This window comes from Mytilus californianus, unplaced genomic scaffold, assembly GCF_021869535.1.
Source record: "Mytilus californianus isolate M0D057914Y unplaced genomic scaffold, xbMytCali1.0.p SCAF_1, whole genome shotgun sequence".
In the NCBI taxonomy this organism is placed as follows: domain Eukaryota; kingdom Metazoa; phylum Mollusca; class Bivalvia; order Mytilida; family Mytilidae; genus Mytilus; species Mytilus californianus.
The window spans coordinates 75187787-75311087 of record NW_026262581.1 but is presented as its reverse complement, the minus strand read 5'-3'; the positions used below and the strand labels follow the sequence as shown (position 1 = coordinate 75311087).

Sequence of the window (123301 nt, the reverse complement as noted above, 5' to 3'; positions counted from 1 at the left end):
GTTGAAATGTTTGGCTACAACAAAGAGGCAGATAATACAATGCCAAACATGGTGGCGTTACTGACAGGTGATTACTATGAAAATCAACCATGCTTAGAGAGTAAACAAGGAGTGGATAATTGTACTTTCATTTGGGAAAATTATGCAAAGGCTGAATATTTGACTCACTTTACAGAAGATTGGCCTCCTGTAGGACTTTTCCATTATACTCTAACAGGCTTTAAACGACAACCAAAAGATTACTATGACAGACCATTCCATGAAGCCAACGAGAAAAGTTTTACGAAGAGGGATAAATGCATGCATGGTAAGTCTTCATCTGACACACTTCACCAGAAAATGTATGACCTAGCATATAATTTAAGGAATATACACTATTTGTCCTTTTCACAACATAAACGAATGTCACTTGACCATTTAGAAGGTCTCAGAAATTTGGATACAATTACATTAAACACATTTACAAAATTATTTGAGAAAAATTTGCTAAACAATACATTTTTAGCATTCTTTGGAGATCATGGAATGCGGTTTGGAAATGTAAGAAAAACATTTACCGGACAATTGGAAGAAAGGGTCCCTATGATGTTTATATATGTTCCAAAATGGTTTAAAACTAAATACAGTAGATTTATTAATAATCTGGAAAGAAATTCTAGACGACTTACCACTAATTTTGATACGTTTTCGACTTTGCTGCATTTGTTAGATCAGACTCACGAAAGTACGCATAAATATGGAATATCATTGTTTCACGAGATACCACAAGAGAGGTCATGTGTGGATGCTGAAATTCCTCCTCACTGGTGCACGTGCAATTATCATTTGTTCGCTATGGATATTAGTACAATGAGAAATCATTTAGCCTCCTTTTTCATTTTTTATTTAAATTTATTGTTGAAAAATCAAGAAAAAATATGTTCAACATTAAATTTGAGGTCAATTGATCCCTTGCAGCGATGATGTGGTCGCAATTTCAATACAGGTTATTTCTCAAATTGAAAAATTGAGAGTTATGTTAACAATCAACCAAAATGAAGTTATTGCATCTATTTAGTTTATTTCTATTTCATGATCAGGGGCGTAGCTGAACTAAAATAAAGTGGAAACATATCTATCGCCGAGCGGAGCGAGGCTAAAAATTTTTTGGGACCATTTTATGAAGAAAATGATAATTTTTTTCGGGCATTTTCCCGGTATGCCATGCTTATGAAATTCACATCCCTCCTTCACGCCCAAACTCCTATTTTGTGAATACTTGTGGTCTTTATAGTGATTCGGCAAGGGAGGGGACCGCTCAAAGTCCCCAGCTGGTCCGGAAGGGTAAGCAGGTCCTGCTTCTTGCAAGATACCCGTAGTGTTTCTCACGAAGGTCATTTTCAAATCAAAGGAGAGGTTTCTACGACAACGATAGAAGATCATTTGGGACACAGATACCCCCTCGTGAATTTATAGTCTTTTGGACGAACGGACAATGGGAATACGAAATCGAACAGCCACTTTTAGTCTTGACTTATAAGTAAGGGATATAAATCTAAGATGTTTTCAAGGTGATTGTATTGAGCCTGTATTATTAAATGTTAATACTGCATGTAAGACTTAAAGTATAGTTAATATCCAAAGTCCATATATCAATTTTTTGCCAAAGCAAATGATCGCAGAACTCTCTCGGTGTCGATATTCATTTCTCTGTGAACATGTATGAGCGCCAACGAAGATAGTCTGTCCTGTACAATGGTTGAACGGAGATAAGTTTTCGGTCGCCGTAATGCACTAAATGATCGTTCAGTAGTTGATGTAGTTACTGGCATTGTAACTAGGATTGAGAAGATTGCAAGTATTGAAGGATATAGTTCCTTATTAGTCACTGCTAGAGACGACATCAAACATTTGGGCTTCTCTTTAACATCTGGACCCGACCAGCGTCTCTGTCATCTCTTTACCTCAGAGTTAAAGGTGCCTTGATTGTCTGTCAAGTCGTGTCTATATGTTTCGTAGTTTGTATATACACTCTGCTGTCAAAAATTCCAAACGTGCCGGTATAAGGTTCTGGCCTTGAAAACGGTCAGAGTTATCCAGTAAACGTCCTGTGAGTTCTTCAATGAAATAGTCAAGAAAGGGACAATACAAGGCTCGGTTCCAATACTGACTTGGAGTGTCAGCTGGATAGTTAGCTCGGTTGACCTGTCTTCCGACTCTTCTTGGTATGGACGTTAGGACCTCAATTTTGTCAGCCATCGTAATCGCCTGATCAAAAAGCGCATCCCTAACAGAGTCGTCGTTTCGTTCGTCTGATAATTGATCAATTATCAGTTTACACTCCCGGACAGCTTCTACCAAATCACAACTCTTACTTTGTAGAAAAGTAGTTAGATGCACAATACTTTGTACAATGTGCTCCGTTGTTACTAATCCAATGATAAATTCAAATCTTGATATTGCAGCTAAGAACTGACCGGCCTCGTCGTCACCATCTTGCCGCAAATGTTCAAGGGCACTGACAATAACAGGGAAAGCTACCCTAAATGTGTACAAGGAATCAGCGCGACTCGTCCAAAGTGTTTCACACAACGTTCTTAGTTTTCTTCTTCCATCAAGCCCCTCTTTGGTTAAGATGTCAACGTCTAGCTCATTGTAAAAAGTCTCCATTAGTCAAAAGAGAGCGCAATTTCCTAGACTGTGCTCATGATGGTTCGAACGCTAGCATCTTTGCAACTGTGAACGATTGCCAGGTTTAAACGATGACTCTTACAATGGACATAAGATGCCTCGGGAAAACGTCCCCTCAGATGGGCTTGCACACCTTGGTGTTTTCCAGACATATTAGCTGCTCCGTCATACCCTTGAGCACGCATTTTATCTCCATCTATCTCGTATTCATCAAGTGTATATAAAAGCAGAGTAGCAAGGGCTTGACCTCGTATACTATGAGCATGTAGAAACCCAAAGAATTCTTCACGGACTTCCAACCCATTGTCTGTACGATCCAGGAAACATAGGCAAAGAGAAACTTGTTCCTTTGTGGAATCGTCTGTTTCTTTGTCTGCAGGAATGGCGAAGTAATCACTTCTATTACAATCGCGCACGATATTTTCTCTTATTTGTCTACCAATGATTTTGAGTATTTCATTTTGGATATCAGGAGATGCATGTGTATTTTGCCTTACATAGGTCGGTTGTGTTAGATGTTTTGACAGAACCTTATCTTCTGAGGCAGCATAATTTATGGCGATAAAATTACTGCGTTCCTCTGTGTGACCTCTAACAGCTATATTTTGCCTGCCACACAAGATAAGGTTCTCAATTATTCTTTTCATAATATGTCTATTTTTTCCTATCTGAAGATCTCTACTGGAAGTGAGGGTATTTTTCATTACGTATTACCCTAAGGAAATTGTCCGCCATTTCGACAAACCTAAAATGACTAGAATCGCTCCTTTCATGGCAAAAAAAATTGTCATGTCATCAAGTACAAATGTACCTATGAACGAGAAGGGATTTCATTCGACTAGCGGCTCAGGAAATTTTACCTTCTCTCGACTTTTTTTTCGCAAATACCCCTCCTCTACATCACATATTTGTATATTTTCCCGAATATCAAAAGAGATGGTTAAGTTAGACATTAGAAATTTATTCCGTTTTTCTCTCGCTTTTAGACGTAAGCAATAAAAATCGCATTTAATAAAGCGCACAATAATGTTTTGGCAACTACCACGACAGAGAGAATAAAAAATTGCATATCCCTGCGATAGATAAAAATGAACAATATTCATATCATGAAAGAACATACATTAAAAATACACTAGCTACCAACCAGTCAAAATCCTGGATACCTATAAAGTAGTTATTACTTAAATGTTTCGAGCATGAAATCTCCCGATCTAATGATTTTTCATCTTATAAGTCGAAAAGGATATAAAAAATTGAATGTGAATAGATCGAGAAGACCGCAAATACATGTACAGAAATCGAGACGACCTTTTCTTAATTTGTACAAAAAATGGTAAAAATGTTTTAACGGATAACCTACTTTATGAAAATATCTATCTTTAATTTCTGGACCTGCACAGACACAACTTTGAAATCGTTATATTCACGAAAAGACCATATTCATATATTGAAAGTTCACGTGACAATAGCAGACCGGTGTAATCGAAAACTTAGATGTGAAAATAGGTATATTTTGAGAAATTGTAACATACTAAGGACTATGTGGAACACACCTAAAATTGGTTCCCTGAAAGATCTTTAGATTTGGTATGTACATGATTTTTTCCAATATTTTTTTTTATCAATATGCGACTTATTTCCAAAATTACAAAATTGATTGTTTAATGGTTCCTAAGTGGGCCGTTTGTCTTCCTGCGGACAGCGTTCAGGTGCACTAGCACTTTAAAGTCCTGCAATAACAAAAGGCTAGCACAAAGCAGTCAAAATTATACATACACCCTTTGGTTTTCTTTTATTTTCTTTTATCTTATTTTACTTATTCATTTTTTTTTTATGTAAATACAAAACCTTATGCTAATTATTTTTCTTAAATTCACATACACATATTTAGACCTGTTTGGGTTCTTACAAAATATTTTGGCAACTAAATTCACATACACAATTTGGCATATCAAATTTCTCCGCTTTTTACTTGGCTTCTGGTGTACAGTGACAACGTTGCTGTCGTTTGCTTGGCCTTTTCTTCTGTTCCGGCTTTTGGTGGCTCCTTTTTTCCTTTTTCTTTTTTTTCTTTATTAAAATTTTTCATTTTTTTATTTCTTTTATTCATTTAAGTTCTATTTATTTTTATCGTTTAATTCTATTTTCCAATTTATTTAGTTATTTATTTATTCATTTCATATATCAAATTATTGTCCATTTCACTTTTTATTTATGTTATGTTTTTTTTTTCTTCGTTTTTTCTCTTTTTGTCACTCATTATTATATCAATTACCAAAGGTAAAATGAATTATTTAAAATTAATTCCCAAAAAGGCGCAAGCTAGGTCCGACCGTGCAAGATCCTCATGAGAAGTCAAAGTCATTTAATAACCCCCTCGTCGTCATCGTCGTCGTCGTCGTCTTAATATGCAGAAATAACAGCCCTCCCCCTTGGACGTTTTCCAAACAACAATTACTCGGCTTAAGAAACATTGGCCCCTCGCGCATCATTTCTGCATACGCTTGTTATCATTGTCATTTCATATAAAGAAAGAGGCAATTGCAGTACTGTATCTTATTTTGGTTGCGTTCAATGCAGCTAACCGTGATTCATTGGTAAACTTTAAGGGGAATGGGGTGTGAGATCTACGAAAAACTAGTTTAAGCCACCACATTTCCATGTGCCTGTCCCAAGTCAGGAACCTCGTAAGTAGTTGTCGTATGGCCTTTCTTGATGTTTATCGTTATTTGAAGAATTCTGTGCTAATGGCAGATCTTTGATTGTGATTCTGTTGAATAATTCAAAATTTTTAAAGACTGTGGATGATTAAGAGTTTTATGTCGTTGGGTTGCTGTCTTATTTTATTCATAAAAACATACTGAATCCCTGATGTAAAAAGGGTTAGAGAACACCCAAAATCATAGTGCTGAAATTGCCTGTATTTATCTTTATATAGAAAAAACACCAGAAATACATATATTTTAAACAAGAAATCAATACGTATAATAATTTATTTATCATATAATACATGTGCATTCTATTTTACAAAAATGAAATACGGCATGCTTTGGCACTATTTTGTTTAAGGTAGTTCAATTCAACATCCTCCGTAATAAAATGGCGGACACATTCCATATGGGTAAGAGAACGGCATGTATTGCTTCAAGTGTAGCATATTGGGTTGCATGTGTGATATTTGTCTTGTTGTTTCGGGACTTTGACTGTCAGATGAATTTGGCGATGACGACGTCGACGACTTTGGAGATGATGTTGATGAAGTTGGTGAACTTGAAAACTGATCATGTAGTTGAATACCTGGCAGCTGTTGTTGATTCATAGTTGAAGTAATGGTCGAAGCAGGAATGTGAGAATGCATTCCCATGGGAGATCCCGAATAGAAAAACGGACGTGGCATAATGTTAGCTGGGGATCCCTGCAACATGGAGTGATGAGGTGGCAACATTCCATACGGTCCCATTAGTGGCATCATCGGAGACATGTGTGGCAACGCATTCTGCTGGGGCTTCTCTTGTGCGCGTTTGCGGCACCTAGCTCGTTTATTTTGAAACCAAATCTGGAAAAAAGTCATGAAAATCATGTTAATAAAATTTTCATTTGCAATCCGTTATTATGTATAATTATATTTTTATTGGTTTTAAGCTGATGTAAAATCGATGATTATCCAACATCTCATTTACAATTGTTCATAACGCAATTCCTTTGTTGATTAAAGGCCCGCGTTCATTTTAAACCCAATATTTCGTTTAACATATTTTTGGCAATAAAAATGAATAAATAAAAAACTAAATAAAATAAATAAAATAAATAAATGAAATAAATGAAATAAATGAAATAAATGAAATAAATGAAATAAATAAAATAAATAAAATTGAAATAAAAAAAAATAAAATAAATAAATTAATAAATAAATTCTTACTTTGACATTTGGTTCGGCTACTTTTAGGTCTATTGCTATAGTTTCAATTTTATTAGAGTCTGGGTACGGATTTTCGTAGAAGGACCTCTCTAATATTTGTACTTGACTTGGTGTGTAAGTTGTTCTATTTTTCTTTTGTTTTCTACTGTCTGTAGACTGAGAAATCGGATTATTTGTTGTTGAACTGTTGGTCGAATAAGTTTCTCCAGTATTTAAGCAATCAGATGCTGAGGACAGCTCAATTTCTCTTCCGCTTTCTCGAGACACCTGGCGGTTAATGTCATTGTCTACTGAAAATAATGAGAATAAGTATATGCAATTTTTCATTAAATAATAAATCTCTTAATTATTCAAACATACACGTTTTTTACTTTTCAAAGAGAAACATGTGCAATCTTATTTAAAACAATATGTTAAAAATAAGTCTGATTGAATGTGACGAAAAGAAATATTACAAATTTAAAGTATTTTATTATAAACACAAAAAGATTAAATAAAGTAATCGACATTTGCTGTCTCATACATGATGGGAGAGTTTTTTTTTTTAAGTATCTATAATACTAGATATGAAAAAAACAGTTGTGTGTGTCGCTTCTCTTACTTCTGGATTTAATTAAAACTAACCAGTTTACCTATAGTGTCCTAGAGCTAGCTTGCTCAGTGTAGTTTGTTATTATCACTTAATTTAATCTATGTCAATACTAACGTTTCTCGTGTAAACTTGTGGTCAGTAACCAACAACTTATCCGAAAAACAATTACCCACAACGTACCTCATGAAACTAAATAGTTCTATAACCGACATATAATTTCAGACGAAAAAGCGCCATAACTTCCTTCAATGACTTAAAAAAAAACTTGGTTAAAGACTGGCAAAATTTCGTTTATAACAAACGGAATAAAACAATTAAACTCCACGCAAATTTTGACTTATTTTTTCTACAACATAAATATGTACTTAAAAATTGACAATATTTAGGTTGAAAATGAAACATTTCTCCATAAGAACACTCAACGATGTCCGCCAAGTGACTGAACAACAATGATGTTTTAATCACTCATCTTATCTCGTTTCTCAATTGGTTAAACTATATTATATTTTCCAGTAATAGAGGGGATGAAAACTAGACACGGATTGATATCCTCAGAGCGCTTTAGCAGATTTTACCAATACAATATAGTCTTACCATACGATCTGTCAGAGTCTTCCTCGGACGAACTAGTGTTTCTTTCTTTTTCCTGTACAATGTACATCTGCTGTGTTGACGCAATGTTTTGCGCACTTTCGTCGGTTGTTGTCTGTACCATTGGGTATAGCAGGTTTTGGTTCATCAAATGTCCGGTGAACTGATTTGTTGAAAATGAAGGCATGGTCTGGTGTAAGGACATGAAATTGTCCTGTAATGTGTCTTTAGGTATATCTATAGTTAGCTGTGTCGATTTGTTGATAAGAGATGACAGCACTGCCGCTTCTTCAGATACTTCACTCTGAAAATTCACTTGAGGAACCTATGGAAATATAAAAAGGCCGTTTATGTATCGTTTAAAGACGAGTTTTAAGATGGAGGATTGAAAACCACTAAACAAGCACCAAGTGCATTACTGGTAATTAAATGTATTTAAAAAATAAGTACAATCATTGTTATATTTAAGATTTAAAAATGTTCTTAAAAAATATAATTATTAATTTCTTTTCACAGAAAAGCGTTGTTATTTATTGAAATAAAATACTGAAAAAGTGTGCACGTAAAAATTTCGCAGAAAAAATCTGTGAAATAAGCTAAAAAAATCAAATAATAAAACATACCTTTTCTTGCATCTTGTAATTCTTTGTCAATTCTGAATTATTTTCCTTAAATTCAAAATTTAGGTATTTTTCTATTAAATTATCTTAAATTCAGAATTTATGAATTGATAACTAACCCTGAAGAAGCAGGTTTATATATTCATATTTAGTTCTGAGGTATGGCTTTGAGTTAATCAAATGATCAGTTGAGATGAACACTTCTGCTCAGATGATTAATCAAATGTCTACTGATTACAGTTCAAGTGAACATTCAACTTGTTAATTAAAGAGTTTTTGTTTCATAATTAATCAATCATTTTTTTTACTTGAAAGACAATGCTAATTATTAACTATTAGCTTATTAACCAATTAATGTTATACTCAGAATAAATAATAGGAATTATCAATGAACAAAGTATGCCAAATTTATAAAACAAGATACTTGCCAAACTTCACTAAGAGAGAATCACAAATCAGGACCGAGGGGACCATCCAGAAACAAGGAAAATGAAAAACTACAATCTTGACAGTACAGAGGTAAGAAAACCGAGGTTAGATGTCTGTAATCATAGTACGCGTAAAATCTGTTATGACGCATGTTGCTGTTGTGGTCACATATATTTATTATATATTCTATGAAGTAAATGCATGTATTCATATGATGAAGACATAATCTTTAAATCAGTTTAATTGAGGTCTGGAGCTGGCATGTCAGTAACATCTACATGTAGTAGTCCTTTGTTAATTTATGGTGATTATTGTCATTTTGCTTAGTTTCTTTTGTTACCTATTCTAACATCGGACTCGGACTTCTTTTAAACTGAATTTTACTGTGCGTATTGCTGTGTGTTTGTTTATTTACATTGGCTAGAGGTATAGGGGGAGTTAACTCCGCCACATTTTTTCACCTGTCCCAAGTCAGGACATTTTACAAACAAAATACTAGATTTTTAGATATAATGTGATTTGAATTACATTAGCTTGGTTTTAAAATAATAGAGATATCATGTTTTGAATAACTTTAGATATTCTGTTTAAAAATGTATCGAACAAATAAAGGGCAACTTGTGTGTCCTTTAGAGTTTTTGTTGTTAGGTATGAGGGATGTATAAATACCCTACCACGTCCGGTCATTGTTTATGTTTGATGTTGTTTTTCTGCTTTCTTTGTATCGATCTGATGAGTTAAGCCTTTTTCAACTGATTTTTATAGTTTTTATTATGTTGTGCTGTTACACCACTGTCCTAGGTTAGGGGAGGGTTGAGCGCTCACAAAAATGTTTAACCCGCCACATCTTTATGTGCCTGTCCCAAGTCAGGAGCATGTAGTTCAGTGGTTGTCGTTGATTCATGTCTGTCATATTTATTTTTCGTTAATTGTTTTGTTATAAATTAGGCCGTTAGTTTTCTCAAATGAATTGTTTCATATTTTTCATGCCGGGGCCTTTTATAGCCGACTATACGGTATGGTTTTTTTTCTCATTGTCGAACACCGTACGGCAACTTATAATTGCTTACATTCACTTTATTTGAACTTTGGTGGATAGACTAGTTGTCTCATTGGCAATCATACCTCGTCTACTTATTTTTATATACACATACATTTTCAGTACATACCATATATATCTATAAACGCCACAGCTGCCTTATGATTTTTGGTAACGATAATCATATCATTAAGGGTTGAGATATAACATGAAGCAAAATTTCGATACTATTACGACATTTGACTATACTACTCTGTCAATTTGCTATATCACTGAGAAAAATGTATATACTATAAAGACGTTTTGATATAACATGGAGTTACCTTTTCATACTATTCTGTCATTTTACTTTGTCATGAAGATATACGTTTATATGAAGACATTATGATATAACATGGAGCTACCTTTTCATACTGATTTGTCATTTTCTATACTATTATGTGATATTGCTATATCATAAAGATACAAATTATACTATAAAGACATCTTAATAAAACATTGAGCAACTTTTTCATACTATTTTGTCACCTTACTATACTATTATGTCATCTTACTAACTTATTACGACTTTTGTATACTATACAATCATCTCGTACAAATTATACTATAAAGACATCTCGATATAACATGGAGCAAATGTTTCATACTATTCATCATATGAAGATAAAGTAATCTTTTTATGGACCTACAACTTTCTCAAAATTTAGATGCCTTTCTTTTGCAAAAGATATTGCTTTTGGTATAAACTGTTATCCTTTTGAGTATAAAGTCAGCAATAAAAACATTTGAATTTTATCACTGTAAAAATATGACAGTGGCTCCGCAAACGAACAATTCGTACCATCAGCCGCCAGTCTCCTCGTACGAAAAATTGTTTAACCAATAAAAATTCCGGAAACTGTTTGTATGATTAGTTGTGAGGCTCCTGGTACGAATACCAGGAATTTCGTCGTACTAACATTTATTAACTACGACGGTTGTTCACCAATTTAAAAGATAATTGACAAAGTTCAAAGTGAATAAACTTTACTTTATTTCTTTTTAAGTTATTGTATGCTATTTATTTCCAAAAGGAATTAAGAAATACCCATTCTCAATAATTTCATAAAGAAGTGTGAGCAAGACTCTGTGTTACTTTACTAAAAATTTTCAAAATCAATATTAGGGAAATGACATTTAAATTTACATGTAGTAACAATTTCGTTACTGAATTTGTTATTTTTCCCAAAATCTGTGCAGCTCAGAAAACAACAAGGTCCCGTTTTTCAGCTTCTGCCTGTTTAAGTTGTTGGCTTGTGTTTAATGCATTGCAATCAGTGTTGATTTTCTTGCTAGTTCAAGATCCTGTTTTCTACGCTTTCATGTTCAGATATTTTGTTATGAACTGCCAAATGAGTCAGGTTTGTTCATGTACCACAAGTTACTTTCACATCCAAGATTATCTTGGACGAAGTGGTTGATTTGTAGGAATGTTTTCTCAAAATAGACAAATGCTATCCTTTTTTGTTTCTTTATAACAACATTTATTCCTTTTTTATTTTACGTCCGTCAAATTTTGACGGGACGTATTATGGCATACAAATGTCCGTCCATCCGTCTGTCCGTCGTAAACATGTTGCGCCGTATCTTGAGAATGCCTAGCTTGATTAACTTCAAACTTTACACAGTTGTTTTTAATGATAGTATAACGGTCTGTTTACTTTTTGGTGAAATTTTGATTTTTCTTTCCAGAGTTATGGACTTGATTCATTCAAAAAGGAGGGAGACATTTTTTCACATGTCTCACCGTATCTTGAGAATGCCTTGCCCGATTAACTTTAAACTGTACTCAGTTCTTTGTGGTGATGGTCTCAAGGTCTGTATACTTTTTGGTGAAATTTCAACCTTTCGTTTTAGTTAAATGGACTTTATTCATTTAAAAAAGTGGGATTCAAGTCGCGCTGTATTCTTTGTTAACGATCAGCATATATCTTAAAGTTAATTTTTTCATTATATTGTAATAAAATGATTAATCGCAGTCAAAATCTTTGGCTGGATATGGCAAGATTGAGTGGTTAATATTATGATCCTTTCCTGAATTGTATGTCGGATCATATTAGGTTTTTACTTTCCTGCGGTAACTGTTGAGACCATTAGGTCTACCATGAGTGGCCTGTTCTAAATTGGTACCAGTTCGAACATAACTGTTTTATGATCTAGAAATTGTTAATCTTCACTCCACTGACAACCAGGGGGATGATGCAAATATGAGCCGACGTATTTGGTGATTATGGCGGCCTCGTTCTCTTTAGTATTTAACCTTGAGTAACTTGAGCATCCATTGTCACCAATGGTGCACAGGCTTGTCAATTAAATCAATCACGTCGGCATTCTGCTATCATGTCAGATCAAATCAAATCAAATCAAATATTTTATTATAGTCTCACCTCTCTACATGTACAATACAAACATGAATACAATATCTACAGCATGTTTTAATCAAAAGTACAAAACAATCTTAAAAATATTCGAGAGCCACTCTCAAAAGAGTTATGAGAGACTTTTACATAAAAATGGACAAATCGATAAAAATAAAAAACATTTTTTTTTATCTATATAAAACATTCTTTCTTTGAATTAAAATATCATGGCAGATTTTGGCAGAATAAAAGCACAAATTTTCATTTGTAAATAAAAATATAAGTTTTTCATTATCATTTAAGTCTAAAAAACCACTATTAAAAGAAACTGTTCTAGTAAAGACCTCTTGCCTTGCATGTGAATATAAAGGGCATTTGAATAAAACATGTTTCTCATCTTCAATGAGTTTCTGTTGCATACATGAATCATTAAAACAAAAACTATTTTCACATAAAATCCCTTCATACCTACCTGTTTCAATTCTAATTGGCGCCACACCACATCGAAATTTAGCAAAGGCGCTTTTATATTTTCCTGGCATATGAACACTTAAATAATGTTCTTTATTATATGATCTCGTCATTCGAAGTGAACTGTTGCCGCTATTTTCCACATAAATTATTTGTTTGTTATGCTTTGCCTTAAACTTGATTCTTTAATTAGTGTGATTTCGATTTGATATTTTGTAACACATAAGATAACAGCTAGTGCTGTTAGTTTTGTATAATAAAGCGACTGCTTTTCAAACCATCAATGTGGACTGTTATTGAAGTCTTATAATACTATAAATTACATTTTTTTTCTAAAACAAAAACAACAAAACAAAAAAAACAAAAATAAGAAGCAATGACACAAGCATCAAAGAACTAAAATCGTCGCCTCAGCGTACGGGTTAAAATCACTCGCATATAGTGGTAATCATCACTTCAAATAAGATGAAAAATGCGTAGGTATATCTTACGATTTAAACGAACTAGCTTCCTGTGCGGTAAGGGTTTTCCTTATTGTTGAAGACCGTACGGTGACCTATATCAATTTTTCTTACTTCTACGTCATTTGGTATCTGGTGGATAGCTGTCTCATTGGCAATCATACCTTAACTTCTTATTTCTATATAGATTTAATCTCCTGCCTTCTTTGAGGAATTTTTGCAATTTGTCTACTATTTATGGTTTGGAAACAAATACATGGTTTGTCAAACACTGAAAGAAGCACTTTTTTGCGTAAAACGAAGACAAGCAAACATTTTTATGATATCTGTTTTTTTACAGAAAAAGAGCTGTTAAATATGAAATGTTTACTTACTTATAAATATAAGAACTTGTTTGACAAATCAATCTCATTCGTTGATAAGACAGTGACCCTACAACATATATATTTGCAATATAATATTCTCATTTGTTGTTTGAATATTTTTTCAGTTTAATCTACACCATTTTTCACGGGCAGGAGCGGATTTATGCCGCCACAATAGTAGTAATACATGTTTATTAAAAAAAAACTCGGTTGAAAATAAATCATTTAAGCGGGATAATATCATCACAGAATGCCATTATAAGAAAGGCAAGTGGGGTGGTGGCGAGTGTGGGTGTGGGTATTGCTTTGTGTATATGTTGGTGATTCAGATTCCAGCTAGGATTTGTAAATAGACGCTGGTTTGTTCAAAAACGCAACTCTCCACAAGAAACCAAATGACACAGACATTAACAATTATAGGTCACCGTACGGCCTTCAACAATGATCACAACCCATACCGCATAGTCAGCTATAAAAGGCCCCGAAATGACAAATGTAATACAATTCAAACGAGAAAAACTAGCAGCCTATTTTATGTACAAAAATAAACGAAAAACAAATATGTAAATTAAAGACTTGGGACATACACATACATAAAGAATGTGGCGGGGTTAAACATGTTAGCGGGATCCTAACCCTCCCCTTAAGTTTGTAGGAATAGTTGTCCTGGGGAACAGTAGTTAAAAGAACTTGGGGTACAAAGTTTTAATAGGGCTTCAATGGGGAGGACGCTTGAAGAATCTCATTAAGAACCAACAATAGCAATGCAGTAATAATTTGCATCAAGTCTCAGTAGTTACTGTACATTAAGATTCAAGTGTGTACAAATGAAGGTACAGAGATCCGTGGGTCTGAGCACTATGAGTTCAAAGTTTAACATAGTCTTTATTGGGAAAGCTTAAAATTCATCTTATTCAGAACCTGCACTGGAAATGCAGGACTTCATAATTTACACAAATCTGTACATGCCAAACATAATTAGAGGCTCCAAGGAGCTTGAATTGCTCCCCTATTCAACTGGGTCTCATTTGACTTGATTATAAATAAAGTTCTAGTATGTGCAAGTCTGAGGGGCAAGTGAATAACTTTAATTAAGCTTGATTGCATATAGTGTTCATTATTCTAAAAAAAAAAAGATGAATTTGTTTCCGCTACAAACTTTGCCTTTACTGACAACCATTTTGAAATGCCTATCGCATCAAAAAGTGAAAAGTTAAACTATAAGGTTGCCGTTATTATCACAAAGCGGTCAGGAGTCTGTAATTCAGTGGTTGTCATTTGTTGCTGTGTTACATATTCGTTTTTCGGTCTTTGTTTGTACATTATTAAAACTGTTATTTTCACTCGTTTGAATTAAATTATTAAACAGCTGTCATGTCGGGGACTCTCCCTCTGGTATCTTTCGTCCCTCTTTTATAGCTGACTATGCGGGGGCTTTTCTCATTATTGAGGGCATTATGATGACCTATAGTTGTGAATTTCTGTGTCATTAAGTCTCTTGGCAATCATAATACATATTCTTATATATATATAGCGATGTCGTTATTACGACATAGCTATGTCGTTATTACGACATAGTGATGTCGTAATAACGACATGTTATGTCGAAATTACGACATAGCGATGTCGTTATAACGACATGTTATGTCGAAATTACGACATGCTGTGTCGTAATTACGACATAATTTATTTTTTTTTAATGGCCCTTATCGGCTTCCGTACACTATGGGAAACAACATTTGCATCTTTATTTTAAGAACCACTAATCAGAATTAAATCAAACTTGATATACGTGTGCACTATAAAGTCCTATTCAAGTGTTGCTTCTTAGTTACCCATTGGTTAAAACACATGACCGCCAAGTGACTTTGAAAAAATCAATGTTCAAAATCTTCTTCTCAAGATCGCTGAAATTACTGAGTTTAAACTTAGTATAAATATACAATGTGTACCTAGTATCCAGGTCCTTAAAAAGAGTTTTTACGTTTCGAGCTGATCCGAAGTTAAAAATGGCCACCAGTGAGGGCAAAGTTTGTATCAAAACCCTATCGTAAACATATTAATTTTTGAGAATGATAACCACTGAATTTAATCAAGCTTAATTAATATTAAAGTTAGTTACTCCATATGTCTGCACATAATAGAACTTTATTACATGATCAAGTCTAATGGGACCCATTGAAATGGTGAACGATTCAGGCTCCTTGGAGCCTCTATTTATATTTGGCATGTATGCAGATCACATCAAGAAGATGTGTTTAGTACCCGAAGGACTATGTGTGCTATTGCAATCGCTTGTCGTCCGTTGTCGTCTGTAGTTACCGTTAAACTTTTATTAAAGATTACAAAAATCACAAAATGTTGATAAAAGTTTAGCCGCCGTCGCCGAAAAATCAATTCCTTTGTTTTGTTATTTTTGACGTTCATCGCAGACGAGGCAAAAATCTGTTATTTCGCTATGTCGTCTATTTGTATAGTATTGTGGAAATAATTGCATAAAGTTTGAGATTACATGTGAGTTACGTAAGCGCGTAACTGTTTTTTATATCCTGTGGTGTTTGTCGTTGATGAAATATGTTCGTTGTTGTTCTGCAGTTTACATGTTTTGCGACTATTACTACACTGTAGTATATTATTTGTTTGTGCGTTTCTCTGTGATGAATGTTCTTTGCGTGTGTTTGATCTGTATTTCTGTCACGTAGTGTTATCATTTCAGCGACATTTTTAACATTGTCATAAAGCGGGAGGTTTGGCTAGCCATTAAACCAAGTTCAACCCACCATTTGTTCTTAAAATGTCCTGTACCAATTCAGGAATATGACAGTTGTTATCAAATAGTTCGTTCTATGTATGTTAAGGGTTTATTTTTGTTCACTTTAGTGTTCCTGTTGTTCGTTTATTGTCCTCTTACAGTTGATATGTTTCCCTCGGTTTTAGTTTGTAACCCGGATTTGTTTTCTCTCAATCGATTTATGACCTTTGAACATCGGTATACTACTGTTGCCTTTATTTAGTAAGTGTCCATGCTGTTGGTTCCCGGTCAAAATCGACGGACTTCAAGTGATGACAATACATGTAGCTATCCCAAAAAATGTTTTAGAGGACACAACTCAGGTATGGGTCAAACTGATCTTTCTAAAATTTTCGGCATAGGTCCATTTTGTCATGATGAACCCTCAACAGATTTGAGATAAATGTAACGATATTCGAGACATTATCAAAAAACTAAAACTAATGTGTGACCATTATGTCCTATTTTTTCAAGTTAATAACAGCGGCTGTGTTTTTAAGGAGTCGAAAATCAAAGCACGCCTTTTGTGAAGGAAACATTTAACAAGGAAAAATCAAACTAATTTTTAAAGAATTTTGCACATTAGTTTCAAAGGAGATTTTTAAAACACGCTTACGACAGACGACGACGGACAACAAACGATGGCAATCGCTCGCATACCACTTCGAGTATGAGACACAACTTCCTTAGGTGATAGGTGAAGGTCAGGGGTTCCATTAGGCTCGATTATTAGGGGTCCAAAGTTTAACATAGGCCCCAATGGAAAAAGCTTTGAAAATCTTCTCCTTAAGAACTACCAGGCCATATTGGATCAATCTTAGAGAATGGATGATCCTTATATGATGAGGATTAAATATAAAAAAAGAAGATGTGGTATGATTGCCACAAGAAACCAAATGACACAGAAATTAACAATTATAGGTCACCGTACAGCCTTCAACAATGAGCAAAGCCCATACCACATAGTCAGCTATAAAATGCTCCAAAATAACAAATGTAAAACAGTTCAAACGAGAAAACTAACGGCCTAATTTATGTACAAAAAATAAACGAAAAATAAATATGTAACACATCAACAAGCAACAACCACTGAATTACAGGCTCCTGACTTGGGACAGGCACATACATACATAATGTGGCGGGGTTAAACATGTTGACGGGATCCTAACCCTCCCCCTAAGTTTGTAGGAATAGTTGTCCTGGGGAACATTGGTTTAAAGAACTTTGGGTCCAAAGTTTAATACAGGCTTCAATGGGGAGGACTCTGTAAGAATCTCATTGAGAACTAACAGTAGCAATGCAGTTATAATTTGCATCAAGCATCAGTAGGCCATTAAGATGCAATTGTGTACAAATGAAGGTACATAGGTCCATGGGTCTGAGCACTAGGAGTCCAAAGTTTAACATAGTCTTTATTTGGAAAAGCTTAAAATTCATCTTCTTCAGAATCTGCAATGGAAATGCAGTCATATTTTACATGAATCTGTACATGTCAAAAATAACTAGAGGCTCCAAGGAGCCTGAATCGCTCCCCTGTTCAACTGCGTCTGATTTGACTTGATTATAAAATAAAGTTTTAGTATGTGCAAGTAAATAACTTTAATTAAGCTTGATTGCATTTAGTGTTCATTATTCTCCAAAAAAAGATGAATTTGTTAACGCTACAAACTTTGCCCTCACTGACGACCATTTTGAATTTTCTATCGCCTCAAAAAGTGACAACGCTAAGTTTGTCGTAATTATGACATAGCGAGCAGGAGCCTGTAATTCAGTGGTTGTGGTTTGTTGCTGTGTTACATTTTTGTTTTTTTGTTCATTTTTTGTACATTAATAAAGCCGTTAGTTTTCTCGTTTGAATTAAATTGTTTAACATTTGTCATTTCGGGGCCTTTTATAGCTGACTATGCGGGGGCTTTGCTCATTATTGAAGGCATTATGATGACCTATAGTTGTTAATTTCTGTGTCATTTAGTCTCTTGGCAATCATAATACATACTCTTTGTTTATATATATAGCGATGTCGTTATAACGACATAAGGATGTTGTGATTACGACATAGTGATGTCGTTATTACGACATGCTATGTCGAAATTACGACATAGTTATGTCGTAATTACGACATGCTATGTCGTAATTATGACATAAATTAATTTTTTCGAATGACCCTTATCGGCTTCCGTAGCAAAAGCCGATCAAAATATGAAAAGTTTACTAAATAATGATATAAATAAATTTTGACAAATTAAAAATGACTATAAATAAGAAGCTATCTATTGCATTCGTCGATAAGACATCGACCCACAACCACATATATTTACAATATGATTTTCACTTTTGTTGTTTGAATAGATTTTCAGTTCAAATATAATACCCTTTTCACGTGCAAGAAGGAGGGGGTATCTATAACGTCACAGTAATTATGTATATTGATAAAAACTTGAAATAAAATTAATATCATAGCGCGGGAATGGCCTACGTGAAAAAGTCGAGTTACCGAAATCTACAATCATCACAATACTGGTAGTCAGAGTAGGTGTATATCTTGTATCACATTATTGTATTAGGACAGACGATGAATGAGCATGTAGACTGACTTTACCCTTGTTTTCAATTTTTGGTGGTTTTAGTTTTTATATGTCTTCAGTTTTCTATGTTGTGTTTTGAATACTGTTGTTTGTCTTTTGGTCGTTTTTCTTTTTTTGCCATGGCATTATCAGTTCGTTTTCGACTTATGAGTTTGATTATCCCTTTGGTATCTTTCGTCTCTCTTTAAGATTCACTTGCATGTGATTGGTAATTATTTGAATCCGTGGCGTGTGATTTCCGAACAATTTGTTCTTTTCACTTGTTGCACAATTATTTGAATCTGCAATGTACAACAGCAGTCCACAGCTTCAAATAAGATGAAAAATTCATATGTTTATGTATATCTAACGCATTTTAACGAAACAGATTTTATATCATGCATTCTGTGAGAAATTTTATCAAATCATGTACTACAAAATGTTTTGAAACAAATACATGGTATGTCAATCACTGAAAGAAGCCTTCTTTTTGCGCCAAACAAAGATGGGAGACAGTTTTTATGATATACATTTGTTTTACAGAAAAGAGCTGTCAATTAAGTATGAAATAATTACTTACAAATACATACTACTTTTTGACAAATTAAAAAACATAATGTTGATAAATGGCGATCTATTGTATTCGACATCGACCCAGTAACACATAAATTTACAATATGATATTCACTTTTGCTGTTTCAATAGATTTTCAGTTCGTATTAACATCATTTTTCTGTACCAAGTCAGGCATATGACAGTTGTTTTCCATTAGTTTGATGTGTTTGATCTTGCCATTTGATAAGGGACTTTCCGTTTTGAATTTTCCTTGGATTTCTGTATTTTTGTTATTTTACTTTTCACGTGATTTAAGCGAGGTTGGGTTGATAGATGATGTCACAATATTGATGCGTATTAACAAAAAATTAGAATAAGACCGCACGACATCAATATCTAATTCAACTTTTGAAAAAAGGAGAGCGAGCAAAAATTTATTTTTTAAGAGGTGAATAATTTTCTTTAAGCCAGACAATTTTTTCTCAATAGCATTGAAATAGCGTGAATGAAATGAATTATATTCAAGCGAGCGGCATTGTTTTGATTTTTTAAGAAGATTAAGGGAATGACTTTTTTTAATGCGAGCGGTAAAAGATCTCGCACATTGTGTGTGCTTCATATTTTTTATATCTTAGTTTTAAGTTTATTCTACATTGCTTCTTGGTTCAGTTTTTTGATACATGAACTTAACACCATGAATCTACCTGCTTCCAATCTTTCCATTGTGATTTTCATGCATTCCATGAATTACATTAAAAAAGAACAGTGACAAGTATCTCATGTTTGTAGGTGATAGTAGAGTAATAGTAGCAAATCCTGCTTTTATGCATGTGTATGCGCAACTTCCATTCGTATTATCGTGAAGAGTTGAAAGCTTCTCAATATGAATGGAATATAACATTTGTGAACAGTCAACCATCAAGAAATCTGATGTTTAAAAATGATGCGGTTGATGTAATTTAAAAATGGTTTTATAAAAAAAGGGAAATAATATTTAAGATAAGGAACCGGCTCTGAATTTTCAAGCTTAAACGTTTTTCCTTTTCTCAATCGTATATTTCGAGAACAAAAACTAATGCAATAGCCAAAATGACTAGATCACAATATGAAAATGAGTAAAACTTACTGACTGATGTACCCAATTTTTTTGACATGTTACTAATTATGTCTGTTTGTTTTGATCACACATTGCTGCCAATATCAAAAAGTATATGTTTTACTATTTTGTGTCATGTATGGATACCCAATATCATTTCCTTCTATTAGACGGCTAAACTGGATGGTTTCATATTATACTTAGCTGGACTTTAACTGTAATCAGACCATTTATTAGGAGGCGGTAACCAGTACTTTCACACTTCTATGGTACTGATAAGTACTGACTGAATTTCGGAATGTTTATATGAGGTATTCATGGAATTTATACAAAAGTACCAAATACAAATGGAAAAAAAATACCAGTCAACATGAACACTACAGCTAACCACCTGGTGTTGGAGTACCCCCAGCATTCACATCAATACTTAATTCTTATAAACTATTTTTTTAGTATAACTTGGTATGAGGATGCTTTTTCTGGAAACTGTCAGCTTGCAACCAAAAGTAGTACATGACCTACACACGTCATTGACTTTTATTAAGTTTCAGAAAAAAAAAATAGAACTAGTCATTGGTAGATTGTATTATATCATTAAAGCATAACATTTATCACATAAGACAGCTACGGCGTTCCATATACCTAACACAATTGCATAAAAGATACAATTCGATGTAAAATATTCGTCACATTGCAATACTTCTCTTAAATAAAGTCACAGGGATGAAATTTCTCAAAACTTGATATTATTCCGTAAAATTTAGTGGCTTTTCCGGTAAACTGAATACGTAATTTTCACACTATTCACGTCACATTAGTACTTTCCCCAATTGTATAAGCGAAAAAATACAACTCTAGAATGGTTCCGAGTTAACTATTGATTTTTGTTATATATTTTCAAACAAAACCTATGAAATGTGCAAGGGGTTTAATTATTCAAATTTATTGATTGTTGATTGCTTAATTGGTTGATTGATAGGTGTTAAACGCCACTTTCAGAACCTATTCACTATTTTGTGGCGGTAAGTTTTTAATGGTGGGTGAAGCCTCAGTGCCTGGTGAGAACCACAGACCTTCGGTAGGAAAACTGACAATCCTAGTTAATTAAGATTGGAGTCGAACGCACCTGCCACGTGCTTGATTCAAATTTACAGCTAATGATACAGTAGTTGGATTACTTAGACCACTCGGCCACCGAGGCCTCCTTGGTCGTGCATTTATTCAGGACGAAAACAAGTTAACAGATAATTTAATATGCAGGTTCTGCAGTGAGGTTCGATCATAATGAAGGACAGGATTTTAGACGCCACTGGAAAATAAGTGTATGTTGGAAGGGACAGATATTTAGATGGCAGACAAATAGGAATAAGGTGTATTCCAAATTTGTAACTAATAATCTAATCACTTTCAATATTGAAAAAGTAAAAAGTAAAATAACAAAGATACCGAACTCCAAAGAAAATTTAAAACGGAAAGTTCTTTATCAAATGTCAAAATCAAAAGCTCAAACACACCAAACGAATGGAAAACAACTTTCATATTCCTGACTTGGTGCAAAATGGTGGATTAAACCTGGTTTTATAGCTAGCTAAACATCTCACTTGTATGACAGTTGCTTATAATTCCATCATATTGACAGCAATGTGTGAGCAAAACAAACAGATATAATAGGTAAAAAATGCACAGGCACTTATTTTTCTGAAGAAAAAAAACCCAACCTATATACCTTAATATAACACAAGGTACTTAACTCGTATATTTGAGAAATGTCACCCGGTCGCGAACTTCTGTTATATTTTGATTTTGCGGTTGTCTATCCCACTGAAACTTGTTATCCCGTAAATTTACATTTATTTATCTACAAAGTGGTGTATAACACGCCTATTTCTTTTATCGGAATCATTCGTAACAGGCCTTCCAAGTATGTCAACTGCATGTAATTGTTTCGTCTTCTCACAGACCTTGGAAATATTAATCTTGCAGTGAATGATTAATTTTAAAAAGTATTTCCCAAAAGCCTGTTAGTTTTTCTCTGAATAGAACTAATCATCCAGATAGTAAATTTGTAAAAAAAATCCGTGAAAAAAAGATCTAAGTGTTATTCGAGGTATGTCTAATGAGCTACTATTTTTAGACTCAAATTTTCCAATTCCATCAATGTCATTCAGACTCTCTCTGGACTTTACATATAAAATTTGACCAATCGGAATCCGAGATATGTATAAGAGAGGGGAAAGATACCAAAGGGACAATCATAATTAACCATTTACTGCGAGACTAATATTTCCAAAGGGCTGTGAGAAGATAAAATACTTACGGTTGACATACTTGGGAGGCCTGCTACGAATCTCGTCAACGAAGGTAGGCATGTCATACACCATTGTGTAGATAAATCAATGTAGATTTACGGCATAACAAGTTTTAGTGGGGTAGACAACCGAGGAATCGAAATGTAATGAAAGTTCGCGACCGACTGTCATTTTTCAAAAATGCGAGTTAAGTACCTTGTGTTATATTAAGGTATATAAGAATATTTTTTTCATACACAAATGCCTGTTTAAAAATGTCAAAAATTTGGGTACATCAGTCAGTAAGTTTTAATCATTTTCATATTTTGATCTATTCATTTTGGCTATTGCATTAGTTTTTTCTTGAAATAAACGATTAAATAAAGGAACAATTTTTATGCATGAAAATTCAGAGCCAGATCCTTATCTTAAATATTATTCCCTTTTTTTCATAAAACCATTTTGTAAATAACATAAACCGCATCATTTTAAACATCAAATGTCTTAATGGTTGACTGTTCACAAATGTTATACCCCATTTATATTGAGAAGCTTTCAACTCTTCACGATAATATGATTGGAAGTTGCACATACACATGCATTAAAGCAAGATTTGCTACTATTGCTCTGCTGTCACCTACAAACATGAAATACTTGTCACTGTTTTTTCAATGTAAATCATAAAATGCATGAAAATCACAATGAAAGATTGAAAGGAGGTAGATTCACGGTGTTAAGTTCATGATTTCATGTCTCAAAAAAACTGAACCAAGACGCAATGTAGAATAAACTTAGAACTAAGATATAAAAATATGAAGACGACACAATTTGCAAGATCTTTTACCGCTCGCGTGAAAATAAGTGATTCCCTCAATCTTCTTAAAAAGTTAAAACAATGTCGCTCGCTTGCATATAAATCATTCCATTTACTCTATTTTAATGCTATTGAGAAAAAATTGTCTGGCTAGAAGAAAGTTATTCGCTTCTTAAAAATAATATTTTTGGAAAAAAAAATAATAAAATTTTCGCTCGCTCGCTCCTTTTTTTCAACAGTAGAACTAGATATCGATGTGGTGTGATCTTATTCTAATTTTTTGTTAATATACAGCAATACTGTGACGTCATCCATCATCCCAACCTCGCTTAAATCACGTAAAAGTAAGATAAAAAAAAAATCCGAAATCCAAGGAAAATTCAAAACGGAAAGTTCCTTATCAAATGGCAAAATCAAACACATCAAACGAATGGCAAGCAACTGTCATATGCCTGACTTGATACAGAAAACTGATGTTAATTTGAACTGGAAATCTATTCAAATAGCAAAAGTGAATATCATATTGTAAATATATGTGTTGCTGGGTCGCTGTCGAATACAATAGATCGCCATTTATCAACATTATTTTTTTCAATTTGTCTAAAAGTAGTTGTATGTATTTATAAGTATTTATTTCATACTTTTAAGTTAATTGACAGCTCTTTTCTGTAAAAAAAATGAACATTATAAAAACTGTCTCCCGTTTTTATTTGACGCAAAATGAAAGCTTCTTTCAGAGATTGACATATCATGTATTTGTTTCAAAACATTATGTAGTTCACAATTTCAAAAAAATTCTCACAGAAAGCATGACATAAAATCTGTTTCGTTAAAATGCGTTAGATATACATGAACATATGGATTTTTCATCTTATTTGAAGCTGTGGACTGCTATTGTACATTGCAGATTGAAAATGATTGTGCAATAAAAGTGAATAAAAGAATAGCACTTCAATATAATTTTTCCAGACATACAAACGCAATTTTTAGCATTTTGTAGTTTTATCATCATATTAATACCTAAACTACTAAATAAATTCCTTGATATCAATATCAAATAGAACAAATTGTTCGGAAATCACATGCATTCCACGGATTCAAATAATTACCAATCACATGCAAGTGAATCTTAAAGAGAGACGAAAGATACCAAAGGGATAATCAAACTCATAAGTCGAAAACGAACTGATAATGCCATGGCAAAAAAAGAAAAACGACCAAAAGACAAACAACAGTATTCAAAACACAATATAGAAAACTAACTGACTAAGAAAAGCGTACTCCCTATCCCCCCCCCCCCCCAAAAAAAAAAAAAAAGAAAGGTAAAGTCAGTCTACATGCTCGTTCATCGTCTGTCCTAATACAATAATGCGATACAAGATATACATATACTCTGTCTACCAGTATTGTGATGATTGTAGATTTCGGTAACTCGACTTTTTCACGTAGGTCATTCCCGCGCTAAGATATTAATATTATTTCAAGTTTTTATCAATATACATCAACACTGTGACGTTATAGATACCCCCCCCCCCCCCCCCCATTCTTGCACGTGAAAAGGGTATTATATTTGAACTGAAAATCTATTCAAACAACAATAGTGAATATCATATTGTTAATATATGTGGTTGTGGGTCGATGTCTTATCGACGAATGAAATAGATAGCTTCTTATTTATACCCGTTTTTAATTTGTCAAAATTTATTTATATCATAATAATATGATTATTTAGTAAACTTTTCATATTTTGCTCTGCTTTTCCTATACTTTCTTGTCGTTTAGGCTTATAAGCCTTTTATGTTTTTAATAAGCTTCGGATTTTCAACTTTGTTGACTTCGAGCAACACTGAAGAGACATTTATTGTCGAAATTCGCATCTGTAGTAAAATTGGTACCTTTGATGTTATAACAGCGTTTTTAGTAAACATTTTACATTGTATATCATAGAAACCGTTTCCTGTCTTCGTTTGCCGTAAAGTAAGGGTTCGTTCAGGGACCGTTGATATACCATTTGTTTCAAAAACTTGTAAAGTAGCCAATTTGTAAAATCTCCTTAAAACCTGGTTCGTCAAAATACGTTATATAGACAATAACTGTATAGTGTCTTTAAATATCAGCTGTATTTGTACGAGGCTAAGAAACAGGTGTAATGCGAGCTTCAGCGAGCTATTACTCCTGTTTCGAGCCGAGTACAAATACAGCTGATATTTAAAGACACTATACAGTTATTGTCTTTATCCTGCAACGAATTTTGTACATTTTTTTCCATCCCAATCGTTGAATTTGTTTTTGAAAGCAATCGACATGACTTAAACGCGGACCGCGATGAAGACCCCAAAATTGACTTGTAACGTAAACATTAATTTGACATAACCGTTCGCTCGCAACAGAAGCAGGATACCAGGAGACTGTATCCGTCTAGTATACGTATATCGCTTAGTGTTATCTGTACACCTGTATTAGTATAGTAGAGAGGTCGATTGCAGGATAAATAAACAAACGTGAGCATTTTTCATCATATTTGAAGCTGTTGTACATTACAGATTAAAAATAAATGGTGCAAAAATTCAAATACAAGTCAACAATAAAATTTCACTTTATTTATTTATTTGATTTATTCAGATGAACAATCACAAGTGTTTGAAAGTGTTTGAAATTGATCATCGTATTATTATCTTAACTACCTATTAACAATACCTTTGATATACGCATCAACTAAGGGAGCTACCATTAGATTTTTATGGGGGGGTGGGGGGTGGGGGGGCTAGGATGAAAAATTTTGTCCTGCCTGTTTATTTTTCCCTCTATTCGGTGCTGCCTTTTTATTTTTCACTCTATACGGTCCTGCCTTTTTTTTTTTAGTTTATCCTGACCTTTTTGTTTTACATAAATTGTCATTCTGCCTTTTTTTTTGCAAATAATCTCATCCTGCCTTTTTTTTTACTCAAAAATCCTGTCCTGCCTATTTTTTTCAAATTTCATCCTAGCCCCCCCCCCCCCCTCCGCCCCCCCCCCCCCCCCCCCATAAAAATCAAATGGTAGCTCCCTAAGGCAAATGGTTCGGAAATCACATGCCAGTTGTTCTAATGATAACCTCCACATGCGAGTTAGTTTAACCCACACGCTGAAGGGGTGGGATGAATTCTTTTTTTATTTTATTCCTTTTGAGAAATAGTAAACTGTAATAGTATTAAATGATTTCATTATTTTACAAAACTTACAGCACTGGCTGTTATCTTTTGTGTTACAACATATCAAATCAAATATATATATACATATATTACTTGTATACCTGGTTTTAAAGTTTTTCTGATGGAAATAAGACAAACGATTGAACCTCCCCAAACACCCACACCTATATGTACACAAAACTCATTCACCAACACTCACACAAAGCAATACCCACACCCACACTCGCCACCACCCCTATTGTCTTTCTTATAATAGCATTCTATGACGACATTACCCCGCTCAAAAGATTTATTTTATACGGAGTTTTTTTTTTAATATATATGTATCACTACTGTGATGGCATAAATCCGCTCGTGCCAAATGTTGTAGATTAGACTGAAAAGATATTCAAACAACAAATGATATCATATTGCAAATATATGTGTAGTTGGGTCACTGTCTTGTCGACGAATGGAATTGGTTTGTCAAAAAGTTCTTAAATTTATAAGTAATTGAATTTTTATATTTTACAGCTCTTTTCTGTAAAAACAGATGTATATCATAAAAACCGTTTCCTTATCTTCGTTTTACGCCAAAAAATGGAGCTTCTTTCAGTGTTTGACAAACTATGTATTTGTTTCCAAACCATAAATAGTAGACAAATTGCAAAAAATCCTCGAAGAAGGCAGGAGATTAAATCTATATAAGCATAAGAAAATGTGGTATGAAAGACCAAATGACGTAGAAGTAAGCAAAATTGATATCATGGTCTCCGCACGGCCTTAAACAATCAGCAAAACCTATACCGGACAGCAAGCTAGTTCGTTTAAAACGTAGTTTGATATACCTACGCATTTTTCATTGTATTTGAAGTAAAATGCTGTTGTACAGCAAATAATTATATTGAAATAAATCAAATGCAACACGTCAACAATTAAATAACACTTTATTATGATTTTTCAAGGAAAAACTAACATTTATTTTTTAAATTTGAATTTTATCATCATTCTACTGTAACAACTTAACTATGAAATGATTTCTTTGATATACATATATCCAGTAGGGCAAATGGTTAAGAAATTACATGCCAGTGATTCTAATGATTCATATATGCGAGTGAGTCTAACCCGTACGCTTACGCGACGGCATTAATTCTTTGATGCTTGTACCATTGCTTCTTTTTTTTCCGAAAAAATGTAATATTATTATAAGACTGAAATAAAAGTCCACATCAATGGATGGAAAAGTATTCGCTTTATTATACAAAACTTACTGCACTAGCTGTAATCTTAAATATTACAAAAAATCAAATCGAAAATATATATACACACTTTACTTGTGTGACTGGATTTAAAGTGCTGTCGGAAGGAAATAAGAAAGAACAATGAAACCCTCCACAAACACAGAAATACGCACTTATAAACACCAACACCCACACACACTCATTTACCAACACAAATACAACTGACGCAAAACCCCACATGACATGTTGATTTCGGATAATTTTCATAGATAGCTTACCTGATTTTTTTTGTAGACTGGAAAGAAAAAAGATTAAAAAATGAAAGACGAGGAAAAGAAGGAAAGATATTTATATATGTCACCGTTGTTTCGTCAAGTTTTAATGTGACAACTTATTTCTATTTCAACTCTTTTTTAATAGATATTGTGGATCTAAAGAGAACCGTCGTGGTGTACGTTTCGTTTCCGAGGTTATCACCATGCAGTTAGTAGTTAGCACTTTGTGTTGACATCAAATATCATTGATATGGTCATTTTCGGTAAATTATCTGTTTATCAAATTTTTACTTACTCGAAATATAAAGGTTTTTTTCTAACCCCCTGGTCAAAGATTAATGAGTCTGATGTAGACGAAACGCGCGTCTGGCTCAGCCAACTATAAGACTGTTGTCTGGATGAATATTTGCATATTCAATTGTCCTTGCTCTGTAATATTTTGTTTGGTTGTAATCACTTTAATTTCTTTTTTAGCATTAATAGATCTGATTTTTTCTCTTCCAACTCTAAGCAGTGCAGATTAATTTCAAAGATTCAGGCTATTTTGGTCATTCAAAAGTTACATCTAGCTTTCAACTGACTTTACTTTCGAGTTAGAACCTATATTTTTCAAGGAATGGTTACATGCCGAGAAAGGCCCGACTATGTTTCTAAACAATAGGACCGGTCATTAAAGTTACATGGTCAGTTAAACCTGTAAGTTTATTGCCACCAGGTACAGGAAATATAACTTATGTATGTAATATGAATTTCGTGGCTTTGAGTTTATGTCTCATTAATGTATACTCTACTTCTCATTTTATTTATCTAATATTTCAACGCAATGAAATAAAATGTGTTTAAATTCCAATGTTATACTTGACAACTGAAAGATTGTTTGTTCTTCTACAGGTAATACCTTCGAAATTCCCATACATGCATATACTTTTTATCATTATTTTTCTTTTATAAAAGGAATCTGTTATATTTGCGAAGTTTCACTCTGCGGGAAACGACACATTTTTCCAGCATGTTTCATATTATTGAATATGATTTTTCTACTTGTAATCAGTTCAATAGAATTATCCTCCAAAACAATTAGAAGGCAGGCTTCGTGTAGAATATGTATTAAGACATAATTAAATGCTCTTGGTCAAACTATTTTACATATGATCTTTTTAATTTCCATACGACAACTACTAGCTAACTGTTTCGTACTATATAGAGATTGGACTAAAGTGTTACATTCAAACGTTTGGACTTATATAAGATTTATGTCATTAATATTGATTCTCTGTAAAAATGATAGAGTTTAATTTTATACTCTTACATATAGTAGTACAACCATCCCATGGTTCCAATTTGAATGGGTTGGTCCTTCAAAATAATTGATAGAACTTCTCAAAGCAAGAGTTCAACTATATATATATTGTTATACCACCGTCATTTCAGAATGCTGTTATTGTCAGCAATAAGGTAAATACGTTGTTATTCTCGTAGTTGGTATGGTAACTATTTACGAGAATATTGCCTCTCTCAAAGTAAGCATACATATGGATACAAAAATACTGAAAGTGTATGGAACTTTGATATATTTCACTTTGTTTACATCTATGTTTGAAGACCTCACGATACTGGACCTTGAGACATTTCCGGTAAGTCACTAAACATCGGTCTATAAAACCTCAAATCCAACAGTATAAACCTCAATTTTTGAATTAAGATAAAATATCAGAAGTTAATCTAAATCTTACAAATTTGTATATACAAAAAAAAAAAAAAAAAAACTCACCAAAGAAACCAGACTTTTATTATTTTTCGTACGCAAGACGCAAATTTCGTATTCAAAAGACTAGCCAGTGTCGCTCGAATCAAAACAGTTAAAAGGCCAAATAAAGAACGAGGTTGGAAAGCATATAACGGAATTTACATCCGGAATATTCACTGTATTAACAACAAATAAAATGGACAAACATTTAAATACACGTGGTAGCTTTAAGTATTTCCACACATTTAATGGACAGTATTTCATAAGTAGTCATCTGATCTTTATATTTGATAAATTGGACAAGGAACTTATTGAAATATAAAACAAAGACTGATTCAATTGAGTGTTATTAGAGCACTGAAAACGTTTCTCCATTAAATATTGTACAAATATGTTAACCATAATAATTAGTGTTACTGTTATAACTAAAAGCCCAAGTATAAAATGATTTGACAAAGTCTTAATAATACGCTACACCTCACATCCATACTATGGAACGCCAACACTGTCTTGTTATGAACATTTTCATTATATGATGTGCATTTACCTTTATATGATGTGCACTTGTCATTATATTATGTGCAAACACTTTTTTACGATGTGCAAATATCCTTAAATTATGTGCAAGTACCCATATATGATGTCCAAACATCCTTAAATGATGTGCAAACATACTTATATGATGTGCATATATACTTATATGATGCGCAAATATACTTATATGATGTGCAAATGTACTTATATGATGTGCAAACATTCTTATATGATGTGTAAATATCATTATATGATGTGCAAATATACTTATATGATGTGCAAATGTACTTATATGATGTGCAAAGATCCTTATATGATGTGCATTTTCCCTTATATTATGTACAAACATCTTTATATGATGTGGTTGTGTCATTATGTTATGTGCTTGTAACCTTATATGATGTGGTTTGGTTTACTTCATTATATGATGTCGAAACGTCATTATATGATGTGCTTTCATCGTCGTTATGGTCAATGAACATGATAACGATTAGAACGATTACTGTCTACGTCATTAATGATTCCGATCTGCTTCTGCAGAATTACTATACACCCGGCTCGAATCTGTAGGTATCGTTTGGAAAATGGTTGAGATTTAAAAACAGATAAACCTTGGCATATTGGTACCTCGTTTTAAGATGAAAAAAATCACATCTGATATTGTGGAAAATTGTCAAAATTTGAACTGCAAAGTTTAGTTTTAATCGATGGGTCTACAATAATGAACATACGGAGTCTACAATAATGAACATACGGTTAAAGTTATTAAATTTAAGAAATAATTCTTTTATGCCATGCTCTATGCTCATTTTAACAAGGGTAGGCATTATATTTGTCAATATTTTTATTCCTAGCGTAAGCGTTTTTTCTATAAGAAGTTAATACATGAATTTCCAGTATGTTAATTTTTGTAAATTTTTCCTTGCTGATCATTTTAGCTGTTCAAGTTTCTCTTTATATATTACTTTTCTCAAGATAGACACAAAAATTGGCAAAAATCGGAAATTGATAGGGTAATGGCCCATATAAGGGACCGGTCATTTGTAACCCCAAAAAGATCTCGAGGGGATAAGAAGAAATAAAGGGGGGCCTTTCATTTAATTATTTTGGAATGGAAAGGTGGTATTCAATTTTTTTTATAGTTATAGATTTGCCGGCGTATAATGTTATGGCGATGTCTTCGTCATCAGTAGACACAATTTTTACGCCTCGTTCCGCTAAATCCTTAGTTTTAACAATTTCTTCTAGCAGAGTATTTTTCATCTGAAGCTAATATTGAATGAAGGTGTGGTAAATATCATTGAGGCCATAACCGGCATATCCAAATTAAGTTCCCTGAAGTCGCAAACAACTTCCACACTTGAAGTTCTAGATCCACTACTGACGCAATATTTTAAACTTATAATGCAATAGAAACTTAATGCGTTGTTTTTTTTGTTATTACGAACAAAAGTATTGAAAATGTGTGTGTGTGTTTGTGTGTGATTGTTCGATGGTGGCTTTTTTTTGGGGGGAGGGGGTTGAAATGCTAAGGTCTTTAAAAAGGGGGGTCTTGATTGTTTTTCCTACTTCAAGCTGTAGACTTGAAAAAAATAAGAGAAATTCCAATGTTTCCTCCCACGTCCCCACCCCCAATGAAAGAAAATGACCATAATTATAATTTATGTATTTTTAAATCTGTTCTTGTCTATACCATTTTGCAAGGAAAGGTATCTCTATAGATAAGTTATCAAGATAATAGGCAATAAAGCAATAAAATTCTTAAGAGCCAAAATTGCCCAAATGGGACCTTTACTATAGAGTAAATTCAGACACATTGCACTATTTGTTTTTTTTTTAATCTATTGAAGTTTCCAGGATAAACGCAAAATATTAAAAGCCGCTGCCGTAAATCTTCACTTAGAAAAATTTAAAACACAACTCTCTATCTGTAAGAGATCAACAAGTCTCAGTAAACAATAAATAAATGCAGTTTTTTTATGCTCATTTAGACACCAATCTGATTAAATTACAGATATTGTGTGTTCAAGCTTGCTTACGCAGATCTGAAAACGCTCCATTCTATTTCCTGTTTTAAAGACCATTGGGATTCTCTGGTTTTGTCGGATTGATCCACGCCTTCAAAAATATGAAGGCTGAAATTTCATTGGTTGATGTAATATTTACCAGAACTGAAGGTAAAATGAAGTGTTGTCAGATCCTTGTAATCGAAGATTAGACAGATGATCTGTACATTTGTATCTTAATCAAATTGGTTAGGCACCGACTCTTCATCTAGTGTGGGCAGGAGCACGTGTATTTCCTTGTGCTCAGGACAAACAAATTTTTCGACTTTAATAAAAAATAACATGATTATTTTTTTTTTAATTTCATTATTGTTTTATTTTCCCTCATTTTAAATGGAAACAAACTATTTCGCTTCCCTTATGAAATAGATAAAATCTCTTTCAAGAAATTTGGAATAAAAAATTTACAAAAAAGATGCCCCCCACTCACCAAAAACAAAAGATGGTTGGTACGTAAGCCCTGTTTACTTGAGTCTGGAGGTGTATATATGAGCGGCTTCCCACGAAACCTTTTATATTGCGGGTTACTGTCTAGTGGCGGTGCTTTCGTGGTAGCATGTTCACCTCGAGTGCGGTAGGTCGTGGGTTCGAACCCCGGCCGGATCAAAACCAAAGACTTTAAAATTGATATTTGCTGCGTCCCCGCTAAGCACGCGAAATTAAGGAGTAAGAGCAAAGGCTGGTCGGCTCGGAATCAGAATAATGTGTCCGGGTGAGGTGACATGTCTTCCTTGTGACCTAGCATGTTAAAAATCCGGCTCAGGATGTCGCTCTAGTACAAAGCAGGTTTAATATTCATATCACATTAACATGTTCTCGTACGAATATGCATATCAATTTGCCTCTGGACGTCAAGCATCCATCCATAATCATCTAGTTGAAGCTGTGAAATATATGCACGAAAACATAATAAAAAGCTGCACGCAAATGTAATGCACCGAGTTGAAGTTCTTTCCATATCTCCTTTATTCCATTTCGGATGGGGGGAGGGGGGCTCGGTGGCCGAGTGGTCTATGTAATCGAGCTACTGTATCACTAGCCTGTCAACACTTAGGTTGTGAGTTCAAATCCCGCACGTGGCAGGTAAGCTCGTCTCCAATCTTAATTGACTAGAATTGTCAGTTTTCCTACCGAAGGTAGGTGGTTCTCTCCGGGCACTTCGGCTTCTTCCACCAATATAAACTCACCGCCACGAAATAGCATGATAGTGTTGAAAGTGGCGTTAAACAACAATCAATCAACAAATTAATCAATCAATAATCCATATTAGTATAATTATAAACAAAACAAGGGAGAGAGGTAACAAAAGTCACTAGCCAGGAGGACAAACACACGTGTTTATATTTTTTATAAATGAACAAAGCTTCTTCAGTACTGGTTTTCGAGTACTCGACATAAGTTCAGAGAATATAACTGTATTATGTCGTTGTACAAAATAGGATGATAAATACTCTTTACATTTTTGATCGAAAAAAGTACATTCAAATATAAAGTGATATTCGTCTCCAATTTGTCGATTGTTACATTGATGGCAAAAACGGTTTTCTCTTAAAACGTACATTTTGCCACCTTCCTGTTTCAATTGGCAATTTGTTAGTAGTCGTTCGAAATCGAGAACAACGGCATCTTTAAAGTTCAAATATTAAAATATTCCTCAAATTCCCGGTTTTTCTTAAAAAAAATTTGTAGTTAATAGCCTTTGACGAATTTTGGATTAGCAGTTTTTAACCAATCTTTATTAATGAAATTTGTGTTTCGCATATATATGAAAAGCCACAATTTTGAAATATTTTTTTGACAAACAGAATCCATGTAATCTGCATGTTATGATGACCGTTCATATGGCTAGAAAGTTAATGTAATATAAACGAAAACTTTGCTTGTTTTCCGGATATCAAATTTGCCCAAATTAGTACTGTTCGAATTTTTATATCTATGTCGACCGGATGGCTACCTAGTTCCCCGTTAACCATATAATTTGGTGTTGAGGATTTCAGATTTAAAAGTAATTTACAGAATTTTAAATGTATCTTTTCTAATATATCATTATTACTAAAACCCCATACTTCGCACCCATACAACAGAATGGGCTTGATTGTCTTGTCAAAAAGACCAAGCTGACATTTTACAGGAAGCTGATACATCCTTCCTATTCTCAGGACTTCGTTCATGGCTTTTAAGGCCTTATCGGATAAATGTTTTTTTGTCATATTAAAATTCCCTGTTATAGTAAAAACAATTCCCATATAGTTATACTGCTTCACTGTCTCAATGTAAGTGTCATTGTAAGAAAATCGGAGATTTTTTGGCGAAGTCCAAAACCAAACACTAAGGCTTCGGTTTTGTCAACGTTTACTTTAAATTTCCAAGCCTTACAATAATCATGGAGTCTGCTGGTCCTGTGCTGTTTCGGCCAACAATACCGTGTCATCTGCGTACAATATAATAAAAAACTTAAGATATATTTCTAATTCTCTTTCCAGATCTTCTGCTATAGTTTTAAGTTTAAATTTTCTTAGTCATTCAAAAGTAAAGAAAATAGGAAAGGTGATAAGTTTTCTCCTTGTCGTACACCATTGTCACAAGCAAGCAAATTATTCCGAATAACAATTATTATATGATATACTAGATTTAATATCACTGTACATATTCAATATTACATTATACATCTTTCCATTTATATAATTCAATAACATTTTGTAAAACAAACCATATTATGCATGAGTAGATAGTTTATAGCTATTGTTATGAAATATTTTTAAAACTGACGGTCTCTTTTGCAATGAATAGATATAAGAAGATGTGGTATAAGTGCCAACTATCCATCTAAGTCACAATTTGTAAAAAGTTAACAATTATAGGTTAAAGTACAACTTTCAACACGGAGCCTTTGCTCAAACCGAATAGCAAGCTATAAAGAGCCCCACAATTTGTTTTATCATATTTTCGCCGCAGCCGGAAATTTCTTCAATTCAATTTCTAGCTACTGTATTAATTGATCTTAATCTTCCTCCGAATGTTTGAAACTTTGATTTTTGTTAAATTGCATTGTCTTATTTATCCTATAAATTGCACTTTCGCTAGCGATAGCTACAGATTTGAGCCGGGTGTATAGTTACTCCGCAGAAGCAGATCGGAATCAGTTATGACGTAGACAGTAATCATTCTAATCGTAATCATGTTCACTGACCATAACGACGATGAAAGCACATCATATAATGACGTTTCGACATCATATAATGAAGTAAACCGAACCACATCATATAAGATTATAAGCACATAATATAATGACACAACCACATCATATAAAGATGTTTGCACATAATACAAGGGAAAATGCACATCATATAAGGATATTTGCACACCATATAAGTATATTTCCACATCATATAAGTATATTTGCACATCGTATAAGGATATTTCCACATCATATAAGAATGTTTGCACATCATATAAGTACATTTGCACATCATATAAGTATGTTTGCACATCATATAATGATGTTTGCACATCATATAAGAATATTTGCACATCATATAAGGATATTTGCACATCATATAATGACAAGTGCACATCATATAAAGGGAAAAGGAAATCATATAATGAAAATGGGCATAACAAGACAGTTTTGGCGTTCCATATCACACAATCAAATTGTTATTAGACAGGAATTCTATTGAACTGGCTACTAGATAAGAGTGCTTTAATTGTTTGAAAATAACCAACTCTTCCAGAAGTTTCTATCATTTCTACTAATTAAAGTTAAATATAATAATAAAGAATGAGAATTTTCCATAACATTCATATTCTTGTACTTAGTTGTGGATAAAACTCTCTCTATTTGACAAACGTAAAACTTATATATATATATTATCTATATTCTCACTTAAAAATACATCATGCTCATTCATAGAGATATGCTGCGAAACCATAATAGCTCACATTTGTTTATTTGTATGATTAATCTGCAGGCGTTAGTATGCTGTGTGGTATGGGTTTTGCTCATTGTTGAAGGCCGTACGGTGAACTATAGTTACTAACTTCTACGTCATTTGGTCTCTGGTGGAGCGTTTTCTCATTGGCAATAATTCCAAATCTTCTTATCTTTATAGAATCAGACTATTTCAACAGCGCAAATGGCCACTCCGCCATTAGTCTATGGCTCCTAGACTTTTATAATGACAGAAATAGAGGAATCATGTAGAAAACACTTCATGTAGTACATGTATTTATTTAGAAAAAAATTATGCAAGTTTTTTTTTTAAGAAAAGACATAGGAAATACGAAATAAAATTATACAGCCATCATTGAATAATACTGATCGTAAAAAGGAATACGAACAACAAGCATTCTAAATGATAAAAAAAAATAATAAATAAATAGTGTTTATAATCTTTTACATATATACAAATACATAAAATGACGCTATACCTTTTATAAGAGATGATTTGGAAAAAAGGTAGAAATTTTAGGCACATAGAGAGGAAATAAGATATTTCCGGCAAATTCTTGAGCGAGCCAAGTAAAATCATTGATACGCATGTCATAAATAAATTTTATGGACGAACGAATACGGCGTAGATTCATATGGAACAACGACAAAAGAAATACTAGGGTAGAATCAATAATACAAATACCAGCACTTATATAAAAGTTCTTCCATTTATCCTGACAAAATGTCTCGCTTGTTTGTGGTGTCTGCACAGAGCTTACACCGTAATGAAGGTAAATATAAAGGCACTATATACCGATTTCTATGTGAAAATGTGTTTCTGGACTGACCTCCATAAGGTACCGAAGACCAAAAGTATGTGAAGCCAACTACATAAAACATTTGAGAGCAACATAAAAAACCAACAAGGGCCAAAACACAACAGTAAAAATAATTTAAGGTCCACACTGTCTTACGGATCTGTAATTTTAGTTTTATAAATTATTACGTAATCTTTAACTTAAAATCTACATTCAAATGTCAGAAAAGCCCCTGGCGTCGACTAAAGTTATGTTTGTTACAATTCACCGGGAACCACTGCACATTTAGTATTCACTAATAGATGGTAAATACTAAATACGAGTAAACTAGTTCTCCGTACAAATTTTATGAAGATTTTCGCTAGAAAACTGATTTAAGGAAAATAAGGTTATATCTGGCAATGATCAAAGATCGACTCTTAAAATAACATTTAAACCACAACTATGTATAAAATGAAGTTTGATTAAATAAATAAATATAAGTAGCGTATAGTATAAGTTTGATTGATTGGTGGTTGCTTAAAGTTCAGTGGCAAATATTCCATGCATGTTCAGGACGATATACACATATATATATATAAGAAACTAACAATAACAATGTAAAACACAAAGCATTATGCTAGTATTATTTCATCCCTCATCATTAAAGCAAAGTCGAGATTTGAAAGGAAATGACTTTGGGTAGACGTGCATAGGACAGAAATCTAACGAAAATTCCAAGAATTTACAAGCACATCAAATGAATAGGTATTTTATTCTTATATATGGTTGCTGAAGGCTTAAATGATAAAATTATCAACTCAACATATTACACCCCAGCGTCTATACTTTTACCAGTGTTTGGTCATTTTATACACCTGAATATCATTTATAAGGCATCATGTCTACAAAGTACTTTTTTTATCTCTTCATTTTCCTTTTTAGATGATAACAGTGAAGTGTTTGAAGCATATATATTAGTGTAAGTAGTCAATTCATTAAATGCAACAGTATGGACATCAACTATAAGAATACACACGAAGAAATAGTGTTGGTCATATGACATCATTGTAAGTCATTTTCATGAAAGCACATACTTTTATACGCTTTATAAATTAGTGTAAAATATATTAAACGGACAAAAGTTATATGGTCCATTTGATTGATGGATGTCACATGTATGGATTACCGGTGTTATCTCTGCCTTTATTGTAAATATGAGTTTTCAAAGAGAACTTGATGTAACTTTTCTTTTTCAAAGCTATAATTGACAAAACCCACACTACAGGTACATACATTGGCAACTTAAATTTAAGTCTGGAATGGGCGTTAAAAAACGGCTATTATAATTTCAATAAAATTAGCGATTATGTCCAAATGTAATGGTAGTATATCTATAAAGTGTTATGCCACATCTGACAATTTAAGCGGCATTTCCTACGATTCTACGATTTATACAAAAAAAAAATAATAAAACTTTTTTTTTTCATTCTCAAACATTTATAAACTAGGGATGTTCAAGTAATATTGCATCCGTATTCATGCTACCTTTAATTTGAAACTGAGCTGAAGACAGGTTGCGCATGAACTCAGCATGATAAGTTATTCATAAGAAAAAGTGTCAACATTGAAAAACATGATTGTGTTTACTGACTCTGCCAACAAAAAAAAAATCTCATATAGGTAAAACTATGACTTACATATGTTTTTTTTGTCTTAGATATGAAATCAAACATATCCAGAAATATCGTCATTATACGATTGCAATTGCATGTCCGTCTTTATATATATTTTTTTATGTTTATATAGGTCATATAGCCATCAGCAGTCTTCGGAGGTAATCTCGATGGTTTATCATATGCATTGTAAATTGTTCCTATAGGACTTTTTATAATTTGAATATACGTTTTGATATGTTATAAATCATATATGATATGAGATTTTGAGTTAAATCGGTAAAACTGAATTTGACAGCTAATGCCCCTTTAAAAAACTTACAATAAAAACATAATATACATATATAGAATCATCATCATCATGATTATTCGAGTATGAACTTTATAATTCATTTCATACAAACACGAAAAAATCGATAATTAGTAAGACTGAAATTGAACAGGATTTGTATTTTCCCCAATAAATTACATAACATAAGATTTTTCTATACAGTTTTGTAAACTGATAAGCTACCAAAAGAAACATAAAAAAGATGATAAAACAGAAAATCTACTGTAAAATTAGAAAAGAAAAAACAAGAAGATTCTATGAGTATTATAGAGCAAATATAAATACTGAAAACATGTTGCTATAATTTTAAAAGATGCAGAAAGTATAAGCATGCAAAGGATTCTCAGAAGAAATTTTCAGAAGAAGAATTCCATTACCTGCTTCTTGATTAACCAAACACTTAATTTTGAATTGGTCTTTGTTTCCCTCTCGATTTGAAAGTTTTTAAAATGGAAAATAGTATATTGATATTTTTTTTGAAAAACTAGGCTAAACGTTTATTTCGAAATCATGATAAAAATAAGAAGATGTGGTATGATTACCAATGAGACAACTCATCCACCAGAGACGAAATGACGAAGAAGGTTAGCAACTTTAGGTAACCATACGGCCTTTAACAATGAGTACCGCATAGAAAGTTATAAAAGAACCCGAAATGACAAATGTAAAATAATACAAGCGAGAAAAATAACGGTCATGTTTATTTTTCCCACCTTCAAGCCAATTCAATTTTCTTTAAGCATAGGGACATAAAAAGATATAACCAATTAAAAGTTAAATGGCTGCTCTCATAAAATCACAGTGAACATTTCAACCGTTTAGGTTCTCGTCGTATAATGATATCAAAAGTTGACTTATTATAAATATTATATTTATATATATATTGTTTTACATCGTTTACTTCCCGCATTTGAAACATATTCCAAAATTGTTAATTAAATATCAATGTTCAGCAGTATAGCACCCATCCTGTTATTTTGACTTCATCGACGGAGATGAAGCGCCTTTACTTTGTGCTTGTGTTTATTTCTCTGACGTCATGCGAATGGGGCATCCATGCTGTTAAAACCTTTGCTTTCTTCTTGTAATTTTTCTCCGATGACATGCTTTCATTCTGCTCACGAGGCGTTTGTGTTGTCGTTGTTGGCGATTTATGTACTCTTGGGGTAGATTTTGTACTTATTGGAGCTGTCTGTGTTGAATCAACATGATTTGAAATGATATATACGTCACCCATCTGTAAATAAAGTTTAACAAGAGACTGAAAAGTTAGCAAGAAAAAATGTTATGTTGCAGTGTGTGTTATGGCTGAAATATACAAAGAGACCAAAAATAACGATGCATGTAGAAGTTCAGTTAAGGAAAGAAGATAAGAGTGTAATATATATATCGAAAAATCACCATAACCAAACAGTGCTCAGAAAGACAAAACAGAGAGAGAGAGAGAGAGAGAAAAAAAAAAAACCCAACAACAAATGAATGAAAACGCTACTCCGTCATTATATAATGCTCTACGTACTTTAAAGGGACATTAGCTGTCAAATTCATGTTCACCGATTTGACTCAAATTCTCATATTTGATTTATAACTTACTAAAACGTATATCCAAATTACAATAAGTCTCAAATAAACAATTAACAACTCATGAACTCGATAATATATATCAGCATTTCGTGTGTCTTTTAGTCTTGGCGCCATCTAACTAATCATCGAGATGACATCCGAAGACTGCCGACGGTCACATAACCCGATATAAACTCTAGCTAATAGTTTAAATTGAAGGTCATATGAATACGGATTCAATGAGGTCGAATTATTCACTTGCAAGAGAATAATTCATCAATGATGTTTCTTAGCTTATTTGAACTAAACTGGCTGCTAAAAGCGAATAAGTATTTCACTATTTCACTTTTTTAAATGATTGAACAAAACAAAAAATCATATTTTAATGTTTTTTATATCTCGTAGCTAATGCCCCTTTAAACTTAAAATAATCTATATTCAATAAGATATATATCTACTTTTTTATATTTTACATTCACTCTCATTAGATTGATTGATTCATTAGAAATCATTATTCAGTACTTTTTGGTTGTTTTGATATATTAATTAATCAACTTTACATAAAAAGATATTGTTTTTATAGGTGAAAGTAAAGGTCTGTTTCTTAATTATTTAGTGCTGGTGTTTATGTGCCGAACATTGTGGGAATGTGGCATCCAAGCATTAAGGACCTTAGCTATCTTTTTCTTTTCATCCATTGTGGTTGAATCTGTTGGTGTTGGTGATGTTTGTGTTTGTCTAACAGAAACTTTTTTCTTCACAGGTTTCATTGAATTATGATTTGAATTTCTGTTATGTCTGCCCGAGTTGCCGTCGCCGTCGCCAGGAAACTCTCTGCAACATCGGCAAGCTCCACAGAATCCACCACAGCATCCGTAAAATCCACAACAACCGTTAAGGGAACAACATCCTTTATAATCGACCAAGCCACAACATGGACCACAACTATCTCCGTATCGGTCCTGGCTTTCTGAGAATTCTGACACACGACTTTTTCTTCTGTGACTATAAGATACATTCAATATCATTATAACTAAACAGTCATTCTAAAACATTTACTTCTTAAGAAAACATACTGATCGATATTCTAATAGTCCATTTGCCAATACCGTGTTGATTATGTTAAAACACACTTACCGGACAAAATGGGCTTCTGCCCATGCAAAGCTTGATTAGTTGTAGGTGATGTAATAGGAGTTTTAACCATTTTTTTTTAGGGGAAACAACCACTGGTACTAAAAGTTTTTAGCTTAACAAAATATTAAATATAATTGAAAGATTTGATAAACTTAAAGGTTACACACATTTACGCACAGGTAAATTTGTTCTTTCTGCTAGCTCTTCACTGAAAATTATGACCCTCCTAAGGGAGACAACTGAAAAATGGATATCTAAAAATAGGCAAATAGACTGGTAATTTTTTGGTTTTGAAAACAGATGATATTACATGTAAACACACCTTTTTGTAAAGATCAATAATACGTAAACTTCGTTGATAAACTTCGTGGAGGTAAAAAGTATTTGATTGTAATTACTTTTCTGTATAAAAAAATGACATCATTATATAATAAATTGAAAACATTTGTTTATTCATTTTTAATATTATGTAACAAAGATAAAAAATCAAGACAGGTTACAATAACCACAAAACAATAACTAGAGTAATTTGTCGAAGTCGGACCAAAGTATTATAGGAACAAAACTATGTTGAAATATATTAATGGTTTCAGTAGAATTTATTAACTATTTCAGTAGAATTTATTAACTGTTTCAGTAGAACTTATTGACTGCTTATGAGTTTGAATGTCGTATAATTATTTTAGGCATGCGTTTTATTTCATTTCATCTTTGATATAAACTTTAATGAAGTGCATGCCATGTTTGTTCACTCGATTCAAGTTGCTTTTTATCATCATGTCTACATAGAAATTAGATATTTACTGTGCCTGTTTATGCCGTTCACAACTTATCAGGTTTGACATATAGTTTGGACACTGGTCTATAGTTTAAATGGCTTAATCAACATGCAGTTTGGGGTATTCTATATAAATCCTATATACATCTTTATATTTTCTTTTGTAAATTTGTGTTTTAAATGATGTAGCATAGCTATAAACACTCACAAGTTGCTCATTACGAACAAAAATCAACTATAAATATTTCTTAAGCTTACTCTTTTCTTAATCTGGAAAGTTATCTACTTTTAATCTCGAGCTGCTAGTCTATATTACTTGCTATAATATGAAGGGACAACTGTCTCTTTTGAATCAGTTTAATGAACAGCTTTGACATTAACTCTAAATTAAGCATACTAAATGTGCTGCGTTTTATCGAATAATTGGATTTGAAATTTAGAAACGAGGAAAATGTATAGTATGAATATCGTCGGAAATATGACAATTATTCTAAACCTTTTCTAACGATTGAGTAGTTTAAATGATTCCTGTTTTTACTGTTGAAGGAATCCTCGACTTGTTTTTAAATTTTCTATGAACAATGCTTAGTTTATACTGTATACTTACCAGCAGCAATACCGTATGATAAATATCAATAATATGAGTAGTAGTACAAGTGCTAACAATGACGCTAGTCCAACTGTCATCCAAAACCATACTGAAATATATAAATATTGCTCTAATTATTCTTAGCAGTAGATGAAACGAATAACCGAAAAGCAAGAGTAAAACACTACTCTTAATTAAACGATAAACTTCACCGAAAAAGAAACATATGATAATTACAAACTTTAAACATATGATAAGTATAAGAGGGATGTTTACAAATAATATTTGAGAATACAATAAACTGAAATAATCACCAACACCGACTCCTAGAACAAAATAGACATGGTCCTCTGACACAAAATTTGGTGGTGTCAGTTCTACGTGAACACAATCTAAACCACATGTTTTATGAGTCAAACAAAACAAAATTGCAATCTTAGCAAAAAATAAGACAAACATTAACTTGGAAAAGAAAACAAAGGACGACACATAATGTGGAAAGCAAGGTCAATATGTGATCGGTACTACAGAAAGCTATCTTCAATAACCACAACTACGGGTTGAATACTGCACCTCAAGAAAAAGCAAACCAAAAACACAAACAATGCTGACAGGGTTATAGAAGTCTTATTATAAAGTTTCGTTGAAATGAGCAAGTCTGTATTCAAAATCGTCAGACCATTGGAAGAAACGTTATCAATTTCAAACCCTATTGCACAAAATTTGTCGAAGGTATAATAAATAACTGCCGGCTTTTAGAAGCATGTATTACTTACCTGATAACTACATGTATTAGATGTTCTTCTTGAGAAAAGATTTTCATAGATGTATTTATTAACTACCTTTTTAACAGTGCATCTTAAATACATCATATCAACAGAGATCGGTAGCAATTTACCCTTTATATCTTTACATTGTTTTGGTGTTTATTGGCAAACTTTCAGTTTTCAGAAAGATGACAGCAACATCCGATGGCGTTTGGATACAGAAAGAATAGGATAAAAGGATCTTTTCCCACAAAAGTTTGGAAGAACTTTGGCCTGTTGTTTGATGATGTTCCAACCTTTTTGCATTTAAAGTAAAATTGGATACCGGTATTTGGTTGGAGTTGTATGGTTTTTTAAAAATCCTAATGTGTGTGTCCTTGCGTTTATTCGACAAAGTTCTTCTAAGAGCCATTTAAAGATCATTATTTAAAAATTGATTAGAAATTATTTTGAAGTTAGAGAGTAATATTTAACCAAGTTTACCAATTTTAATCTTTAACGTTTCACAAACAACTAAGTTACCTCAAACCAGTTATGTGATTAAAAGGATAGCCCATGATTTTTTAATTTGCATAATATATGTAAAACATATTAGGTTTTTCAAAAAGTATTGGTAATATTTAATTTAGCAGGGATCATTTAGTTTGATTGAAAATCTTTCATAATTCTATTGGCGTACAACTATGAATAGTACATCAATTGATCACGTGGAATATAAAATAAGATGTGGTGTGATTGCCAATGAGACACATATCCACCCAAGACGAAAGGATAAAGCTGTGTGCGGGTTTTTCGTTCGAAAATCTGGGTATTACTTTAGTGGGTAGCACGGTGGGCTGGCTGGCGGGCGACTCAAGCTGTTTTCATGTAATAACTTGAGAACTATTCCACCAATGCTTTTCAAAATTTTAATACTTTTTAAGTTAACTAGTTATTAGTGGAGGTCAAGATCGATACTGACGATTTTCACTTTTTCGTTCTGGACTCTTGGCTTGATTGATTGTGAAATAGTATAATATGAAGTTTCCGTGCAATATCATGAGAACCTTTCAACAATTGCCATTCATTTTCCAATGAGTTGTTACTGATGACAAAATAGAGGTTAAGTTTGATATTTACGATTTACACTTTTGTCGTTCATTTTAATAGAAAAACAAAGGATATAGGGTATCCATCCATGACACAAAATCAGTACATGCACAGCAAAAAACATTAATTTTGTTAAAATTAAAATTAAAATACAAATTTTGTCTTTATAGTAGACTACACGGTTACAAAAATGTGTTTTTTATTTAAAGTGTGCATTCAAGAAATCTTTAGCTATTATTCATGGCTCTAGGACCAAAGAATACAACATTTGTTTTGGCAACTTCCCCCACTTTATTTGCACACAGTTTCATATAGCATTTAAACTCAATTAATATTCCATCCGCCTCTAATGATTTATATTAATACTTTTTTTTTAAGAATCTGTTAACCCATTATTATCGTTTTATGTTCAATTCAAAAAGAAACATTGAGTAGACATTATTCCTAAAGGGTCAAAAATAACATTGCGGCACTATAAAACTTTGATAATTTGATTTTGATAAAACGAAATCTTTGTTGACTTTATAATTATTTTGAGGTAAATCAGTTTAACCAAGGTGGTCTTCTAATATCGAAAAAACACTTGCTTTATTAGTTACCACTAAAATATCAGTGGCTTCATGCAAATACTGTGAAACAACAGAATAACATTATCGGTACCAATTTTTCTGCACCAGATTCGCATTTCGACAGTAAATTTCTGTTCAGTGACACTCGAAGCCAAAACATTTGAAAATCCAAAACTTTTTAAAAAGATGAAGAGCTTATAAACTAAAAGGACAAAAAGTATAACCAAAGCTGGGGAAGGAATCAGAGCTTTGCATGCGGGAGAAGTCTTCTTCCTGTCATACATGTATCTTCTGACGTGGAAAGATGGATCTTGTTATTCAGATTGGGATTTGAGAAAAGTTTTGTACAATCTTAGCATTTTTGTTTTTTAAGGAGAATAGATTAGTTAACAAATACGTCGGAAAATATCAAAGGGAGAATCAAAACTCATAATTTAAAAGATTCACCGACAAAGGCATTGCAAAAAAAAACACCCTAAAAGATGACGAAAAGACAAACAATAGTCTACAAAACACTACATAAAAGACTCAAGACTGAGCAACGCGAATTAACCCAACCGAAAACCGGTTTGGTATCAGATACGCTAGAAGGTAAACATATTCTGCTCCACTCGTTGCACCTGTTGTGTTGCTCATGGAAAGTACAATTTCAGTGTAATTTCTCCTTGCGTGATGTCATTATCGTGGAAAAGGGGATGTTTTTGTTAGACTAAATAATACCATGCGAGCTTTTGCAGGCATGTTGCAATATAAAGCTACTGTTTAGAGTGCAGTTATATCGTAACTCATGAGCAAAGATAGGGATAGTTTATTTCTCCAATGTTTTTTAATCTTCATGAGTAAAACCCAATGAGGACAACAACAGTGCCTTTTTCAGTAAAGATAACAATAATCTGATCGTTATATGCAGGATACAATTTAACCCATTTATGATTTAAGTTACTTTTCAAGCACCTGGCTGTACGTTATAAAACCAATGGAAAAAATATTTTTTCCACTTTCAAGACCGTGTTAAGTATCTTGCTCGACACTATTACCATAAAATTTTGAAAAATATCGCTGTCAATGGTAGATTCTTCGATCTGAAACACAGTTCATCAGAGAAACTAAGTTATTCCAAAAACAGTCGCTATTTTGATCAAGTCAGTCAAGCGTGGTTTTAGTCGATACATGTTTATGTTCAATTTGCATTTTTGTCATGTGATGAATGGGAAATATTAAAACTCTCTTGTGCAGTCAATTATCATGCATATTTATAATTGTGCAAATGCTTCTCTAAATGCATTTTTATCAAACAGATCTTAAGACAGATTAATTTAAGCATTTCACATGACGTAAGCCCATTATACTGTTTGAAAGGATCAATTAGGTTCAATATGTCTTTTATGACAGTTATATGAAGGCCGAACTCAAATCGAATGTATCCTTGAATTTTGGTAACATTCAGGAGTACTTAACCCTTTGGAACAAATAAATTTTTAAAAATTTGCAAACGTTGATTCTGATTTAATGAGTGGCACTTCCTTAAAACATAATGATATAACTTATCATATACGATGCGAAGGCTTTATAATGAATAAAAATGATATGCATTAAACATCAAAACGTCATTAGTGAAAAAAAAAGATGGTCGCACCTTTCTTTTACTAGTAAAAATGCATAAAATTATGATTCTGTTTAAATTCAAGAACAAACATGTAGCTGTATAATAGAAGAGGATATAAGAAGAACATAGAAACCCGTCTAAACTCACTTTTACTTGATATCAAGATTAAAAGATGTGGTAAGATTGCCAATGATACAACTATCCACCCGATACAAACTGATGTACATGTAAGCAACTAATCTATGTGTCTTATTGTTTTGAACGTAAGGAATTTATAAAAATCTTATATGAAAGTGTATCGTCTTAATAAAGCATATATTTTTTGGGAACGTCTACATATCAATTATCTTTGAAAGCCCCAGTATGAAAATTAAAAAAAAAATAGATACAAAATACAAGCTACATAGATATAAGATGACGTGGTATGAGTGCCAATGAGACAACTCTCCATCCAAGTCAAATTTATAAATTGATACATGTAGGATCCTGATTTCTAAAAAAATGTTATGCTAGTAGTAGGATTGCAGATATCATACATTGTTCAAAACTGTCACTACATTTTATTACAAATTTGATAAAATATGTAATACCAAGCTTTTTATGACAATACTATTATCAATGGAAACACGATTAAAAAAATGTCCGTCAAACCGTTTTTTTCTGTAGCTTAAAAAACAACGATTAAGGTTATAGTTGCATTGTTAGTTTTTGTTGTTGTCTTGTATTTATTTGAAAAAAGTAGCGATTTGCTTATTCACAGTTTGAAATACCACTGCTTTCAATTGCAACAGACCGTGTTCTCCTGCAGTATTCGTAATGTTGCAGTGTTATATCTGTTCGGAAATATACCAGCACCAATATTAGAGTGTAAAAAGGTATGATTTCTATAATCTTTAAACTAAGAAAATCCAAGCTTGCTTTTAGTGATGTTAGCATTCTTTGATACATATATTTAAACTTTAATAATCTGACCTAATGAAATATGAGTGAAAACCATGATATCTGAGAATAACATTCATACACATAAACAAACACCAAGTTAATGATACATTATATCATTTATGTTTTAAAATATTGTGACGAAACATTAGTAAAATACTTAATAAATGAGGACAGGAAGATAAAATAACAAGACAAGTTCAAAATTGAAGAGTGATCAATTGAACGATTTGAACGCTAATAATCCTTTTTCACCAAAAATGGTATACATTCTTAGGATGGGAATAAAGAGGTTACGTGTATAAGGGCAAACGCGGTAGTCGATATAAACGAGACAAAACAGTCGTGATTTACTTTAAATTACATAATGCCTACTTCAGAACACCGATCATCCTCTGTTCCATGTGCACGCGGTCGTTTTTTCAGTACTTATCACTTAAAGTGAAGAATAAAACTGTTGTATAGATTAAATCGACTGAAATTGATATGCAAACAATTATTTGATCATAAGGCTTAAATTTATTGACAAATGTACAATTTTGACGGTGCATTTTGCGAAAGTTGGTTCAAATGTCAAAAAGTTGATTTTTTCATTGAAATTAGAATTATGTCAGTCAGTCACGTGTAGGGGCTTTGTACATAGAGATTTCGTTTGTCAGGACAACAAACATCAAAATAGCTTTTCATTTTTAAACATCTTAAATTGTTGCGATTTTGAAACATTATATACCGAGTGTTAACATAACGCAATACATCACATTCGAAGCCTCCTTTGTTCTTATCCTGAATGACAGTACACATTTATTCATTTTAATGGTTTTTCGAATATTTTGGCAAATTGCTACATGCGTCTAGCAAAAAGTAGTAAATATAACTTTTTTATTTATATTTAGACTATACAACAGAAACCATATTTCTGTATTCAGTTCTTTATATCATACGCCTACTATTTTTTTTCAATTTCTAATTTATTTGCCTTATATCTTTATAAAAATTCATTTTCAACATTTAAGTGTTTATATTTTTGAATGAAATGGTTCACGAAAAGCATAAAAAAGGCATTAAGCATATATACTTTTCCGATGAAAAGAATTGCATGGTTGATAGATAAAAGAAAACAATGATTGATCACATCAATGAAAATTTAATTTAGAACCCATAATAATGTGCTTGGTTGCTAAAAACAGAAGTCTCCCAAACATCTGGCTTGCGTAAGCTAATTATGTTTGTCAGGATAGACAAGAAAAGCCAAGAACAACTTACAAACATCTGAAATAATAAGAGCATTTGCTCGCTCTATACTTAATAAAAAACCTCCTAAAGCCAGGGGCCATAGAGCGCAAAAAGGGGGGCTCTGGTTTAAGCAAAAATACCTGAAACAACATATAATGGAGTCCCTATAACATGAAAATGTAAATCACCAAGTTCATTCTCGATTCATTCACTGAACTTTTTACAGAAAAACACCCTATAGATCCCATCAAGCAGTGCCAAGGGACTTCTGGTTGAAATAGTAAATATTTGGAACAAAACAGAATATAGTCTTTACATAACAAATACTAAACATCAAGGTTATTCGCTTATCTAAAGCTTGGAAACATAAAAGTAAAGTTAATATTTAAACCTTTCTAGTTACAGACGGTAGCCTCTTGTTGAGATTAATAAAATACCATGCACGACTAGACATGCGTTTTATGTATCACGAAGCTTGTCCTCATAGAATAAAAACATTTACCCCGCCCAATATTATCCTATTTCATACGCCTAGAAATAATTATTATACTTTGCCAAAATGTAGCTTATTTTATGTTTTTTTCATATACTAGTAATAAATGTATAGGTACAAAGCTTAGTAATAAAAGTATAGGTACATGGCTTGTATTCAAGCTTCAACTTTTGCAAAATTCCCAGATTTTGTAAACATTGTCCACGGAAAATGTACTATATTTCGTGAATAGAAAGAAAAATAAACAACAGAAATGTGAAATTGATTATGTGAAAACAGCTGATATTGAATGCTTTTGTAAAATTAAAATAAAAAAGAAGTCGTCATACTCGTTTTCTTGCTACATGAAAAAAGATAAATTTACTGTGAATTCTGTTATAAAGCTAAATCACTATATGAACTTTTCTGATTTTTTGAAATATTTTTGTTTAACAATTAAAAAATCTTTCTTTATTTCTAAAAACATATATTGCCACAAATGGTAATTTATGAGTTCTTTACTGAGTTAAAAAGTTTATAAAAATTCATATTTGCGTCAAACATAAGTGATTTCAGCAAAATTCTGGAATAATAATTTTTTATTTATTTATATTCGATCAAAGATGACGGAATACTTCCTAATTATCCCTAAAACGTATTTCATCAAAATGTAAACAATGCACAACAAGAAAAACATCATGAAAACATAAAAAAAAACATCTTGCAGAATCTACAGATATAAGAAGCTTTTACAAAAATCTACGTAACACATTACCATTATCTAAGGCAGCAAATTTACATGATGGTATAGTTGACCATGTGCCACTCGTATCTAAGCATGTAGCCACAGCATTTCCGGACAAAGTATAGAACGAATTACAAACATAAGTAACTGTATCGTTCACATTGTATAAATTTTGGGATGCCACTATATATCCATTGGAAATAGTCTGTGTTGTACAACTCATTTTCACTCCTAATTTGAATTTATGCTCATAGGAAAGAACTTCGATGTTTTGTGAAAGGTACCTTCTTTCTAACAGTTTCAATTCTTCCTCGCATTAAAAGTAGAAGTTAAAGTCGTCTTTAATCAGTTTATCGGAGTTTGTTTTGGTGATTCTCTATCCTTATGAAAATATTATGTCTGTGACCAGATCATGTTGATTTTATAGAAAGTAAACTTTCTAATTTGTGTATTAATTGAAATTGACGTGAAGCACATTAAAATGATATTCGAATGGTATAACTATTGAATGTATATCTAATTTAAATACGACTCCAAAATTATAGTAAAGAAACGATTTGAACTTTAAATTTTGTTTGCTTTCTTCATGTGTGAAAATACGTAATACAGTTTATAATGTATAAATAGTGGCAGTTTTACGGATCATCCGGTTCTATATTGGTTAACATTATGCAGCAGTTTTTAAGCTTCAATTTTGCACTAAGGTCTATAGTTTATTATAAATCACACCCATATTTATTTTTCACCATGGAGAAACACTGAAACAACAATTCACATGACTGAAATCCCTAAGCAATTTTTAAATACTGGTACTACAGTACGAATGCATCTACGAATGATAGACATTTAACAGCTATTTGCTGGGGCGGACCTGGGATTTTTACTGGAGGGCATACCACACAAAAATGAAACCTTTTCAACATGAACCAACAGAAAAAGGCCTGATCACTAAATAGAATAATATGCTACTTAATGGTCTATATGCTGTGTTGGTAAGTTTTAATGATTTGAAGTAAAGAAGAAAAGACGAACTGCGATCTGCACTCTATACTTTAGGCCTGTTACTAGTAACTTACTACCAATAGACCATGAGAGATGCTAGAGGACTATCATCCCGCTAAGTATCCAGTGCTTTGGTTTAATCATGATTTAAATTCATTTTGTTTGCTAATTTTTAGTAATTTTGTTAAATATAAGTATTCAGCTTTCTATGGTAAATACCTTATACAGTTATGGCTGTCCTTTTTAGGGGAGTTGGTTTTTGTGCTCTCAAACGTTTACATTTTGGATTTCCAAATTTTTGTTACTCTCGAGCATACCTCATGAATATAAAAATAAGGAGACGTGGTATAATTACAAATGTTAACAACTGCTAGAATCATAAACAGCAGTGCCTTTGAAATTTGGCACGTTGTAGACGCTTAATTTAATCTGTAACATACAAGTTAATAAAAATCAAGTACTTGTGCTAACACTAGGGTTGCAACTATCGACTTTAAACGGTCTCGTTGTCTTGTTTGGCTATATTTTTTTTAGCTTTCCAACGAACTATATTTAGCCCACCTGATTAAGATTATTTCAGAAACATGTGTAACAGACACGGAAATCAAACAATTATTTTTTCTAAACCCTTCTTCTCGTAAATTTTGAAAATCGAAATTGAATTTCAAATACATTAACTTGCTGATTCATTTCATCTAAAGCAAAAAAAAATATTCATGCTTTCTCTCTTTCGTACCACTGACCACTGCACACTTATCTGATATAAAAAATAAGTTCGGTAGGAACCCTGTATCGTTACTAAGCATTACTGTAAAAAGAAGGGAATAAAGCTATGTACCTTTAATTATGCACTTTGCCGTCTATTTGCTTGAAACTGTTTGTATAATTTTGTTTCATCTTTATTTTATTTAGTTTTGGTCTTTCATATTTTTACTATCGGCTTTCACAAATAGCAACATGTAATGAAATTTTAAAGATCGAAAGAATTATTGATTTCACAAATCAACTCTGATTGAGTGCAACATGTTAATATCCTATTTTAACAGTGAACAGAAGCATATGCGGCTTAAAATTTACTGTCTTCGAAGTAAGTACGTTGACTGAATGTTTAAATATACCAACTACTTCAATTTATCTAACTCACACGATCAAAGTAGTGTCGTGAAGTGTGTTTTATTTACAAACGTCATTTAAAAGTCATTTAAAACTCATAATTTACAATGGTACACCTCAATAGATTTTTTAGTTTAAACCTAACTAATTTGAACATTTTTTTCTACTACAGACATTGAAACTGCAATTATCAGCGAATGTGATTTCTAAGGACAGAATTTTCTTATGTAACATGGCAATTATTTCATGCACATTATGAAAAGTAAATATATATATCAAACGTTGCGAACCTTCAAAATCGGCGAATTCCTGCTTTTCGTTAGCTGTTCTACACGCAACAAGTGTCGTGTTATTCACGATTAAATCTGGTTAAAAGTCGAATACAGTGATTAGTTAAAAAAGAGGAAAGACGCATGAAGTGCATGCAATATGCTACAACCAGAACAAATCCTTTGGCATACAAATTTTCTAAGATGGCAACTAATCAATATTAAGTTTATGTAGTATTTAGTTATCAATTATTGTAAATTTAAGAATTTTTGTATCAGTTACAATCGTATAACTATTATTTTACAATTCGTCAACGTAAAATTTCTACAAATTACATTGGTTACTTGTATAATCGAAAAGTTTATTTAAAATGATTTTAAACGAATTTTGATAATATAATATAGATGTACTTTCTCGATATGAATTTCAATTAAAAGCTCATTATTTAGCTTGACCGCTCGGTGATGTCGTGGTACTGTGTGGGAGGTTATGGGTTCGAAAAAAATTAAATCACAAAAATACTGAACTCCGAGGAAAATTCAAAACGGAGAGTCCCTAATCAAATGGCAAAATCAAAAACACAAACACATCAAACGAATGGACAACAACTGTCATATTCCTGACTTGGTACAGGCATTTTCTTATGTAGAAAATGGTGGATTGAACCTGGTTTTATAGCGCTAAACCTCTCACTTGTATGACAGTCGCATCAAATTCCATTATATTGACAACGATGCGTGAATAAAACAAACAGACATAATAGGTAAAAATGTCAAAATAGGGGCACAGCAGTCAACACGGTGTCACAATCTTAATCACAACAAAAACAAACAAATATTTAACAAAGAAGCACAAAAAAGCATATATCACATTTAACAACCTCGTTCATTGCTTACTTATTTTTGTATTTCATTTATGTATGCCAAATCAACTCATAAAGGATCGAGGGATTTTAAGCACTGGGACCGAATCGTAATTTTAACATTAACTCTGGCGTAGAATCGCGTGTTTGACGTCAGAATGTAAACGTCACACAGGTAGAGATATAAAATAATTTTGTCGTTCAAAGTATGCAAAAATTATAATATTATAGAACAATAACACAATGACGAACCTCGGCCGAGTCAAACCAAAAATTTTAACATTGGTATTTGCTGCATCTCTGCTAAGCACGCGGCATTAAGGAGTAAGAGAAAAGACGGGTCGGCTCGTAGTCAGAATAATGTGACCTGGTAGTGTATTAACATGTCTTCCTGCGGACTGTTGCCTTGTAAACTAGCATGTTAAAAATTCGACTCAGCGTGTCGGTCCAGTACAAAGCTGGGTTAATATTCTTGCTACGTTAGCATGTTCTCGTCCTGAATGTGCATTTAACGCTGGACTTTTTTTAGTTGCGTTGCCCATATATGAGTGCTTCAACATGGCCGCCGTTAACATGGAAACCGCAAAATTTTATACTACGGATATGTTATCTGTAATGTGTAAAATTAAATTAAAATGGCCACCGTTCCTATCAAAACAGCACAACCATGTCATGCGAAAATTGAAAAAAGGACATACACATATAATTATGCAGTTAGTGTTATCCAAACTACAGAATGGATGACATTGTCCAAGAAACTAGAGTTTGCATATTATGAAACAATATACATATAACTTTGTTCATAATTATAATAAAACTGTATGCACTCAGTATATTTAACAATGCATTTTTGTTTAAAGAGTCTCAGACACCTTGAGAAGAAAAACTTGTCACGTAACACACCACAATTTATTAGATTAAAAAAGACGTAAGTATAGTTTTATTATTCAAAAAAAAATAATAATACCCTGTTCTGCGTTTGAACATTCTTGAAAACTGCGAATAAAGGGAAACGTGGGGGTAAACATCAATGAGACATCAACTCAGCAAATCCGAAAGGTATCTAAAGTTAACAAACGTTCTATAACAATAAAGAAGTTCTGGGTATTTATATTAGCTTTGTTTTACGATGTTTATCAAACACCACAATCACCAATATCACATCGCATTGCCAGGCACTGTTTGCTTTACGATGCTTATCGAACACCACAACCATCAGTGTCACATAGCATTGCCAGACACTGCTTGTTTTACGATGTTTATCAAACACCACAACCACCAGTGTCACATCGCATTGCCAGACACTGCTTGTTTTACGATATTTATCAAACACCACAACCACCAGTATCACATCGCATTGCCAGACACTACAGACGATGTATCGAGTTCAACTCTTTTTTTTTATTTATTAAAAAATCGTTATTTCATTTGATTCATTGTCTTAATCATAAAGAAAAACGAATGGCGTGATCGTAAAACTTTAACACACATTATGCTTGTTCGGATCATCTATATAGGATGTTAAAGGGTTCAACAACTAATTTTATATTTGACTTCTCAAATATAGTATAGTTTACAGTATTTAAATCCTGTTTTTACAATTTTATACGTGTGAACAACTCTAATATTTCCGCTATTTTTAATAAGTCAAATAACCAAGGTTAAAATAAAATAATTGTAACCTTGCATCGTATTTGTAATAAACTCGAAACACGAACACTTCATTATAGGTATATAAAAACAGTAATTACACAATCTTGTAATTATTTTGTTGACCTTTAAAATTGATTTTACAAATATGAAGTGCTTGACTCGTGTAAATTTTTTGTGATAGAAAAAAAGATTTTATTTATCGCTCCTTGCATTTGGAAAAAAAAGGGGCATTTTCCGACACCTATGGTTCACCACAAACAATATTTTGTATATGGTAAAGTAATAAAGATACAATTGAGAATGGAAATGGGGAATATGTCAAAGAGACAGTATTTTTTATCAATAATTTAATAACTAACCAAATAAAATATAAAATAAGGAGACGTGGTATTTTATACCAATGAGACTTCAATCCACCAGAGACCAAAAGATGTATATGTTAGCAACTAATTAGGACCATACGAACGTCAACAATGAGCAAAACCAATTCCGAATAGCAAGCTATAAAAGGTTCTGGCATGAAAAGATGTTTATAAAAGGTATATTAACACACTTATCCATATCCATTTTGAGTCTAGCCTGGATTTCCACATCACACTTGCAGCAAAGCACCTGACCCTTGTCACCTTACATGCCATAGTCCATTGAGATGTGTACGATAAAAAAGATTTTTTTTTTTATCGCACTAGTATACTTCATTTCAAATCCAGAAAAAAAACTGTCGCCTTAAACTAGTCTTTTGATTTGATGTGGCCGTTCCGACTTGCACGGGATATGGTATGAAAAAGACATTTTATATCTTATTTCATGGTATTTTACTTATTTATATCTTGCAATTATACAAACCAACAAATCAACTAAACGAAAAATATCTTATGCTAAACTGAATGTATAAAAAACAGATTTAAAAAAAATTGCTCTGGATACTGTATTTTGGTCATAAACAAGCTTCTGTCCAAATTTCATAAAACTTTGTTAAATAAGTACTTTAAGTTTGTATGAAAAGATAACTTGTAAAATGTTCTCCCCTTTTATTGGCAAACGCAATAAGTAAGTCAAAACTTCTTTTTCGAAATAGCGTACAAGTAAATAAACTTCCCTTTGGAGGAAGCTATGATCCTCTTGTTTGAGGACATGAGTATACAGTGTTATAAAGGAAACAATCATTTAGATGACTCGCAATAATCATATATACTTCAATATCGACAGTATAAATCTGTGCCAATATTTGGAAATATTTTTCATTCTGTTACACTGATCTTATGAAATTTATATAACTGTATTAAAATTTTATATGATAAATAAACATTATCATAGACAAGTAATTTAAACAGAAAAGGTCAATAAAAGAAGATAAAGTACTCATAATTAATTTATAAACAATATTGCTTTTTAACTGTTCTGATACTAGAAAAAACTTTCTCTTATTTCATATATAAAGAACTAATTATCTTAAGTAAAACGAAAAAAAAATAAATAGATAAATAAATAAATGAAAATAAAAAAAGGAAGAAAAAAGAAAAAAAGAAAGAAAGAAAAAAAAGAAGAAAAAAGAAATAGATGAATAAATGAATAAATGAATAAATGAATAAATGAAAAAGGAATTTATTGGTAAATAGATTTTTAATATGAATGTGAAATAAAACTTATGATAAGATCAGTACTGTCTTACTAACAAGTTCAAACAAAATCTTTTTGTAAGTGTTGATACCAACTTTTTTTCAACCTCGATGTCAAAGATTTGATAGAAGTCTTTAAATGTCGTCATACCTAATAGAAATTTAAACTTTTTCATGACTGATAATAGTTGTGTGAATTGTAAGGTTAAACGAATAGTTTGTAAAGAACAAAACATTTTAAAAGTACTGGTATTCATTTAATCTGATACTAGTTATCTTTAATTGAAAATCATTAGAACTTGTCAAATTCAAGAAAGGCAACAAGAACAAGTTGAGTTTGAATTCAATTAAATTAAGTGATTAATATATAAAAGACCATAATCCAGAAATGACAAAACATGATATTTTTAGCAAATTTCAAACAGGAATCTTTAAAACTCCTCTCAACGCCATCTGAATCCGTGATTTTTAGAACTGGATCTCATATGCTCGGTATGGTTATATAGCTCGATGATTGTTGTACTGAACAATACTGATTTTTAAACAAAAATTAGGATAGATATAAGAAGATGTGGAATGAGTGCCAATGAGACAACTCTCCATCCAAGTCACAATTTGTAAAAGTAAACCATTAAAGGTTAAAGTACGGCCTTCAACACGGAGCCTTGGCTCACAGCAAGCTATAAAGGGCCCCAAAATGACTAGTGTAAAACGATTCTACAGGAAAACCAACGGTCTTATAATCTATATAAAATACGAGAAAAGAGAAACACTTATGAACCACATCAACAAACGACAGCCACTGAACATCAGGTTCCTGACTTAGGACATGTGCAAACAAATGCAGCGGGTTTAAACGTTAACTACAAAATATACGCATAGTGACTGCTTGTTCTGTATATATACCAAAAACTTTGACCAAAATGTTTTAGTCGATAAATGAAATATTTCGTCTGTAAATTTTTAGTTCATAAAGTTCGGTAAATGTTTTATCAGATTGCACCTACCTAGGGTGAATTTGCTGTTGTACGGTTTTGTCTGTTAATTTTTGGCCTTCTTGTTTTATGCTCAGAGACGCTATGTGTATCTTGTCCCAAAGACTGTGTGTCTCGACATTGCCAGGTGAAAGTTACTTCAGAAACTCGAGTTGTGCGTAAGGAATCATCATATCATGACTCAAGTAGAAATTTTGTCTTTGTATACTGCTGATGTTTATTTAATGTACCTACTTTTGATAGTTTATATTATATTGGCATAGACTGTCATAATACCATATAAATAAGAAGATGTGGTATGAGTGCCAATGAGACAACTCTACATCCAAGTCACAATGTATAACAAGTCAAAGTACGGCCTTCAACACGGAACCATGGCTCACACCGAACAGCAAGCTATAAGGGGCCCAACATTGACTAGTGTAAAATAATTCAGGAAAACCAACGGTCTAATCTATATAAAAAACGAGAATTGAGATACGATATTGTGACTGTGGACGTTAATGTTAATTGTTCAGAATCTGCTTATGTTTATCTTTTTCAGACATCAATAATGTATAATGATAGATAATACGCTACTGTGTAAGTAGTTTTTACAATTTATTGTAATATAAGTGAATCAAATGTTTCATTCTCTTATTGACAATACAAGGGTTTGACGTTCCAAAAATGACTTAAAAATATTTTAATCATTTCACTTAAATGCAATGGTCTTATACTGACAGTTTAAGTTTCTTATTCAAAAGTATAATTTCATATGCTGTTTTTTGTTTTGTTTATTATGTACAACTTATTGTTCTAATACTGACAGCATTTAGTTTCTTATTCAAAATATCATTTAATTTGATTTTGTTGCTTTAACTTTGTATGAGCATGTTTAACTTCTTATTTGCCTCTAATAGCCCTTTTAGTTTGTACATAAATTAATACTTTAAATCCTGACAATGCGTTGCTATTTCTATTATCACGAATACGTAATCTTTATTGTAACCTGATTATAGACCAGTTATTTTTTTATATACTGCTATCTATGCGGCTTGTAATGTTTTAGATGTACAGATACCTCAACAGACAAGTTATTGTATCATGTATAAAACCAATCATTTTACCAAACTAAATCCCATAACCAATCAAAGTATTCCATCGCCTGTATAACTTGTAGACCAAAACACATTTAAGCCTTAAGAAGAACTCCTCCAATTTTATAAAGTCTGATACTGTTGTATTTAATAAACCAGTTGCCAATTTTATATTGATACTGCTTCAATTTATAAAGAGTAGTCTATTCGAATATTGCTGTCTCACTGATATGTACCCACATCTATGCATCTATAACCTAGATTGAATAGTAAACCATCAATAAATAAGATTAATGAAAATATTTATTACTAGCTTAACATGTTTTATATAACAATACTAATGAAATAAATTATTGTAAAATAAATTGTCAATAAGCACTATGCGCTGCATTTACAGCAAACAATGAGATCATTGAAATATGAGAAGTCTTGTACATGTTACGAAAGTGAGGCTGGAATGACAACGCGGATAAAATTTCTTGAAGGGCAGCAGTGGGGAAATAACATTTATAAACTATAGTTATCAATATGATTGTCAATTATTGATCTGTGTTTATCGTTTACGGATAAATGCTGATTATAACATATCATACTTATCACTATATGTTCATCTGTATCCTATACGTATGCGCGAATGCGATAATTCTCCACTCTCAACAGTTAAATAATTCTAAATATTTGAAAAGTTCAGCAAGCATCGATTTTAAATTTGAAAATTTAACTGTCTCGAATGAGAAATGTCGTATCACACTTATCGTATCCATATTCATCACTGTGTTATTACTTTAACAATTTATCTTTATTGATATATTGTGATCATTTACTATAAACTAACTGTTTATATGCACTATTATATGTTAACCACAAATGTTGCCCTTTGTGTATTTGTAGAGGTTGTTTTTATCATTGTTTATACATAAATATGATAAAGATATTTGTAGATGTATATCGTTTTCTTAAACTTGTTTATTATTTACCTTTAAAATGTATCGTTTACTTTAACTTCAAAGTCTATTTTTAATGATTAAACGTCAGCTTGTTGTTTTTTTTAACTTTGTTTGATTATTTGATTGCCGTTGTTTTTTCGTATTACATTATACCATACATTCCAAATTTAGTATTTGCTGTTGTTATGTAAGTCACATTGGATAAATAGAGATCATATATATTAATTTAGATACGGCATTCTATTCGTTTAAAGCGGAAAGCCTATAATTACATTTACGATTCCAATTTTACTGCAACAGACGCTCATTTCGACAATTAATCATGTCTCTTCGGTGTTGCATTATCGAGCTTCAAGTGTTATATCATTCTTTGCTTAATAAAATGACATATATTTTTGCACCTTTGCAGTCATTTTATGGGCAAACATAAAAGTTTAAACAGCACAAACTCTAATAAAGTGTTCACTTTGATCTAATATGAAATTAATTCATATTAATATGTCTGTATTTACATTTGGTATTTATCGATTATTATGCTGGTATTTATGTTAGTTTAATTTAGAATTACTTTAAATTTCACATGCAAGATTGTAACGAACAGATGTTTAATTTATATTCAGTTTCTTTTATAAACTTAAAACCCTCACTCAGAATTAAATGGAATAAACAAGGGAAGTTAGGTGTTTAATAATAAATGCTAACATTGTAGTGATATTAATCTGTCAACATAATATTTTTATTTACTCACAAACTTATCATAATAAAATGTGTATATAATTTAACATCATAATTCATCAAGTAAAAACTTCTTTCATCTACAATATTCTGAAAAAAATATAATCAGGTCAATATCCTTAAGTATGGAACTGTGGACAATTTTGTATGTATACGAAATTGTGATATTAGGATAAGAGCTTCATACAGTGGTAGCTTTATACTGCAGCACTTTAAAAAAAAAGAGATTTTCAGCTTCTGTATGGAATAGATTTGTTTATAAGAAAATTGATTTCACCAAAAAATATTACCCTTACTTTGGATTTTTTTCTTATGCAACCTTTGTTTGAAATGCTCTTCTTAAAATCTTATTAAAAAATCGAGACGAAACATAAAAAAAGAAAATCGAAACTTCAATAAATCAATACGAGATTATCAAGCAAAAAGTTAATAAAACACTTCTTTTATAATTATGTATTGCCTACTTTGTACATAAAGGGTTGACAAAAAGTTGACTTTTCTTTTTGGGAGTTAATTAAACATTGAAAATGAGAAATGTAAAGCAATTTGTGAAAACTTATATTGTCCGCTTGTTTAATTTTTTCAATTTCATTTTCTAGTTATTTTTTCTAAAATATTAATCCGAAACGAATTTAAAGTTTATATAGAGCTCATTTAAACGATATTTTTTTTATTTGCTAGTTCTTTGACGCATACTACACATCTCCAGATATTCATATAACTTAGTACATAAAAATCGGAATACACATTTCCAAAACCTGCCATTTTTTGTATACATAAAATAGTATATTCATGCTGTCAACAAGGAGGTTACATTTCTAAATTTATTTTAACACATTTCGGAAAAAGATTTATAAACATAATTGTTTACTCTTTACAGATTTCAAAATATTTGAAATAAATTGTTTTAAACTCAGCTATAAAGGTCTTACGCATAAAATCATGGTTTAAACAACCATGAAATATTTTGTTATTTATTTATTGATCTACACTTAGTTGTTCGAAAAAGGTTTTGATACGATTCTATATAGCTTTATACCAGTGAATACATTTTGTAATACAAAAAATCAACAATCTTAAAACCATCGAAAACTCAAATTGTAGCTAGTTATAAATATAATCTCTAATGAATCAAATCAAATGTATTATTTATTTTTGTACATTTAATTATTCAGTTGATATATTCAATAATTAATGCAGTACTGTATTTAAATTTGTAGATCAAATACCGATAAAATGCAAAAGGTATGTTCCAGTGAATTACTTCAGTGAATTTTGTATCGAATTCACTGCAGATTCATTTAATTGCAATAGTTATGTGCGAAAAATTGTTGCTTCAAAAGTTAAGATGGATTGACAAATTAAAAAAAAATAAAAAAATAGCTCAGATATGTTACATATCTAATTAGTCGGTATTGTATTGTTTTTTTTTAATTGCATTTCATTTTTCATTACCTTGAAAGTGAAACTGCATTTAATTGCATTTCATTTTTCATTTCCTTGAAAGTGAAACTGCTTCATCATCCTTTTCCAATTTTTAGATACATTTTAACAAATACAATTGAATCATAGGCTCATAAAATGTTAAAGAATATATGATTGACAAGGGAAGATATGCTTCGAATAAATATATTTTCTAATGAAAGAAATAAAAGAAATGTATTAGCAAAAATACCGCAGTCCTAGGTTAATTCAAAGAAATAAGAAGATACCATTGGGGAAGGATAATACATTTATTTCACTGTGTGACATATCATGAAGACATGTATATGCAAACTAATTTATCTGTTTATTTGAGGGAAGTACTAATTAAAATAATCTCCAAAAACTTTTTTTTTATCGAATAATGTTAGCAATATTTACCAATAGAAGATGTGTCCTTATACATTCCAATCAAAATAATGGAATTGAGATTCATCTACTTATGGATATATTTCTTATTAACTTCTTCTTAAGGTTCCTTATGCCAAAGCTTCAGTGTATATACACATCTTTGGCTATTCTAATGAATTTTAGAAAAATATAAAGCGAATATTTTTCATTTTCGGTTAACTGAGGATACTTTTATATCCCTGCTACTCTCTAAGAGAAAGTATCATCCATTGATACTACAGCATCACTAGCATCACTGCTAGTCGATGAAAAACTATTGCACCATTGCTAGTCGACAAAGACGTCATCCATCGATACTACTGTGCAACTACTAGTCCCAAAGGGCATCATAAACAGATACAACTTCACTACTGATAGTTGATAAGTGTATACTGCACCGCTGTTAGTCCATACCATCATCAACCATCAATAAAATTGCACAACTGTTAGTGCCTAAGGGTATCATCAAGCGATACAACTGCACTAATGCTAGTCCGTAACAGCCTCATTCATATGCTACTTCATTACCAGCACTAGAAATACTTCATAATCTCTCAGTGGATATATTTTGTTTTAAATTTTACATAACACAGTCGATCTTAGTTCTTTATGTTAGCTATTCTTTAGGGTTCTTTTTGTTCCAAACTTTCTTGTATGAGCTTTTATAATTTTGATAAAATTCCGAAATACATTATCATATTTCAGGTATGCAACTTTCAAAGAATCTACGTTAATCTGAATTTACCCAAATGTTATATGCCAATGAGAGAGACAAAAACAAACAACAAATGAACACGTAAGACATTTAGAGAATGAATGAACAGAGACTATCAAAGCTCAGGAATCAACAAAAACATTCCACAAAGGACATAAAACAGACGAACAACATATATCTCATCAGGTTTAAGATTTTGGACAGACACACGAACATGTAAGTGGATTAAATTAAAACGACATTAGTTTACCGGTATTTAAAATTCGTAAATCGATCAAAAATTTAAACGAGTTATTTCAGGACTCAAGCCTCCACTTTATCATATCCAATTGATGATTACAATAAAAATCAGTTCTGAAACTGGTCGACGGATAAAAAAAAGTAGTACCGTGTAAAAAAAAAGTTTGTAATTTCTAAAATCAAACTCAAAGTACTGAGTTCGCTGATATAGAAATCATTAAGCCCTACAGCAGTTATGGTCACATTAAGATAATTTTATTGAATCGGAAATTTTCATTTTATGAGATTATGGTGGTTGTATCCTCCTATACATAAGTGACAGTTGCCTAATTTTAAGTATTGTTATTTTATTTGTTTGTACTTGTTTTTTTTAAGAGAATCAAATAGATGAAAAATGATACTCTAATGAACCATGGTAGAATTTTAGGACAGGAACGCTTAATAATGTAAGAAAAGGGAAATGCCATTTGATTGAAATAAAAAAAATTAGATAAACAAAATATTAGTCGTCACAGGCGTTTATAACTTTAGTATATCAAAATTATTTACCGAAAGATATACATATTGCGAGAAAAATAACTAGGAATTCAAATAATACGTAAAACGTCCTTTACTGATTACTTTTGTTTCAATCATTTTTGAAAAAAAAACATATTGATGATAAAATATTTCTATTATATAATCACGATTACAATTCAAAGTTGAAAAAACACACTTTTTAAAAGCAATCTAAAAGCACATGAAAATAATAAAATGAACAAGTTGAACTTACCATTATCATAAAAGACCAGTTTACATGAAGGTATACTGGACCACGTGCCATTAACATCTTTACACGTAGCTACAGCGTTTCCGGAGAGTGTATAAAACGTGTTACATGCGTACGTTACTGTTTCATTTACATTGTATAAGTTCAATGCTGACTGGATATATCCATTAGATATTGAAACTGAAGTGCAACTCATATTTTCTTGTTTAGGATATACTCTTTACCGATGTTATGCAAGTTAGTAAAACAGTTTAAAGATAATCTTCAGCATTTATAACTTTTAAATTTAAGATATCATATTTACACTTAAGTACCGAATACCTGAATCAAAAATGAAAAACGTTGCGGTTTAAATATCTTTTTCAACGGGTTTTATAAACCAATAGAAATTAGACGATCAATAAAAGATTAAAAACCATTCCATAACCGTTAATTTGGCGTAATGAAAATTACACTATACTAACTACGTAAAATTTCATACAGTACCATATCATTTGTGAAAAAAAAAGTAAAATTACTACCGTATTTATAAAACAATATCATTTAGGATTTGATTGAACAATTTACGTAGACTACGTTAAATTCCTACGGATGCTTCGCGCCCATTGATGTGTACTGATGGTCAAGTTTTCTCATATTGATACTGAACAGATATATTGTCCAGAGGGGTATTTTCAAACCAGTCGAAAGAAAGTACATTTCCTGAACCTTTTAGTGAGTGAACTTTATTTTAAAGACTAGAATATTTCTTAAATATTCCACCCGAACAAGATATATCTGTTTAATTATAACGAATAGCAATAACCATGATTATACTAATTATTCCAAATTTAATTCCAATTATCTTTAGCTGTAAAGACGTTACAAAAAACGGTTTAATAAATCTCACAAATGATCAAGCGTCTCCGTGAACACTGCAACATGTACATCTATGTGCATATTCAACGGCTATTATGAAATATGGACAACATTCATCTGATAAAAAAAATACGTGAAAAATACACAAGTTATCAACTAATCAAAATCCAAGATAATAATATATGGTGCATTTAGCGATCAAGTTAATAGAAAAAGAGAGGCGAAAGATACCAAATAGACATTCAAACTCATAAGTCGAATATAAACTGACAACGCCATGGCAATAAAAGAAAAGACAAAAAGACAAGCAACAGTATACAAAACACAACATAGAAAACTAAAGATGGAGCAACACGAACCCCACCAGAAACCAAGGATGATCTCAGGTGCTCCGGAAGGGTAAGCAGATCCTGCTTCACATTTGGCACAAGTCGTTTTGCTAATGTTACACTAACAGTTGCTGAATAAAAGACTTTAGGTATCCACATGAACGAAAAGACTGGGGTAGGACGATATTTTTTGCAAAATATACAACCCTTTTAAAACAAACAAAAAATAATCAGGCTTTTTGTCCTTAACGTTTAACACATAACATTGATGTATCTAATATTTTCTTTGAATGTGTCATTTTGTAGTGTGAATAAATAAATATCACCAATGAATATAGGTTAAGTGGTTTTATGTAATCCAATTAACCTGTACAATTTTATGAATCTAAATCAAATAGTTCTACTCGTGAAATTACGTTGGGACCTGTTTGTATGGCTGCTATAAGAAAAGGTATTGCTATTAAAAAAAAAGATCTTCTTTTAACATTGATATAGACTGCAATAAAATACTGTTCTTGAGGCGATTTCTGAAAGTTTGGAATACAGCAAATATTATTGTTTTCATTGCATTTATGACAAGTTAGATATGACCAACTTGTGATTTTCAAGTATGCACCTCCTTCTTATCAATAGTTTCTAACTTATATGTTAAGTTTCTTAGCGTACTGATTATGTCTAGATTGTTTATTCAGTGTCCAAAATAATCTTAACCGATTATTTTCTGACGAGTTTTTCTCTCGTATACATTGGCGCAATGAAATAGTTTGTTTTGACGCGAATGAAATATGGTTTGTGACGCACGCAAATGATTAGATTTTTTGTGTGTACACAACTTAAAAGTGCACATAATTCACCCGCATAAGTAATAATTCAAAAACATGGAAAAAGTAAACATTTTCTATTTGTATATAACAAAATATCTACACACAGACTACACCAAGTTATTTTATCCCCGGACTTTCAATTCCTAAGGATATTCTTATTTATACCCTTTTCATTCAGAAGTGTTTAGGTTGCAACTCTGTATATATAGTCAATGCAGTTTCCCATAGGAACTCCTTTTACGGCTAAAACTGTACCACTTTTACTATGAAGTTTCGTAAACATTTATATCCTAGAATGGAAAGCTCATATGCACTACTTTTTTTTAAAAGTCAAAATATAGGGCATATTGTCAACATTTATACGCTCGAACTTCTAAGAGTTTAAACTTATACTAAAATTCTGTACTACCCCTCCCTTCACTTTGGATCTTCCTCAGATTTCAATTTGGCCGCTATTCATGTGTATCTATACTGGTAACATTCCCAAGTTATGTCTTTACGAGATGAAACATTGAGATCATATCTGGGAACCAGTGGGTAAACAAAACAAAATATCTATGAATATTATATATCTCCCCAAAAGAGGCGTGGTTTGTGAAACAGCTGTATTTACGAAATGCAACCTATGCACCCATTTTTATTTGTCATTTTGAAATATATTATACTAGATATTCGAGTATATGCATTTGAAAAGTTGTGATTTTGTACAAATAATAATTCGTACAGACTTTATGGACCAGTTTTACATTGACAATCGCCTTCGTCTATCATGTATTTTTGTCTGTCGGTTGATTTTTTTTTCTCGCAAATTTATATACATGAACCTAACATTAAGAACTTTCCTCTCTGGTTAAACCTGCAAATGATGACACCATGATAACCTCGATTTTTTTTTCCATGTTTATACCTGATTTCAAGTTCCCAAAATATTTTATCATATCTTCATAATATTTTTGTATAAGTGTAATGGATAAGACTGTAGAATGAGGTTGGGCAAATCTGACAGAGATAAGTTAAGGCAAAGACAAGGTGCCTGTTTGTACAATTATTTTAGAAAGTGATCACAATACTAGTCTCTGGTACAAAATAGTGTGCATATTATTATATGTGTAAACAACACTTTCCTTCTAAAACAAAAGTACGTTTTGATTAAATTTTTATGCGTTTTTTTCAAAATGCTGATGATTTTGAAGTAGCCATTTTTATAGTTTTTTTTTAGAGGCTACAAAACCAGTTTTTCTCTGAACATTTATTCTATATTCATTTACTAGACTTCAACATGAAATAATATTTGATGGATCATACCACGTTATTAGTTTCGTGCGTCCGAATCGCTTTTCGGAATGTACCTTCATCAGTAACACCCAAAGATAAACATGCGAAAACACCATACTTATATTTAAAGAATTGTTTCATAAGGCTTGCCAGGCTTATAATATATACTCTGATTTACTCATTTTAAGAAGAACTAATAAAATGTTACAGTTGATTAATAACATAAACGGTACCAATTTTTCTGCAACAGATGCGCATTTCGACAATCAATGTCTCTTCAGTGATGCTCGATGCCAAAAAATTAAGCTGCAGTCAATTAGTCTTTCATAAGTTATGTAAGTTGTTAAATTACATTAAGGTATATTTGGTATAAATATATAAATGCAAAATATCCTTTATGGCGCAAAAAGTAGTTATCAAACATTGTAACAAAACTATAAAATGTTATAATTTATTGACAAATTTTAGTATGCATATAAATACGTATTCAGATCCATTTTGGTAAGATGTGGGAATTTGGTCGAATCCGCCAGTTGAATCATGTTTAAAAAGTCATCAATTTGATAATAATGACAATTAAACAGTCACAAACATTCATGTAATGGGAACGTAAATGATGTTTTTGCTTTTGTAAATGTAGGACAGTAAAGATGTATATAGTTATATTGTAGCTAATTAAAAATTGATTTAAAATAAGATATCATTTCGTTATTCTTGAAACATTAAAATCTCATAAAAGCATGCCACACAACGTATATGTAAAATATATGATTCTAAAACTTTATTAATAAGAAAGTATCTAGATATACATAAACACTCAAAATTCTAGTATATGGCCTGAATGCATTTACTAAGTTATGATAGAAAAACATAAAAGATACCAGGCGTATAATTTGGTGGCAGCTTAAATAAAATATATATATATCTTAAGAAGTAAAATATGTTTTAGAAACGAACATATGGTTTCAATCAAACACCACAAACAAACTACATAGAAAAATAAATAAAGTAATTCGTTCTTTCATTTTTATAACAATAAATTTTAACGGATTCGATACAGGATACTTACAATTACATGTATGTCTTTTTTCTGCTTTTTCAAATGATATCATAGTTGTCCAGAGACAGATAATTCAATTGTTTTTGTATGCATTGACACAATACTTATATATGTTTAAGTTTACTTCGTTTCTTTGGACTGGTGTCATTTTAACGTATATCGTGCGTCTCCTTTTATTTACTCAACGAGCCTAAATATTTATCAAATTCAAATTGATAACAGATACTTGTGAATAATAAACATCTATTTAAAATAACTTTTGCTATTCTGTCTGTCATATGTCTAAGTTGTTGCAATATCATAATAACATCGATACAAACAAGGAGTTATAGCCAATATATACTCAATTAACAATCATCCAGTTTGTTGCAGATTTTAGACTCGAATTGTCCGTTTTGTAAATTTTTTTTGTGTTTTTGTGTTTGTAGGAGAAAATGGACATTTTTTTCAAATTCTATTTGCGTCAAATTGACGTTAACTAGTTTAGAAAATTCATTTCAATATTGTACAATAACAAGATTATCTAATTAAATATACTTATTTATAATGAATTTACACTTCATTAATCATCTATTTTCATGTACTAACGTTTTATCTATTCATTGAGTGTTATTTTTAGCATACTATTGTGCACTAGTTGTCAATAATCAATTGTAATCTGGATTAAAACGTAATTGATCTTTGACTTTATATAATGGAAAAAGCTCAATGTTAAACATCTGTGTTATTATTGAATATCATAAAGATCTAAATAATATCTTCATTGTCATACACCAATTACCGAATACATTTTTTTTGCAAATCATATTCAAAATTTGCGTCATAAAGTAAATTATTTCAATACTATTTTTTTTAAATTTACAAATTGTACAAAAATCTTCAACTAATCATTCACTTAAAAGTTATCAAAATTCAATCCAATTATTGTAAATTTGCTTTTTTTTCATATAAAGGTGTAGCCTTAAAAAGACAGTTGTTGCGTTCTAATTGTGTGTAGCAATCCAAGTCAACATGCAGTGCATTCGTTGCCTTAAATAAACTTTAAGATGTTTGCACAATGTAGTTAATGGACGATGAAGTTTTTGTGTAAGATAACTGAGTATACCATTTTTGACATGCACACTATAGAAAACAATGAAGCTATTTCAATTCAATGAATGAGACTATTCAAAAGTATCAAACAGATGAAATATGTTATCGTATACACATTAATAATACACCATCATCCACAGAAGAAACAGTGAACTTTCATTAAGGCTCCGGTGAACTTTGAAAGAGAGAGGCGATACACACATGAAGCAAATAACAAATTGTTAAACAAGCCTAATATTTTAGCATTTCACAAGGCCATCTTTTTCTCAGACTATTTATGTTGTCTCTCTCTTTTTTTTAGTATTCCTAGAACTGTAGCATTTGATTTTTGTCTTATTGGTAATTTGTTTTTGCGTGATTAGTGCCGATCTAATGAGTTAAGCCTTATCAAACCGATTTTATAATATTTTCTTATTTTGTGCTGTTACATTACTGTCAAACGAAAGGAGAGGATTGAACGCTCACAAACATGATTAACTTTGCCAGATTCCTAATGTCACATTTCTGATGTTAGGAGTCTGTTATTCAGGGGTTGCTGTTTGCTGTTGTCTTCCTTTTATTTCGTGTTTTGTTTTTAAAAAATTAGGCTGTTGGTTTTATCTTTTGAATTGTTTTATATTTCGTAAATCTGGTTGTTTTATAGCTAACTGTACAATATGGAGCTGCTCATTGTTGAAGGACGTTCAGTGCCCTACAGTTGTTTTCATCCTCATCCACCGGTGTCTGGCGGATAGTTGTCTCTTTGGAAATCATATAAGATCCATATTTTTATAACATCAGATTATGAATTGCTATTTTTAAAAGATACTCAAACGCTTGAATAAGTTGTCCCCTTTTCCTCATAAAGACAGTAGGTGAACCATATATTTAATCGTTTATTGAAAACAGCATTTTTTTAATTTTTATTTTTTTTTAACATTCATTAATTCTTAATTGCAGTCCTTGCTGTTTTAACAAAATACTTAATGTAAAGCATTCCATCAGTATTCCTGTTATCACATTTATTACTGAATATCCAGGGAGAATATACAGTAAAACTTATTTTGTTTTATGCATAGTCATTGTAATACAGTTCTATTTTTTTTCTTCTTTTCAAAACATCATATGGAGAACAAAAATAGAGGGGAGACACCAAGGGGGCAATTGAAATTTAGAAGTCCAAAAAATAATATAGTATAAGAATCCGAGAACTATATACATCATGTCTATACGGTTACGAATGCATTTTTGAATTGCGCAATATATATCTTTATTTCTCAACAAACCAAATTACATTGTTACAGAGATGCACACCGTATATATTTCAGAATGCATATTTACACTTATAAAAGAATACAATGGTAAGAGGCAATTACAGACTTGTTTGTAGACTGGACATTTTTTTGGGGTGTAAAACTGTATATAGAATAAGACATTAAACAAGATAGAATGCTATAAAAAATAAAAGGTTCAAAATGTAATATTCCACTGTGAACAAAAACTTCAAAAACGTAAAGAAAAGTACATTTCTTTAAACACAGTCAAAAGGATCTTTTCTTTACATCCGCGTGAATTATAATTTAATGCATAGAAAGTAACAGGTTAATAAACAAATATATTAGCAATTGGTATATACATGAAAGGAGTGTTATCGTATTACTGTTCACTATTAAAATACGTGATCAAGTCCAATTAAATAATTACTGCCACAGCCGAATCAATGTTAAGTTGAAGCTCTCGTAACAAAGTCAATACTATCTTGAATTAATGACTTCTTTATGGTAATGAAAATAAGAAAATGAGTAATATATTTCGTCCAGACAATATTTACACAAACCCTACAAATAGCGAAAAGTTTAGTAGACAAAAATAAGTACAATTTGAGGACATTATACATATATTGCATTAAAATGTAAAATCCTCCCATGTTCAAGACGTACAAAAGAAAAAATGGTAACATTTATTCCTTCAAGGTACATATTTAAAATGAGATAATTTTTCCACCACGTACAATGCATTTCTGGGAGTGTCTTCATCGGGTACGTTTGAGACCAAGAGTTTGGAAAGCAGGATATAAAAAAATACCAATAGTGCCTATAATAACAGAGAATGGCGAATATGAGATTGTCAAAAAATAGCTCTTTCGCGAATAATGTAGAGGTATGTGTGGGATTCCCAGATTTGCTGTGAATTCCAAATTCTTTAGTACGACATTCCAGATAATGATTTTGACATAAAAATGAGATTGTTTGAGGCTTCGTCTTCTAGAACAACAATGCATTTGTTGTGTAGAAAATTAAAAAACCATCCACAACTTCTGCCATCATGATAAGGAAAGAAACCCGTGTACTCATGATATCGTATCATCTAAGAAAATATTCTCCATAGGAATATTGAAGACATTTCATTGTCGTAAAATGTGGTTCTAAACAGACTAATACGGTCGGTTATATGTGTAAGTCAGATATGAAGCAGATAAACCCTTATCTGTGGTATCCTTCAAATGAAGTTCAACGAGTTATATTCAATCAACTTCGTCACTAAAATTTGAATTATCAGGTGAGTGGACATTATATTTATAGCCGAGCGTAAAGTATAATAATAAAATATATGTATCATTCTTCTTTTGAAGCTTCATATTAATTATGAATAGAGGGAGTTTAGGGATATACGTCAATATGACATTTACACAAAGACACACTAACCAACATACAGGTAGTCTTCTTGATGCAATTAAAGGGCAAGTCACCAAGAAGGGGAACAATGCTAGTTCCTGAACGGATATCAACTGTCTGAATGAAAACACGTTCACCAGGCGCAACTATTATCAACTATGGATCATGACGTCTGTTTCAGAGAACTTTTTATTACAATCACAGTTGGTTTTACAAAGTATAAATGTCCTTTTATAAACAAATTCTTGCTTGTGAACAAAACTGCTTCGATTTGTCTTCAAGCTTACAATAATAAAATGCAAGCAACATTTTATAAATTTCATAATAATGATTAGTTGTGTAAAGGATGGGAAAGTCAGTTACTCAGGGGAATGACACTAATTATAGGTTTCAAAATAGTTTCAATTTTGTATGTTGCGCAAGCACAATGAAACACTGTACGTTGAGACTGAAGTCATATTTTATGACTAAATAGTCAAACGTACGCACTAAAGAGACACACAATAATATTCCTTACGGTACAATGAAAACAAAGTTGAACATCTAGAAATAACTCGAGTGTATGTTAGAAAGTAGGACATGAATAGTCCCACGAAGCTGTCAGCATTTAATTCAACACAGAGCTTAAAAAGCGAATACAATATAAAGTTCATAAGTCAAAATAAAACTTTATTTAATTACTGTTGTATTTACTTTTGTAGTAGCTTCAATTCAAGATAGTTTAAGGCATTGTTACTTTAAATTTTTCAGGCGACACCAAACTGGTTAGATGTGTATTCAAGTTCGTAATAAATCTTTTCACCCTTAGATAAATACAATAAATAAAGAAAATTTCAAGTATACCGTTGAGATATTATATGTTATATAATTTAGGACCTACAATGTTTCATTTTTATCAAATTTAATTTAGTTTAGTGAATGATGTTCTCTATATTTTTTTCTTCTAAATATGAGGACACAAAAACAACCCCCGACAAATTCCATTATTTAGTAAATAAAACTATTAACGGTAAAAGGACATCATGTTTAATTAAAATGTTGACTGCTTAACAAATCACAGAATGAGAGTGAAATGATATGAATACTATCGTTCGTATCAAAATGCATCAATGACAAGCTGTCATTTAACACAAACAATGTAATTAGGCAGTTATATATTATAAAAAAGGGGAAAATATCATGATTTGTGGATTCAACAAATTTTCTTTAATTTCACGCAAGGGAAATGAGTGTTTCATTTCACTCCAAATATTTTTCTGACTTCCAAAAAATTCAGTCACAAGTGCTCAATTCCAGAACACTGACCGATATATGACGCAGTTACAATTTGAGTTACATATCCTTTTGATTTTATAGTAACATGGATTACACTATAGTACATCAATAATTATTTGTTTATCATAAGTGACTTGATTAAATGCCTGGAATATGCTTAAAAGATAGTGACAATACTATCGCTGTGTAAAAAATGCGACGTTACATAGACTGCGTGTAACGTCACGCGATGTAGACACAATGTAAAAAGGAGAAAATGCTTAGATAAATGTCGCGTGGGATAGTTTCAACAAATCAAATACTTATTCAGCTATCAATATTTACATACAGTGGATTACTAAAAAAAAAAGAAGGAAGGTTGCCACTGATGGTGGATGTTTCCTGACCGGGGGTATCGTCATTGATATAGGAATAAAACGAAAGGTTACAACTGCTAGTGGATGTTTCCTGACCGGGGATAATCATCATTGATATAGTCATTACTATAAATTTATTGTTTTCAAAACTTTGAAATCTTCGAAATACTAAGGATGTACCCCAGGAATAGTTTACCATAGCTGTATTTAGAAAACCTTTCGGAATTTTGGGTCCTCAATGCTTTGACGTTTTTGATTCGAGCATCACTGATGAGTCTTTTGTAGACGAAACGTGCGTCTGTCTTACAACATTTTAATCCTGGTATCTATATGAGTTTATTGATATATATACAATGAAATCATAGTCAGTCGTTGATGTTATCATCAACGCTTTTAATCAATGCTCGGTACTGACATGATTTATAACATATCTTTCTAGAATTATCCGTTAACACATTATAAAATTTAGAGGAAACTAAGGTTCCAACTCCCTCGGGTAAAGTTGACCTCAAATTAATTTGGCTATTCTTTTGAGGTCCCTTTTTAGTTATATAGCTATGTTTTTTAAATTAAATTAATCTGATATTTTTTTTTATTGAAAGTCAATTTATTCTTAAAAGTCACGACCAAGCTTAGTTTGAAGTTTAGTTAAAATAAACGGTTAATATATATATATATTATATCATAGCCCAGAAATGAAGAAACACATCTTGATAATTAAACGCAAAATTCTGACAACTTAAAAACTGAATTTTCAAATCGGTAAATTTTCTCTCATCGCCTTCTGAATCCGTGAATTTGCTCGATATATACTTGTGAATTAGAATACACTGCAGATGTTACACATTATGACTGCTTGTTCTGCATATTTAAATATCTTAACGTCAATACATCAATACTAGTTTGAATAAATAAGTTGCCACACAATAACGAAACAATGAACATGCTATAACCAGGCTAAGGTAGTCTACATGCATTCAGTATTGTAGGAAATATTGCAATTTGATTGAAAATATTTCTGCCTCTGAGCATTACCGGATGAGGATACGGTATATCTTTAATACATAATTCAAAAATGATATAATTTATCTGTAATGTACTGCTCATAAAATTTGTAAATTGTATCTAAGATGGCAAATATTTCGGGCGAAAGATGCTGTTGGACGGTTTTCACCATTCTCTCTTGGTCCTTTTGGTTATTTTCCTCACATACGCTTGTTTGGCTTGAGAATCTGGGTCTCCAGCCTCCTGGGGAGTGTTACTCTTTGAGTACTATCGAAGTTTATCTAGTATAACTTCTTCAAATAGTTGATAATATATTGGTGTAGACTGTCACAAAACTATATTGCGACACGATATTATAGACTGTCATATAGCTCTTACTTGCTAGAAGAGCGTGTTGTGCATATGGAAATTATATCATATAGTTTTATTAAGTATTAATAAAGACCATAACAATACAATACTGCTAAAGTATTTGCCCCAATAAATCACATGAGAACATCGAATGTCTCAGCCTCTTACATTCAATAGTAGGGTTCGTGTCAGCTATTAGGTTAAAAATATATAAAAAAATAAGATGACATGAAAGGATATATACACTTTTGACTACATGACTCCCAAATTACATGTGATGCATTCAATAAAATGCAATGAATACATTGATTGTTGGTCTCGACTAACATGTTTTATTTTCTTAGTCAAAAGTATCATTCAAATGTTGTTTCCTTTTGCTATAAACACTCAGGTGTCTCGCCCTATTTGCACCTAATATCGCTGTTAGTTTTACATGAGTGAATACTGCAAATCATTATCAATATAGTTTAATGTTTACTTCTACGAGTTTATCTTACTCGTTTATTATACATAAAAAGGGTAACAGAAATCATCACAAGTATTTGTCAATATATATAACAGACACACCGACCACCAGCACTCGACTACTTCAAAAAAAAAAAACCGCTGAGACGCACTCATAATGGCAACCACCACAATGAATAACAGATGGTCCAGATGCCTTACTTTGGAGTGACCTAAAATATGTATGTTTAACGGCGTTTTATGGTTGATTTGATATACTTATCATCACCACTACATAATTATCTATATAGAAATTTAATATTTGTAATCTTCTGCTTCATATATTTATCACTACTTGTACGCCATTATCGTTATTAGAATATGTTTATCGTTTACAGTATACGATTATCGTGAACATAAATCGATTATAAAATTGAGAATGGAAATGGGGAATGTGTCAAAGAGACAACAACCCGACCATAGAACAGACAACAGCAGAAGGTCCCCAACAGGTCTTCAATGTGTGGCAACTTATTTATTCAAACTAGTATTGATGTATTGACGTTAAGATATTTATATATGTTCATATTTATATATGTTCATATGTATCCTTCCTTTTTCGTGTTAATTTGTCACAATAGCATGTTATCGGCTTCTTGTACATAGTAACCATTTACTATACAAAATCCTTTTAATTATATGTATGTATAATAAAAGTTAAATTGTGTACTTTATTTATATATTTTTACAGGCCGTTGTTGTCTTTACTGCTATGTTTCGTTAACTTAGCAGTTTACTTTGTTCATTGTTTAATTGCTTGTTGTTTTTCAAACGTTGTTTCTGTTTCTGATTACCATAGTTTTGCGTTATACTTTACATTTCATATCCGTTGTAATTCAAGTGGCCGTGGACCAATTCTTGAACTTTCATCAACGTAGACACATTAGTCGTAATTCGTTCTGTCAAAAGTATATTTTCGTCGAGTGTTATATTATATATTGTCCTTTGATTTATAAAATATATATCATATTTCGTTCCGCTGCATTATTTTTACAAGCAAATTTGAAGTTCAAATCTACAAAAACCTAAATCAAGTCTTCGCTCTTATCCCAAATGAAATTAATACTTATAAATGTGTCCATATTTGTATTTGTCGAATATTATGCTTGTATTTATGTTAGTTTAATTTAGAATTACTTTTAAATTTCTCATGCGAGATTGAAACGATAAGATGGTTAATTTATATTCAGTTTCTTTTGATATACTCAAAAACCTTCAGTTTTGAAATAAATAGAATAAACAAGGGCAGTAAGTTGTTTAAAAAGAAAAGTTTACATAACAGTGATATTTATCTATAAGGGTAACATTTTTATTTACAAAATAACAAGAATAATAAAAAAAAAAGGATATACAGTTTTACTCCATTATTTGAATAGGAAAATTTGTTCTCCATACAAATAATAATATGTCTTAATTCTTTATTACTGAAATGTAAATAATTTTTGCATTCACATGATATTGCGATATTAGGGTTTATGATCCACACAGGGGTAGCTCGATATTGCAGCACTTTAAAGATAAAAAGATTTACTGATATGGTATAGATTTGAAAATAGGAAATTTAAAATCAAATTTTATACCCAATTTGCTTCTTTCTTTAACAAGTTTTCTTTAAAGCGCCCTTTTAAAAATCATAATTGGACAATAAAACATTCCTTTTATCAATATATATATATATATATTACATCATTGAACATAAAATTTGACAAAAAATTACTTTTCTTTGAAGAAGTTCATTAAATATTCCATTTCAAATAGAAAATGAGAAAAATAAAGCAATTGATGAAAATGAATATTTTTCGTTTATTTGATTTCTGTGTACTTTCTTTTTCGGTTATTTTTTCTGAAGAATCATCAGAATGAAATTTGAAATTGATGCAGAAGTTAGGTAGACACTGCTTTTAACTATTAATTTTTACTGTACTGTTTTATGTTCATTATCGAAAAGAAAGGTTAGTGTTTTATTTGGATTCGTGTTGCTATATCTTATGTATTCTGTTATGTGTTTTGTGGACTTGTTTCTTCTGTTATATTTCTTCTGGCAACAGTATTGTTGGTTTTTCTTTGAATTATGGTTTTTCGATTTCCCTTTGGAAAGTGTCCCCTTTTTATGACAGATACAGGTATTGCCACTAAACTACAATAATCAAATGACGTATGACTTTTGAACAGCGGTATACTACTGTTGCCTTTATGTATGATATAAATGCTTTGAAAAAAACAATACAATAATATAAAGTACATTTAGCTAATCATAAAGGACGTTTTATACTGAAGCTAGGCCAGGAATGAACAGACATTTGTTCTGTGAAATTCTATACAGGTTGACGTAGAGAATGTTTTATCGTGGTATACTGTACTCTTTATGACGTTGCGGTATAAAATCTCCTCGACGGTGCAACAAAAGGACGACATTTATTCATATCAGCATATTTCGGACTTTATTTTTGAAACTACTGTTACTATATGATGTGTATTATATATTGTACAATTATCTTAAACAAAGTTTTTCTCTGTCTATTAGTAAGATATTATAGATATAAATAAACCTACCAGAACTCTTTTTGTTTAAGAAGCACGATCCTTTTGACGAAGTCTTTATTATAGTAACGTACATTGGCAGAGCATATCAACTGAGATAAGTAAACGCCATACGTTGGGACGAGGGTTTTTTAAATGCTGAAAAGTGGGATGTTGAAAAAGGGAAAGCTGAAATTGTCACGATTGTCAAAGATCCAAGTTTGTAGTCGTCCATCAAGGTTAATATCAAGAAAAGATTTAAATGTGAATCTTACCTTCTAGTTTGGACAGTATTTTTAATGTCAACTTCACTAAGATATGCGACATGCACTGAAATGTGAGTCATTGAGGGACAGGACATCATACATATTCTTTTTTTAAATCAGTAATGAACATAGTTGATATACGTATTCAACATTTTAAAGAACATTTTACTCTTAACAATAACCACAATAAACCTATTTCTCGTATCAAACATAAACTAAAAGAACTAGCCAAGGAATTTGTTTTTGTCCCGGCCGATAAAGCTGCTAATAATATTATTATTGTTTGACGTAAATTTTACATTTAGGTTCTGAAAAAAGAAATCACCAATTCACCAACATTCCAACTGACTCCATTTTCAGAAAACGACATCTGTAACAAACATAAACTTTTAGCTACCGCTTTACAAGCAGAACCAAATACAATGAAAGTCCCAACTATGTATTGGCTTCCGAAGCTACACAAAACACCTTACAAATATAGATTCATTTCGTCTTCAAGCCATTGTTCCACTACTAAATTGTCTATTCTTCTTACCAGTACACTTGGTACAATCAAAAACCTGATAATAAATTGTTCAAATAAGGCCCTCGAAAATAGTGGAATTAATTACCTTTGGAGTGTCAAGAACTCGTTGGAAGTACTTGATAAATTGCATGCATATATTGGTGATTTTGAATCTGTTCAAAGTTTTGATTTTTCTACCCTATATACCACATTGCCTCACATTCTCATTAAGAAAAAATTCACACAACTTATTAAATGGGCATTTACAAAGTCAGAATGTGAATATATATGTTCAAACTCTTTTAGGTCATTTTTTAGTAGCAATAAACAAAAAAACTATGTCAATTGGACATGCTTTGGTACTATATATGCCCTTAAATTTTTACTAGATAACATTTTTGTTCGCTTAAGAGATTCCGTATATCGTCAGGTTATCGGAATTCCAATGGGGACTAACTGTGCACCACTTATTGCGGACCTTTTTTTGTATTGCTATGAGTTACAATTTATGACAAAAATCAGCAAAGACCCATCGAAACAACATCTGATACACAAATTTAATAATACTTTTAGGTATTTTGATGATATTTTGGCTCTCAATAATGACGACTTCAGTATGTATACTAAAGAAATTTATCCTGTTGAACTTACTTTAAATAAAGCTAATACTAACAATGACCACTGCCCTTTCCTCGATCTTGATATCTATATCATTAACGGAAAGCTTAATACTAAAATATATGATAAAAGAGATGATTTTTCATTCCCTATCGTTAATTATCCATTTTTAGATGGTGACGTTCCCTTGTCACCATCTTACGGTGTGTATATATCTCAACTTGTACGATTCACTCGTGTATATAACAATGTTTTAGATTTTAACGAGAGAAATTTATGTATTACTGAAAAGTTATTACACCAGGGTTTTCGATATCACAAACTAGTCAAAACATTTACTAAATTTTATTATCGGTATAAGGACATCATTCGTAAATATAGCTCAACATGCAGACTTCTTATACGTTCAGGTATTTCACATCCAATTTTTTATGGGAATATTCTTTATAAAACACAAAAATGTCAGTATTCACCTCTGAAGCTAACAAAACATTTAAATAGACTTATTAAGAAGGGATATAGTTACGATACTGTTGTCAAGTCATTAAAGATTGCATATTTTGGCGTTAATATTGATTCACTTATAGGGTCTTTGCATCGGCACTAAACACATTTATTTTAAATCCAGTTGTTGGCATGACACGGGTTATGTTCTTCTCATATATGTTATGATGGTATGATACTAAACCCCTAACGGGAAGGATTGTGCCTGATATTCATATGATGAAGACATAATCTTTCAATCAGTTTAATTGAAGTCTGGAGCTGGCATGTCAGTTAACTGCTAGTAGTCTGTTGTTATTTATGTATTATTGTCATTTTGTTTATTTTCTTTGGTTACATCTTCTGACATCAGACTCGGACTTCTCTTGAACTGAATTTTAATGTGCGTATTGTTATGCGTTTAATTTTTCTACTTTGGCTAGAGGTATAGGAGGAGGGTTGAGATATCATAAACATGTTTAACCCCGCCGCATTTTTGCGCCTGTCCCAAGTCAGGAGCCTCTAGCCTTTGTCAGTCTTGTATTATTTTTAATTTTAGTTTCTTGTGTACAATTTGGAGTTTAGTATGGCGTTCGTTATCACTGAACTAGTAAATATATTTGTTTAGGGGCCAGCTGAAGGACGCCTCCGGGTGCGGTAATGTCTCGCTGCATTGAAGACCTGTTGGTTACCTTCTGCTGTTCTATGGTCGGGTTGTTGTCTCTTTGACACATTCCTCATTTCCATTCTCAATTTTATATTAAAGAAATGAACTTAGCAAGATGATTCATCTTTTGTGTTTGGGGATGTTTGTTAAGTGTTGGTATCCAGTATAAAAAAGGCATATTTCATCGCCCTTTTTTTGTGTTAATAACCTACAGAGAGAAGGTCGGGTTTGTGATTTAAAAAACAAATCCTATTTAATGAACGATGAAGATATTTAAGTGAGATTCCAAAATTTAATTGGGAATTCCGAGTTCTTTTGTTCGTCAATTAAACTAAATAATTTTGCAGATCAAAGAAATATTGTATAGGCTTTGTCTATTTAAACAACAGCACATTTGTCGTGAAGAGAATATACAAATTTCCTTATCTCAGAATTTTTGAGGTGTGATGATGGTATATTGTAGTTTTAGAAATGCTCTTCTGGTTGTATGATAATCAGCCTTTATTCATTCAGATAAAGTGTCTAAGTTTGGTTCATCCGGCTAACGCTTAACCCACTTTTTGGCATAGTCCTTATATGCATCCATCAGAAACCTCAAGTTTTTTTCAGATGAAGGGGTACGGAATTCGAAATCGAGAACATTTAGCTAACAACTCCCTTAGTTGCTTATTGTTTACGATAATAAAGTCCCGATATATAACATGAACAGCAGGACTGTATTTATATGGTGACAAAGCAAAGGACAATAGAACTCGAAAGTATGGACCATTACAATATTGACGACAAAGGTCTCTATTACTCTCTTGTGATTAGATAAAATGGATAAAGTGTGTACAATGTAGGTATAAAAAATGATAAATATAGTTTTATCATTGAACTTATTAAGTATTTCTTTCTTTACAGACTTTTGATGGAAAAGATTGGAGCTATTTATCTATTATCGAATTCTACTTTAGTAAAAACAAATCATCGTCGAAAACGGTTGTCAAGGGTTTAAATATAGCCTGTAACTAGCAATATCCATAATTATTGCAACCAGTTCTTGGCGTCATAATTATTATTGTATCAATAACGCTGGGTTTTGGCCTCTTGATATAGTAAATTTAGTTCAGATAAATTTATGGAAAACAGATGAATACGAATATTGTGAATTCCAAAAGGTTTTTGAAAACTCTAAAATTCACTAAAATGGTTTTCCTTACTCATATCGAAATAAGTTGTGTTGGGGGAATTTTTATGTTAATGGGTGATGATTGACACACCATGTCCAATTCATTCGCATTATTTTCTAGACTGGGAGCGATTAAGAGTTTGAAATAGTGTATATAAATGTGTCTATTATTGTGAACCTTTAATAGACTTGTTTTTTTTAATATTATTGTTGTGCTCGGTGAGTGGCTCTCTCATTTACGTTGTTCTAATTCAGTTTTTTATTCGTTTTGATTGGATCGAAACATTCAACATCGCATAAAATTCAAATCAAATGACGTGAGATCGAATGATCCAAGATAAAATAATGTACTGATACATTCACATAAAATGTTCGTTCAATATTTTCAACTTACATATTTCTTTACAGTGGAATATTTTCATTTAGATTTAAAACTTTCGTTACCTATAAATTGTTTAATGTGTATCTTAATTTAAAAATAAATGAACGATCCGTTCTTTCAATTGTTTAGATGTCTTTAAATGCGTCAACAAAACACAAACAAATTATCGATATGGAAACAACTATATTGCCGCAAGATTAAACTACTGGATATAACTCCCTTTGATAAGTACTTTTATATTTTAGAGTCCTTTTAAAAATCATATAAAATATTGATCATGATGTAATATGTAAAAATTAGTAAAAACCAAACTGTGCAAATCAATTTTGGATAATAAAACATTCCTTTTATCAATATATATATATATATTACATCATTGAACATAAAATTTGACAAAAAATTACTTTTCTTTGTCATTAAATATTCCATTTCAAATAGAAAATGAGAAAAGAAAGCAATTGATGAAAATGAATATTTTTCGTTTATTTGATTTCTGTGTTCTTTCCTTTTCGGTTATTTTTTCTGAAGAATAATCAGAATGAAATTTGAAATTGATGCAGAAGTTAGGTAGACACTGCTTTCAACTATTATTTTTTACTGTACTGTTTTATGTTCATTATCGAAAAGAAAGGTCAGTGTTTTATTTGGATTCGTGTTGCTATATCTTATGTATTCTGTTATGTGTTTTGTGGACTTGTTTCTTCTGTTATATTTCTTCTGGCAACAGTATTGTTGGTTTTTCTTTGAATTATGGTTTATCGATTTCCGTTTGGAAAGTGTCCCCTTTTTATGACAGATACAGGTATGCCACTAAACTACAATAATCAAATGACGTATGACTTTTGAACAGCGGTATACTACTGTTGCCTTTATGTATAATATAAATGCTTTGAATAAATAAAGGCAACAGTAGTATACCGCTGTTCGAAACTCATAAATCGATAGAGATAAAAACAAATCCGGGTTATAAACTAAAACTGAGGGAAACGCATCAAATATAAGAGGAGAAAAACGACAAAACAAAAACACAACATTAAAATGTAACACACACAGAAACGAACTATAATATAACAATGGCCGTTTTCCTGACTTGGTACAGGACATTTTAAGACAAAGATGGTGGGTTGAACCTGGTTTTGTGGCATGCCAAAACTCCCGCTTTTATGGCAACGTCAAACACAACACCAAAACGACAACATCACATGACAGGACCACAATACAAATAAATGGGAGAACATATAGGACAAAGAAACACACAAATAATAGCTAACAAAAGGTACTAGGCTTAAAATTCAATACGCCAGACGTGCGTCTCGTCCACACAAGACCAACCAGTGACGCTCAGATGAAAAAAGTTTGAAAGCCAAAACAAGAACAAAGCTGAAAGGCACCGAGGACCAAAACAATACAATAATATAAAGTACATTTAGCTAATCATAAAGGACGTTTTATACTGAAGCTAGGCCAGGAATGAACAGACATTTGTTCTGTGAAATTCTGGACAGGTTGACGTAGAGAATGTTTTATCGTGGTATCCTGTACTCTTCATAACGTTGCGGTATAAAATCTCCTCGACGGTGCAACAAAAGGACGACATTTATTCATATCAGCATATTTCGGACTTTATTTTTGAAACTACTGTTACTATATGATGTGTATTATATATTGTACAATTATCTTAAACAAAGTTTTTCTCTGTCTATTAGTAAGATATTATAGATATAAATAAACCTACCAGAACTCTTTTTGTTTAAGAAGCACGACCCTTTTGACGAAGTCTTTATTATAGTAACGTACATGGACAGAGCATATCAACTGAGATAAGTAAACGCCATACGTTGGGACGAGGGTTTTTTAAATGCTGAAAAGTGGGATGTTGAAAAAGGGAAAGCTGAAATTGTCACGATTGTCAAAGATCCAAGTTTGTGGTCGTCCATCAAGGTTAATATCAAGAAAAAATTTAAATTTGAATCTAACTTTCTAGTTTGGACATTATTTTTAATGTCAACTTCACTAAGATATGCGACATGCACTGAAATGTGAGTCATTGAGGGACAGGACATCATACATATTAAAGAAATGAAATTAGCAAGATGATTTATCTTTTGTGTTTGGGGATGTTTGTTAAGTGTTGGTATCCAGTATAAAAAAGGGATATTTCATCGCCCTTTTTTGTGTTAATAACCTACAGAGAGAAGATCGGGTTTGTGATTTAAAAAAACAAATCCTATTTAATGAACGATGAAGATTTTTAAGTGAGATTCCAAAATTTAATTGGGAATTCCGAGTTCTTTTGTTCGTCAATTAAAGTAAATAGTTTTGCAGACCAAAGAAATATTGTGTAGGCTTTGTCTATTTAAACAACAGCACATTTGTCGTGAAGAGAATATACAAATTTCCTTATCTCAGAATTTTTGAGGTGTGATGATGGTATATTGTAGTTTTATTCATTCAGATAAAGTGCCTAAGTTTGGTTCATCCGGCTAACGCTTAACCTACTTTTTGGCATAGTCCTACTTTAGTAAAAACAAATCATCGACGGAAACGGCTGTCAAGGGTTTAAATATAGCCTGTAACTAGCAATATTCATAATTATTGCAACCAGTTCTTGGCGTCATAATTATTATTGTATCAATAACGCTGGGTTTTGTCCTCTTGATATAGTAAATTTAGTTCAGATAAATTTATGGAAAACAGATGAATACGAATATTGTGAATTCCAAAAGTTTTTTGAAAACTCTAAAATTCTCTAAAATGGTTTTCCTTACTCATATCAAAAGAAGTTGTGTTGGGGGAATTTTTATGTTAATGGCTGATGATTGACACACCATGTCCAATTCATTCACATTATTTTCTAGACTGGGAGCGATTAAGAGTTTGAAATAGTGTATATAAATGTGTCTATTATTGTTAACTTTTGATAGACTTGTTTTTTTTTTTAATATTATTGTGGTGCTCGGTGAGTGGCTCTCTCATTTACGTTGTTCTAACTCAGTTTTTTATTCGTTTTGATTGGATCGAAACATTCAAAATCGCATAAAATTCAAATCAAATGGCGTGAGATCGAATGATCCAAGATAAAATAATGTATTGATACATTGACATAAAATGTTCGTTCAATATTTTCGACTAACATATTTCTTTACAGTGGAATATTTTCATTTAGATTTAAAACTTTCGTTACCTTTAAATTGTTTAATGTGTATCTTAATTTAAAAATAAATGAACGATCAGTTCTTTCAATTGTTTAGATGTCTTTAAATGCGTCAACAAAACACAAACAACTTATCAATATGGAAACAACTATATTGCCGCAAGATTAAACTACTGGATATAACTCCCTTTGATAAGTACTTTTATATTTTAGAGTAATGTTATTTGGAAACATCAACAGTTTTATCGGCCGTGTAACAAAAAGGACTGACAAGCGAAAAATTAATAGAAACTTGGTATCATTCAGAAGATAGATTTGTTTTTAAATAATTAGCATAGCTGATAACTGCGTGGGAATAACGAGTTTAAAAATCATGTTATCGTTCAAGACGACAATTATATTCTATAAAACCACTGTATTAACATTGGTACAAAGAATAAAGAATTTAAACATACTATACATAATAAGTTGCAGACATGACATGAATATAATGTTTGATTCGATATAGTTTCAAGGCCATTACAGAAAAACAGATGAGCAAATGCTAAACTAGACAATTTGCAAGATAATTTATTATTATTAGATCTTACCTCTTCAGCCAAAGCCTTATATCAATTTGTCTATTTTTTTTTATTTCCTGTTGGTCATACAGCTCCTTAAGTTTCTAAATATGTTTACATCCCTGACTTTCAAATTTTAAGGGTTAAGCGTTCGTGATGAAGGTAAGTCAAGAAAAGAGCTTCGGACGCATACAATTTGAAAGGGTTATTTCCATTGACTACCACTGGATCGATACGGTTGTTGGTTGACTGTTAATCGCAAAGGATATCATAAGATTAGCAGAGAGTACTTTCCAAAAATACCCCGTTGATAGATTAATAAGTATTAAGAAACTAAGGTTCCAACTCCCTCAGGAAAAGTTGACCATAAACGAATTTAGCTATTCTTTTTATATCCTTTTTGGTAATATAGCCCCCAACGTTTATACGTATTTACACATCTCTGGCTTTCATGGTTACTCAGAAAAAAGCTTCGGACGCACGAAATTTATAAAGTGTTATTTTCATTTATTACCCTTATAAATTTACAGATATTGATATGTTTTGCTTGTAAAGATTAACTAAACAAAATTACTTTTACTATGTTAGAATAAATTTTATCCGAAATCTGTGTTAGTAAATCGTTTAGAGATCAATTCAAACTGAACATTTGGGCGAATTTCAATTTTGACAGGAATTACGTTTGCGCGTACATATTGAATTACGTTTGCACGAATTTACCTGTAATTTACTTGAGTTTTATCTTTGGTTTTTGTCCTGAGAAAAACGTAAGCTTTAATATTTTTAATTAAATTGATAGATAATTTATATAATCATAAAAACTTTCCTCGTTTATACCAATATTAAAAAGCACCATATGTATGCCATTTGGAAAAGTTTTGAATAAGATACAGTCTGTCTCTCCTGGAGAGAAACATTCTGAGTATTAAAAACCATATCCTGGAATAAAGCACAGTATGTAATCTCGACAGGAACGATATATAAATCAGTCTTCGCTGTGAAAAGACTCAGGGCCATTGTTGGTACGTTTTGTGCTTTCATTTGGAACAGTCGTCCACTTTCTTGGCGTAATTTTCAACTAAATAGTTGGCAGATAGTTTGCGGCTTTCATTCACAGTATTATCAGCCTTTAATTATTTTTTTTAACGAAAACAAATATGTTTATTCAAGCATTTCCTAATATATTATACCTATAATAGCCCATGTCGCATACTTAGGGACCCCTGAATTTTTAACAGCCTTACTTGACCATGGAAAAATCAAATGAGTTTAAACTCCCATAGTTTTACATACATGCATTTGAATAAACCAGTCCAACTGTTTTTACTTGATAAGCATCATCGTAATATATTATCATTATCGTTTATCCGGTTCACTGATTACCATGTGTTGATTTTACTGCCTTAAACTTTCTCCGCTGGAAGAACTGGCAATCTACTACTTTCTATTTCAGTTGACGAATTTTTAATCATTTTTATTAGAAAATTTAATTAATTTGCGCAAACGTAGTAGCTTTCCAACAGGTAAATTTCGAGCAAACGTAATGCGTTTCGTCGCGAAAACTTGGAAAATTGTTCGTGCAAACGTAACGCGGCGAAATTATAATATCTGTTTTGTGTGTCTAAACAAATCCAGTATTGCTCACCGACTACCCTTTATATGTAGTTTGGTTATTTTCTGTCGTTGCTGTCTCGTTGATATAAAACACAGGTCTCATTTTATTCATATGAAAGAAAATAAACCTGAATGTAAATTTCCACAAGCAGGCAATGATTTTTTTATAACACAATAGTGTTTATGCATGTTGCAAACCAAGGGTATTTCACATATTTCAGAACATATTTATTTCAATTGTAATATTCCAAAAAGTTTTCTCTAAATACATTTAAAAATATTTACAATTTGTAGAAATAAAATTAATGTTTTACGCATAAAATCATTGTTAAAAATCCATGGAATGTTTTGTATATATTGATTAGTGTTTACTTGTGCGAAATAAGCTTCTATACGATTTTTACAGTTTATTATAGCGATTACATTTTGCAATTAAAAAAGTCAACAACCATGAACTCATCTTCAACTTTAATTGTGGGTAGATTTATTTATCTCTAATGAATCAAATCTAATTTAACATGAAAAATATTAACTTTATAAATTCCATAATTCAATTGATATGTTCAATAATAAATAAAGAGCTGTATACGCGATCAACTATTTTAGAAAGTCATTTAAATTTATAGATCGAAATCGATAGCACGCCAATAAATTAAACGTTCAATACATTTTATTTTTATAGTGCGGATATATTTAATTTTGTGAGTAGTGTGAGAAAAATTGTAATTTAGAGGATTAAGTTGGGTGAATAATATTAACGGAGCATCTAATTGGGTATTGGACAGCGATCTCAGATGTGTTACTTATCTAATTGCTTAGTCGGTTTCATTGGGTCTTCATTGCTATAAAGACAATCTCTACAATATTTTTAAATATAACTTCTTTGTCATCCTTTTTTCTCTGTTTTAAACGTAATTCAAATACGCAAAACAAGTAAAGGCCTTCAAAATATCAAATAATCTATGATTGACAAGAGGATACAACAATGCAAAAACAAATCTCTTTTCATTTGTATGAGAAAATAGCTTCAGTGAAGGAAAAATCAAGTTACTGACATATCAAAAAGACAGGTGCATAGACCCAAATGTGTGTTTACTTCCTGAAAGATGAAAATAAATGCCCCAAAAATCTATATGTCGCGAATAGTTTTTATGAATCTCACCAATAACAAATTTAATGTTCCCCGATACGTTTTAAATAAGATAAAGATATTCAATATTTCGCATTAATCGCATTCTTTTTAGGTTGTGTTTGGTTATAGCTCCCATGTATATAACGTAAGTAAGTTTTCAGACGAAAATTCAAAAAAATCTCCTACAAAATCAACAATTGCTTTTATTTATTTCCATGTCACTGCTAATCTCCAAGTATTTCGTCCACCGATTCTACTGCACCATCGCAAACCGTCTATCAATCACTAATTCTACGTTTCACCACTAGTCCTAATTGGTATGATGAAAACCCACACTTTTGAACTATTGTTAGTCCCTTAGTGTATTATCAACCGATACTACTGCTACCATTGCTAATTCCTAACAACGTCATCTGTCGTTACTGCTAGTGTTAAAATCATCATTAGTTAATGTTTTCAACACTGGCACATTATTTCCTATCTCTATGTTGATATTTTTTTTTTAAATTAACAATGAACGCAAGTGTTCTTCATTTCCTTTTTTGTGGTATATCTGAGAAACTCGCTTCGTTAGCTGTAAAATCATTATATGTGATTCTAACTCTTACGTAAACAGCTAGATTAGAAGTATCGTTTTGATAAAAAAAACATTAAGTTATTGAATCAAATTCAGGTCTGAAATTATTTCTACAGCATCATAATGGTGCCATTTTGTATAGAAACTAGGTTGTTATAATGATTAAAAAGAAATGTAGTTTATATGTCAATGAAACAAACGAAAAAATATTAAGCAATATCCCGAATACATCTAACCATGAAAATAAGGTATAGAAATTCAAAAAGTGTCTCAACATAAAATCAGTGTCTAAATCGCCAAGGTACTATATAAGTACTGAATAATCAAACAAAGTAGTATACAGATCCACCACAAACACACAATGTAATAAAGGACAAACAACACTAGGATATATACGAAGACAAAACCACTTACAAGTTTTACAAGTTTCCAGATTTGGGATTTGCACATGCACATGAAAGTGAGTAAACATTGTTTTTTAAACCACAACCTTCTTCCTATTGAAATTGAATTAGTAAGACACGATTAAAATCAGTCCACAAATTGTGCAAGTTAAACATGAACAGAAAACCTTGTCAAAGAATGTTCACAATTACTGAAAACAAACTCACATTACTTCAACTGCTAATATAGAACATAGAACATAGAACATATCTACATAGATATACTACAATAAGATTTAACGACAAGACATTTTATTGAATTATAGGCAAAATGAGGTTTGAGAACCTTTTTTGTATTGTAGTTTTGTTCGGAAATGCATTAGAAACATTATTATTAATTATTATTATTTATTTTTATTCGTTTATTTATTCATTGTTTGTTTGTTTGTTTTATTGCTTCTTTTTTTAAATTTATGTAAGGCACTGAAATATTGTAATCATAGCAATATGGAAATGATACTAAAGAATCTAAAAGAAAAGCATGGTAGCAATTACGACATGAAAAGCCTAACAATATCTCAAAATGAAAATAATATATAATATAATAATTTTTCTCTCCAATGCATTATCAACTCAAAATAAAGATGATAATGATGATATAAGAATATCATTGTATTATTACACAAAGAAAGTTTGTAAGACATAATTATGACGTCGTTTTCTGTTTTCATAAGTCCATTAAATGTTAAATCATACTTATAATACCATATTTTTGTATAAAAATTGAAATAACAGAAAATATAAAATATGTTTAAACAAAATTCTTTAAAAAGTACTGAACAAATTTCAATATAAACATGTTGAAATTACCATTATCATAAAAGAAGTTTACATGAAGGTATACTTGACCACGTGCCCTTAACATCTTTACACGTGTCTACAGCCTTTTTATGAGACTGTATAAAACGTATTTCATGCGTACATTACTGTTTCATTTACGTTGTATAAGTTCAATGCAAACTGAATATACCCATTAGATATTGAAATTGAAATGCAACTCATTTTGAGAATTTTTTCAGAGGTCTTACAACTTTTAAAACATTTTATTGTTAATATCTGCCGTATACGTATTAACAACATTATAAATGTCAGATCTAATTTGAAGTTGATTTATCGAATAGCTTAAACAAATAATGTAAAATCTTGCGATTTAAATCTTTTCAAACGGATTTTATAAACCAATAGAAATTAGCGACGATAAATTAACATTTCATAATCGTTATTTTATTATTGAATATTACCAACTACGTAGCATTTAACACAGTTACCATATCATTTGTTTAATATGTCCTTTTAGAGATAATTAGAAGAAAGTATTGTAGCTGGTTTATTACGGAAGCACAGCGGTGAAATTAGATTACACATTCATTAACTTTAAACAAGACTAAAGTTGTGTAAGGAAATTAACGCCTGATTAAAAAAAATAATGTATTATAGCATTTAGGCTTCTGTTTGTTATCAACGCAGGTGACGCCAACGTTCATTTTTTGTGTACATTGATATAGTTTGTTCATTCTTCATATTAATTTGATTTTAAAAGTTGATATGGAGTCTTTAACCCCCCTGCTGATGCATTCGTCTTTTTTCTTTTGCGTTCAATATGTTTACCTATAATCTTATTAAGATTATTGAGAAGCTTTTAAGTCAGAATGCACATTCCGCAACGCTACCGCTTAAAGTCAATACGCCCTATTTCGAGTGGAACAAGTAAAACTTTATCGGTGGAAATATCACAGCAAAATCTTTTATCTTGTATTACGATAACCAATGGGTTAATAGAATAACAGTATAGAAAACATTATACGAAATTTGCAAACTTGACAAATAGTACACACCTATTTAGATGGCATAGAAAAGTAATCATAAATGCATCACATATTGAGATGAAATCAAAGATAATGATGTTTAAACCTACTTACGTAATGTTAAATATGATTTGACGTTAAATGCGGAGCGACAACTCTTCAAATTGAGACAGTTGAGAGTTTGTTTCTCATTGTATATGTATACACATTGCTTAAAAAAATACGAACGCATCGTTTTCAAGCTAATATATTTATAAATTAGTATGACTAAAAATAAAGGAAGCGTTCTTTATACGTATTTTTCACCTTGATTAAACCAACTACAATTATTTTATATGTGTTTTGTCTTTTTGTAATCAAACGTAAACTATATCAAATATTGTTTTGCTAATAAAATAACTTTTGAAAGAGCTTTAACATTATTATCAGTTACTTTGACAATTAAAGTTTTATCATCAGCAATGCATATGAATATATTCATGTATTCAGTCATAATTCTTATATAATTTGCACATCTTCAAATACTTAAATGGGATTAGTCCGTAATATGTTTTCCATTGTTTACACTTCGACAGACGATGTTGCTGAACTTATTTATATAAGATACACATGCATGGGTCTTGGGGTTCAAAGAAAATCGAAATATTGAAACAAAAACACTACAGTACTGTTATTCCTGTTCTAATGAATCGCAAAAAGAATTGCATTAGAGCTTAGAAAAATGCATAAATCTATAATTGATTAAGACGCATTAATGTCATTGTAAAAAAATATGACTTCATACGAATAAAATACTCCAATCTGAAGTTTATTTCGTTACTTGTACGCATCAAATTCGGATAAAATCTCATTATGCATGTTATATATACTGCATTTGTATGCATCTGTCCTAAGTCAGGAGGCTCTACATAGCTTGCTGTTTGGTGTGAGCCAAGGCCCCTTGTTTGAAGACCGTACTTTGACCTATAATTGTTTACTTTTTATACATTGTGACTCGGATGGAGAATTGTCTCATTGGCACTCATACCACATCTGCTTATTTATATATAATTGAGTTTTTGAGGTAAGTGCTGTTTCGTTTTCAATTTTAAACTCACAAACTGAATAAAAGTCCGAAAGACTTTTATGTAAAGTTTGTGACTAAGCGACCCAGTTTGCACACCAATAACCTCTAGAGACTAGAGGCTCTCACGAGTGTCGCTCACCTGTATCTACTGTGTTTTTTGGAAATCATGTAAAATAAGGTAAAAATCATAATAAATAGTATTAGATACCCTAATAATGATTGAGGCCAAGTTTGGTTTAATTTGACCCAGTAGTTTAATTAAAAGCAGGTCATCCTATTTTAGTCTTACAATAGTTACTGAAAGACCCCTTATCATTATTTAATTTAGTTTTCAAGTTGTGACCATTTGAATTTGTTTTTTTTACAATTTTCCCTTAGACTTCTATAGTTAACCCCTATGTTCGATTTTTAGCCATGGGGGCCATGTTGGTTGGATGACAGGTCATCGGATACATTTTTCAATCAAGATACCCTATTAAAAATTGTGGCTAAGTTTAATTCTATTTGGCCCAGTAGATTAAGTGGAGAAGATTTTTGTAAAAGATTACAAAAATTTAAGAAAAATTTACTATAAAGGGCAATTACTCCTGAAGGGTCAATTGACAATTTTGGTATTATTGACTTATTTGTAGATTGTACTTTGCTGAACATTATTGTTTTTTACAGTTTATCTCTATCTATAAAAATATTTAAAATAACAAAAAACTGCATAATTTTCTTAAAATAACCAATTCAGGGGCAGCAACCCAACAACGGGTTGTCTGATTCGTCTGAAAATTTCAGGGCAGATAGATCTAAACCTGATAAACATATTTAGCCCATGTCAGATTTGCTCAAAATGCTTTAGTTTCAGAGATATAAGCCAAAAACTGCATTTTACCCCTATTTTCTATTTTAAGCCATGTCGGCCTTGTTGGTTGGCAGACGGGGTCATCGGACACATTTTTAAACTAGATACCCTTATGATGATTGTGACCAAGTTTGGACCAAGTTTGGTCTAGTAGTTTTAGAGGAGAAGATTTTTGTAAAAATTAACGGACGACAACGACGACGACGGACGACGGACGCCAAGTGATGAGAAAAGCTCACTTGGCCCATTGGGCCAGGTGAGCTAAAAATGCGTTTAATCCTCATAACTCGTAATCCAAACAGTTTTTTTTTATATTTCAAAGGCATCTATTGACCGTCAAATCGACATGTTGTAACTAAGGAGTAAAGCACCATATTGACTAACTTGGAATCCATACATGTTCGATTAATCGCCCAGTTTACATATCAATGACATTTAGTAAAAAGGTTTAATCCTTTAATGTCAATGTCGGAACGCAGCGGAAGTAAAACTTTGAATATTTAACGTGTTGCCTGTGAAGCCCTATGTCAATTTTTTTTAATAAATCATAGATGTATAAATACATTTTAGAAGCTGCATACAAGAGGGACTAAATAAGTGACCAAAAACCTTATAAAATTAAAGTTTCCTACCGATGTCGCTATGGCAACAAACCATGACGAGATTTTGCATACTTTTGGTTTTCCTTGTTTTACATGAAATGCTAATTATATTTTGGATTAAAAAAATATGTGCGCTTCTAAGACAAAAAAACTATATATATTTGGTGAAATTATATAAATAGTAACAATAAAGATAGCTCTGAACGTTTCTACGTTTTTTTTATACATCCCTTAATTCCAAATGTTTTGTTTGAACGTTCCTGAGTGAGGTAAATCCAGAAAAGCGCTTCGGACGCATGAAATTTTTAAAGTGTTATTGTCATTTATACCAACTTCACCTGTATATGGGATATACATTTCCCAACTCATTCGGTATTCAAGAACTTGCAGCTGCTACCAAGACTTTATAAAACGTCACCAGTTTTTTAACAGAAAATTGATGAACCAGGGCTATGTCAAAGAACGTCTCGTCCTTTTTCTAAAAATGTTCATCGGAAGATACTAAGACCTTTTTGATAAATATTCCGTATCAACTTCACAAATAATACATGATGGTCTTCAAGTATAGATTCTAGGTACTGACGTTGTTTATCATCTTAATTACGTGTTATAGTGTTCTTTTATTGTCTTTGTAAATTATTAACCTTTACTGTTTGGTCTATTTTTGGTAATATCCTTTTGGCGTGGAGCGGTACGTATGCATCCCGCCAATGTGTTGTTGTGCTGTGGTAATTTTTATTGTATTCTTGTCTTTCATTTTTGCGTATGTGCTTTGTCTACATGCCGTTTTGTTTATCTTTGTTGACATATTTGTTTGTTTTTATAGTGATTAAGATTATAAAACAGTGTTGACTGCTGTACCCCTATTTTTGACATTTTTACCTATTATGTCTGTTTATTTTGTTCACACATTGTTGTCAATATAATGGAATTTTATGCGACTGTCATACAAGTGAGAGGTTCAGCTAGCTATAAAACCAGGTTTAATCCACCATTTTCTACATAAAGAAATGCCCGTACCAAGTCAGGAATATGACAGTTGTTTTCCACTCGTTTGATCTGTTTGAGCTTTTGATTTTGCCATTTGATAAGGGACTTTCCCATTTGAATTTTCCTTGGAGTGCGGTATTTTTGTTATTTTACTTTTTATTACCATGCAAATCTAAAGCTTACATTAACAATTCTATTAAAGAACTCTTCATGTCATTATAATATTACTTGGAGTTCCATTGTTACTGCTTTTTTACGTTTATTTTTCACATTATAAATCATTTATTTAACTCAGAGGATTATTCAACTGTCTGAAGTTTTCGTGTGATTGTTTGTTTCGTTTGGTTGCTGTGTCATCCATATTTATCCCTTACCTCCTGTCATTTTTATTTGAAAATATGTTTTAAAGAACATGACAGGTCTATAATCTATATTCTGATTTGTCGTTTACTGATTTCGTCCTATTGCTTTTTGTGACATTTTGACAAGGTGGGGATTCGTATTACGGACGATTCATGCACATATTTGTGTAGCAAAAGATACTTCCCCTTTCATAACAGGTCTCGTCATATTTTGAGGTCATGCAATCCCCTTATGTTTTGTTCTGTTTTTTCTTAAATTTTGTATATTTTTAATAGATTTACCAATTCTGTCCTATTCCCTTTTGTGATATATTGACTTAGGGTAGATTCCAATGGCAGGTGATGCATGTATAGCAAAAGACAATAACACTGTCGACGAAACTGGTTTCGCTATGTTTGGAGATGTTACAATTCCCTCAGGATTTGTGTTTTTTTATCTTGATTTTGTAAAATCTTAATGAATTCAATAAATACAAACATCGGTTGCCTCTTATTTACTAAAAAGTATAACAAAAATACAGTACTCCAAAGCAAATTCAAAAAAGGTTCATACAAACTGACAAAACTAAACGCTATCAATCAAAAAATGAAAACCAACTGTTATATTCCTGACTTGGTATAGGCATTTTCCTAAGAAAATGATGGATTAAACCTGGTTTTATAGCTAGCTGAAACCTCCCGCTTAGTTCTGTTATATTGACACAATTTGACGAGCAACCCAAACAAACAAAATAGGTTAATGTGACAATAATTTGTTTAAGCAGTTCTCGTGAAAATGTAACAATTGCAAAAACAAGTTCATCGGTTATCTCCCATAGTCTTTCCAATATGATAAAAGTTATTCAATCACATTGTATATGCCTGGTATGTAATGCAAACAATAGTTTAAAGCGCAACAAAAGTTTTCAAAACTATCATTTGGGGTGATAATTTACATAATTCAACATGCATGAAGAAGTAATCAAGTTCATTTTGTTGTTATTACCAAAGTGTGCATTGTGTAGAATCCATCAGTTAATCTATTTTGAATAAATTACCACTTTGATTTTTTTTTGTTAAATTTTAACAGCCGCAAACCTACATGTAAAGTTGATAATATGTTTGTTGCTTAAAAAATTATAGTGCATATATATAGTTTCTACCACTGCATCGAGTGTGATACGATATTTATCCACTAAACACAGTTAAATTTTCAAATTTAAACGCGAGGCTCGTCTTTTTTCGTGATGTCACAATAGGAATTTCAGAGGAAAACAAGAATATTTGACGTCATAATCGAATTTTGACCAATGAAGAACTGATATCAAACGAACCACACGTTGATTAAATAAAAATAATCAACAGGTCAGGAAAGTGACCAATCGAGTAAGAATTAGAGAAAAATATATATACACGTATGTTGTAGTTATTCCAGTATTTAAGATTTGATATCCGTCAAATCTGTTGATGAATTTAGACACATTTAGAAAAAAAATCAATAAACGCACGCAACACAAACTATATAAAAATATATGATTTTTAAACTGTATTTATAAGTATATACTCTGTCATCATATATGTGTATTGTATATGTAAGGAGAGGACTTAATATAAGTTGTTATAACTTGTGTCCAATCCTATTGCTTGATTAATGCAATAAAATATTATTAAATTAAATAAACAAATATTCAATATTGGCAGCGGTATATCACCTGACGATAATTATGTTCACAATGTCATGATAAATCCCGCCACACATAGCTTAACGAATACTATCTAAAATTGTATATAAGATGTCATGCAATTATTGTAGCCATAGTAAGTAAAACAAGTGTCTCATTTTTATAAAAAATAAAAAATGTTATGTTGTTCGAAATATGATAATCAGTTGACGAAAAATTGTCATATTGCTGTTTCTCCTATTACTGTAATTAGAGAAGCATACATGATAGAAAAAAAGGATTAACAATAATACCGAACTCAAAGGTAAATTCAAAAAGGGAGGAGGTCCATAAACCATGACAAAATCAAACGTTAGACTATATAAAACAACTGAATGAATGGAAAAAAAACTCATACTCCTGACTTGGTACAGGCTTTTTCGATAGATAATAATCTTTGTGCGTATTGCCACAATACTTATAATTTGTGTGTTAATTTAGTATCTTTGGGTTGCTTTCTCATTGACGTGGATCTTACTTCTCCTTTTATCAGTACGATAAGCCTGAAGATGGTATGGAATTCAAATTAATACGAAATATTGTTAAATAATTAATTTTGACGTCTACACCATTTTCATGTCATGTTTTGAAAATTGTAGTGTCTAGTTTGTTTGTGAAATATTCATATTATAACAAAACGAATGCTTAAACAAAAACAGTGTATGATGATCGATTTCATTGACAGTTAAAATTCACGAGAGCAATTTAGAATCATTAAGTTTGTTGTTGATTCAAGTTTTGAATTACCCGGTATCAGCTTAATAAATAGTTTGCAAAAAGATCATAGTAAATAGATACTTACTGAAGTCCTTGAACTCAAAATGAAATCAATCCTGTTCTAGTTTTCTTACATATAGCAGAAAATTGACCTGATATTGTTTCAAAAAAGAAATAGGGTCAGAAATGGACGTTTACTATGGACTAGTTTAAGGAATATGAAAATTCATTTAAAGAACTGTCCAAAAAGCAATAAAAGAGTTTCTTATTACATATACTTATTTTTAATGAACCAACACTTCCTAAATCATCCATTTTCTAGTACTTGTTCAAATATTAAACGTTTTATCTATTCATTGAGTTATGCCAAACTTTTTATATTTTGCTGTATTTGCCTGTAATTCTGTAAATCAAGATTTTATTAAGATTTGAATTTATTACAGAAAAAGCTCGAGTTTAAACCTTTTCTGTCAATATAATATTATAAAGAATTAAATAATATCTTCTTTTTTGTCGTTGAAAACTACTAAACTGATTGTTAGTAATTCATATAAAAATCTGTACCAAAAATAAATATATAAGTTTTCAATTCCTTCAATAATAATAAATAAAAAGGATAATAAAGTATAATAAAAATAGAGAACTCTAAGAAAAAAAGGATTTACAGCATAACAGATCACATAAATATACACGTACAACAACAAAAAATAAATTCATACATATACAGAGAAAACAGAAATAGCATTAAGATACCACACAGTACAATAAATCACAGGAACCATCAACACTCCGACCCCCCCCCCCCCTCCTTACACCCTAGGTTTTTCATTGTTCACTAGTATATTTACATCTCGGTTGTAGCACATTACTTTTTTGTTGTTACTTTAATTTGTGTTTGTATCGTCTTAAATAATCTTATTTCCATTCTCAATTTTATTATTTCTATATATGATAGTTATAAGCTATTTCTGGCTATTTTATATACATAGATAATACTTTTATCAAATCAGCATAAACATTGTATTAAGGATTAAACCAAGTTTTGGATATTATATAGCGTTAATATTATCAAGATTTTGTTCATAAATTTATTTCAACACGTTCGATACATTTTAGGTTTAATTTGCAACTATTTTATTTTTAACCCAGACACATTTTTCTATATCAATCCCACTCTACATATACGGAAATATTTTCTTTGTAATTATACGAATTCTAAAAGGAAAATAACTACAATAATTTGACGAGTAGATTTACTTGCACAGAGACAAATATTTATCTGAAGTTATTAAGATTTTGTGTAACGCTGTGTCGGGTGAATAAACAATAGGTGTTGCAAGCAAGATCTATTATAAGATAATAGTTTTCTTGATGGACGAGAAAGTTTTTGTGGAAATTAACGAAGTGCTTTTTTTCCGTTTGTTGAAATTGTTCTCAAGTATCATAGTTAAACAAACCGATGAAATGTGTCATTGTATTACGTATGTATTCATCCTCTAAACAAAAGAAAGAACAGCTCACTTTCAATGGGGTCCTTGGTAAAGATTCTTTCAGAGAATAAGGTGGCGGCATTTCTAAGCTTTTATAACTTATATGTAATATTGTAATATAACTAGCACAAGAACAGATGACCTATTACTACTTTTACAACTAAAATGCATGATAAAGTTTTCCCTGATACATAGGCAGTAAAGGTGATTTTTGTCGTTAACTGAAAACCGAAAAACTATGTCATCTCTGAGTTAATAAATGATTTTTGAAGAGAAATGAATGATTTATTTTTGCAAAAACTAATTGTGCAACAAAACAATATGAAAATGCTATACACAAACAAACTATATAAAGAATGCCACTACGCACGTAGTGTTTTTATGAACAGGACATATTTTGAAATCCAACAAATGCAAAGATAAGAGACTCAAAGGTAACATTCTGATATGACCCTCCACCCAAAAAAACTAAAGTCAGAAAATACAGAAAAGGATATTTAAATTTTCTTGATGCGCACCGACATGTCTTTTATTTATTCGCTTGAATTATCCTTGAATACAAAGAAAATAGTACATGAAAAACAATAAATAAAATGCTTATTCATATGCACGTCAAAGGAGTGTTATCAAATTACCCTTAACTATTTAAAATACGTGATAAAACCAAATTAAACAGTCACTGTCATGTCCAAATAAATATTAAAATGAAGCTCTTATATATAAGTCAATACTTATGTTATGAACTAATGATTAATTCAAGTGAGGTATTGTATGGAATTTAAGGAATAGTTCATTCATGTCGAAGATTCTACAAGTAAATTGGTTTGCAATGTAAAATCATATCATAAACAAAATGTGCAAAGGAAAAAAGGAGTAAAATAGAGCGGCCTTTGTTTTCTTGCAAAGATGCACATTTAATAAAAAAAATTTGCACAACAAGTGTTGATGGAATAACATTTATCTACTCCCCTCGATACCAAAGTTAGGATAGACAAAGTTACAAATTGTTTAACAAAGCATAAAAACAAAACAATGTCTTATAAGAAAAGATAACCATTTTGTAATGGATTCACATTCAATCGTTTTTCATTGCTCACTAGTATATTTACATGTTAGTTGTAACACATTACTTTCTTGTTGCTACTTTAATTTGTTTTTGTATCGTCTTAAATAATCTTATTTCTATATGTGATAGTTACTAGTATAAACTATTTCTGGCTATTTTATATACATAGATAATACTTTTATCAAATCAGCATAAATATTGTACTAAGGATTAAGCCATGTTTTGGATATTATATAGCGTAAATATTATCAAGATTTTGTTTATAAATTTATTTCAATACGTTCGATACTATTGGGTATAATTTGAAACTATCTTTTTTTTAACCCAGACACGTTTTTCTATATCAATCCTACTCTACATGTACGGAATTTATTTTTGTAATTACACGAATTCTAAAAGAAAATTAACTGCAAGAATTTGACGAGTAGATTTACTTGCACTGAGACAAAAATTTATCGGAAGTAATTAAAAGTTGTTATCAATATTATTTGGTACACACAATTATCTTAAAGGAAAACCTACATGGTCATGTTATCTTATTTTAGATAAGCACTTCCGAATCGCATTCATAATGCATTGCGTCATCTGTACTGTTGTAACTTAATCATTTAAGACGGCTCTACATGCAAAACAAGATACTTTATCCTTAAAAAATTCAATGAATATCAAATATACACTATGATTAGAAAACAACCATTACTATTGAACAAGTAAAAGTAATGTGGAAAGAAATTTATCTGAAATACATTTCAAAAGGGTGATTGTATTGGCGTAGTTAAAATTAATGTTACTGAATTTATTTTTGCACGATAGTATTGCAAAAAGGAGAGCAAAACAAGGACAATTCGAAATATAAGTCGAAGAAAATCAGACTTCAAATGGTGAAATAAAAAAGACGAAAAGACAAACAACAGGTCACAAAACACTACACAAGTTATGACTAACAGATACAAGAAAACACATACATGTAATTGGTAATAAAGGTACTACTTTAATTTGTCTTATTCTTTTGAGGGGAAAATAGAGAAATTTGGTTCGTTTTTCAGTATCTTATTCCAGCATTTCCATGTATCATATGGTCAACCTCCTCATAATCTGCATTTTACTATGTTTTCTTTTCCACCTCTCTTTTTAAAGTCTTTTTGTATCTCAACGTTTTAAACAAATCTAATGACTTTATTTCAGTAATTTTCATACATGTAATTCATGTTTGGAGAACAGTATAATTTGAAATGCTTTGGGGTTTAAGTTATGATTTTTACAAATTCTTATGGCATGATGACACAAAGAAAAAGTCAAACGTAACGCAGAAAACTAAATTTTGAGCAGCAAATGTCAATCATAAACAGGTTCAACACATGTCAATCATAAACAGGTTCTGTTTGTTACTTTGATTTGACTCTTTTGAATCGATTGTCAAGATTTGAACATCGGTAAACTACTTATCACCTTAATATCATTAAAAACAATCTTAGTGGTCAATAAATCTTCCACTGATCAAGTCTTGTATAGTACGGTTTTTCTTTTTAGAAGCGAGGCGGAAGATACGAAAGGGATATGCCAAAACATGAAAAACGTCGAAAAGACAAAGAATCAACAAAACACAAAATAAAAAACACTAAAGACTTAGCTACACGAACACGACAAAAAACCGGGATCGCGTTCTCCGGAAGGGCTAACAGATCCCGCTCTGTATGTGAAACATGTCGTGTTACTCCTATAAAATATGTTGGTAATTATATCAAGTGATTAAGCAACTAAAGACAACTACTGATTACTGTCTCTTGGTTTTTAACACGTACGAAAACAGTGTTTAGATTAAACATAATTGTAAGCAGATCTTAACCCTTTCCTAACCAGTAAAGCACTTAACTCTTTCTTTAAATTCCGAACTTTAGACTAGTAGGCAAGTGTACATGTAAAAAAATTCTTTCGGGTGGATTCATTATTTAAGTTATAAAAATTATATTTGTTTTAAATGTTGATACCGAAAAAAAAAACAGATGTTTGGAGACAATACAGGTTTGGATAATATAACATGTCCCGTTGTTATATATATAACGGGACGAATAAACATCCAGATAAACATTTCAAAATTGTATGAAACTAAGCAATGAAGACATAAAAATTCGAGTACACAGGGTGGAAATACTCTTTTTACGTGTCAACAACATCAAACATTTGCCTAATCTAAATAGTTTAGAAGTGCACTACATATCAAGAACATGATAATCAAATATACAAAAATGTCACGTATGTTATATAATACCTACTTCATTCACGTCATATTAAGAATTTAAAAACCAAAGGCCTGATTGGTGAACTATTTCATAATTCTATTAGATTTCTTCTATTTGTTTTTTTTTAAATCTGATAGGTAAATACTTGTACACGTATTAAATTATTAACGATTTATGTATATGTTGTTATGTAAAAGTGGACAAAAGAAAACATTAAAAAACGATAGGAAGAAACTAATAAAGAGCAAATATTTTTAGCAAAGTTGAGACAGTCTTTTAAGGTCGGCCAATTTAAAGTTATATAGCCACACACCGTATCGGAAGTTTTTTTTAACCATTTGGAAACAATCCTTGCTTTCGTTTAAAGCAAGCTTTTTTGAAAATTCTTATTGATTAAACTTGCCATTTGCTAACATGTGCCGGTTTTGAATTTGTCATGCGGGTTCAATTTTTATATTTATTGTAGTGTCTTTCATTTATAGTCCAACATACATGTATCTTAGTAATATTTTTTCGAAAGATAGTCACACCGATACTTGCCCAATTCGCTTTTCATCCTATTGCATCCACAACACCCATGCCTTAAAAATATGAAGAACCCTTAAACATTCCGTTTTTAGACTATCTAAAATAAGTAAGTGAGAAACCGTCCTGTGTGTTAAGTAAAAATTTATAAATTTCGTACATCCAAAGCGCTTTTCCGAATGTACCTTTATCAGGAACATTAAAACCAAAACATTTGAAAGTCAGGGATGTATAAATACATAGAAAAATTAACTGACAACATGGACATAAAAATATAGCCAAATGTATTTCAGGTCACCTTTGCATGAGGAATTAAACCCTAGTATCTTAATATTTTTGAATTTATCAACGAGGAATTTTAGATAATTATGTCGTAATTCATGTCAGTACCGCAGACTTCTGAGCTGATGATATCTTCGGGGATAAACAGTCTACTAACAGTGGTATCGACACAGAACTAGTAAATGGAAAAACACACTTTATCAATTTTGCGCTTTCGAAGCCCTTATCTTGATTTGCCTTCATCATGAAGGTTCAAACCAAAACATCCAAAAGCTAGTTATTTATAAATACGAAGAAACTTTAGGAGCTATATGACAAAGAGGGAATTTTAAAAAGCCAAATTCCTCGAAGGTCAAATTTGCCTGAAAGAGTTGGTACCTTGTTTAAATCTTACTTATAAATCATTTCAGTACCAAAGCGCCGACTACTGAGCTGATGATACCATCGAGGTTAAACACTAAAAGTCCACCAGCGGTGGTATCGATCCAGTGCTTGTTAATGCAAATATAACTTTCTAAATTTCGTTATATTGAAGCGCTTTTCTCGATTTACCTTCTCCAGGAACGCTCCGACCAAAACAATTGAAAACATGACAAGTTGTATATAGGACTAAGTGCTACTTAATTGACAAGGCTAATAAAAAATCGACATGAAATAGTGCAAATAGCAGCAGTTGATATGATCAGGACATAGTACAGATGATACAAGTTTAACACATTTCATGAACATTTTCAAAGATAGGAATTTTGTCATCTTTAGATTCCTTTGATATAGGAATTTGTTGTTAGTGTAGAATCTTACATAATCTCCGTTGAATCCATTGTCACATTTACTTGCAAGAAAGGCTCACCCTGTCGACGCACATGTCTCGCTTCGTTAATGGTTCGTGTGGTTTCTGTAGTTTTTTTTTGTTATTTTGTTTATGTATTTACATACTCCAAATGAATTTACATAACATATCTCAGATACATCTCAAATTGAGACAATATTTGCAGATTTTTTTTCTATTTATTATCACCAGCCCATTAGTCAGCACATTAATTGTGTTCATTTTCTGTAAATTTACTTTTAATAGAATGTTGATATGATAGATTCATAATACTTTTTGCATTCCAATTCAAGTGACCAAACCAAGTCCTAAACAAAAATTCTCAGTTGATAATCAATAAGGATATAGATAATGGTTGAAACAACGAAAAATTAGAAAAATATGCCCTAGAACGTGAATAAATATGAACACCTTTGAACGGAAATTTGTTAAAACGGTTATTTAGGTACATAAATTCACCATTACTTTACATGAAATTACTGTCAACACTACCTTATTTACAAATGTATTTCATGTTTATCTTTTCCTTTAAACAATATTAATCTTAATCATAAATAGAAAAAAATAAATAAAATATATCATACAGTGATTTAGATTACAGGATTGATTACATATCTTACCTATTAAAATGTTTTCTTTTATTAAGGCATGCATCTTGTGCATTACTTGGCACGTTTTAAACATATTGAACATGTGTCTTACGTACAATATTACATTAACGAAATTAAATCAAATTCCAGACTGAGAATGGGATGAACCTACAATTGTATACTAGTAGTCACCTCTACTACTATCAATCAATTATCATTTAATTACAACACCATAAAATAGGGAAAAACTGTTAGAAAAATTATACAATTTTAACTCAAAATATATCAAATACCAATTGTGAACAATAGTTTATCTAATATTTTCAACATCAATGGAAAGTATTGTTATATCATACTGAGTACAAGAACAAACATGAAACTAAAGATACAGTCTTTTTCATCTCAAATATCGTAGGTGTGTTTAACATAATATTCTTGATTCATACTAAAATACAAATTAAATTTCTGTTTTGATCCTGATAATATGCGGAATTGGAACTATTATAATTCAATTGGTTAAAATGTAAATTAAATACTAATGTGACGTACTTCTTACATACAATCACACAACTTAATGTTAATCAAAATCAATCTGTCTAACATCAATATAAAGTTCATGTTTACAATTTCAATAAGACTAACAACCTATGTGATCTGCAATAATCAATTTCCACTTTGAATTCTCCGATCTGGCAGAAGGGTAATTTACCAGTGCGTATGTGTTCGGCTGTGTAGGATTTGTGAAAATGTAATAACGTCCTGAAATTATTGGGTTCAATTCATCACCCGCAACCAGGCACTTGTTTTAGGCTGCTACGCCTTTACCTAACTATTTCTTTGGAGGAGTTTGTAGGTGACCCGTAGTAATGCTTTTCTTACACAACCAAAATCACCGTCTGTATACGTTATACATTTGCATTCCCTCATCCAGGTCCACATTCACCTTTTTATAAATAAAAGAAGAATGTGTCTGAGGGCACGAATGCCCCCGCTCAAACTTAGCAAATTTCCAAGTTAAAAATGGGCATAACTCCAAAACAGTAAATGACTCATAACTCGAATTTGTGTGCACGAAAACAACCTTCGTGAAGTATGCTGGTGACAAAAATTTTGAAAATAACAAATGCACAACGTTTGGGAGCATAAAAACAAAAGAAATGAAATTCAAAAATTCAAAACTGTCTAAGATTTTGTTTGTCCGAAGTAGTGCATTAAAGAAATAATTCATGGGGGCTTGAATTTATTGTGATTTTACCATGGGTTGGCCCTTTATGCTAAATATTTTACCACGAGCGACAGTGACGACTTTCATTTTCCTATTCGTGCATTTTCCCGTAAAATCCTTACGTCATTATTCAATGACGTCATTTACACCATCTGACGTGAGGTAAATCAGTCATAAAAAGCCTACGACGTGGGATTAGGATTGGAACAGCCCAAACAAAACATGACGTTGCCTAACAGCGGACATATGAATATATTCGAATTTTACCACGGGTGTGTACTCAAAGCGTTTGAAGAACGTCATATTAGAACCTTAGTTTTATCACATTAACATACATGTACATTATTCGTCAATTTTTTTTATAAATTTCGCATCAATAACTATTCTGCGAATAACTCAATTTCGACCAGAGCATGTAAATAGTGATTGCCACTTGATATCAAGCACAGCCAATGATCAGTCAATGCATCGATGATATAAAAGTTTCTAGATTACTCACAAATAGAAGCATATGATTGGTTAACGTCAATAGTTGATAAAGTTTTAATGACATGATACAGTAAAATCTTGAGTCGATCTCCATTTTCCGATTAATTAGATATATATAGATTCTACCACTGCATCGAGTGTGATACGATATTTATCCACTCGAGACAGTTAAATTTTTAATATTTAACTGTCGAGAGTGGATAAATATCGTATTACACGAGATTTGGTAGTGGAATCTGTTTCTCTAATGATTTTCAAACAATATGCAGGCAAACTTATTCCTTCTTTTTCAATGATCTGCAAAAAGATGTGTTCTTTATATGTGACGTCATCAGGCATGGTCGCCTTTTTTCATGCCGTCACAATAGGAAATTCAGAGGAAAGCAAGAAAATTCGACGTCATAATCGGATTTTAACCAATGAAGAACTGAGATCAAATGAACCACACGTTGATTAATTTTTTTTTATACAATGGGTGCAGAAAGGGATAAATTGACGAAAAATTAGAGAAAAGAAAATATGGTATTAGTGCCTATGAGACAACTCTCCATCCAAGTCACAATTTGTAAAAGTAAACCATTATAGGTCAAAGTACGGCCTTCAACACGGAGCCTTGGCTCACACCGAACAAGCAAGCTATAAAGGGCCCCAAAAATTACTAGTGTAGAACCATTCATAAACAGGAAAACCAACGTTCATATTATATCTTAATTTTTTGTTATATTTCTCGTCTGCATATACAAACTTATTCTGTCTCAACTTTCAAACAAGAATAAAACTGATCTGTAATTAAATGGTTGTTTTACGTGCGAGCAAGAACATTTACATGTATGTAGTTTAGATACAAATTGAAAGTTAAAATGACAGACCTCTATAAGTATTCTAAATATGTGAAGTAATTTATCTATGCAACAAGTTTATCAAAAGTATCTCATATATTTTTTTAGTTGTGTTAAACATTCTCTTCATGGCTTTATATTTAATCTCTTATTTTCACATTTTTAAATATTACTATACAGTTACCTACAAGCGCGATTATAAATGACAATATGATCAGCACAGACTATTGCGCCTCATCTATTGAATTGGGAACCTTGGGGTATAAAAATATGGTAATCTCTGGACTTCACTGACGCTAAAGTGGAGAGTTTTATCGTGCGGGATGTGTAAATACGCCACCATGTCCGGTATGACCGAGGGCCTTTGTATACTACCTGCATGTTAAAAAAAAACCTTGCAACAACTCTCTAGGTGTTTTGAAGGTGGTTTGTTGGAGTGCAACATTTTTGCCAATTTCCAATATATCATAATTTTCCAGTGGCAGTCTAAATGTTCCTGCCCTGTTGATTTGTCCTGTTAGACCTACGTTGCAGAACATACTCATTGTATTATATGTTAATTTGTTCTTGTCGTGAATATACATGAAATAATTTCCGCTGGATGTTAAGCAAGAAACAAACTATCAATGTCTTGGTTGGTTTAGTTGGCGGTTGATAAAATCAAGGACATCATATGACCTCTATTTTAGTATATGTTTCATTGACACATCATTCTTGAACCTTAAATCAATAGACCTTCAGCATTTGCAATGCAACTGCTCGAAAGGAAACTATGATGGGTTTTGTGAATTTGTATGTTTAATTAACAGCAATTGATTTCTTTGTTTTATTAAAGTAGATGCTGTTAAAATTGGCTAGAATACTAAAATAAACCAGCATCTTTAACCTGTTAAGAAATCAGAAACCTGGTTTCTCCACTCCCTAGACCCGCCTCCTGTTTCTGAGATTATTTCAAGAAGTTCCATACTCTAGTTAGCAATCAATTTATGGATCAATTCTGTTTTTGAAGGATATCCGTATGCATTTGAGTTATCTATTATTCGGAGCAGTTTTATATAAATAAAATCTATAAACGAATTACCGGATTTTTTTGGGGCATAATTTAAACATATAGGTTTGCTAGCCTTTTGTTAGAAGCGCAAACATCGTATAGAATTTAAACAAATATTGTGTAGAGTCATTATTTCTATGATACAAAATGTTGCAAGAAATTTGCTGAATAATTTTTATAATCATATTGTGTTTCAATTGAAAAGTTGGAATAGAATATACATGTATGGTTTTTATCCATAGTAGTATTAGAAGACTAAGAATTTTAAAAATATACGAATAAAAGAAATTATAACTACATGTAAGTAAGTCACTTAATGCGAACTTACCATTTTTTGTTGCTGCAAACTGGCATGAAGGAATAGATGTCCAGTTACCGTAGGTATCTAGACAAGTAGCTAGTGGGTTCCCGGAGAGATAGTAAAACGTGTTACAATAATAAGTCACTGTTTCATTAATGTTGTACAAGTTAGAAGATGATAAAATATATCCATTAGAAATTGAAACTGTCGTACAAGACATTTCAAAAGTCAGCACGTTATTTGACGAAATAAAATGTTTCCTCCTTTACCAAACCAAGTTTATCCGTTACAAAAACATATTATAAACGTCCTTAATAAATTAAAGCCCATGGTTTGAATATTGAGTCTTTAGTAAGTAATATATCTTTCTGTATATAATTTAGTAGAAACGCTTTTTTATACAATGCGTTATAAAAAGTTAAATGTAGGTCTATGGTAAATACCAACAGTATTAACATTCAATGCAATGTATTGTACCCAGTTTTCATCTAAACTCCAATAAATCAAATAATTATATCATTTGAGTTAATACATTTCATGAGTCGGTTGTCATGTATAACGGGCAATTGAAAGTTTGTAAAATAATTTTCTGAAAGAATGAAGTTAGTATATGTAATATCGATAAACCGTCAAAGTTAGCGTCCCATGAAAGCGAATTATGAATACGTATTTTATTTCTGGTTTTATCTTTTATGTTTATAAAAAGTAATTAATAGATTTAAATGTTACTAGACATTAATAAAATAAACGAATTCATAATAAAGATATAAACCGATTTGAAAGGAAAATGGATAAAAAACAGCCTTTTATTCATTTATGATTTATTTCATTGTCGCAGTAAAAAGGCTCTGAAAGCCGTGTCTTTTTAATCGTACTTTTCAATGGAAACGATAATAAAAATCAATAATTCTTTTATATTTTTGTACGTACACCTTATCATAATTAAATAGCAAAACTAAAAATGATAGACAGAAGAGCAATCCTATGACGGTATAAACACCATTTTTAAACGATCGCAATAAAATCTCATGGTTAGACAACACGTCATGCTAAAATATTATTCCTTTGAGACGTGTTTCAGTTCTAAGATCGTTAACTAAAAAATAAGATAAATATACGTTTGAAATATTACATTGTATGATTTCGGCAGTCAATATTTTATTAATGTGTTAGACTTTTCCATTGACAACTTATAATAATATGATTATTCTCGATAAATATTCAAAAGACACTATAGGTATTCCAGTTGGTACCAATTACGTTCCCCTGAAAACAGACTTATACACAAAATTGTATAAAAATTAAAAAGGAAGTGAAGTTAAAAGTTCAATGCAAGGAACCCGTTGTACATTGGTGGTCATTGGTTGCTATTATATTGCCAAATTCATTTGGTCAAACCTGACCTTTTATTGTTTCATATACGGTATAGGTTTTGCAGACTGTTGAAAGGCCGTAAGGTTACCTATAATTGATCACAGCTTTGTCTTTCGGTCTTTATATTTGGCAATCAAACTACATCTGCTTATTTTCAAATTGAGTAAATGATAACTTGATACTGGCATCTGATTAAATTGTTGTGTATTTAATTTCTGCGAAATTTGAAATTATTTCTCAATTCCGATATCCTTTCGTCTGGGTAAATGTTTTTCCATATCTTTATTGTAATTTGGAATGAGTAAATATCCAATATTAAACTTGGCAAAGGATTTTTAATAAAACATCAAGAACTAACAAACCAGAAACATTTTTATGAAAAGCAATCTTTGAAAAAAGAGCTCTGAACTCCTATTTCTTTTGTAACATGGCCATTACAAACATTAGATAGATTGGAAAACACCATCAACCTTTAGTGCACTGCTTTATCAACATTAGTTGGTTTTTTTTTGTCAAATCTTGGTTGGTTTATAAGCTTAACTAACAGTTGGTTGATATCCACAAACAAAGAACGTTACAACTTCGTTGCTAATGACAATACATTTAATGAAACATTGCCAAGTCATAAAAGTGTTCACATGATATAAACGTACGTACTGATTTATATGTGTACGACAAGTGTTTATTGAATAATCTAAATCAGTAACTTAATATGACTCGTGAACAGGAGAAAATCTCGGCAAGCCTTGCTTTTCTCTCTGTTTCTAAAGCTTGTCAAATAAATTTGATATCTCCTTACACTGTACGAATATTGTACATTTAATGTATTCATTTAACGTCAGCTGCAGTATAAAACAATCAAAGTAGTGATACCGTGGTTGAAAAGCCCAAGGTGTAACTTACAAAATCGAGATCTGTCAATTTTTTAGTTTTGTCGTGCTTAAAAGATAGTGAAGTTTTGTATACTTTTTTGGCGACAACTAGTTTTTCAGCTTACAGCGCTGAAATCAATTCATTATTTGATTATGCAAGTCCGGTATCCTTTAATTGCATGAACTCACTTAATATACAGAAAGTGACAATGCTCTGACGATTCTTTAAATTTTGCATTTACCCTTTACGTTTATTTAAACGTTTTCACTACTTAATTGAATAATATTTGGTATTCAACTTTTGTCAAAGTGTATCCATTATCCCTAAGATGTAACTAGAACTTACCATTATCATAAAAGACAAGTTTACATGAAGGTATACTGGACCACGTGCCATTAACGTCTTTACACGTAGCTACAGCGTTTCCGGAGAGTGTATAAAACGTATTACATGCGTAAGTTACTGTTTCATTTACGTTGTACAAGTTCAATGCAGACTGAATGTATCCATTAGTTATTGAAACTGAAGTGCAACTCATTTTGTCGGATGTTTAAGCGTTTTAATAGTTTTTTCAAGATAACTTTGTCAGGTTTATTTCATATATCACAACAATATTCAAAACTCAAGTGTTATGTTAAATATTTAAAGCGACTATAAAAAAAGTCGGTTTAAATATATTTTCGAAAAGATTTTAACAGCCAATAGAAATTAACGATGGTAATTGGTTTCAAACTGTTCCAAAAGTTAATTTCGTGTGTTTCATTAACATACTATAAATACTTAAGGGTGTGGATGGGGGTTTTCAGAATATAGAATAATGGGGAAAAATATACAGAATAGAGGAAAATGGACCAAAAAAAAAAGAATAGAGAATAATGAGGTGCTAAAATATAAATAATAGAGAATAATGGGCCAAAAAAATAAAGAATAGAGAAAAATGGCCTAAAAATTAAAGAATATAGAAATGAAGGACCCCCATCGAGACCCTCATACTTGACATACAACAAAATATCTCTTATATTATTTACCGTTTCATCTGTTTATATTACTTTTATGAGAAATTTCAAGTAGATAATAGCTTGTTCACTCGGTAATTTTATAATAAATACAAACCAAAATTGATTAATTCTTTTAAACTCAGAGTGTTATATTACAGATATCCACAAAATTTCAATAAGTCATGTTCGTTCTGAATTAATTAAATGATCAGTTTGTTTGAATTATTTCAAAATCGTGACGCTATGTACTTTACGGACATATAATTTGTTCCTCTAAGTTTAATACTTATAACAGTTGTCATTTCACAGTTACTTTTTTGCAAATTATTTATGTAGTCACCTCATAATATTAGGTATGATGATCAGAACCAGCGTCAATTTTTTATTGAAATAAAGGGCATTGCCACTAGATAGGCTTTAGAGTAAATATGAACACTACAAATTCTTGATTTAGAAAAAGTATTTTTTTCTCAAAATGTCGAAAAATTTGGACTAAAACAAATTCAAAATTTGAATCTGAAAATATGAAGTGGTTAAGTTTTTTTTTCTAACTTAAAAATTACAAGCTTTTAAAGTTCAATTTTTATCTTGTTTCACTATGTCCTTAATACAATACTAGAAGGTACTTACTTTACTATTATTGTTCATTGGCGTTTATTGCGGCTTTCAGTTATAAGTATTGCATACATTGTGTCATAGTTTCATGGGTTTGTTTTGAATGGTTTTCAATCTATTAAGCAGAATTAGCTTGTGCTGACCGATAACCCGTTCGCCTGTCCGCTGTACTACCTAGAATTCAGATCGTATTGGTTATGAAAAACCCTGTAAAAATTTGAATTTCATTATGGCGATTCTAGTTTTTGACAAAGAGTTTCATTATCAAACGGTGCACGACTATTTCCTCTGAATTTGTTCCGCTCAGTCAGGGGATTAAATCCCGAAAGTTGTTGAAAGATAGAAGATTTTTTTACGGAATTTAGCAATAATTGCCTCATATCATATGTCCATATGTGCATACCATTAAAATTTCAATGATTAAAATTGCTGTTGTAGACTACTTTGAGAAAAAAAAACTATTGAAAATTGTACATGTTTAGGCAAATTACATTGATGGATTGAACGATTGATTTTTGCGTAAACGACTAGTGGCAAATATTTCATGTATTATATTCAAGACAAACATTAAAGACGTCGTCTACAAAAGTTTATTCCTGTGTTAAACAGTATACCAAATTTGAGTTGTATACAATAAACTATTCTTATCTTTCGAGTCAAATCTATTTAGCTCAATCCACATTCTACAGTAAATTCAACAACTCTCCATCGGCCGTTATTTTCGCTACATATTTTAACTTAATTGATGCGCAGATCTTTCGATAAGAAAAATTATAACTTTGTGCACGGACAACGGGAAAATGTTCATCAATATGTATATGACATAAACATTTACAGTACAATTTAGGAGTTGTAATAAGTGATTGACAATGCAGGGGCGTGGAACTATTCTTGTCGCATGCACGACACGAATATGTTCACGCCCTGCATTGTAAATTACAAGTGTAAATATAAATAAGAATGAAAAATTAACCTACGGAATAAGGAAAACAGTTAAATAGAAATTATTTACTCTCTCAATCAATCAATCAGCATAGTCACTTAAGGATATTCGCTGCTCTGTTTCAAAATACAAGCTTTTATAAAAAAATGTTTTAAATTGAGTGAATTTTAAAAGCAGAAAAACATGCAAGGTCCGTGATTCTTTCCAAATTTTTCATACATTTAACCCCCTTTTTCTTTAAAAAATATAAAAAAGTAACAAATATTTTATAAAATTTTTGAAAATGGCTTTTGGAACTTTACGTAATAAAATTATGAAAAGAACAGTAGGGTTGAGTTTGCAAAATGTTTAATGGCACTATACATTGGTAAAACTAGAGGATACCGAATATCTGAAAAATCGCCATAAAGAAGACCAGTGAACATCCTCAAAAATCAGTAACTTTCTAAGGTTGTATCACGTACTTCAAAAACGAACTGTCATATGCTCATATAGCCTGCTACATTATATTGTAGAAACAATTTGAACCACGACAACCTTTGAAAAAACAATAAAAAGTTAGGAAATAAAATGGGTCAAGTAATTGTCAGTTTAAATCAATTGATGAAAACCTTATCATGACAAAACATGTCCAATAATAGGACTATCCTTTATAAGTGCTAACGGTGTAATGAATAAACAGTCAATACACCATTTATCCTTATTTTACTCTCAGACAAGAAAATTGAATCTGCTATTTTCTTGTTGGTATCAGTTAAATATGTATAATCAATAAATTAAGATACCAAGTTTTGGAATTTAAATAATTAAGATAATGAAGGCTCATTATATATAGTTATAATGAATATAATGAAGATTACTATATGACAAAGCGTTTTTATGTTATTTACATATAATTCAGTAATTAACACTTAACCTTTTTAAACATTTTGAAACTATATGTTTTTCATTGCTTACATAATTAAGCAAAGTCATCTTGTAACTGTATATACCCAACAGGTCCATGTAAGACTTATCGATTCAAAATTTCAAAAAGTTTTCAAATTTTAGTTTTTTGGATTTTTGATCAAAGTTTTGAAATATCAAAATTCTAAATTTTTTACTTTTTTTTATTAATTTTGAAAATTTCACCAAATAGTTAAAATTTTAGAATTATAAACTTCGTTTTAAAATTTAATTGTTTAGATATTTAAGCAAACTTTAAAAATACTAAACTGAACGTACAGTTTTGATCATTTCGCTTTTTGAAAGTTTGAATTTTTTGATTTTTGATTAAAATATAGGAATGGGTAAAGGACTAAAAAGTGGATACCTGTTTCAAGTACGAAACGAAATAAGAAACGAAATGAACTTTACCGAAACAAATCAAAACGAAAACAATATTTTCTGAAAAACTAAATATAATAAAAATTATAAAACAAGAGGCTAACTTGTGACCTACCGAATTACTTATTACCGGATTTGTAATAACACGACGGGTGCCACATGTGGAGCAGGATCTGCTTAACCTTCTGGAGCACCTGAGATCACCCCCATATTTTGGTGGGGTTTCTGTTGCTCAGTCTTTAGTTTTCTATGTTGTGTTTTGTGTACTATTGTTTGTCCATTGGTCTTTTTCTTTTTGTGGGCATGGCGTTGTCTGTTTATTTTCGACATATGAGTTTGAATGTCCCTCTGTTGTCTTTCGCCCCTTTTTTTGTTTGATCTACAGGGTGAAAAAGAGAAATATGTTTCTTTAAGTCTAAAAAATAATAAGTAAGACCTGATTTTGACACACTTTGATTCTCTAACTAAATGAACAATATGTAGAAATTTCTTGTCAACTTTGTGATTACTGCTATTTTTAAATAGCGAATAAAAGGAAAATGGATATTCGATTTTTTAAATAAGGGATAGTTCCGTATTTGTTATTTGCACTTTTGTAAGTTATCGTGCGACATTCAAGTATGAGCAAATAAAAGTACGCAGTCACAGTCAGAATGGGGCGTGTAGAGAGAGTGCCACGCTCTCTGCACGTTACGAACCGTTACAACAGCTCTTTAAGTGGTTCGTTGATTGCAAAATGTCTGTCCCGATCCAATACACCATCAATTTCCATTGGCGATCTTAATTTGCCGACTTTCATCCTGAAAGGTCTATATTACAGGCCCTAACTTTTGTATTTATTGTTAATTTGTTATCGTCCTGAACATGCATGAAATATTTGCCACTGGCAACCAACAATCAATCATTTAAAATAGGCCGTTTACATATAAATTATAAAGAAACTCAGGTTTCAACTCCCTCGGGCAAAGTTTCCCTTAGATGGATTTTGCTATTTTAGTGTCCCTTTTGGCCATACGCATATTCAATTGTTTTGTTCTTAAATTTACTTGGCTTCCAAATATTCAGCTTTGAGCGTTCCGGATGTAGGTAAATACATAAAAGCGCTTCGGACGTATGCAGTCAAGTTTTGTTTAAATTTTTATTGGATGTTTCATTCACGTCAAATGTTATTGTCAATTGGAAATAGTACATTGGCGGATTAAGGTTTTTGTTACTGTAATCTAATTTATTGCGGGGAGTTCTCTTTTAGTAGAAAATTTATTTTTATATTATTGTTTTCTGATTTTTCACTGCTATTCCTAAGTTTTCTTATCCCTATTTTTTTAAACTCATGAGTTCGCCTCTGTAATATGTATCAATAATTTTATTATTGACTGTAAATACAAAGTTAGCATGAGATTAAAGTGAAAAGACTATGAATCCCCTGTACTCGGTGCTAAGGACCGTTTTAAAAAGCACCCAGAGATTTCTTATATATCGTAATACTGCAAGGTTATTGTAAAATATGTTCAGTACAGAAAATTAACATTAAATCGAAAAAGGTTAAATTTGATCAATATTGAAATATATTTTGTGACTTCATGGGAATATATAATATTGTTCTTCACTATAGATAACAGTTGAAATCTAGAAAAAAAAAATTTTAATGCAAAGAAGCCTTCATTCGTATTCATTTTTTCTTTGAGAAAAAACGTCCCATTTGTTAAAAAACTAGGAAGTTTTAAAATTTGCTCTCAAAAAACCAGGGCAATGTAGAACGCTGAATTTTAAGTGGAATGCAAGGACATCGTTTTTGCCTTAAATATGTATAGTATTCAGAATAAGATGGACAGTCATGAGTTAAATGATTATACTTGCGAAATAGCCGGGGGGGGGGGGGGGGGGGGGGGGACAAAAACAAAAGAAAATTAAACAAAAGAAAACAAAAGCAAACGAAACGAAACAAAATGAACATGTTTAATTACCAATCGAGGTAAAAAGTAAAACAAGAGGCAGACGGGTATCAAAGCGGAGAAAATTGATTAAAACAAATATATATTTCTGAAGAGCGGAGACTTAATTTAAAAAAGAAGAAACACTTTGATTATATTGTCATTCTTAAGTATGAATAAAAAGAACAAAAAGAGTTTAATCATTTTAATTGCAAAAACAATATTTAAGGAAGAGGCTTTATTTCTTTAAACAAATTGGACATCATATGATATATCAGTATCCTGAAATTTTCAAGGTAGCTATTTAAAAAAAAACACAATTCCAGAACCTATTTCAAACTCCATGAAACAGGTTATCTTTTAATTTATTTAGAACTATTTGGTTATCACAATCAATCAAAAGATAACACCGAATTTCGAATTTATTGGTCGTAATGGACAAAAGGAATTCTAGATTGGATAGTCTACCCCCATTTAACAATTATATTTGTTCTACACTTTTGCCAAAACGTCACTCGCTTGATAAAGCGCCCATCAATTTAGGAGAACATTGAAAACTGACCAACTCGCAGTAAGTCGAATAATGTGGTAAGATTGAGTACGTAAATATGTATGTTAAGCAATACTGATTCAACCAAAATGGTTAAATAAAGGTGAATTCCCTCAAATTAAGTGTCAGATTTTTACAGCGGATGACCGTGAGGGCATTCCGGTGCTATGTTGCCGCAGACATTTCTTCCCACGTGACTTGCGTTTTTGACTGATAACCGAACGTATTTCGTATAATTACGCGGATATTATCGAGTGCAAAATAACATTCCTTATCGCTTGTTATATATTAATTTCATCAATAAGTATTTATGAAAATATTTTTTAAGAACATAGATAAATGATATGAAAATGTTTTATCGTGAGAAATATATTTATCATTAACAAATCAAGAAACCGAAAATTTGTATTAACGCATGTGGAAGAATATCTCAAGAACGTTAGCAACAAATGCGGGAAAATATGAATGTCTACTCAAATCCAATCTATTAGAAAAACGAATTATTACAGAAGAGTGTCCATCATGCACTTGCACTGTACTATCATTAGAATAGTAGAATGGAATGATATACAAATGGAAGAAAATTATGTATAACTGTTATACAAATATTAATATAATATTAACAACAAACCAGTCTGATAGCAAATGATTATATCACTACAATATAATAGTTATTACGGAGAGGTTGAATTCCCTGTCATGTAATCATCACCCACACAGAAACTTGTCTCAGAATAAAATATATCTATGTACCTTAACCTAACTTTCAGGTATAGAGATGTGATTTGTTTTCTGAGACAAGCTGTCTTTAAGATTTAAACAAATTATTAGAAGCTTGGAGCAAGGATAATGCTATCAGTGATAATCTTCTGAAAGTTAAATGAATTCATACCACATAAACATATCACATAAACATTTCAGTATGAATATCCATGTAATAGTTGCCACTGTCAATAAAGCACCATTCTATCCATATGAGCTATGGGCATTAAGTTTAATGCGTGCCCTCATTTTAATTACATGAGCAACACCATGCAATGTTAATGATAATGAAATAATTGTTTGTGTTGTCATAATATAAAAAAAGAAGATGTAGTATGATTGCCAATGAGACAACTCTCCACAAGAGACCAATTGACACAGAAATTAACAGGCATAGATCACCGTATGGCCTTCAACAATGAGCAAAGCCCATACCGCACAGTCAGCTATAAAAGGCCCCGAAATCACAATTGTAAAACAATTCAAACGAGAAAACTAACGGCCTAATTAATGTACAAAAATGAACGAAAAACAAATATGTAACACAGTAACAAACGACAACCACTGAATTACAGGCACCTGACTTGGGACAGGCACATACATACAGAATGTGACGTGGTTAAACATGTTAGCGGGATCCCGACCCTCCCCTAACCTGGGGCAGTGGTGTAACAGAACAACATAACAACGAACTATAAAAATAAGTTGAAAAAGGCTTAACATTTCATAGCGGTATAACATGTTACTTTTATTATTCTTCCCTTAGTTTATTTATTTTGTATTTACATTGTATCCTAGGTCAAATTTATTTGTTCAGTGTATGTTCACTGGTGTTAATATGTCCTTTGATTGAGTTAAGCTATTTCAGTTGATATTTTATAGTGTGTCTTTCTATGTTGTGATGTTACACTATTGTTTTAGAAAAAAGGTGAAGGTTTGGTACCATTAAAACGTTTAACCCCGCTGTATTTGTTTGCACCTGTCCTAAGTCAGGAATCTGGTGTTCAGTAGTTGTCGTTTGTTGATGTGGTTCATAAGTGTTTCTCGTTTCTCGTTTTTTATATAGATTAGACCGTTGGTTTTCCCGTTTGAATGGTTTTACACAAGTAATTTTTGGGGCCCTTTATAGCTTGCTGTTCGGTGTGAGCCAAGGCTCCGTGTTGAAGACCGTACTTTGACCTATAATGGTTTACTTTTATAAATTTTGACTTGGATGGAGAGTTGTCTCATTGGCACTCATACCACATCTTCTTTAATCTATTAACTCATCAGATGGATACAAATAGAAATACATATAACAAAAACACGTGGATGTGACCGGGTACTTGTACATCCCAACAACAAAAAGACACTAAGTACAGATCTGAGAGTACTTGCAGTTACTGACAGCTAGTTCAAAGCCAATAACAAATAATATAAAAAATCATGCATCTAATCAATCAGTACACATCCAACATCCAATGGATTTAGTGTAAAGACGTCATAAACAGTCAGAGAAAAACATGACCTTGTGCAATGCAAAGATACAGGAGTCGACAGATTGTAGATCCATGAAAGTGCATACGTATATAACAATAATATTTAGTTTGCTTTTAATTTACTGATAACAAAATCAATATTAATACCAATAAAAACAATATACAAGATCTAATGACAGTGTTGAATTGGTAACCTTTAAGAATAAGTTTATTTAAAGGATCGATAAGTTTACCAGGATCGTTTCTAAATTTCCGGGCACGGTAAACAACATCGTAAAAATGAGGATGTGCTATCCCGTTTAAAATAAGTTTTCTACAGGTACAACCGAACTTCAAAACCAAATCTTTATATCTATGGAAGAATTTAGTAAAAGTTTTTTTAAGTAATTTGTGGTAACGAAATCCCTGACTTAATAATTTACCAGTAATACATAGATTACGTTCTTTAAAATCTAAAACGTCACAACAGACACGGGCATAGCGAACGAGTTGTGAAATATAAACACCGTAAGATGGTGCCAAAGGAACATCACCATCCAAAAATGGGAAATTCACAATAGGGAATGAAAAATCTTCCCTTTGGTCGTAAATTTTAGTGTGGTGTTTCCTGTGTAAAACTTAAATATCTAAATCTAGGAAAGGACAGGTATTAGCGTTTACATTTGATTTATTTAAAGTAAGTTCCTTTTGGGTAAATTTTTGGTAATATATTTAGAAAATTCTTGATTGTTTAACGAAAAAATATCATCAAGATAACAGTAAGTGTTGTTGAATTTATCAAATAAATGCAATTTAGACGGGTCTTTACTAAGTTTGTTTATAACTGTGATTCATAACAGTACAAAAACAAGTCTTCTATTAAAGGGGCGCAATTAGTGCCCATAGGAATACCTACAAACTGTCGATAAACTTTGTTGCCGAAACGTACATAAATATTATCAAGGAGAAAACTAACAGCTCTAATCATCTCATCACACCTCCAGTAAGTATATCTAGCATATTTACCTTTCTCATTAGAGAAGAAGGCTTTAAATGAGTTGCAGCAAATATATTTGCATTCAGATTTACCAAACGACCATTTAATTAAATATGAAAACTTTTGTTTGATAAGATTGTGTGGAAGTGTAGTGTAAAGAGTTGAAAATTCAAAACTGTCAATAGAATCAAAAGGACCACCAAAAGCACGTAATTTATCTAAAACATCCAAAGAATTTTTTGCACTCCAAAAATAGTTAATTCCACTATTTTCATATATTTTATTACAAAAGTTTATTATAAGTTCTTTGATAGTAGTTAAGGAACTAGTTAAAAGCACAAATACGTTTGTTCATGAGATGTTTTCTCTCTATTGGAGAGGCTTGCAGATACTTAGCCTGTTGCCCAGTCCAATTTAATATATTTTGAAAAAGAAAAACACATTGTTAAACAAAACTGCAATTTAAATGTTTTATAAGTTCACATCACCTATATACATTTTAGAAAGTTTAAGTGAACAATTTTAATGGTAAATTATTTTGGTTGATTTTTGTTATATATACTTTTCCTTTATTGATTTAGCATAATTTTGGTCGTTGGTTGTCTTATTTTATTATGTCATGTAAGACAATAGGTAAAGTGTCCGGCTAAGATATTGTATTTTCGAGTGATATTAATGCAATCAGATCGATTAACTGCTATTTAACAAGTAAAATGATTTATTCATGACTGTTCATCATATTCTGAATGCTATAAATATTTAAGGCAAAAACTATTTCTTTGAATTTAACTTAAAATTCAGCGTTTTACATTGCCCTGGTTTTTCAAATTTTAAAACGTCCTAGTTTTTTAACAAATGGGACGGTTTTTTTTAAAGAAAAAATGAATACGAAAGAAGAAGGCATTCTTTGCATTAAAACTTTTTTTCTAGATTTCGACTGTTATCTATAGTGAAGAACAGTATTATATATTCCCATGAAGTCACAAAATATATTTCAATATTGATCAAATTTAACCTTTTTCGATTTAATGTTAATTTTCTGTACTGAATTTTTTTTACAATAACTTTGCAGTATAACGATGTATAAGAAATCTCTGGGTGCTTTAAAACGGTCCTTAGCACCGAGTACAGGGGATTCATAGTCTTTTCAATTCAATCTCATGCTTACTTTGTATTTACAGTCAATAATAAAATGATTGATACATATTACAGAGGCGAACTCATGAGTTTTAAAAATAGGGATAGAAAACTTAGGAATAACAGTGAAAAATCAGAAAAAAATAATATAAAAACAAATTTTCTACTAAAAGAGAACTCCCCGCAATAAATTGGATTACAATAACAAAAACCTTAATCCGTCCATGTACTATTTCCCATTGACAATAACATCTGAAGTGAATGGAATATCCAATTAAAATTCAAACAACACTTGACTGCATGCGTCCGAAGTGCTTTTCTGTATTTACCTATATCCGGAACGCTCAAAGCTGAATATTTAGAAGCCAAGTAAATATAAGAACCGAAACAATTGAAAAGGCGTATAGCTAAAAGAGACATTAAAAATAGCAAAATCCATCTAAGGTGTTGAAACCTGAGTGTCTTTATAATTTGTATATAAACGGCCTATTTTAAATGATTGATTGTTGTTTGCCAGTAGCAAATATTTCATGCATTTTCAGGACGATAACAAATTAACAATGCATACAATAGGTAGGTCCTGTAATAGAGTCTGTTCAGGATGAAGGTCGGTAAATTAAGATCGCCACTGGAAAATGAGATACTATTGGATAGGGACAGAAATTCTCAGTGCAATCAACGAACCACTCAAAGAGTTGTTGTAACCGTTCGTAACATGCAGAGAGCGTGGCATTCTCTCTATACGCCCCATTCTGACTGGATGTGGGTGCGTACTTGTATTTTGCTCATAGTTGATTGTCGCACGATAACTTACAAAAGTGCAAATAACAAATAACTATCCCTTATTT

General features: G+C 31.5%; 1 protein-coding gene across 5 annotated transcripts; it reads right to left on the bottom strand.

Moving 5' to 3' along the window:
- Positions 1–36911: 36911 nt before the first annotated feature.
- On the bottom strand, positions 36912–112290 carry LOC127707718 (uncharacterized). Of its 5 annotated transcripts, none has more exons than XM_052212447.1 (4): positions 112083–112290; positions 43524–43614; positions 41673–42006; positions 36912–40675 (listed from the first exon to the last, which is right to left on the bottom strand). In XM_052212447.1, the coding sequence occupies exons 1-4, from the start codon at positions 112273–112275 to the stop codon at positions 40445–40447; spliced, it is 849 nt and encodes a 282-aa protein (XP_052068407.1). In that variant the 5' UTR covers positions 112276–112290; the 3' UTR covers positions 36912–40444. The 5 variants fall into 5 exon arrangements, with proteins under 5 accessions (XP_052068407.1, XP_052068398.1, XP_052068390.1 ...); XM_052212438.1 differs by lacking the exon at positions 112083–112290 and adding an exon at positions 109518–110057; XM_052212430.1 differs by lacking the exon at positions 112083–112290 and adding an exon at positions 64800–65116.
- Positions 112291–123301: the final 11011 nt, after the last annotated feature.

Coding starts and splice junctions, on each gene's coding strand:
- LOC127707718 (XM_052212447.1), bottom strand. CDS start 112,275: ATGAGTTGCACTTCAGTTTCAATAACTAATGGATACATTCAGTCTGCA. Junction 42,007..43,523: donor ATCATACGGTATTGCTGCTG/GTAAGTATACAG, acceptor TGTATCTTATAG/TCACAGAAGAAAAAGTCGTG. Junction 40,676..41,672: donor AAAAGAAAAAGATAGCTAAG/GTCCTTAATGCT, acceptor CTTTATTTACAG/ATGGGTGACGTATATATCAT.